This window comes from Bidens hawaiensis, unplaced genomic scaffold (genome assembly GCF_021521415.1).
Source record: "Bidens hawaiensis isolate Kalapana, Puna unplaced genomic scaffold, B.hawaiensis_p1.1 tig00023227_1, whole genome shotgun sequence".
In the NCBI taxonomy this organism is placed as follows: domain Eukaryota; kingdom Viridiplantae; phylum Streptophyta; class Magnoliopsida; order Asterales; family Asteraceae; genus Bidens; species Bidens hawaiensis.
In genome coordinates, this window is record NW_027493644.1 from 93,052 (window position 1) to 237,230 (window position 144,179).

At 34.0% G+C, this 144,179-nt stretch overlaps 7 protein-coding genes and 4 pseudogenes across 10 annotated transcripts in view; 4 read left to right on the plus strand and 7 right to left on the minus strand.

Annotated features, from left to right (window-relative positions):
* Positions 1-3,817: 3,817 nt before the first annotated feature.
* Positions 3,818-5,474, minus strand: LOC143567139 (steroid 5-alpha-reductase DET2-like; annotated as a pseudogene).
* Positions 5,475-8,143: 2,669 nt separating this feature from the next.
* Positions 8,144-26,496, minus strand: LOC143567151 (ubiquitin C-terminal hydrolase 12-like). Its single transcript, XM_077053632.1, has 32 exons — positions 26,386-26,496; positions 25,983-26,052; positions 25,713-25,860; positions 25,462-25,619; positions 22,026-22,291; positions 21,393-21,611; positions 21,212-21,320; positions 20,538-20,653; positions 20,061-20,159; positions 19,687-19,796; positions 18,330-18,404; positions 17,721-17,799; positions 16,680-16,826; positions 13,684-13,764; positions 13,485-13,604; positions 13,266-13,388; positions 13,108-13,185; positions 12,909-12,997; positions 12,106-12,214; positions 11,943-12,011; positions 11,745-11,852; positions 11,303-11,358; positions 11,043-11,220; positions 10,707-10,808; positions 10,545-10,616; positions 10,354-10,419; positions 10,185-10,250; positions 10,018-10,104; positions 9,496-9,612; positions 9,299-9,373; positions 8,834-8,920; positions 8,144-8,488 (listed from the first exon to the last, which is right to left on the minus strand). Exons 1-32 carry the CDS (start codon positions 26,413-26,415, stop codon positions 8,447-8,449), a joined length of 3,351 nt encoding a protein of 1,116 aa, XP_076909747.1. The 5' UTR covers positions 26,416-26,496; the 3' UTR covers positions 8,144-8,446.
* Positions 26,497-40,709: 14,213 nt separating this feature from the next.
* On the plus strand, positions 40,710-45,676 carry LOC143567153 (calcium-dependent protein kinase 1-like). The gene is made up of 7 exons (XM_077053633.1): positions 40,710-41,879; positions 43,184-43,327; positions 43,717-43,869; positions 44,046-44,161; positions 44,421-44,588; positions 44,764-44,985; positions 45,526-45,676. The coding sequence occupies exons 1-7, from the start codon at positions 41,096-41,098 to the stop codon at positions 45,643-45,645; spliced, it is 1,707 nt and encodes a 568-aa protein (XP_076909748.1). The 5' UTR covers positions 40,710-41,095; the 3' UTR covers positions 45,646-45,676.
* A 6,061-nt stretch (positions 45,677-51,737) lies between these two features.
* Positions 51,738-56,201, plus strand: LOC143567154 (uncharacterized). The gene is made up of 4 exons (XM_077053634.1): positions 51,738-52,098; positions 52,995-53,144; positions 53,937-54,521; positions 55,158-56,201. Exons 1-4 carry the CDS (start codon positions 51,781-51,783, stop codon positions 56,040-56,042), a joined length of 1,938 nt encoding a protein of 645 aa, XP_076909749.1. The 5' UTR covers positions 51,738-51,780; the 3' UTR covers positions 56,043-56,201.
* Positions 56,202-61,175: 4,974 nt separating this feature from the next.
* LOC143567140 (protein SMAX1-LIKE 3-like) lies at positions 61,176-63,962 on the minus strand (annotated as a pseudogene). Its single transcript, XR_013141359.1, has 3 exons — positions 62,636-63,962; positions 62,379-62,535; positions 61,176-62,273 (listed from the first exon to the last, which is right to left on the minus strand). The product of XR_013141359.1 is annotated as a protein SMAX1-LIKE 3-like (transcript).
* A 7,783-nt stretch (positions 63,963-71,745) lies between these two features.
* On the minus strand, positions 71,746-75,165 carry LOC143567144 (cell division control protein 48 homolog C-like; annotated as a pseudogene).
* An 18,952-nt stretch (positions 75,166-94,117) lies between these two features.
* LOC143567162 (agamous-like MADS-box protein AGL80) lies at positions 94,118-94,657 on the plus strand. Its single transcript, XM_077053641.1, has one exon. It carries the CDS (start codon positions 94,118-94,120, stop codon positions 94,655-94,657), a length of 540 nt encoding a protein of 179 aa, XP_076909756.1.
* Positions 94,658-96,241: 1,584 nt separating this feature from the next.
* On the minus strand, positions 96,242-104,524 carry LOC143567155 (uncharacterized). Its single transcript, XM_077053635.1, is given in 13 exon segments — positions 96,242-96,782; positions 97,376-97,505; positions 97,655-97,950; positions 99,499-99,927; positions 100,646-100,705; positions 100,944-101,097; positions 101,673-101,759; positions 101,952-102,092; positions 102,313-102,440; positions 103,115-103,710; positions 103,795-103,884; positions 103,887-104,142; positions 104,440-104,524. Coding segments are annotated over 12 exon segments (2,805 nt in total). The 5' UTR covers positions 104,089-104,142; positions 104,440-104,524; the 3' UTR covers positions 96,242-96,290.
* A 4,043-nt stretch (positions 104,525-108,567) lies between these two features.
* LOC143567141 (uncharacterized) lies at positions 108,568-111,530 on the plus strand. Its single transcript, XM_077053627.1, has 4 exons — positions 108,568-108,710; positions 109,051-109,140; positions 109,632-109,899; positions 111,193-111,530. The coding sequence occupies exons 1-4, from the start codon at positions 108,668-108,670 to the stop codon at positions 111,467-111,469; spliced, it is 678 nt and encodes a 225-aa protein (XP_076909742.1). The 5' UTR covers positions 108,568-108,667; the 3' UTR covers positions 111,470-111,530.
* Positions 111,531-112,567: 1,037 nt separating this feature from the next.
* LOC143567143 (uncharacterized protein At2g38710-like) lies at positions 112,568-115,223 on the minus strand. The gene is made up of 5 exons (XM_077053628.1): positions 114,939-115,223; positions 114,068-114,187; positions 113,735-113,849; positions 113,325-113,418; positions 112,568-112,859 (listed from the first exon to the last, which is right to left on the minus strand). The coding sequence occupies exons 1-5, from the start codon at positions 115,043-115,045 to the stop codon at positions 112,663-112,665; spliced, it is 633 nt and encodes a 210-aa protein (XP_076909743.1). The 5' UTR covers positions 115,046-115,223; the 3' UTR covers positions 112,568-112,662.
* Positions 115,224-143,132: 27,909 nt separating this feature from the next.
* The window catches only part of LOC143567145 (mitochondrial import receptor subunit TOM9-2 pseudogene), a 1,716-nt pseudogene continuing 669 nt past the window's right edge, over positions 143,133-144,179 (minus strand). Inside the window, exon 2 of one of the 2 annotated variants that reach the window (XR_013141361.1) lies at positions 143,133-143,297. The product of XR_013141361.1 is annotated as a mitochondrial import receptor subunit TOM9-2 pseudogene, transcript variant X2 (transcript). The remainder of the gene's footprint in view (positions 143,298-144,179) is intronic. The other variant, XR_013141360.1, reaches the window with a different exon arrangement.

Sequence of the window (144,179 nt, forward strand, 5' to 3'; positions counted from 1 at the left end):
CCTGGACCATACAAAGTTCTGTTTGGCCCTCTTTTCTTTGCTGCGCGGTGACTCAGCTTGATGCGCTCTTTCTCTTGCCCTATCTTGGGCAATTTGTTTCTCATTTCTCGCGAAGACTCGCGAGGCTTCCATTAACTTGGCCCACGTGGTGGGCATGCCATCTCTGCTTACGAGAGCCCGGCGGAGTTGATCACTGCGCGCAGCCTTGTATAAAGGCCACGCGCAGGAGTTGCTCAGTGATGCCTCCGATTGCCAGAGACTCCTGATTGAAACGAGTGATGTAATCTTCAATCGTTTCATCATTCCTGCGCACGCAGTGCATGATGTCATCAGGATCGCGCGTGTGTCTGCGCTGCTGTACGAAGTGGGCTTGGAACTTTTCCAATAGTTCCTCGAACCCATCAATTTGCCCAGTCGGCAAGCTCTCAAACAAGACACGCGCCGCGCCCGTGAGGCAACGAGCAAACATGTGACACCATGTTGGCATCGTCCAGCTCTCTAGGTTTCCCGTGTTGTAAAAACCTTGCAAGAAATCGTCTGGATCTGTTGTGCCGTCATATTTGCCCAGACCGCTTGGCATCTTGGTTTTGTGCTGGATGGGAGCCTTCGCGATGCGCTCAGTGAACTTTGAATGTTTCACCAAGATGGCTGGTCTATACGGTGTGGTTACGTCCACTTGCCCTCTAACTGGTGGGCTGTACGGCATGTGTAGATCCAGATCGGCTCTGGCTCCAGGCGCCATGTTCACAGGCGCGCGGAGCTGTGAGCCTCCTGCATGAGTATCTCGCGTCTTCCTCATGCTATGCACTTCTTCATCACTGAACTCAGTGTGTGCAGTGTGAACAGAATGTCCTTCTTCCGGTGCGTGCGGCCTTTTTGTTCCATGAACAGTTTGCTTATCAAACGCTTGCCTTTGTGTTAAGTCAGCTAGCTTTTTCTATTTGACCATCTCATTATACTTGTCCATTAGACGCCGCTGCTCGTTTATGAGCCATTCTTTAGGATCATTTGTTTCCTCTTCTGGACCCATTGGTCCTTTTTGTTTTGCGCCGGCAAGATTTTGTAACGTAAGATCGTCTGGAGGAGTTTCAGTCTGGCCGTGAGGAGTTGTGATGAAGGGACGGTTACTGGTGGCGCGCGTAGAATCACGCTGTGCCCTCAGAAACTGTTGTCCCTCATTAACGTCCTCACGTTCAATATCCTCCAGAGCTTGATCAACGTTATGAACGCCAGAAACCATGGTGATGATTTTTGTTTTTATATATAGATCTGATGAGATCTGATTGCCGTTGTAACAGTGGATGGCGCCAATGAAGAGACGTTGATCGACTCACTGGTAGACGATCTACTTTCCTCCGGTATGATTAGACTATTTCACCGATGGTTTCCTTGGATCTGTGTTCTTCCACCTACAAAATGAACAGCACCGTCAACTTAGCCCTCAGAAAGGGACAGAGGGGTCCTCTTTGGGGTAACCCTCCGGTGTGAGAATAAGTATTTGTGGAGAAGATAATAATATGTGAGAGTACGGAATTTAGAGTGTATTGCTTAATAGCTGAATACTCTGTGATTGTATGTTATCAGGTGATATGTGATGATCCTTCCTTGTGGAGTTGATGCTGTATTTATAGTGCTAGGGTTTCCACTGATTGGGCTCAGCCTTGTTGGCCTCCTCCAATTGCTCTGCGCCACGTGTCCTCTGGGACACCTGGTGCTTTCTCATTGGTTGTAATCACGTGGTAGCACATGTGTCATGCTGAGTTGTCCACCTTTCATTTGGCAGCTGTCAACATCAGCATATTCTTATTCCTTAAAAAGATACATTCTGGAAGGTTGTCTGACGTGCACAATCAAGGTTGCCCTAATCCTGATTTGGATAAGGACGAGGTTGATTATGTGCATGTGTGATATGCGCCAATCCTGAGGATGCGCGAGGTCTTCTCTTTATTCTCATGCGCAGATGTGATATGCGCCGTGCGCTGACGCGCCGCGCGCATATGTGATGCCTGGGCATATGATGTCTGAGCATATGTGGTGCCTGGGCATATGATGCCTGAGCATATGTGGTGCCTAGGCATATGATGCCTGAGCATATGTGGTGCCTGGGCATATGATGCCTGAGCATGTGTGGTATGCGCCATGTGCATAGGTTCTGGCTTTGTGCCTTCGTAATGTCTTGATTGTCTAGCCTGTTGTCTATATCTTGTGGGTTGACCCGCCTTGCTCCGTGTTGAGGCGGCTACATACCTCTTCAGTCCAAACTGCTCGCCGCTCGTTCGTCATTCGCTCGAAAAATGCTCGTTTGATTTAGGCTCGGTTTGTAAGTGAGTCATTCGGCTCGGTTCGGATTAAAAACAATTCAAGCACGAGCAAAGCCTCGCTCGGTTTGGTTTGGTTCGTTTTGCACGAATTATTTTTTATTTATTAGTTTTATATATAAACTTTATGTATATATATAAAAGTATACTATTTTTTAAAAGTTTTAAATTTCCCTATTTTGTGTTGAATTCAAAGTCCAATTTTAAACCATAGTCGCTCGTTTTATATATGTTTTGTTGTTAACTTTGAGTTTTATACATTTTAAAGGTGAAAGTTTAGATAATTTTGAGTTAAAAGTCTTGAATTAATGATATTTTGAAGTTTTAGAAATTTAAAATTGGAAACTTTGTACGAAATCAAGCAAAACCAAACCGAACCAAGCCATTCGGTTTCAAAACCAAACCAAGTTCAAGCATAAAGATATCGCTCGTTTCTTTAAATTCAATCCGCTCAGTTCGGCTCGCTTTCAAATCAAACCAAGTATGAGCATGTCTGCGTTCGGTTCAGTTCGGTTCGTGAACAGCCCTAGTTGGTTGGTTGATTTGGGTAATTTAGATAACTTGGATAGCAGTCGTGGGCCCCTTATATTGGATCGAGTCGCCTCTACATTGACCCCTATTAATATTTTAGTGTAATTCAATTTTAACTGACCGACCAATGTAATTATGTAATCATAATAAACATTAAGCAAGTTCGGGATGTGCGGAGTGCATGCTTGCTTTAGTGTGTTATGATGTTCGGGGCAAAACCCCTAACAAACGGGGGTAAAGGGGTGGCAGCCCCGGTTGCGCGTCTTAGGGGTGGCAGGCTGGCAGCCCCTAGCGTGGTCCAAGGAGCAGATTAAAAGGTAAAAGATAAAATTTTTAATATGAAAGTTATCACTAGAAAATGAATTTTATAATTATGTAACACATAATAAGTTTTAATATGAAGGTAATATTAATGAAATTCAAAATTCAAAATATAATTACTGATGACAGTTATCTAAACCTAGAAACTGTTCGGAAATAAACCTTTACGTTTATTCCATTTGGTCGCTCTCTGGTTCATTTTCCTCACGAATTCCGTACCTAGTTCTTAATTTCATTCGAAGTTTTATTCGGTTAGAGTATTTTAGAGAACAACTAATATAACTGTTAATCTAAAACTTATCACATAAATATCTGAATTATCGAAGTTGCAATTTCCACAATTCCCCCAACAAAGAAAGTTAAAGAAAGACATGACAATATCCTAAATTTATGTTGCCATGTAAATATCATTACAACCTACTTTATAAACAATTTGTCTTTCACACCTAATGTCAACCGGACTGGATTATTTTATTATCACATAAATATTATTAACCAAATAAAGTACCATAAAAGCTCACAAAAGTAAATACATATGTAACCAACAATTTCAATTATTCAAAGAGCAAACACAATTTATTTATAAAAATTTGTTTCAACTCCATCATAAAAAGAAATACACGTGATCATAATTCTGGGTACAATTTTCAAAATACATACGGGATAACTTCTTTTGAAAAATCTTCAAACTTGTTTACGTACCATTTTCTAGTCGCGTAACTTCTTGCAATTAGGTACAAAGCGTCTCCAAAAGTGCTTGCGAAAGCCAATGGTGTTTGGCCAATAAGTGATATCCCAACAAAAATAATGATTTCAAAATAGATAATGAGGGCAAGTAACGAGATTAAACAATCCACCTCGAGGAATCTTGTACGTTTTTTCATTGTTTTTCCTTAGTTTGGAGAGGTGTGGTGATAAAAGTTTCCTAATATTCCCAATATAAAAAGGATCAAACAGATGTATTTTGTGTCGATTGATGGTTCAGGGAGTCCTAGGGTCAGATATTGAACGATGATCAAACCCGCAGCCGCAGAAAAATAAAACAATGTGATGATAATGGTTGAGCCTAGAACCATATCGCCACTATAGTTGTGAACAAACAAAACCTGCACATATACACATCACGTGCATCATTTAACATATACGTAATCGTATAAAGAAACGTTTATGTTTGTCATAACACATCATTATTATTTAATCTTTGCTTTGCGTGATGTCTAGCATTTGAATTGGTCATTACTACGTTATAATTTGTGCAATGCTATTTAATTAATAATTAACTTAACATTTCAATTAAATATAACAAATGTCATATCCAACATCTAATCATGATTAGAACAATTGCATAAACAACTGTCTAATTAATTTGAATGACCATGACAACAATATATGTTTAATGAATAAAGATTTAATAAATAAAAAACTTTGAATAGAAATGTGAAAATCATTTAAGTAATTGGACCTAGATAAAACGAAAACTTACATAAAATTTGAAACACGTATCGAAAGAAATATGTAAAACATATGCTATACTATATAAAAGTAAAAACTAAAAGACAAGTATATATATATTTTTCTTTTTATATATATCTTGCATCTTTTTTTTATATATGTGAGGTGGTTTTATAAATTAAATAGCATGTTCTTGCATGTATGCATCAATTAACCCGATCTTTTTGTCATTATTTTTCATTATTTGATTTCAGTTTTGACCAAATTAATTAATTTCCAGATATTTTTGCAAGTTGTATACAAGAAAAAATTAAAAAATCTGGATAATAATATTTTATATAAATGCATAAATGATGCCAACCTCTTATATATGGCAGGTTGTCACCATATCTAGTAAATATCATATAAGACATTTATGTGAGTATGTGACGACCATTACAAGAATTCTGATAATCAGATATTGATCAATACAAACATATAATTATCAAATAAAATCAACCAACCTTAAAAAGAAAAATAATAAAATAAAAAATACCTCTAAATCTCTTTTGAAGAAATGAAAGGTGACAGCAAATTTAAGAAGAAAGAATCTGAGATCACCGGCAGGGAATAGGAAGAAAGAAACAAGTCCAGCTAGAAACGCGGGCGTGTAGAGCGTCAACATGCCTACTTTGCTTGAGATCTTAACCGATGGTTTGTTTGAGTGATTTGTAAATTGGAATACTGGAGATGATTACCGATGATCTCAGCAAAGCCTAAGTAAAGAGTTGATATTAATGTAGCCACTGTGGTGGCTGTAACCCATACTGATGGTTCACTAAACATCACCTTCTCTAACACCGGTATCTTCATATATAATTTTGGTTTCTCGTGAAATATATAGCTAGCTAACTAGATGGAATAATATTTAAGTAACACTGCAGCCTGTGTGTGTGTATATATATAGGTTTACGGTGGTTGAAAGTTGAAACCAAAATCAAATTTGTTATTATTAACTAATAAAATAGCTTAAAACTTGATTACAACACTTATAATGACTCGATATATATAGTTAAGTATAAACTCATTTAGACTATAACTAGGACTAATAAAAACAATAACATAATTAATCCAAACTTTATAATTGTCTATAACTATCTAGTTAACTTTATATGCACTCCAAGACTCCTTCCTTGTACCGTAAGTCACATATAAATAAAGAATAGTCTAAATTAATTAATTCCAATATGTTTAAAAGGCTACACCACTCACATGTACATATCCTAGTGAGTTATAAAACTTGACTTGTTTCTCAAATACGGATAGGCTTGGTAACTTAAATAATTTTATTGCATAAGTGCTTATGTATGATAATGAATATTTTATATATTATTTTATTTAAGATTACATCAGGGTCAAGTTATTCTACAAAGGGTAACAAAAATGACAAGTGTGAGAAGCCATAAATAATTGACATGTGTCAAGTGTTGACCAAAAGGAAAAGGGTATAGAGGTAATTGTATACATTTTCTCTCTCCACATGCAAGACACATGTTAATACCCCTATCATTTTAGAACGTTTATAACTTTTTCATATGATATTTAAAAAAAAAATCATTATAATAACAAGCGTTTTTTATCTTTAATATGAGTATAATTTTTGTTATATAAAATTTAAAACAAAAATCACGTCATTGTGTCTTTTCGCTTATCATTGTGTCTTTTTTCGTCATTGTGTCTTTTCGCACACCATTGTGTCTTTTTTCGTCATTGTGTCTTTTCGCACACCATTGTGTCTTTTTTCGCCATTGTGTCTTTTCGCACACCATTGTGTCTTCGCTTATCATTGTGTCTTTTTTCGTCATTGTGTCTTTTCGCACACCATTATGTATTTTTTCGTCATCGTGTCTTTTCGCTTATCATTGTGTCTTTTTTCGTCATTGTGTTTTTTCGTCATTGTGTCTTTCAACTCATCATTATGTTTTTTTAAATACTAATAACACCCTTATGTAATAACAATATGTAAAAATAATGATAAAATAACAACAAATTATCTAATGCATAAAACACAATGATTAATACATGTTACACAATAACTTGAAACGTAAAACACAATGGTGAATACGTATAACACAATAACCTAAAACGTAAGACACAATAGTGAATACGTATAACACAATGGCCTAAAACGTAAGACACAATGGTGAATATATATAACACAATGACTTGAAACGTAAAGCACAATGGAAACAACATATTACACAATGACACAATGAACAACAAAAAAACAAAATTAAAAAACCCATTAATTTTTTTTATTTTTATATAACAATATGATACTCATATTAAAGATAAAAAAACGCTTATTATTATGGAGAATTGTTTTTAAAAAAATAATGTCGTATGAAAATGTTATGGACATTTTAAAATGATTGGGGAATTGACATGTGCCTTGCATATGGAGAGAGAAAGTCAACAAATGTGGGTTATTACCTTCATGCCATTTCCATCAATTTTTATTTATTAAATTAATCTCAACCATTCAAATCTAAGATCAATAGACTAGATTCATTCTCACCCTTCTCATTTTTATTATCCTTTATATTTAAACTTTACCCTACATCATATAGTATTTACATCATATAGTATTTAATGATGCTTTAGTTTCTTATGAAAACGATGTATTTATCATGGTTAGCCCGCTTGACTTTATCTTTTAATCATACTTTTAAAACGAAAATATATATTGTTTGAGCATTTCTTGTATTGGACGTGATTAGGTAGTATTTTTTTTTCTTTTTTTATTTGTGTACATTAATTCGATAAAAAATAATATATTTAACACCATTAAAACAAGTACGAGTGTATAATATAAAAGTGATATTGCCACACTAACAAAATACAGTAATGATATTACATCAATACATAATTATTAGATAGTTACTTTTATTTTTGGCTATTATTAACCATATTTTAGTCATTTAGAATCATTTTTGATGTATTGTGGTATTAGCATACTACAATCCGAGGTACTATACACATAACAAGTATATGTGATTATAATGACATAGTGAAATGGTTCTTAATTAGACTCAAATTTTCACATGAAATCACATTTTGTATTCAAAGATAAACAAATATACTGATTTATAATTTAAGATCGCATGGGTACCGACAAGATATAATGACAAGTGATGAGTGAAGAATGACTTTATCATTTAGCAAAGACCTTATTAAATTTTGTTAGTTCTGATACGTCATATCACATTATAAACTCACATAACTGGGCATGCATTATTAAAATATGTTTCTATTAACGAATGTCTTTAAATACAATTTTTGTACATGTAAAATGGTTTGTACCAAAGATATACTTACGTGAATTAAGATGCAATGCATCATGTGAACATTTATTTGAATTGACACTTAAATGTAAACTTCAGATACACACTATTTTATGAAACATGTGATTTTGTACTGTATCAAGGAATAAACACATTTTGGGTATGAAGATGCTTTATCACATGTATGTGGACAATAATAGATAGCCACAAATAAATCACTATATAACTTATAATGAAATCACAAGAAGACAATCATCTGTTAAATATTAAAACAAAAACAAAAAAGGTTTTAAAATTTGAAGTTGAAGAACACACAACACATGAGACACATCTATACCTATCTATACATCCCAAACTCCAAAATCTTATGCATGATAAATACTCTCTAATAAGATACAATCATCTACAACTACATCACCCCATAGAGGGATGCTACACAAACCACATCTACCACAACCATAATTATGTTTCCCAAAATGTCCTTACACCTTATGCTTGTAGCTAGTTGTAGATTCTAACTGGTTTCTCAAATGTGTGGCGGTTCTGCATAAACCAAATGATATAATAAATTAATAGACAGCAACCGTTGAGTCGCTTCTATATGATGTGTTTATTCCGATTACAAGTCAAAGCATGTGCTTATGTATGAGTCAGGTTGGGTTGAACGGAAATACTCTGATTAAAACATTCTTTCTTTTTGTAAATACTAAATAGTTAACGTCATATATGCATTGGGTACCATCTATTTTAATTTTGTTATCCTTTTTTAACCTAAGGGTATCTTGGTCAATTTAAAAAATGAAAAGTTAACTTAACACAACCATCAACTTCTGGGATTGATTGTTTGACAAATTGAAAACATGATTATGGTATGGCAATATAATGTACCTGATTTGCAGCATATGAGCGTTTAGGTGTATTGTCAGCATGTTCCACTCCTAGGTACTGTTCCCAGGCACCATAAACATCTCTTCTCTGCAACCAAACACGCCCACTTAATACATACACATACAATATATACATACTCTTACATGCATATATGTGAACATAACTATTAACACAATTTTACATTTACACTAACTTAGCACAAACCATTACAAGTTAATATTGGTTCCGTTTTAGCAATCATTGTCATTTAAATATATTTCACCTCTAGCTGATGTGGCATTGATTGAGGCATGCCAAAAAACATATATATATTTGTAAATGATTTTTTAGAATGTATCAAGCACCAAAATGAAAAACAGCTATTTAGTGTCACATCAGATGCCATGTGGCATAAACACACACAGTAGAATGACAATTAAGATGTCTTGACAAGATTATTGCAAAAATAAGCAAAAGAGAGTTAACCTGAAAACGGGTGGAGACAACATCAGAATCCTGAAGATAAGTAGGACGACCAAGAGAGAGAAATGCAAACTTCCACTGTTAAATTATGGTTTGAAAGTAAAAAAAAAAAAAAAACAGAGTTAAAAAAACAAGACAAATAATAATGATAATTTGGTATAAGCTTGAGAGAATATTCCTGGTAGAAAGATAAAGCATACCTTTGAAAATTCCTCATCTGAAACCTGTAATTTTTTCTGGATGCGTACTTTAACTTCAGCTAATGTTTCACCCTCTCGAATCACAAGAAAAAACGGTTCCCCAAAGTTTTGAACTTGCTGTTATACAAAATAGAAAATTTTCAAAATTAAGTATATGTTAACATGACTAAGAGTACAAAGAGGTTCATTCCAGAAAACCAAATCAATGCAAGAACACAAACAAACTTAAATCATTTAACTTCTTGCATGCAAATGTCTATGTCATGTACATAAAGAAAATCACTAAACTAATTTGCTTAAATGTTTTTTTTTAACGTTTACCTACAGTCCTACACACAAGATATATTCCTGGTAAATATACACATATGTAGGTTACGTTTAGAATATTAGAAGAGACGAATCAGCATTGCATTTCAACCATTATCTTGCATTTTAAATTTGCTAAAATGAATTGTATATATACGCGTGTGTGTGTGTGTATCATACGGTCACGCATGTGCCACTAAAACCATAAGTGCTTACTGCCTGGTTCTGAGACGAGTCTTTAGTAAAATGATAAACATTAATTAGGCGATCCTGAGGACCTAAGTCCTTTTCCTCTTCTGGAATCTGTAAATAACAAAATAGCATTGAAAAAAAGGATAAAAAACAAAAGGTTGGCACGAAACATAAAAGCATTTAGAGCAAACCTCCTCAGCCCGTAAAGTCCAGTACTGATCGTTGATGTTCTCGATTTTTTCATTTAGAGGGAAAATCTGAAAATAAATAGAATTTGAGAAACAAGATCAAAGTAATTAAAAGTCAAAGTCAACAAATTTATAAACGTAAAAGAATATTCAAATATCAAATTTCAAATACCTTGTAAATCTTGTGGTAAAAAACCTCAAGCAAACGAAGCTCTGCATCTTGGTGAGACAACTCCACCTGTTCCATGATACATTGGCCAGTCAACTAAAGAGGGCGTGGCAATTTCAACCCGTTTACTTATTTATGGGTTGAATCTTGTTATTTTGCATCTCTAATGGGTCAAACAAAGTTGGTAGACTTACCTTTGTCTTTAGGTCATTAATCACATCACCCACAGTGCTTTGTTTTGGCAATCTAATGGTGTGTATGACTACCTACCAATGGTCAAACAAAAAATATCAAGAAAAATGAGAGATTTAAACATAAAAATAAAAAACAAGTTAAAAGGATAAGCCAGCACTTACTTCATCTTTTGTTGCATGATGAAAAGCAACCTTTAAGGTTTTCAAACCTTGCAGTTCAGGAAGAGGAATATCAAGTACCTCATAATACAAAATGTCAGAAGTCTGCATAAAAAGCCATCATTATTAAACAAATATAAAAAATTGTAAATGTAATAAAAGTAATCCTAAGTGACAAAATTTGTGTGATGGGAAATCACATGTTCAAGTCAAAGTCAAACTAGTGATTTTTGGTATGGCTTGTTTTTTGATGACCCAAAAATTGTCCAAAACTTTCTAGCGAGCCAATCTCATGAGTGGCTTGGCTCGTTTATGCGAAGATAAAAATTACAAAATAACCTGATTGTAGTGGGCCAGCATGTCGGACAGATGTTCCACTCCTCGGTACTTGATTGGTTGAGGTTTGGGTTGTTGGGAATAACAATTATGAGATGTAAGCCTGATTTTAGATGGATCATCTAACATCAAATGGGACGCAACCCTTTCGACAACATCATCATAATTGTTGAGTTTTGACCTGAAATTCAAAATAAAAAGTGCAAGATAAAAAAATATTCATTTTGGTTAAATAAATAAGAGCAAATCTTCAGGAAACTCACAATTCCAATGAGAACTCATCCTCCTTGGGTTTCTCCAGTGAACGAAACCGCACAACCTATGCCATATAGTAATAATATCAATATGTTAAAATGATAAAACTGGCTCATTTAATTAAAAGTTTAAAAATGCATACAGTTCACTAAATGAACAATGAGAACAGTATGCCCTGTGATGATTCATGCTTGTTTTCCAACTTTTTAAAATCAATGAAACAAACGATTATAAAAAATTGATTTTATTTCATTATTTATAGAAAGTGTAAGTAAACGTGTCATTTTTAATGTTTAAAAAGTATAAATATGATCATGAAATTCGTAAGGATGTGTATGAAATTAGTCTTACGCCTTCTTATAGAAACCCTTCACTAACAAACTTATGATAACCATGAAACTTCATGAACTGATAAAAAATAAATTAATGAAAAAAGGTTTCACAGTAAACCTGACGATTATGAACATATTCCAGAAAAGATGGAACATCGGGGTAACGACATTTTACAGTTCCAGCTTGAAGAGGTTTCTGAAAGCAAATAATGTCTCCATCTTCAAGCTAATAAAACATAAACCAAAACAAAAATGCTGGTCAATTTTGTAACAGTTGGCCAAAAGAAGAAACTGCTATAAAGGTGCAGAAACATACCTGACTAGCCCGGAATGTGAGCTTTTTATCAACATGTTCACACATAACATTAGGTTCAAACTTGATTTCCTGAAAGAAAAAGAGGGCAATTTAGAAAACAATTAAAATGATTAATAGTATATAGCATAAAATCATATCAAAATAAACAGTCAAAAAGATTGACCTCAAACAGTTCTATTTCTTCATCAGGTGCAAACCCAGCAAGCTCATTTAACTTTGGCAGTATTTCTGTAGGCTTTCCTGTACCCTTCACAAAGAGCCGTCCGACATAGCTGAAATAGAAAAATAATGTAAAATATCACTAAAATGAGCCCTTATGGGCACATATAAAGAGTCTTTAGTTATTCTAAATTTCCATTTACAATACTACTTACAATTTAAATTAATTCCAATCTTTTTCATTTCACCAATTCCACCCGTGTCTATTTTTTTCCCCTCTCAGTTCTCACCAAATAAAACATTTCTGTATGTTTATATTTGTGGAAGATTAGAAAAAATAGATGTGAACATCTTTTGCCATCTTTACCAAAAAGAAAAGAAAAAAAATACTATATATGAAAATTTGACCAACAAAAATAAAAGAAAACTATAGACATGTAAGATTTATAGGAGTGATAAAAGTGAGTACACCGAGAGAAAACTGTAAGATCTTTGACTTATAAAAGATTAGATAAAATAACATATGAACATATTTGCAAAAGAAAAACAAAAACTAAATATGTATATCCTTAAAACAAAACTAAACTTTTATAACATGCAATATGTATTGTTGAAGAAAATGAGAATTGGAGAGCCGGGCAGGATTGGGGAATACTGATTAGAATCATGGATTAACTAAAGCAAAGGCAAAACTGGTAGGATGTTAAAAAAAATTAGAAATCAAATAGTTGTACTTATAAGAGAGAGAGAGAGAGAGAGAGAGAGAGAGAGAGAGAGGGAGGGAGGGAGGGAGAGGGAGGCAGCTACCGAAGCTCCTCTTTTAAAGGGTCATAAAGCTTAAAGAAAAGTAGGATCTCCTCCTTAGTTTTCACAGGTGGGGGAACTGGCTGTGAATCCTACATCAATAAAACAATCAGCGAAATTAATAAAATATTTGTTTTAATATTATCATATAATAAAGAGGTGAAGGTGTATTTATATATAAATCCATATCAATGAATAATACCTGTCCCATTTCTACCTCCAAAAACAACTTAAGCTCAGCATTGTTAGCCTTATTTGATACCTCTCTCAAATGTCCAACCTAAACATAAATTTAAAAAACAAATCAGATTCAGCAATATTAAGGATCACCAAGCAATTAAAAATATCAAAAGTACATACAGATTGAGCTTCTTCTAAAAGAGTCAATGGACGATTTGGACGGTAAGTATGATTTTGGCGTTTTGCCCAAAGCCAGAAACGTTGATGTTGTACTGGTATACCCAATTCTTTGGCTACTTCCTCCTGAAAAAGTAACATATGGAGCTTGATATAATAAAATCTTATGAAAAATGAAAAATATAATAATCTATACATAAGAAAGTTGGTCAGTAATAATACCTTGAAAAGAGCAAAAGAGATCTGCTTTTGGATACGGAAACTACGAACTTTATCATGATCCACTAGGTCAAAAAATATATTTTTCCCTATTTGTTCATGAAAATTCTCATCACGGGCAACCTGCTCACATTAAATTACTGATTTACAAAAAGTAATAAATAAAACTTGTTTTTCTAAATCGGTCATGCAAAGCTGTAACCTTTATGATAGTATATAAATGTGCCTCTGCTTTCTCCTTCCTTTTTTGCTCCTTTTCTTCTTGTTCTTTCTTCAATCTAATCTGTAGTAAATAGAAAATGAGTTAAATATGATCACAAAATCTTAGTTATTACACTAATAACAAGATCTTAGTGTTGGGTTCGTAGGCCTTGTTGGCCCGGTTTATTATATGAAGTCAAAAAAGGAGACGGGTGTGGGCGGTCGGGCCCAAGCCCGGCCCGGTTTAGATTTCTTGCATAATAATTTACTAACCCTAGTTCAGTCTCTATATAAACAACATTATGTACTTGTAATATTTGTCACTCAATAAAGATATACCTAGTTGCCACCCGTGGACGTAGGTCAGTTTAGACCGAACCACGTTAAATCCTCGTGTTCGTTTATTGCTTTCGTGTGTGTTCAGTTTCGTGTGTGCGTTTAATCCTAACAAGTGGTATCTAGAGCTTAGGTTCAGATCACGCGAAGAACACGTTGAACCAGCCGAGTCGCCGCCAAACCATCCAGCCGCCGCCACCCTACTGCGCTAGGGTTCCGCCGCCGCTACAGTACCGCCGCCGCCGCTACAGTACCGCCGCCGCTGATTAGGGTTCCGCAGCTGCTGGTTCGTTTTTTCTGATCAGTTTCGGTTTAGCAAAGTACGAGCTAAGAACAGTTGAATCGATTCCTATTTTCATTGAAGAACAGTTTTAAGTCAGAAGAAGCGTTAAAGAAACGGAGAACCAGTGCCAACCGCGTTTGTCAGGTTTATCGTTTCAGTTTAAAGTTTCGGTTTCTGATTTACAGTTCGTTATTCCGCTGCACGTTAAATAGGTTGATTGTTTAACAGAGTTCAGTTGAACAGTCGTTAAGTTCAGGCTCGTGTTGCTGTGTCTGTCTCTGTTTTTTATCCAGTTTTTCGTTTTAGTCATTGTTATGGCAGAAGACGGAAAGTTTTCGATACAGAAGTTTGACGGACAGAAGTTCGGTTGGTGGAAGATGCAGATTGAGGCACTACTTTGTCAGAAAGACTTGGATGTAGTGTTTGAGGATGAAAAACCAGAAAAGTTGTCAGAAGCAGATTGGAAGAAGTTAGACAAGAAAGCTAGGGCTTGTATTACTTTGTCGTTGTCGGAAGATGTGGCGTTTAACATCATGAAAGAAACCACAGCCCGTGGTATGATGGACGCACTATCCAACATGTATGAGAAGCCTTCGGCAGCGAATAAGGTCTATCTTATCAGAGAGCTAGTGACAACTCGAATGAAAGAGGGTGGGTCAGTTACAACTCATATCAATAATCTTAATTCGATCTTGTCCCGCTTAGTGTCAGTTGACATTAAGTTTGATGATGAAGTTCAAGGCCTCTTGTTATTATCCTCTTTGCCCGACAGTTGGTCGCAAACAGTGACTGCAGTTTGTAGTTCGTCTACAAATATTACTTTCGATGGGATTCGAGATCTGATTCTGGGAGAAGATTCAAGACGCAGAAGTTCAGGTGAATCATCAGGCAATATGCTAGTCACAGAAGGTAGAGGTAGGGGAAAACAGCGAGGCAGTGGGAGCAGGAAGAGGAGTCAGTCTAAGACTCGTAAGGATATTGAATGTTGGGGTTGTAAAGAGAAAGGACACTTCAGGAATCAGTGTCCGAATGGTAAGAAAGAGGTGAACGTTACAGAAGACGACACAGATGACGGGGTCAGTAGTGATGAGGCTTTGGTTTGTAGTGTTGAGAGTAGCGTTGATGCTTGGGTGATGGATTCTGGTGCATCGTTTCATGCCACTCACTGTAGTGAAACGATGAAGAATCTTAAATTTGGGGATTTTGGAAAGGTTCGACTAGCGAATGATGATATTTTAGAGGTTACGGGTATGGGAGACGTTGATTTGATAACTTCAGCCGATACTTCTTGGACTTTGAAAGACGTGAGGGTTATTCCAAGTTTGAAGAAACGTTTGATATCAGTTGGGCAGTTGGATGACCAGGGGCACGATGTTAAGTTCGGGAATGGGCAGTGGAAAGTAGTCAAAGGGAATCTCGTGGTTGCTCGTGGCAAGAAAATGGGTTCGTAGTATATGGTCGATATGTCACCGAAAGGAGTGGATCCAGTTTTGGTGAAAGACAAAGTCCGGTTCACAGAATCTCGTGGGCAGAAGAAGGTTCGTTTTGCAAGTAACAAACCCAGAGCCAAAGTGAAGATTCAGGATGAACGAGCTAGGAAGGTTAAATCAGTTGTGGGACATCGTGACAGTGGGAGCACAGGTCGTGTTTCAGTTACAGTTCCAGGTCGACAGTGGATTAAGAAAACCAGTATTCCAGCTGTAAAAGTCTCTCCAATGAATTACTTGCTGAATATGGAGAGTGTTTGTTCTCAGGTTATCTCAGGATCCGGTAGTTCGTTACAGTGGGAGCCGGTAGGGACAGAGAACGGGTCAGGGGCAGTTTCAGCCATGACTGACGTGTTGGAGCTCCGGGGAGCTTCAACGGGCCTTCAGGTTAATTGATGAGAAGGCGGTGGCAACTAGAAGAAGTTTAATGTTCAGATTACAGAAGTACAATCAGGAGTGCAGACGAGAGTACTCAAGGCCTCCGAGTGGGAGATTGTTGGGTTCGTAGGCCTTGTTGGCCCGGTTTATTATATGAAGTCAAAAAAGGAGACGGGTGTGGGCGGTCGGGCCCAAGCCCGGCCCGGTTTAGATTTCTTGCATAATAATTTACTAACCCTAGTTCAGTCTCTATATAAACAACATTATGTACTTGTAATATTTGTCACTCAATAAAGATATACCTAGTTGCCACCCGTGGACGTAGGTCAGTTTAGACCGAACCACGTTAAATCCTCGTGTTCGTTTATTGCTTTCGTGTGTGTTCAGTTTCGTGTGTGCGTTTAATCCTAACACTTAGAAGTTCCACTTTAGGTTACAAATATTAAACTATCTGAACCAATTAAGAAATCAGCCCATTCATAACAAACTTTACATATAAATTGACGATCTTACCCTCAGGTGCTCTGCCACGTCCTTCTCATCCACATTACAGATTATTTTCTCTTTGTCACTTTCACGTATATACACAAGCATGTATGCATTTGAATACTTTGTAAATTTAAAGGGGGAGTTATTGAACCCAGGATTTGCTAGAGGTAACTGTTCCACAAAAATAAAAAGTAGTCAGAAATAATTTGAAACCATGGCTCCATTCCAAGTTGACTTTAGCCAGTAGTTATTAAAAACGTTGCTTTTTTGCGCCTAGCCGCTTTTTTCAGTAGAAGCGCCCTTGCAGCGCTTTCCATAAAGCAGGCGCAATTTTAGGCAATTAGTCGGCAGCTGCTAGTTTTATTTAGCTTGATTTTATTTGATTTGTTTTTTGATTTATCACTTAACATGTTAATAAAATGATCGATCTCTGGTTTTCAATATCACAAAGCAAGAAGCCAAGAACAAAGTAGTTAAAATAAATAATAATTTCTCTCATTTGATCACATCAGTAACATTAATTATCATGGCTACAATTAACATTTCAAAATTCTTCTACTGAATAAATACTTACAATAAACAATTAATCACATCACTAACTTTCACTATTATGGCAGATTATTGGGAGTTTTTCATGACTAACAAGAGATCGATCATTTTGGTACTTGCTTTGGGTGTTTAGATGATTTTGGTAATTTATGTTGAGAATTATGGTTTTGAAATATATGATATTTAAAAAAAGTGATATTTTCCATTACAAATTTTGTTTTTGTATTTTTTATTTAAGTCCGCCTTTTTTAGGCCCAGGCTTCTTTTGCGCCTAGTGCCTAGGCCCTCAGAGAGGCCTATGCACCTTAAGTGCGCCTAATGCATTTGATAACTATGTTTAGCCTCTTTGACTTTGGATTTATTCCAAAAACACTTTACAAGTAACCATCAAATTAAGATTTAGTCAAGCGTGTCATAACCAAATTTAAGATAAACAATCAAACTTTCAGCAAAATCTATCGTAACGGAAAATATAAGATGGATAAAAAATAACTTTGATGTAGAATTCGATTTTACCTCTTCTTCACCCCCATATTGCTCATCCAACGCTCTCTTCATGTCTTCTTTAGTTACCCGCTCATCATCAAATTTCAGCCTATAACAAACTCACTTCAGTGAATGCATAACTAAGAACCTCAACGCCTATAATAGTTCGTGAGCGAATTGCAGAAACAGAAAATTTTTAAAAAATATATGCAGATATTCAGCTGGTTTGTACGAATACAGGTAATTAGGGTTGTATTTGTTTGGCAATGCGCAAATATATATTAACGGAGTGCCAATATTCAGCTGGTTTGTATGAAAACAGGTAATTAGGGTTGTATTTGTTTGATAACGCACAAAAATATATTAATGGAGTTAAAACACAAAAGGTGCCAAACGGGTCAAACATGTTAAGCGAGTCAAACATAATCTAAATCGTTTTAACTTAAACAAATTTATGTTTTTAACAATATAAGTTTCTATACAATAAAATAAAATACGTTAACTATTTAAAAGATTGTACAAAACGGAAGAAATGTGTTATGACAGTTTCACCCATCCGACCTGTTTCCAACTGAACAAAACAATGACCAGTTCCCAAAAACCATTTTGCCACCTTTACTAATTAGAAATAATGTTTACCATTGATCAGAAAGTGTTGGTCGAATATAGGCATAATAATGTCCGCCATGGACCCCACCACTGTGAACTAGTACACTGCATAAGATAACAATGAATCTGTTAAGTACGCTGTCTTAGCACCAAATACTAATATCCACCACAATATGTGAAAAAAAAACCCTATCGCCAAACAGTGTTGAAAAAACAGAGTTTTATCTGCGATAGGACTCGGAGTGTTAATAATAATGAAGCTACTAATTCAATTATTAGATAGGTTTTAAACTTTTGGTTAGGAAACTACTTAATCATCAATAGAACTGGGAACAGGTTACCTACAAGTATAGGATTTATTTTAGATATAGACTAATGATCCTATGTATATTAGGATTAGGATATATTCTGCATGTTTGAGGGTCAAGTTTGGGAAAGGAGATGAATGAATAACTAAAGAATGCAAAAAATATAGATGCAACTGACTGAGGGGCGATAAATATTTCATTACCCTGACCAAGTTATTTAAAAAAGAAATAATTAATCTATTCATGATAATTACTTATTTTAAAACTGTATCAATTCATTATATTAGGGATGTGATATGCCCCGAAGGAGATCGGATGTCAGCATTTCCATTTTCAACAAGTTTTGTAGACGGTAACAGTTTATTTTGTCTACAATTATATCAAAAAAGTATAGAAACTGTCTCGGGTTTTATAGTAGTAGGTTTTTTTTTTTGGAGGGGGGGGGGTGTTAAAACCTTAGCACCAGCTGTTTTTTACTCTGTTCTACCATGGTACCCTCAATTTTATCAAAGGTAAAACAAATTAATTTACAAAGTATAGACAATGGATTTAGCTCAGGGATTGACTTGGAAGGTTACTCTGCTGTAAAAGTTGAGTGCTTCACACTCAACTTTACACCATGTAAACTTTCGATTCAATCACTAAATTGAACATCATTGTCATTTTCTTGGTTAATTTGCTTTACATCTGGTAAAATAGTGAATCCCATTGTAGAACAAAGTAAAAAAAAAAACACCAAAGTTTTACCCCCCCCCCCTCTTTTCTAAAACCCTACTGCCTGTCCTAAAACCCAAGACCAAAAAAAGGTCCATTTTGGTATTTTAAGTTTTTATGCTTACAGCTTGTAATGATTTTTTATATAATTGTAGACAAAATAAGCTGTTACTGTCGACAAAACTTAGGGAAAATCTTGTAAAAAAAGTAAATGTTGATATCGGATATCCTTCGAGGCATATCGTACCCCAAATATGATGAACTGACACAGTGTTTTTTAAATATGTAATAATGCAATTATCATAAATAGATTAATTATTTCTTTATACATGTATAAACAAAGAATATGACATGAAATGTAATACCTGTGAAGAGTATAAAGATTGCGAACGCTTCTGTCTGCCTGGGGTGATAAATATTTCCCATTTTCTCTATCAAGATCAAGTTGCAACGGAAATTCATATCGATCATTTATCTGTCAAATTTAATAAAAAGAATCTGATGAGATTGTTTTGCCTAGTAGCTTTTTTGTATCAACAATTATCATTGTAAACAAAAATATCAATTTTTTTTTCAATGAGTGAAAAGTAAAAAAGTAAAAAAATAGAAACAAAGGCCGAGCCTTTTAATAACAATATATCCTGAACAAAAAGAACTACTAAACAATGATTCTTAACAATGTAGAGGTATAAATGAATGCAAAATAAAATAGCTATTCTGCAGATTAATTTTAACTGACCTTCACCATTGTATCTCGCATGAAATCATATTCAAAACGTTTTAGTTGAAGCTGTAGAACAGGGGGGAAATCAATGAACAAGACACCCTTCTTCGCATCCTGAAAGTACATATTTACATGATTATTTTGTGAGAAAGCAAACACATGGTGCATCATACTGAACAAAAGTAAACAATATACCAACTTAAATTAGAAGATGATGCCAAAACTGTTTTACATAAATATTACTTTTTAACAATATACTTTTTGTAATCAAGCTTTTAGAGTTGTGTCACATTTATCATAAAACAAGCACTCGTCTCAGTTTTTTTCCATTATGGATGCTCTATGATAAAAGTCTATGTTTTGTTTTTTATCAAGTGACTTAACATTCGCATGGTCAAATCTTAACCCATGACTACTTTAACCTACCCTTTCACCAAAATTGAAACCTGACCTCAAATAAAAATTAACTAAAATTCAGAGAAAATATCCAACCTGCAACCCATATTGTTCAGCATGATACTTGTTATCACCTTCAAGTCGTTCCACTTCCACATACTTGTCAAAGGACGCATAGACGTCACGACAGCCTTTGACATCAAGTTGAAGGTCTAACACGACATACAAAATTCAGCAAAAAACTAGATATTATTACAAGTGGCCTTTTCAACTCAATTTATGAAAACGTGGCAGTTCCGGTTGTTGAGTCCAATAGCTATAATGCAAAAAGTAGTTAAGACTGACGTGCATCAAATGCTTAGAAGCTAGAACATCCTAAATCATCTTATTTAAAAGAGTTATAACATTGATGATATAGTTTAATATATCGTATCTAATTTGGAAAATTAAATGAAAGGATAATGTACTCTTGGTCAATATTTACCTAAGAGAACTTACTTCCCTTTTTCCCAATAAAAATGTAATATCCATACAAAAAACTATAAAAAGGTAGTGTGCTTATGCCAAGGTTACCCTTTTTAGAACATATAATTTAGACTTTATTGGGCAAGAGTGAATTACATGTTCCCAAGTATACAATGGTCTATACACTACTCTTTTATCCATATTGACTGGCATATAAAAAGTACATGTTTTGACCCATCAGACAACCTGTTTTTCCACCTATAGAGATTATAGTTAAACTGTAACTGTTAATCAAAGACTTGTACCGTAAAAAGATTCCTTCCTTGTTGATTTGTAGTCTACATTTATGCATTCAATATAGTTCATATGGTGTCCTTCAAACAGTTGTTGAATTGTTCCCTCTACAACAGTTCCCTTCACAATTAAACCACAATTAAGGGTACATAATCAGTAAAGATATTAAACTTTAGATTAAAAATCATATACCTTCATTTTGTCTTCAAGCTTCTCACAAAGAACCCTATTGAGTTCTTGAACATCATGCTGCATAAAAGAATCATAGGTATCCCAACCAAAAGACTTGGTCAACTCTTTTGTGGCTACACTGGTGTCACTATACTGAAGCTTATAAAATAAACTCTGTAAAGCCAACGGAATGCTCCCCGATGGCATATCATTCTCAGTTGTTGGCATATGATACACAGCCTGGTTCAAAACACAAATATAAGTAACCGCTTGTGTATGATTACAATGACAGCATAAACCATACTTACCTATTCTATTGTAAGAATAATTCAAATCTAAATATTTAAATCCTCACTACAGACTACAGAAATCAAATCAGAACTTTATTTAGTACCCCATTCCGCCTCCTAATCAGTAATAAAAAAAATAAAAGAAAAAAGATGTCTAAATTTTGAAATAAAACTGCATTTTGAATACATTTTGTGTGACCTCTAACCCTTTAAACTTTGATCCCTTCTTAATATTTAACCTGTCTGACTTGTAAAGAGACAAAATACAACTTAACTGACCAGTTCACGTGTAAATGGGACAAAATGACCACCATTTGTTATCAGTAAGACTTAAAAGTCTCAAATAATCAATATAACTACCAACCTTTCTAAAATACGGGATGTGGTACAATGTCTGGAGTAGAGAATTCATATAGCAAGTAGCACCTTGATTTTTAAGCCCAACATAATCAGTTTCTTTTTTTGAATCATGTGACCAGTAATCAACAACCTTACGGACTGCCACATCAGCTTCAATTATACAAGTATCATTCAGAAGATAGCCTCTACTGGGTTCATATAGCTCACTAAGAGGCATAAATGATGTAAAACCCCAATCACTTTCTCGTGCATTAAACTGATGTTGGGTATCTGCAAGTGTAAAGAGTCATAATTATCATGACTTTGTTTTCCGAATTTACAACAGGATACTTCATACATGCATGTGTTAACCACTAAGACTACCTTGTTAAAATAATAAAAATGTATTAGGTAACAATGTTTTTCATTGTCAAACACACAATACACAGGACATAAACATTCAAACACACAATACACGCACCACACGGTGGACATCCTATCATAGTATCATCCTTTACATCGAATACACTAATATCATTATATGCCCTCTATGTCTCATCATGAAATTTTTAACACAAAACAGACTTCGATAATCTATGCCTAAAGTTGAAACCAACAAAAATACAACAAACAATTACTGTTACTACTTAAAAGTAAGCACAAAATCAAATAACAGAAGCATAACCGAAATAACAGAAAAAACTGAACCCATTGACAAACAGATGGTTTAGCAAATGATCGAACTGGCCCATGCTCGCCACTAACTACTTGTAAAGCTAATTTGCATTCGTTTCTCATCACGGTATTTATAAATTCTTCCCACATGCCAATTTAAAAAACAAAAGAAAGTTAACTATAAAGTTCCTTCACTCTTCCCAAGCCTTTCTCATGGGAAAACTACTTTGATATAAAAGAAAATCTGAATTCTCTAATACAAAATTTACTTATTTGTCCCAGATACCTTCAATAATAAAACAGATAAAAATCTAGTTACCGAGATTCCAAAAGTATTGCAGCCTCACAAATAATATCAAGATATTAAGTAGACAATTTAGAGGCTCAACTCATCGTACAAAAATCTTGAGAACAACCACCTTAAATAAACACGGAACCTTATTTCATCTAAACCCCTTATTCAGACCCATCACATTGGTTAAAATGACCAATTTTGTGGCTAAGATAAGGAGTATAACTGAAAGAAAGTTCCATGTTTATATAAGGTTAAAGGCGGGCTCAAAGCGCAAATGGTGAGTCTGTCACCTAGACACAAATCGCTTAACAAGCGCATGCCTGAGACAAGCAAGAGTGCAAAACACATGTCCAGTCCAGGTCACCGTTTAGCTGTTTTATACTTGGTTTCTACTGATTTAGACAATTTTTTTAATTTCCATAGGAAATTAGGAATAGACGGACTGTCTATTGGACCCGTTTTATTAACAAGATTTATCACTAACCCTTTACAAGGGTTAACTTATAGCCATTCCGTGAAGCTTATCTAGAAGGCCAATTTTTATTAGTTATTATTATCATCATCATCATCGTACTCAATAAATCCCACCAATAGCAAAGTTATGGTGGGCCTGAGGAGGGTAAGATGTAGACAGCCTTACCTCTACCCCGTAAGAATAGAGAGGCTGCTTCCGGTGAGACCACCGGCTCGATAGTAGTTTTGCATCAAGCCTTGGACATAAGGCACATAACACTCAACCATCGGGACATCGACCGATTGGTGCATGTACCCTTGTCTTTCGGCTATCAACGTCACCGCATGATGTCTGGTGCATGTACCCTTGTCTTTTGGCCAAAATTGAAATCAATTGCAATAATCACAAATACTTCTTTTATTTTGGATCTACTGCATAAATTCTAAGCTTAATCTCATAATTCGATGTGTATTCCTGAATAATCTCATCTAGAAAGGATCTTTCTGATTCTCGAAAAATGAGGGGCAGGGGATTGATCGAGAAAGATCTCTTGTTCTTATTATAAGATCGTGATTAAATCCGTATTTTGGCTTGTTTAGGCTGGTTCAGCCGTTTGAAACTACTTTTGGTGGGTTCAGGCAAGTTTTTGCCGATTCAGGCCCGTTTTTTTCCAGGTTCAGGCCCCCTTTTTCCCTGGTTCAGTGCCTCTTGCTTCACTCAAAGCGGTTTTGCTGCATGCGTGCCTGTGGCACCTTTAACTACTATGATGGAAGCAGAAACTTCTCCATTCCTTATCAAGCTATTCATTATAAAAAACTGTCTTACAAATAGTCACATAGTTCGCGGTACGCTCCGGTACGGGAACGTGGAGTGGGATCGCAATTCGCTAGGTTCCTGAAATTCGGTACGAAGGAGTGTAGGCTCATTTCGGATCGCTCCGGTACGATGTACCAGTTAAACTTGGTGCTGTATAAACGAAATTAATAAACAATAAGCTAAATTAAAGGAAATAATAACCATTTTAAACATACAAAATAAGATACAAAGTTTAAAATCTTTTCATATTAAGTTAAATAAGTAAATAAACAATAAATTACTTGTTATAATTTGAAACATGACTTTTATTTTACACTGCTCGGCTTTCCCTTTCAAAATTACAAACTTAAAACATTATAAGATAAATATTGGGCCTTGGTAAATATTAAAAAGGCCAGTTATAAATTAGGTTATCTATAACCTCCTTCTTCTTCTTCATATTACCATTCTCTTAGAGCAGAGCCGCCATCTACAAAGTAATCTGAAACTTCGATCGCATCTACTCTCCTTCTATAACAACAATAAACTGGAACGCCAGTTTTATGCTCGAAAATGTGATCCCGAGCGAACCGGGAACGCAAACGTACCGCGAATTGGTACGAACGATCCATATCGAAATTCGTGGCCTTACCAGCAATTATGTGACTATGGTCTTACATCATAGCCTGCAGTGTACATGCTAGCATGAGGTCATCTTTGACTTCCTATCTTCCATTCAATATTCTTTCATCTTTTGGTGGGAGGGTTGTGGAAATTAAGGGGTACCAATATTGCTCAATATAATCTAAAAGAACTTTTGGCGCTAGTTAAATATTTAAAGAAGTAAATTCTTTCTAACTACCATCCAATAAGTTTGCTTGTCATATGATGTCATAACCACCAGAAGACAAATTAATTGTTGAGACAGGAAAAGACATCAAATAAAATATACAAAGGAAAAACCACACAACTTGATACTTCAACTTGATATTAAAATTTTATTGGCAGCATAGACAATAATATATCCATGTGTGTAGACTATACAGTGGTTTACTCATGTAGTCATATTTTAAGAAGATTTTCATTTATCAACCATCATCCGACAATTAAATTCTCTGCAAAGCTTCCTATATACAATACTTAACTTCTTGCATAAATGCATTCCATGAAGTGTGTTCTAACTTAAATACTGTTAACACGCAATATTCTAGTTTGTTACAATTAAACAAAAGAATGGTTTACCTTTTCTCATGGTGAATTTGCTGTGAACTTGATTAACCACAGCTAGGCTAAACTGAGCATACCTGCTCCAACCATATGGCAATGTTGTGGAATCAGCAACATCAAGATACATTGACAAATGGTCCACATTGTTTCCTTTTGGGAATATCAACACACGCCTAAACCAAAACACCATGTCAGCAAAACACTATAAACAAACACCACAGCAATACCTTAACTAAAGTCTAAAACTACATCAAAACAAAAGATACCATTTATATCCTCCAACGAAGAAAGCATCCGAGTACAATTTTTTGCCAGACAATCTCGAGAAATTTTCTATCGTCCATGTAAACCTCGCTGACGGTGGATCATCAACTACTGACGCATCAACTGTATTAGTAGCCTCTGCCGGTGCAACTAACAAAACAAAAGTGCCATAAGTCCATAACATTTTACTTGCAAAATAAGTAACCATACGAACTTACAAACACTAATTCAAACAGAAGCATAAAACATAACAACACAAATTCAATTAATACCATCCATTGGTTGAGGTCCTTCAGCAGTTGGAAACTCGGAATGTGGAACGAGCATCTCTTCCTCTTCTGGCTACAATATCAAACTAATAAACATAAACAAATTGGATCTAGACACAATTATCTCACAGTTTATAATAATCAAATTTCAAAACCCTAAAACGAAGCATTTCACAGTAAAAGGCGAAATCGAGAAGCTGTATCACTTATAGATCACGAATCACATTCAAAACAATCCGATAACGAGATCGAAACTTAATTAGCAGATCAAAACAGAGTAATTAAGCAAGTTGAATCGATATGTGTGTATAATTACATACGGTTATAGATATGAATTGCGTGTGCATGTGCGTAGATAAGTGTGAATTAGTGTGTGTGAATGAATTAATAAGATTGGTGGCGTTACGTCAATGGGAGGCGGAGTCATGAGAGTCATCGACGACGGCGATTGGTGGCGGAATTTGATCGGAAAATCGGCGGTGAGTATTTGTAGGAAACGTGTAGTTGGATGGAGAAAACAAAATTTTTATCAACAACATTTTAATTAATACTAAGATCGTTATTCTTTAACTATTATTATTAGTATTATACTATATTAGTATTACAATGTTATAAGTATTAATTACTATCATTAATATGACACATATAATTATTATAATAATAATTATTATCACTATTAAAATTCATAAATCTATTAATAATGTATTCAACAACAAAAGTAATTATTATTATATTTATTGTTACTACTACTATTATCTATATTATATATAAAGGAGGAGTGATGGGCAATGGAGGTAATTTCACAATTACATGACAAGGGCAAAAGAGTCATTTCATAATAGGGCATAAAAAGTAATTTGCCATTACATTGTTTCGTTCTTCAAACTTATTGTACAAGCTTATAAAACGTCATGTTTTGTCTATTTACTGTTCTATCCTTTGTGGCTTATATCTCCTTTATCTATATTATATATCTATATCTATATTATAAAGAGGAGTCATGAGCACAAAAGTAATTTCATAATTGCATGGCAAGGGTAAACTCGACATTTCATAATAGGGCAAGAAAAGTAATTTGTCAACGTATACATCAATTCTTAAAGCTTTTGGTACAACATCATGAAGCTTCACGTTTTGTGACATTACTTTTCAATCCTTTAGAAAACAGAATGTTATGGTTTAAATATGTTATTATTATGGTGACTATTAACATTCTTAACTCGCATGTGTCATTATGTGTCTATTAACTTTGTTAGCCTATATAGTGGCTTCTTGTGTATACATACATACATACCAATGAAGAACAAACTCTCTTTTCTCTACTTATTATGCTCTCTATACACTATTCAAAACGACAACGACAACTAACGTAAAGCAAGGCCCGGCTTTGGATTTAGAAGGGTGGACTAATCGTTGTTGGTTCTCATTTCGGGGAATGCTGTGTAAAAATTAGAATGTTTAATGTTTATGCTACTTTAAATCAAACTTTTATTTGATGTATATGGTTGATGAAAGTGATAATAATGTTTTATGTGAAACTCAGTAATGTAACAAAAATTAGAAATCAAATAGTTTTACATATATAAGTGTCATATATACATGTGTGTGTACATGAGAGAGAGAGAGAGAGAGAGAGAGAGAGAGTTATCGAAGCTCCTTTTTTAAAGCCTAAAGAAAACTAGGATCTCCTCCTTAGTTTTCGCAGGTGAGGAAACTGGCTGTGAATCCTGCATCAATAAAATAATCAGTGAAATTAATAAAATATTGTTATTAATATTACCATATAATAAAGAGGTGAAGGTGTATAATTTACATATGAATCCATATCAATAAATGATACCTGTCCTTCTACCTCCAAAAACAACTTAATTTCAGCATTGTTATCCTTATTTGATACCTCTCTCAAATATCCAACCTAAACATAAATTAAAATAAAAAAAACAGATTCAACAATATTAAGATCACCAACCAATTAAAAATATTAAAGGTACATACAGATTGAGCTTATTCTAAAATAGTCAATGGACGATTTGGACGGTAAGTATGATTTTGGCGTTTTGCCCAAAGCCATAAACGTTGATGTTGTGCTGGTATACCCAATTCTTTGGCTACTTCCTGCTGGAAAAGTAACATACGGAGCTTGATAAAATAAAATCTATGAAAATGAAAAATAAAATAATTTATTTATAAATAACAAAGTTATAAAATAATTTATAAATAACAAAGTTGGTCAGTGATAATACCTTGAAAAGAAGATATCTGCTTTTGGATAAGGAAACTACGTATGTTATCATGATCCAGTAGGTCAAAAAATATAGTTTCCCCTATTTGTTAATGAAAATTCTAATCACGGGCAACCTGCTCATATTAAATGAAGACCACCGCAGCACCACTCTTATTAACTACGTCATAGGGGTACAAAATATTCGTTGACCCTTCGATTTAAAAACTAAAACTACTTTAGATAATTATAATTATGCATGTTCATTAGTTGGAAGATATATTATATATAAAGGAGGAATGATGGGCAATGGAGGTAATTTCACAATTACATGACAAGGGCAAAAGAGTCATTTCATAATAGGGCATAAAAAGTAATTTGCCATTACATTGTTTCGTTCTTCAAACTTATTGTACAAGCTTATAAAACGTCATGTTTTGTCTATTTACTATTCTATCCTTTGTGGCTTATATCTCCTTTATCTATATTATATATCTATATCTATAATATATATAAAAGAGGAGTCATGGGCACAAAAGTAATTTCATAATTGCATGGCAAGGGTAAACTCGACATTTCATAATATGGCAAGAAAAGTAATTTGTCAACGTATATATCAATTCTTAAAGCTTTTGGTACAACATCATGAAGCTTCACGTTTTGTGACATTACTTTTCAATCCTTTAGAAAACAAAAGGTTATGGTTTAAATATGTTATTATTATTATTATTTTGGTGACTATTCACATTCTTAACTCTCATGTGTCATTATGTGTCTATTAACTTTGTTAGCCTATATATAGTGGCTTCTTGTGTATACATACATACATTCCAATGAAGAACAAACTCTCTTTTCTCTACTTATTATGCTCTCTATACACTATTCAAAACGACAACGACAACTAACGTAAAGCAAGGCCCGGCTTTGGATTTAGAAAGGTGGACTAATCGTTGTTGGTTCTCATTTCGGGGAATGCTGTGTAGAAATTAGAATGTTTAATGTTTATGCTACTTTAAATCAAACTTTTATTTGATGTATATGGTTGATGAAAGTGATAATAATGTTTTATGTGAAACTCAGTAATGTAACAAAAATTAGAAATCAAATAGTTTTACATATATAAGTGTCATGTGTACATGAGAGAGAGAGTTATCGAAGCTCCTTTTTTAAAGCCTAAAGAAAACTAGGATCTCCTCCTTAGTTTTCGCAGGTGAGGAAACTGGCTGTGAATCCATTACGATACATAGAAAGATAAATAAAAAATTGAAAGGCTCTATAAGAAAAGAAGCCTCACAATATTTTTTTTATACATGCCAAAGCGATGGAAAACAAAGAATATCTTTTACATATCCTCCGAGTTTGTCAACTTTTGGGGAAATACTAGCAAGAAGAATATCATTGTTTACATTAGAAAAAATCTCCCCTGATGAACTATACGTCGAGTGGCTTTATACCAATCAAGATAAAAATAACAACTTAAATAATGAATTGATAAATAGAATTGAGGCCTTAGAGACAGTATTTTTACATATGAATCCATATCAATAAATGATACCTGTCCTTCTACCTCCAAAAACAACTTAATTTCAGCATTGTTATCCTTATTTGATACCTCTCTCAAATGTCCAACCTAAACATAAATTAAAATAAAAAAAAAACAGATTCAGCAATATTAAGATCACCAACCAATTAAAAATATTAAAGGTACATACATATTGAGCTTCTTCTAAAATAGTTAATGGACGATTTGGACGGTAAGTATGATTTTGGCGTTTTGCCCAAAGCCATAAACGTTGATGTTGTGCTGGTATACCCAATTCTTTGGCTACTTCCTGCTGGAAAAGTAACATATGGAGCTTGATAAAATAAAATCTATGAAACTGAAAAATAAAATAATTTATTTATAAATAACAAAGTTATAAAATAATTTATAAATAACAAAGTTGGTCAGTGATAATACCTTGAAAAGAAGATATATGCTTTTGGATAAGGAAACTACGTATGTTATCATGATCCGGTAGGTCAAAAAATATAGTTTCCCCTATTTGTTAATGAAAATTCTCATCACGGGCAACCTGCTCACATTAAATGAAAACCACCGCAACACCACTCTTATTAACTACGTCATAGGGGTACAAAATATTCGTTGACCCTTCGATTTTAAAACTAAAACTACTTTAGATAATTATAATTATGCATGTTCTTTAGTTGGAAGGTAATCAACAAAAAACCAACCTTGCAAATATATTATAATATTTACAATATGTATGTTTATAAGTTTATTATTGGATATCATACTCCACTACCCATTTATTGTCATAAAAGCCTACAATCAATGTAATGTTCTTAAAAACCCATTAAACCTTATTAACTACCATGAAGAGCCGTTACAATGTTTCTCCTATAATAACTATCACTAACTCTTCCAATCATAGATTCCAACACCACAAAAGCAGGTATGTTTTAAATCCATCCGCTTTTCTTTACGCTTACTATTTTTATCCTATAACTATATATGTTAATTGTATAGTTCTACTACTTCATACTTCATGACAAATATATTTTAACATTATGATTTTTTGTATGAGAACTCATAAGCCAATTGATGTGTCATGTCACATAATATGGAATTTAGATGTTACATTCTTATTATTAACTTTATTATGATTATCACTTCATTATTCTTTAAGGTGGTAGTCTTGAGTTTTCAAAAAAAATTGACTCATGTAATGTTGCAAACCGGTATAATTGTGGGAGAAGGGGATAAAGATAAAGGTGGGAAAATTTATGGCATTCATCTTGGTAGAACAATTATTGAGCAGCCATTTGTAATTGGAGGTTTATTTGCATTATCTTTTTTAAACAATTTGCCGATTTTTAGACAACTTTAGGCAATTTTTAACAAAAATCTAACAAGCTAATATGTAAGACCATTTGTACATGTCAACAATGAGTTTTATATATAAAAAAATAATAGGTTTTATTAACTCCCTAAAGATTATAGGATAGTGTACAGGTTTAAGAAATCAAATGATTGATGAGTAAGTTACCAAAAGTGTTTACGATGGCATGTCTAAACGAATACGGAGAGCATGCTAATAAACAAACATGCAAGTCAATTTAATGCAATTAAACAATAGTTGTACAATGAGAAACATACTTTAGAGTACAAGAGTAAATGTAACATATAAGATCAAATCATAAATATAATGAATTAACTACTTTGTTGGACGAGATTTATAATTCATTAACTCATGTGTGAAATAAAAAGAATGAAAATTTAAAAACTTTTCATTTTTTGATTAAGTAAAAAAGTTTAATAAATTCAAGAGCTGGTGAGCTTTTAATGGGAAAAGAATGTTGGCTTGCAGTTAGATAACTAAATATGATTTCAATAACTAACATTTATATTTATTTTAAAATGGACCCTAGCAACCCATCGTCTTTATGGTTGTGCAATCCAACATGAAATTGCCGAGAAAAAGATGCCCGGCTAAGCTTCATTATATAACATAGCAAAATTTAGTTTATTGAAATCGTTTTTAGACATCTAAGCGAAAGTCAAGATTCATTTTTTTATAAATATTCATAAACTCTTCGATTTTTTATTCTTTTTACTTAATTTGACTTTTTTTAACAATATTGTTTTAAGCATGATATCATACATTGCAATTTATTTGGTGTTATCGATATTAATTTTTTGGTGTCAATACTGCACGTTTGATCATCCAACCTCTTTTTATTTATTATTTTTTTTATTGCATGACCTTTCTTTACCCAATTTCACTCATATAGCTTGTAGCATACCACTACAAAATTGATAAATTGGTTTCTTATCCTACTTAGATATGCCGGTTCAAGGCTCCATGAAAGCCCCCACCTCGTGTTTACGATGTCTCCAGACGCAGTTGTTCTTGAGATACTCACAAGACTATCAGCAAAAGTCGTTGGCCGGTTTAAGCTTGTATGCAAGGAATGGCACAACTTACTATCAACCCGAAATTTTGAAAAGCTCCATTCGTATCGATCACTTCTTCCGAGTAACCAAAAAACACTTGTGATCCATCGCCTCATCGGAACTGTTCATCCAATTGACTTCACAACCGGTGAATACTGGCCCAGGTAAACCCATCACATGCCCTTTCTACTCGGATATTACATGCATCTCCATCCTCTCACACGTGGATGGCCTCTTATGTGCTTGGGTACATGATGCACATAAATTGTTCTTGTGGAATTCAACCACTACTGTCTACAAGAGATTATCAAACTCTACTGGCCGAGGCATATTTGTAGACTCCACAGATACAGTTGCTTTGTTCAAGGACCATTTGAACGACTACAAAGTCATGCACGTGATCCGAAAATCAAATGCCTTCGAAGCCCATATATACTCCCGTTTACTAGCATCTTGGACGGAAATACCATTCACAGCAAAAGTAGACTACCTAGACCGCAAATTCTGTTGGTCCATCGGGACTCGATGTGGTACGACCTTCTACTACACAGTTACCCAACCCATGATACAAGGTGAAAATGTCGTCATTGCATTCGATGCCTTCTCTGGGCATGTGACAGAGCTACAGTTCCCACCAGTCCAAACAACAGGGGTTCTCGAAACCAACATGCTTACTATTCAATATGATCTTTACATTATTGTTACAAATGGCCTACATAATCGGACGCTCCAGCTATGGATCCTAAGACAAGACCATTGGATCAATTTCTTCACCCCTCCTCCCATCCCCCCTATACCAGAGCGTTTATGGTGCTCAATCACACACTACATGACAAATGGGAAGTGGTTTGTCATGAGTAACTCACGAATACTTTATGAAATCGATACTGATATGAGACCCCTGCAATATTTTCACAGTGTCAACTCACTAAATGGTGGTGTAGGTGCCGTGTACTTGGAAACCGTTGTTGCACCGGCTATATGATGTCTCTTTCTTCCCATGTTTAATGTACGCCGTGTGTTTTATGTTAAGATTGAAAACTGAGATTAGTTATGTTGCATTATTTGCACGTTATATATTATTTTTCTATCATTGGACTTCTCACCTCATGTATATTGCTTTGGACGGCTTTTCAACCTCACATTAGTTCTAACATTTTTTAACATGATTTGATAAATTGCACACCAACACTACATGAGATTGCAGCCATCACCAACACGTTAAGACGCATTCAATCCTTTATGTTGCTTAATAATCACTAAACACATAAACCTATTTCCTTAATAAATATTTCACAAAACACGATACATCCAATATATATGCATAGCTCAAAATTTTAGTGCGCACCCCAACAAAAAAAAATCCAACAAACCATATGCACATGCGGCAACACGTTCTCACTGATAACCTTTTACGCAACACACCAGACATTGCAGACCAATACGAGTAGATAATTTGCGCGACCCCGCAGCAACGCGCGGGCACTTTTGTTAGTTAGGTTTAACAACAATCCTCAATTGGTAGTATTATTATGTATTATTATCATCATTTATCTTATATATATATATATATAGGATCAAGATCATGAGAAAACTTTTTTGAAATTGAGAACCATGAGAACCATTTTGGACCACAAAAATCCCAAAAATAAAAAAAGTCATAAAATAAAATAAAACACAAAAATGAAAAAAGTAAAAAAACCAAAATTCTTATTTTAACATCCCGGTTTCATAAAAAAACCTCGGTTTAGCCAAATTATACACATATGTATAATATATACATATATGTCATTTACATGATTTTTTTATATACACATGTGTATAATTTAAGATAAATGACACTGTACATATGCGTATATTACGTAACTAAAGATTAAATAAAATTATACATATGTGTATAATACGACGTTTTTTTTATTATTTTTATTTTTTTTAATGAAATATAAGAATTTTGGTTTTTTTACTTTTTTAAAATTTTTGTTATTTTTTGTTTTATGATTTTTTTTAAATATTTTTTTCAAATGTGTTTTTAGTGGTCCAAAATGGTTCTCAAAGTTCTCAATTTGCAAAGGGTTCTCTTAGGATCCTTACCCTATATATATATACACACACACACTAGGTTAGAACCTGTGTAATACACGGGTTGATGATAAAACAAACAAAACAAAACAAAACTCAAATAAAATAATTCAAGTGATTACACACAAAAACTCAAATCTGTTTGAAATCCAAGGTAACCAGATTATTTTCCAAATTTTGAGACCAAAACTCCCAAATTACCACACCAGGGAAATCCTCATGATAATATTTATACATCATATGAACCATTGTTGACCAACACAAAGTCAATCATACTAAAAATAATCATGTGACTAAGAAAATGTAAAAATTCCCGAATTTCCAACTCTACACCGTCTGCTAACCATCTGCTACCAACGATTGCCCAATTATTTAACATTTCAAATAAGCTTGAAAGAAATTGCTACTCTGCACCAGTTAGTCCTTTGCTCACAAAAGGCAAAGTCATGTAAAAGCATACTGCAAAAAAGAGTGAACAAATTTTAGTTTCCAATCCATTTACTTACGAATGGGACAATTTTTGGCGCAGGTGCATGAAATTTAAATAGGCCAATGCCAATAACTGAATAACATGCATAATCAAACCAACCCAAAATTGAGAATTAGGTTAGATATTTGTCATAAACCGAATTGATAGTTTTTAAATAGAAGTGAAACCAGAAAATTAAATATGGTCACTACCCGAAGTTGTTTCGTTACACAACCCAGCTGACCTAATCAACAATGTCTAATGACATTCCAGACCAATCAGAATCAAAGGAAACACCCTAAACAGATAAACTGTTTTGAAACGACCCATTTTGACGTGTACTCAACCCTACCAAAACGCGCTATGATCCAAGTCATTGTGACCATATTTAAGGCAACTCGTTCTATATTTGCAACCGGTTGTCCCAACCCGCATAACTTTTATTTCAAAAAATTGAAATATTTAGAAGGCTGTGTTTGTCCTAACCTGACCCAACTCGTAACACAAGCCAACTGGAGCAGTTATTTCTTTTGAATAACCAAGACATGCCAAATACAATAAAAATATATTAAGCTTGAAAGATGCTACAATCATTAAATCTTACATTCTTCATATTCATATTCAAATTCAAATTTAACAAATGGCTACACCTAATTAACTGCAATAAGTGATTGATAGCTGCATTCAATTTATAACAAAATAAATAAATAATTAATAAGCAACCAATGGGCATAAAGCTACAAAATTGTTACTTATGCTTACTAATCTTGGGATAGATTCCATGTGATTACCCAACAGATGATGAATCAAGCTCCTTGTTTGATAAAGTAATTGTAATGTGGGCACATGACAGGTTATTTCAACACTGCATTGAAAGCAATAGAAGTTACTTTTCGGGCATTTAAATATCAGAGAAAATAGATACAATCACACCCACATCACACCGAATATTTGTTTTTTTTTTCCTTCTTACGTGAGGAGGCATTCTTCTAGTGGTTCCCACATATTCGTTATTTCGGTAGAACCATTTGATGAAAAATTTGTTGAAAACTTTAGACACTTTCCTTATAATTCTAGAAAGAAAGCCATCTTTGATGGTATACAGACTGGTAACATTAAAGTTAATAAGCTGACTTGCCTGCAGCAAACATAACATTATGATATAAAATGGTTAAAATAAAAAACACTAATAAAAAATCTATATTAAAATAAAGAGTAAACTCCATAGCCACTAACTATCCATCTCTAAAAGAATCATCAAAACCAATTCTAACAGCTTTGGGGAAGAAGGCCCAATGCATAATGCGGTGGTGAACTAAAACTATTACAAAGGAAAACCTCATATCTGTCAAGTAAAAAGAAAACTGAATTGCACTCACACTTATAGACGCATACCATGTTAGCACCCGAGTCCCAATCACTACCTAAAATTTCAAGAAATCTATAACCATAGTTGACAACATAGATTAAATCACTATATTTAACTAAATAAATTTAATCAAAATCCATTTCGACTGCATTACCTTTTGTCTTTATTGATTTGAGTTCCAACTTTTAAAAAGTAAGTTGTTGAAGAAGGGTTCCATAGCTTTCAAAACTAATAAGAATCAATAAATCAAATAAACTCGATACACCTAGGTCAACTAATTTTGACTATAACTTCACTAAGATTCGCTAGTTGAAACCATAAATTTGTAAGTTTCGCAGCCCTAGATATCTATTACAGATAATAATATGTTTTCAATAATAACCATCCAAGGATCAAATCATAAAAAAAAAAACAATTCAAATGTTACCAGAAAATGCTGAAAGTTAGGGTTTATAAGTGTCGAGTTTATAAATATAAATAAATCAAGATATAATCAATCGATAATTAGGGGTTTATAAATACAATACATCAATAGCTAGCTACTTAAGAATATTAATGATTTAAACAGTACAAATAATTAACATACCTTGATCCAAACATAGTTAAAATAGCCCAGGAATTAAAAAAAATAAACCAAAACGACTCCATAAAGCAAGTGAAGCACTTAATTTTATATATTTAGTATTTAATTTTGTGAAAACAACTCCACACTGCAAGTGCTGAAACCAAAACCCTAATCAGTAAAAAAATAAGAAAAGAAGCTGTGAATCAGATTGAATCTGTTTAGGTGAGATGATTAAATATGTGAATAAGATTAAGAAGGTTTGATAGTTACCTGTTTAGTTGATTGCTAGGGTTAGAATCTGTGAGTTTCATATCTCTAAATAAGAAGTGTGATCTGGATTTGAATTAGTTTGTAAATGTGAACTGAAATCTGGATTTTGAAATCGTCTGTGAATATGTATCGATAATTTTGAATTAGTTAAAGTTAATTAAAAATTAATTAGAATTTGCCATGCGGCATTTTCAAGATTTCTGGTTAAATAAAAAGAAAGGAGGTTGTTTTAAAACCCACTTTTTTATTATATAGATAGATATATAATATGTTCTAAAGTTATTATTATCATTACTACCTTTATTATTAATAATATTATTATAAGCTTTATTATCAGTTCATTTTTATACAACCGATCTCTTGATTTAAAAACCCGTCTCGTTTCTATTTAATATTTGTTTAGTTAATTAAAACCCCAATAAAATAATATTATTTTATTTTTAAATTACCAATTACGTACGAGTCCCTAATCGTTAACAAATTAACCGGTAATCTGATTAACAACCGAATCTTCTCGTTCAATGTTTAAAATGTAGTTTCAATTAAAGTTCAAGTTCAAATAAGAATTTGGATCGATTTATTTGGGTTTCGGATTTGGTTCGGATTTCGGATTTCTTGAACACCCCTAGTTTGTATATAAGTAAAAGGATCTTAGATGACTTGAAAGCGAAAGATTTATATATAGCCCAAGGTGTGTGAAAAATTTGTAATATCCTCCTAGTACTATGTATATTGCCTGGTTAGCGGTTTGGATTTAATGAAACCAAATACAACCATGTGTTTTCTTTGTTAAGCACATTGTCCTTACTCAGACACAATTAAAACCATGTATTTAGAAAATGACACATGCAACACGATATCTAAACGATCAAGTAGGTTATATATCAAGACAGACTGGCCAATCGTAAATTAGTTGTGTTGAAGTTTTAAATATGGTAAACGACTCGTAAAATATGTAAAAAAATACCTAATGGACTGTAGTTAGCGGTAACAAGGTGTGTAAAAATATTACCTTAAAGTGGTTGAGAGATCTAGTTCCACGGTGAACAATGTGCAAATCTAGGAGTATATTTAGATGATGTGTAAATTAACCGTTTCAAAAAAACTGTAATCTAAATATAATAGAATTTTAAACATGTAAAATTTATAAGTTGTATACTTTAAAATTTTAATTTTAAATGAGTTAACACCCGGATTCATTCAATTCAATTCATAGAAGTATGTGAACACCAAATGAACATGTGCATACATTGGTTTTAATTATCGTATATATGACAATTGGGAAAGGATCAAATAAGAAGTTTGGTTTTCCAAAGAAGGCTAGAAAGGAAGGTATTTTAGTCTACTACCTTAATATTGAAACCCACTTGATTTAATTTCAAAAACCCACTTAATTAAAACACACTTAATTAAAACCCACTTAATTTTCACTCATCTCCTATAACTACCACCGCCCACCGCCACCCACCGCCACCACATTGCCGGAAAAGTCTTCGGAAATTTCGCCGGAAAATAAACACTATGAATAACACAATGAAAAAGACACAATGTAAAAAACACAATGGAATAAACACTATGAAAATAAAAACACAATAACAAAAACACAATTAGTTAACACAATGTAAAAAACAATATGGTACTCATATAAAAGATAAAAAAAACACTCGTTTTTATGGTGAAATTGTTTTGAAAAAAAAATGTCGTATAAAAAGTTATTAACGTTTTAAAATAATTGGGGAATTTGACATGTGACTTACATGTGGAGAGAGAAAATCAACAAATGTGTTATCCCTATTATGCCCTTACCCTTGTTTTACACTTGATGATATCTTGAATCTAATCTCAATCATTCAATTCTCAAATGAATGGACAAGATTATTTCTTATCCTCCATAGGAAAATTAATCTTCTTATTATAACTCAACCCTACGACAATTATGTAAGCAAACAACTCTCTCTCTCTCTCCCTCCCTCTACACACCACACACGCAAGACACCAAGACGATTGTTCTAAAATTACAAAATCATAAAAAGAATAGGAATGGATCTTGGCATGACACTTGTGCATGGTTTTATTCCGGGGGTGAGTGATATGCATGCATGATTTCATTTAAATGTACATGGTTTAACAACCAAACACGTGAAACTAATGCATGGTTTATGCAAGTTAGATGCACCATGTATACGGTGAATGGTTACATGTGCAATCAAAACCCTATACAAAAAGATGTAATAAACATGGATGCTTGGATGTATCATTTTATTGTTTGATACAATATAGAAATTTAGTTGGACGTATCGTTAGAACCAGCTTACACAATAAAAATACATTGTTACACGCATGGTGGATCAACTCATCAACCATTAAAACAATGCTTAATTTATAAACATATACATGTGTATTTATACTCGAATTTATAAACGCTCTAATTTATGTTATACTTTAAAAAAAAAATTAAAAAAGTTTGCGCTACAAACGATAGAACATTGTTAGTTGTATTTTGTCTTTTCTGGCCACAACTAACATTTGTTAGTTACAAAAATTGTCATTGTATCAGCTTAGTTGTAGATTTAACTTAACGAACGGTTCATAGTTCTTCCTACACCTTTTACAATTTTCAACCTCTTTATTCAATATTTTTTATATTATAAGACTATAAGAGTAGTTTTAAATAAGAATAGTCCCACAGTTTAGAACAACTAGGAACCGTATGTGCATCATTCGTTTAATTTTCTTAACATGGTGACATTAATCCCAATATAGTAAACAAGTGAAATATATTGAATACATTGATGATAACCGTACATCATATAAAAATTGCAGCAAGAAAGTAAGAAAATGTATATAATTAAGTCAATTAAGTGACAAAGAGAAGAATAGTAGTCGGATGATTGATGAAGCAGGCGCAAACCAAAAATGAGATTCAATTGAATCAATTATGGGATGCGGTGGACGTCTGATGATATCAGGAACAGACTTCGAAGGCAAGACACGTATTATAACATGTGGCAAAATAAGCGCACATTAAACATTTGTAAATTACGTCACAATCCTTTTTTGTGAGTGGCATGAACTTTTAAATTAATATATATATAACTGTAGATGACTCCACTGTTCTATTAAAATCTAATCAAGTCGAATTTATTAGGCTGCATTATTATTTAAGCCCCACTATAAATGCATGAATCTTATATCCAATTTGCCAAATATGATGTGACTTTCCTTCAACTTGTGGTCTCTAAATTGAACAAATTTGAATAAAAATCAAACGTCAATTTCGGGGATTGAGAAAACCGAAAAAAGGGTTGAAGCAACCTCAGTTGTCCTGTTGTGTTGTCCATGCGAATCAATGGTTCGATGTTCTTACATATATTTTATCCTAATAATATTATAATCAACACGGTTCAATCTTTTGAACTAATCAAAATAAAATTAAAAAAATAGTGAGACTAATTCAGCACCTCTGTCCCACTCATCATTGTCTTGTTCTTATCAAGATTCTTCAATCCTTTTTAATTTGCACCAATTTGGATGCTTTGACTGTTTCCCTTGGTTCTTGTTTGACTTTTAATTAGTCTTTCATCTCTTATTATTATAGGTTATAGGTCTTCTTGTTTTCCATTTGTGTGTATAAAATGCTTGTGGCTCTGTAACTCTTGATGTGCTGATATGCTTTTGCCTCTTTGATTTGATTTGAGCTGAGATTATGATCTTATTTGACAATCTTGGAGTCAAATGAAGTGGGCTTGGGTTTAATTTTGTGGGGTTTTGATAAAGTTTTGATCTGTGTTTCATTGAGCAAGAATCTTGGTGAAAGATTGAATCTTTATGTTGAAAGCAGAAAAGGGTTTTCTGGAGAAGTGAAATTATGATCTTGTGTTGATAATCTTGGAGTCAGTTGAAGTGGGTTTGACTTTAATCTTGTGGGGTTTTGATAAAGTTTTGATCTTTGTTTCATTGAGCAAGAATCTTGGTGAAAGATTCAAGATTGGATCTTTATGTTAAAAGCAGAACAGGGTATTCTTGAGAAGTGAGATTATGATCTTGTGAAGACTATCTTGAAGTCAATTGAAGTGGGTTTGACTTTATTTATATTGGTTCTTCATAAAAGGTTAAGATTGGTGTTTCTTTGAGCAAATTTGGAGGGAAAATTGAATCTTTATGCTAACAAGTGATTGAAGCTCAATGGGTAATACTTGTGTTGGACCAAACATTTCAAAGAATGGATTTTTTCAATCGGTTTCAGCTGCAATGTGGCGAACACCAACTGAAGAAACCCCGCAGACCCCTAATGGAGAACAATCTTCAACTCATTCCAAACAACCCGAGTCACCATTGCCGGTTCAAAACAAGCCACCAGAACATGTAACGATTCCGAAACCCGAAAAGAAACAAGAACAACCCGTGAAGCCCAAAAAAGGCCCACAAATGAAACGGGTTTCAAGTGCCGGGCTTCGAACTGAATCTGTTTTACAAAGAAAAACCGGGACTTTGAAGGAGTTTTTCACTTTGGGGAAGAAACTAGGCCAAGGGCAGTTCGGTACAACTTTTCTTTGTATAGAAAAGTCAACCGGTCAACGATACGCGTGCAAATCGATTGCCAAAAGAAAGTTGTTGACCGAAGAGGACGTGGAGGATGTTAGAAGAGAAATTCAAATCATGCATCATTTGTCGGGTCACCCGAATGTTATAGCAATAAAAGGTGCGTATGAGGATGCGATCGCGGTTCATGTTGTTATGGAATTATGTGCGGGTGGTGAGCTTTTCGATAGGATTATTCAAATTGGACATTATACTGAGAAAAAGGCGTCTGAGCTTACAAGAACAATTGTTGGCGTTGTGGAAACTTGTCATTCTTTAGGGGTTATGCATAGAGATTTAAAGCCCGAAAATTTCTTGCTTGTGGATAAGAAAGAAGACGCTCTTTTGAAAACTATTGATTTTGGATTGTCGGTTTTCTTTAAGCCAGGTATAATTTTGAGTTATCATTTTTGAAATTTATTTTGTGTGTGATTCAGGTACTCAAATAAATTGGTTATTCATAGAAATCATTTATCCAAATACGTTTATTTTGACCCTAATATTGGAAACTCATGATCATGATCGAGTTTTACCAAACACTATAATCAGTTTAAACTCATTTCCGAGTCTCGTCAATGGTCATTTTTCTTATATTATCCAAATCTTTTTTTGTTGACCCTAAGTGATCAGAAACTCATGAGCAGGGTTTGTTTACCCAAACGCGTAAAACTAGAGTTGGCAAATAGGTGGGTTGGCTGTTGGCAAATGGGTCGAAAGTTAAGTGTGTCAAATGGTATCACAAAAGATATACTGTTTTTGATAATAATCTGACTTTTTGAATAAAGTGATTGATGAAGTTTTACTTTTGGCAACTTTCGACTTGTTTGGCCCGTTTTCTTTTATAGTCAATTCCTGTGACCCATTTTACTGATTCGATAACATTTGAAACATATTATTGTGAAATTGCAATGACTAGTTTAAATACACATCCAAACACTTCTTCATTGTTTGATACTAAGACTTTTCGGTTCACTCTTTTATTGGCTTCTTACACTCTCTACTTTCTAGCTTACCGTACGCTTTTCTCGTCTTTGCTTGATAAGACGCTTCATAACCAGGCAGTACATAATTCATTAACACTAATTTTTCATTTATTAAAATCTTCAAATTAGATGGGCTAAACCTGAAACACAGGAAACTAACAAAACAGTCAATTATACAGATGTTGTTTGACCAAGTTACAAGTGCTTGAATTAAATACATGATGATTTTTTTCTCAAGGTGTTCATACTACCTGCGTAGTACTTCTGCTAATTTACGATATGTATGTATGCACACACAGTGTCACACTCACACAAATTACAAATATGTGTATGTGTGTTTGCATGCGTGCGCTTCACATGCGTGCGTAGAGAGCATTGATGATGACGAGGGAAAAGAGTTTGGCTTGACTAGCCAACACCTTTTGTCCAGTTTTTGAATTTCATGAATAATTTAAATAAAAAATATAAATACGGAAACCATCATCTAGATTATGATACAATTTGTTGGAATCTAAGTAATTAATAAATCATAAACACTTGAGTATGTTTTTGGTGACTTTTAAACTATCAAGTATCAAGTCATTTCCCCTTTAACTGAATGCTTAATTTATCCATTGGACCTATTTAATCATAAATTGCAATACAAATTCAATTCGAGTTATTTATTAGTTTTCTAGCTTTCAATTAACATTACTTTTGGTTTTCTTAGGTGAATCATTTACTGATGTGGTTGGCAGTCCATATTACGTTGCACCAGAAGTTTTAAGAAAACGTTACGGTCCAGAAGCAGATGTTTGGAGTGCAGGGGTTATTGTTTACATCCTTTTAAGTGGAGTACCTCCATTCTGGGCTGGTCAGTATTTTGTTATGTGAACCTTTCGGGTCCTGAAACAAATGCATCTATTATTTTTGGAGAAGTTACAATCAAAAACTACTTATACAAAATGTTAATTGAGTTTTAATGAATGTTGATGCATCATTTATAATTACAAAGAAAAACTTACAACCTTAACCAGTTAGAGTTGAACTATGGTGTTTTTTATTGATTAAATGTCTAAAATACCCTTCAAGAATGACCTAAAGGAGAACATTGTCGGTAATTTGTATTTATGACAATGGATAATTTGGTAACATTTAACTTTTTAACTTTGGATATTTAGCCAAAAGATGAACTTTGCAATAATATTGATATTTTTGTTTATTTGTTTTAATATTTTTTTTCTCGTTCTTATGGGTGTATAGAAACCGAGCAAGGAATATTTGAACAAGTCTTGCAAGGTGATCTTGATTTCTCATCTGATCCATGGCCAAGTATTTCTAACTCTGCAAAAGATCTTGTAAGGAGGATGCTTGTGCGGGACCCGAAGAAAAGATTAACCGCTCATGAAGTTCTATGTGAGTTTCCAATTAAATAAAGATTTTTTTAATGTCTTCAACCAAAGTGGACTATGTAATTTATTTACTTTTTACCTTAACAAATTACAATCTTGTTGCATAATATAACATATGTTTTTACCACACATAACTATGTACCGTTAACAAATATTGACCGAATTTTGACCTTGTTACAGGTCATCCTTGGGTTCAAGTTGATGGTGTGGCCCATGACAAGCCTCTTGATTCTGCAGTTTTAAGTCGAATGAAACAATTTTCAGCCATGAACAAGCTTAAGAAAATGGCTCTTAGGGTAAGTTTGACTTTTTTAAGGTCAAACCGGCTAACTTTTAGCATTAAAATTGTAAATCTTTTTTAAGGGTGTTAAAAAAATACTGATTACATTGAACTTCATTACTAATTACTATAGTTTATGAAATTGGTTCGGTTCAGTTTCTAACTAAAATAACAATATCGAGTTTGAACTTGGACATATCCATGGTTGACCTAAAAGGTCAAAGGGTGTCACATGAAAACTTTCTTTTGAATCATCTTTTTTTTGGTGTGCTTAGGTTATTGCAGAGAGCTTATCTGAAGAAGAAATAGCAGGGCTAAAACAAATGTTTCAAATGATCGATACGGATAACAGTGGTCAAATTACTTTTGAAGAACTTAAGGCTGGATTAAAAAGAGTTGGTGCTAACCTTAAGGAATCAGAAATTTATGACCTCATGAAAGCGGTAAACATTAAATCAAACTTTAAACTTTGGTTTTATTAATCTTACATGTTTATTATTATTTAAAATTTATCATCTGATTAATATTTCTTATAATTGTGTAACTTTATTATTTAAAAAATAATAAGACACGTTGAAGTTGAAAAGTAGCTTATTTGACTTTGTAAATCAAATACAGGCTGATGTAGATAATAGTGGAACAATTGATTATGGAGAATTTGTTGCTGCAACATTACATCTGAATAAAATTGAGAAAGAAGATCATCTGTTTGCGGCTTTTTCATACTTTGATAAAGACGGAAGTGGTTATATCACTGCTGACGAGCTTCAACAAGCGTGTGATGAATTTGGCATAAATGCTCACCTTGAAGAATTAATTCACGATGTTGACCAAGATAATGTGAGTATTTCTACTTTAATCCCATCTTTTTGTTATGCATTTACTACAGTTTTGCTTTTGAACGGGTTGATTTGGGTTATGTTTTATCTCTTTCGGGTCGAAAATGAAACGAGTCGAAAGTTACCCAAAATTTGTTTTTGATCCTATAAAGTTGTTTTATTCACAATTTAGATTATTAATTACCAATATAGTTTTGTAATCATATATAATGCAATATAAATTTTTGAAAAAAATTAAAAGATTGTCAAAAGTGTGCATGGATCAGCATATGTGTTTTGACCAGTTTCACACCCCACCCAACCCGCCCGAACCCAAAATTATAAATTTCTTTAATTTTTTTTAATTTCGCCCTCACAAAGTGACTATGTTTCAACTTTTTCAACAAGTTGATTTTCAAATAAAGGGTATGATAGTCATTTTACTAATAAAAATGTTTGATTCTTTGTTTTTTTGTCTTACAAGTTACAATTGTAATTTTTAGAATTTTGTTTATATTCATGATCATGATTATTTTTTTTTTGTGTAATTTTTTTTTTGCAGGATGGACGCATAGATTACAATGAGTTTGTGGCCATGATGCAAGGACATACCGGATCCGCACAAAAAAAGAGCCTAGACAATAGTTTCAGTATGAAGTTCAGAGAAGCCTTTAAACTTTGAATCCATATTTTTTCTTTTTCTTTTTCTTTTTCTTTTTCGTTTCATCTTTATAAATTTTCATGTTGTAGAACTATATTGGGAGAAAATGAGTAACTTTGGATACAATATATATATATATATATATACTTTTTGCATATATTCCTGTAATTTGTTTGAAATAGTTCATTCTTGCAAAATATAGTTATTTGTCATGCATTTTTGTTGGAATATTGTTTAGTTTGCAGTTAACATACAATACTTTGTAAAAACCGAAACCGTTATTGACTTGGATAACGAGCTAATAGACCACACAAAGGTACGCATGTTGGTTTTGAGCGATTAATAAAAGCTATATTATTTGAATTTGGCTTATTCAAATCGGTTCGGTCCAAGATTCCCAAATTTGGTTCGGATAAGCACCCGATTCTAATAATGAACCCTTTACTGGAACCTTTTTTTTAACAGCTAAATGTTACAATTACATGGATTGAACCATTGACAACGTATTCTATATCCTTACAACCTTAACTAGAATTGTTGATTTTCATAGGGAAGTATAATAATAAAATGATTATTAATTATATATTTATAGCAAATTAGGTCACTAAAAGGAAGTTCACTAAGATGAGGTCAAAATACTAAATAAATATATGAAAACACCCACTATTATTAATTTTATCTAAGCTTTCTACTTTTCTAGAAGAAAGAAATTAGACCCTTATGGCCTTATGTGTCATTCAAAAATTAAGTTTCAAACTTTTGAGAGTGAAAATATCAAGATATCATTATCATCTCTAAATGTGGTTTTGAAACTGTGACACTGACATGGTTCTTGATGAAGTATGAAAGCTTCTAAAATTTAAATTATATATATATATATTAAAAACCCAACTTCATTACACTCATAAAAACTAATGTTCATAAAATTTACAAATTTATTTGTATAATGGACTTAACTCTATTGCATAATGAAGATGCAAATACGTAACCATTGATGGATAATTTTGGAAATCCACTGTATGAAAGAGAAACAATATGATGAAGTTGGTTTGGTGGCTAAAACATTTTTTAGTTTCAGGCTTCTTATTAACCAAAGTCATGTTATGTTTCATTTTTACTAAAGTTATGTTTGTTGTAGTGTATATAACATTTCTGTTAGACTAACATTTGTCAATCCCCGCCGCGAAGTGTGGGTGTAAAAAACTAGTTATCTTTACATAGGCAATAAGTTACCTCTTAGGATGCTGAAGTTATATTTATCCTTCAATAATATATTAAGATTATATGAATTATTAACGTTTTAGGGTGCATAGCCGAGCCACCGCCACAACAAAACCGACCACTTGTAGACTTTCATCTACGTTTTGATACAAATTTTCTTCAAGTCGTTTTTGTTTCGTTATACACATGGGTTACTAATTACTATAGCGAATGCCGGTACTATAACTAATAGAACCGATATCAATCGAGCTGTCCGAGCTCTCATCGTGACCCCACCGCAACACACAAGTTGATTGCAACTAGTTTTCATTAATATGAAAGATTTCATATATGTTTAAATCGAATGACCAAAATCAAACAATTATATATAAGTTGATTATTAGTTAGCATATATAAATTTGTTTACAACAACAGAATACCATTGAAACTTAAGTGGTTTTGTAGTTAAAATAAGTCTACTAAAACGGTAATACGACAAATACGTAACGTCAGACTCTATGGAAGGAAATTTGGTCCTTGAAAAGTAAAACATGATAAAGCAACATCACTTATAGATGTCGCATTGCTTATCAAATGTGGAATGCATTAGATGAGGCAATTGTTGTAAGTGATTCATGCTGTAGGGACCTAACATTCAAATTGACTTCTGGCTGTTTTCCACAATGCTATTGCTGCAATCATATTCACATCTTATATTATTATTAAAATTTGGTAAATGCATGGATTTGATTTTAATAACCGAGTTAATTTGGTTTGGATAAAAACGGGTTAGGTCGTGTAATTATTATGTATTTTTGTTCTTTCATATTACGCACACACATAAACACATACACACACGTGCGTGTGGCAAGTGTTATAATACAAGATCGGTTTTAAACTAGAAAGCCTTAAAAACCTCATAAAAACTTGTACGTAGTGTATTGAAGATAATCATCTATAACAGGAGAGAGAAAAATGATGGTTAACAAATGGTCTTATAATATTGTTATACTTTTCTATATGGTTGTGTATTAAACATCTATTTATCTTTTAATTATAAATTAAGAGAAACCATTTAAAAGTATTATAAATATATGAATAGGCTTAGGGAATGATGATTTCATGAAATAAAACAACTTCAACTATTGCTAATAGGGCTGTTCACGAGTCGAGCCCGAGTCGAGACAGGGTGGTTTCGAGCTCGGGCTCAAAATTAAACCGCGCAATTCAACTAAGGCTCTAGCTCGATTTTGAAATTAAACGAGATTAAGATTGAGCCAACGAGTCGAGCCAGGATCGAGTCGAGCCTGGGTCGATTTTGGCTCGGTTACAAAAATGAGCCAACTCAACTCAGAATATTTCAAATCAAGTTTTTCTAACAAGTTTTATTCGAGCTTTTATCGAGCGAGCCACGAGCTCGAGCTTCAAGCCTCGAGCTTTTTAAACAGCCCTAATTGCTAATATGACTTGACATAACCCTAACTTATCTTAACATAACTTTACTTGTAATCATGGACCACAAAAGTTTTAAATTTTCACAAACCTAGTTCTTATTTGTTTGGTCACAAATTCAAGTGACTTGAGACAAAATGATTACAAAAATATGGCCACAATGTCATTCGAAGGTTGGGAATAGAGGTTTGGTAATTGGTTGAATAAGGGTCATTAGTTTTCTTTTTATGATAACAGTTTTGTCATTTTTTTAGGAAATTATGAATATGGTCAATTGACATCTACCTTATTGAAAATGAAATTGACTTTTTTTTCTCGAATGCTCTCTTGGTCCTTGGACAAGAATAGTCAATAATTCTCTCTGATGTAGCACATACTTTCTCTCTAGGGCAAGAATTTGCCATATTATCTCGCTGACTTGGCGAGAATGTAATAAAATATTATTATAATGGGTGATAATTTATATTTTTTTATCTCCACATCGGCGAGGATTGAACATTTGACAATATGTTATTGGTGACATAAACTTGTAAAAAGATGGAGTCCTCATTTTTGTTAAAATGCTTTGTCAATTGATTAGATTGGTGTATATGATACTAAACTAATTAACACAAATAGTTAATTTTAAAAGATAGTAACTAATAAAAAAAGGTATTGATGTATTTAATATTTAAAAATTAATGTATTTATTATTTAAGCTGTTGATAACTATGCTTGGTTGACTTAATGAGATTACATAATGATCAAGTTGATGATATGATTAGGTTGGGGGAGTGAAATCGGTTGAGCTCGACATGGTTGAGGTGGTATAACGGTACAAGCGAAAACATCGCTTCCGCCTCTAGGTACCGCAAAATTACACTGATGCAACATCTCAATGTCAGTTGTGATGAACATAAGGGATGGGATGTAAAAACGGGAACACTGTTTCACCCACATAAGATCAACAGGATTACCCTACTTCCACTCCCTCCATCCTTGTTAAGATAAAATTTCTTGTTTTTTGAGAAAGATTAAATGGTGCTTTTTTTCTAAATGTTCTTTTATAAGAAAAATGAAGGGTGTGTCAATTTATTATTTTATATGCTTATACTTTGTATTCGTATCAAATGAGTTCTTACCTCTAACAAATAAGTAGCTTCTTCATCTAATATGAAACGGAATTGCATATAATATAAGGAAAAAGTATGATATTTTTGATCTTTCTCAAAGTTGTACACTTGTACCAAATGTTTGTAATTTATTTATGCACACGTGTTTGCGTTATCGAATAATACATATGATAAGACCTTAAAACAAAGTTGAAAGAACCTCTGTCTCGCCAACCCATGATGACATGTATAGGTACAACCAAGAACGATAAACACAACAATGGTAGATATCACACTGGTTCAGACGTTACAATACCGGGCTTGTATATATCTATGTGTATGTTAACTAAATTTATGTATATATAAATCATATAAAACCAAGCTAGATTAGGTTTGTTGAACAAATAACTTAAAAAAGAATGAAAAATATAGTGACCACTAAAATGAAAAGAAGAAAGAGTGATTATATATCGCCCATTTGACTGGTGCCACACCTTTTGTGGTTTGTGCATGCTATGCTAGTGATTAGTGAAGTGGATTCTTTGGCTGGTCAAAAATCAAAATATATGGGCCACTCAAAACCCTTTAATATTTTTGTTAACATATCTTAAACCATTCGTGGCATTCGTGTGTAGAAAGGTGTAAGATTCTCATTTTAATAAATAAAAGGGGAAAGTGAATACAGTGTTGTCATACACCTAAGCTTAGACGGAAAACCTTTCAAAACTACGTCATTTTGATTAAAACCTTAAAGAAAAAAAACCAAAACTCAAGACCTTAGATTCTTTTAGTGAAAATATATCGAAACAAAAACTTACAGACACACATTCTTCGGGCATTTTTTGTTCAATTTCTTTCAAAAAATAATTTTTTACAATTCCTTGAACACAGTTCAACGAATTCACCATTTCCTTTTTTTCTTGTTATTTAATTTTCATTTATATTTTAAATTCTTGACAGCATGAGTTTTAATATATCTTTTATCAGCCATGTTATGATTTCACCCGGAACATAAAAATGGACATCTAGGGCATAAATATACTAAACGAAAATAGACATATTGAAGAATAGACTTTATGAGAAATAGAGATTTGCTTTAGCCGGTGGATTTGGATTTGATTTATGAAAAACGAAGAAATGTAATTCGTCAAGAAAATAATAGAGGTAAATTGTGAGTTTTAGTTTTTTTCTTTAAGGTTTTAATCAAAACGACGTAGTTTTGAAAGGTTTTTCGCCTAAGATTAGGTGTATGACAGCACCGTATTCACTTTCCCCTAAATAAAATTACATATAACATATAAAGAAATATGTAGCTTGCGAAGCTAGATATTTATGATCTACTTGTTTGACCGTATTTTAAAAACGGGTTATATTAGCCAGACTAAAATCCAGTTGTTTTCTTGTGGTATTCGTATATTGTTTAACTATTGTCAGTAATTGTGACAACTGGTTATAAAATGGTGAGTCTAACTAGTCACTACAGTACATCTAAATTTTCTAATTCAACAACGTGTGTAAACTACGGGTGTACATGAGCCGAGCCGAGTCCCGCTCATTTTGACTTATGAGAGCTTGAGCTCGGTTGACTAGCTGTTTTCTCAAGCTTGAGCTCAGCTTGAGCTTGGCTCGTTTATCATTATTAATTAATTTTTATCCATTTTTAATTATTTTTAAAAAACCTTAAACGAGGCAAAGCTCAGCTCGAGCTCATGCAGTACCTTAAACGAATCAAAGCACGGCTCAAAAGCCCTATCGTGAAGCGTGAACCTAATAACTCAAAGTAAAACTTAAAAGTATACAAGACTCAACAAACCTAAACGAGCTTCTCGTGTGAGGCTCGAGCTTGGGCTCGAATAATTAAACAAGCTTTATTTAAGGCTTGGGCTCGGGCTCGGCTCAAGCTCGAGCCCAACTTCTTATTTTGAGCAGCCCCTTAGTCTAAACTAGTTACAATAATGCATTTAAACCAACCACAAACATACATCTAGTACACATATCCAAATTCCCTAAGAATACGTCCAAATTTATTAAATCTAAAACATGAACGAACTGTATGATTATAATGATGCGTTCAAACCATTAAACAACATTTCTTTAACAAACGTATATACCTTGTCCTAAAACACACGTGCCGTGTATGAACATCTCATACATCAACCTAAGTGAAATATTATGTTAAAACGACCCCATAAACCATCCGTATAATTAACTCTGATTCTAATAATAATAATAAAAATAAAAATAAAGCCGGATGAATATTAAATTACTTTTTCAAAAGAAGAAAAATAGAGACGTTACTCTAAAGGCTTGTTCCACTCCATCATATTATTATTATTATTCTTCTTCTTCTTCCTATATATATACCATACAACAAACACCCTTTTCAACAATCCAACAACACTCAACAACAACAATGGTGGTTAGGATGATGAACTGGAGGCCATGGCCTCCACTCTCATCCACCAAATTCCAAGTCACCATTGTTGTATGTTGTCTCCACGGCTTGCCGGAGGCTTCAAATTTGGGTGTTGAGGTTAACTGGAAAGGATCTCTTAAGTCGAGAAATCGGATCGCTTTCAAGCGTGTCGTCAAGAGGGATTCGACGAGTGAGAAATCGTTAAATGATGATGGGGTTGTTGAGTGGAACGAAGAGTTTGAATCTGTTTGCGAATTGGTGGGGTTTAGAGACGGGTGTTTTCGTCGGTGGGACGTTGCACTCCAGGTGTTTGATGTAAGTCCTCAACCAACTTTTTGATTTTTATTAAGATTATATGTTAGAATTTCATCCTGATGAGAAGATTTATGAAATTCTGTTAATTGGTGGTTAACTGTTTAATTCATTTGATTTTGTTAGTTATTTTAATATGTTTACTGCTTGTCATATAAGAATTTGATTGAATTTATGTTCTCAAAAGCTAGAATTTAATATCTATATGTTGGTTTTATAAGTCAAATGATTGGATCAAGGGTCATAGATTTTTATTAAGCGAATAGTGATTTTAGACCGAATATGATTCATTTTAAAGCTTTTAATGTGAATGTTTAAAGAAAGGTGAAGTTTGACCCTAGAATCTAAAGATTTAATATGAATGATCAAAGAATATGTATCTTGGTGTTATAAATTAAGTGATTGGATCAAGTTTCTTAGGTTTTCAATACGAAAGCGAATATGCGATCATTTCTTTTTCACCACATCTTTTAGTATGAATGATTAAACAAAGGTGAAGTATGACTCTAGAAGCATCTTCTTTGACAGTGGTTCATTTAGCTATGAATTTGAGGATCTAAAATCTGCATGTTAAATAATGATGTCCACTCTTAGTGTGGAGACTAATCAAAAAGCATATTCCTTTATTATAGTGGTAGCTTTGGGTTGTTGGGGAAATTATTGGTTATATTTATAAGATAGTGAGTGATATGAGTTATGACATATACTTCGAGCCACTGTGGTGTTTACCTTATTCAATTCTCAATTTAACCTTCCATGTTATTAATATTAGGTAATTATTAATGATCCGAGTTGTTTAAGAACATACCACAAAGGATATGATGCATGATCTTGTGAATTGTGATAACCCAAATAGAAAGTGTTTTAACGATTTTTGGATTATGATGTATTTTATTTAGGGCTTGAACCAAGGACCAAAAAGAGGGAATCATGTTGTTGCAACCGGATCATTGAACCTTGCTGAATTTGCTTCTGTTGAGCACCAAAAGACCCCAATTAATATTCTTCTGTCGATGCCTAGTAACATAGAGTGTAGCCCTATACTCTCTGTAAGTACCATCTAAAAGCTTGTCATTAGTTTTCAATAATATCCGTTCAGATTGGTCATGATGGGTTGACCCCAAAATACCTTTTGTCCAAAATTCTTAATTTTTTTTGTATGTAACTAGCGGTCAGATATGATTACAAAACTACAATAATCCAATAATAATATAACTTTTTAACAAGTCTATTTGGGAGGTTTGTTGTATTAAAAATGCATCAGTTTGACCCATTTGAACCCAGAACACTTTTTGTTCAAGATTATTATTAATGTTTCTGAAGATAATCAACAATGTCAAATATGTTTATCGAAACTAAATTATTCTAATAATAATAATCTAATTCTTTGAATAAACTTGTTTTGGACGTTGCATGCTTTTAATATACATTTTGGTTGACTTTCAACCCGTTTGAATAAATAATTAACTTATTTATTAATATGCCAAAGTTTGTGTCTCATATAGGTTACAAAAACTTTACTGTTAGTAATAATCTGATTTTAGAATAAAGTGATTTAGGAGGTCAAATATAATTACTAAAACTAAATTATTCTGATAATAATCTATTTTTTTTAATAAACTTATCAAAGGTTTCATGCATTAAACATACATTTTGGGCGGCTTTCAACCCATTTAAATATATTGATCTGAAACACATTTAGGCCAAATTATTAAACTTTATTTGTAAAATTAGTGTGTCAGGTGTTGACTTTTAACGCATTTGACCCATTTCTTTTAACCTGTTTTTTCTTTTACCAGTTTGACCTAATAGAGATATAACATGACCCGTTTGACCCGCAGGTATCACTCAGCCTTGTAGAAATAAAGAATACACACAACATTACAGAACTAGCTGGGTTAAGGAAAACAAAAATCTTTAAAGTAATTATGTCTAGAAACCGGGCCAACAAAGCATGTCATGAAGAAGAGGGAAGTTTTGGAAAAAGCTCAGTCAAAACTGACAGCTCAGATTATCCATTTGACTCAGACTCATATGATGGATCAGATGGAGTTGATTCTGAAGAAATCGATGATTCGGATTCCAATGTTAAAATCTCGTTCGGGTATGAAACTTTGGCTTATGTAAATCATGTGGGTGGGTTATTGAATTTTAAGTCAAATGGTGGTCAAGGCGAGGATATGATATATTTTCAAAGTCATAGTAAAACAAAAAAGTCAGATGATTTGGGTGAGTTTGTATCAGTTGACCGGTCTGAAAGTCAAAGTTCGAAAAGAGGCCTATTTCCATGGAGAAAAAGGAAGTTGAGTTTTAGGTCTCCTAAAGTCAAAGGAGAGCCTCTTTTGAAAAGGGGTGGTGGTGAAGGTGGAGATGATATTGACTTTGACCGCCGAATGTTGAGCTCATCAGACGAGTCGTCACACGGGGTAATTTTTCTTATTTTATATAGATTTTCATAAACGGGTCGATTCAGATTATACTTTATAACGGGTCAAATAGATCAGGTGGGTCAAAAGTCAACCTAAGTATAAGTCAAATTTCAAAATGCATAATTGTTTTATTCAAAACAGATATCATTGGGATAATATATAAAATTTTAATGTATAAAATGTTTGAAAAACTGAAATAAAATAATCTAAAAACTAAACATTGTGGACAAAAATTGTTTAGGGCCAACCCAACCGGGCATATTCAATGCATAAAATTCTTGAAAACTGAAATAATATAACCTGATTAAAGAAAACCTGAAATTCATGGACAAAAAATGTTTAGGGCCAACTCGAGCGATACTAACGGTACATATTTAATGCACAAACTGTTTAAAAAACTGAAATAATACAATCTAAAAAATCATGGACAAAAAATGTTTAGGGCCAACCCGACCTGTACTAATAGTGCATATTTAATGCATAAACTGTTTGAATAACTGAAACAACATAACCTAATTATTTAAAAGAAAAACTAATAATTGTTGACAAATAATGTTTCAGACCTGTACTAAAATTATCTCTTGACACTCATTTTATATTCTCTTTATTAATCATTTTTTATTAAAATGGCAGTGGCACAGAAGTGATGATGGGTCAACAACAAGTAGATCTTCAATATCTGAATTTGGAGATGATAATTTCATCATAGGCACATGGGAAAACAAGGAAATAATAAACCGAGACGGGAATATGAAACTTGCAACTCAAGTTTTCTTTGCTTCAATTGACCAAAGAAGTGAAAAAGCATGTGGTGAAAGTGCATGCACTTCATTAGTTGTTACAATTGCCAACTGGCTCCAAAATAACCACCACCAACTACCAATAAAATCAGAACTCGACACCTTGATTCGTCAAGGCTCGTTAGAGTGGAGAAACATGTGTCAAAACGAGGACTATAAAAAACAATTCCCAGATAAACATTTTGACCTTGAAACCGTTCTTGAATCCAAAACTCGTAATCTTGAAGTCATACCCGAAAAATCATTCGTTGGGTTTTTTCAACTTGAAGATGGCGGTTTTGACTTTTTGACCGGGGCCATGTCGTTTGACACCATATGGGATGAGATAAGTCAAACCGAGTCAAACTGCAACATAGAGCCTGTGGTTTATATTGTTAGTTGGAATGATCATTTTTTTATATTGAAAGTTGAAAAAGATGCTTATTACATTATTGATACATTAGGGGAGAGGTTGTATGAGGGGTGTAGTCAAGCATATGTGTTGAGGTTTGACCAAGATACCAGGATTGAAGAAAAGTCGAGTGAGAGAGAGTTGACTGTGTACAAAGGTAAAGATTCATGTAGAGAGTATATTAAGAGGTTTTTAGCTGCAATCCCATTAAGAGAACTGCAGGCGGATGTGAAGAAAGGGCTGCTGTCAGCGTCGAGTCCTCTTGTTCATCATAGGCTGCAAATAGAATTTCATCACACCAAGTGCTTTGCAGCCTGTGAGTGGTGAGTTATGTTAATGATAATGATAATAATAACACTTTTAGATTGTTATTATGTTATATGTATATGCATGTATGTACGTATACGTATGTGCGCATGTATGTTTTGGTATACTTACAATGTATTTCCTTTTTGTCCCTTATAATGTAAAATGACCTGATAACAAGGTATTATTATTATTATTATTATATGTTTTTGATTATTTTCGGAAACCCTTAGCCGACCTACGCTACACAACGAAGTCTATTACCATGATTTTCGCCACCTGAGCTTGAGGTTTTGGGCCAGAAAAGAAAAGTTGGTCTAATATAATGAATTTAGGTCTAAACCTTTTGTAAATTTATAATTGATTGATATTTAAATATTCAAGCTGAAAGATTGGGATTACACTAATTATTCAATTCTTATAAACTATATAAATTCAAAACTAAATGAAAATCAATAAATTCGGTTTTCGGTTAAATGCATACGTGAGATTCAAATCGAAGAATAAGTAGAATTATTATGTAATTGCTATATAATACTCTCATAACTATGTATGTAATTTTCATTTAATTACCTAAAGTAAAATACTGATAAAAGTTAAGTAACATTTTTGTCTTTACAAGCCATTGTTTATGAGCTAAGGAACAAGATACATAAACCAGTCAACCAGGAAACACACTTGTTATATAATCAACTTTAAAACTTACATTTTAACGCAAAAGATATAAAGTTAAATGTTGAAATTTTATTTATATTAGAAGGTATATTCATTTGTCACTACTTTACGAGGTAAACACCAAAAGTTACTTGCATCAACAAGTAAACACACACGTTTTAAAGTTAAATTCATAAGATAATGGATATGTTTTCATACAAACCAAAATCCAAAGGGTATTTGGCCTAACGATATCAATGATAACGTTGTCTTTCCAAGAGGTGAGGATTCAAGTCCCTTAGTTTTATACCAAGACTGAGTTATCATAAACAAAATTATGGGCATATTGCGTGTGCGCGAGTGTACACACACGATGTGTCCATAATTTTGTTTATGATAATTGAGCCTTTTACATATGTTCTTACAGAAACTTGAATGGAAAAGTGTTACTGAACTGACTTAGCAACCCGACCTGACCCGTTTCTATGTACTAAAGTGAACCGAGTGTCACAAAACGTGCCACTAAGTATAATTTGCCATGTTTTAGTTTGTGGGCCTAAAGGTACGGGTGTTTATGCCTATGTTGTACCGATTTATTATCTTAAATCCCTGAGTGATCCAGTCCGTTGGTATGTTTGTTTAGTTTACATTATAGGCCAAGTTTTAAAGCCCAAATGCATTGGGCTGCCCTCATTGATGAGTTAAAAAAATGAGAAAATTTGAACACTTTTCTAATTTCAATATATGTTCATAATATCTTTGATCATTGGTTTCTTGTAACTAAACATACTCTTAAATTTTATTTGTAAGAAAAACAAAACCATACATACCATGATAATCGCAAGCTTATTGATTTCTGTCAGCAAGGATCTCTTATATCGTTATCGATTACATACCATGACAACAATTGATATTTTAGAGATTAGTCTAAACTTGATTGTTTTATTGATTTTTGTCCGTAAGAATCTCTTATATCATTATTGGTTACATACCTTGATAACAATCGATGTATTAGAGATTAATCTGAACTTGATTGTTTTATTGATTTATGATAATTAAACTGATCACAAATAAACCTATTTATAACCAACTAATCATAGATCAACACCAATCCTTGTTAGACTAAACTAGAAAAAAAACCAACTAGAAAACCCCTAGGTTTTATAAGTACGTCAATTAACCCCTCTTAGTTACCCAAGATTACTCTATCATACCCTTTCGAGAATTAGAACATTGATAGTCGGATTAAATTAGAGGTTTGAGCAATAAAATTATTCTTTGTTAATCTTTCCAAGGACTAATATTTTGATATCCATATTGAATCTAATGGGCGAACAGTTATTTTGGTATCAATGGTTATGAGATAAACGCACGAGACGCAAATAAACCAATTGATTTTAAACGAACCTCCCAAAACCCATGAAAATCATAGCAAAATCAATGAAAAACACCAATATTTGCCTCATTTTGTTGACAACCTGTTTTCTAGACATTTCCATCTCGTTTGTTAAAGACTGGACTAACATCTTAAAACCGGCCGCTTAAAATATTGTCAATTAACTTATTATTATTAATTTTTTTTGGGGGGGGGGGGGGGGGTGGGTGTTTACAAAAACCAAGAAGCTAGCATGGGGAGCACATGATAGAAAAAGCTACAATCTCTATTCACTTGACTGCTTTTCTTTTTATCTCATTGCTGAAAAACAATGACCAAATAATTATTAAAAGCATCATCATCATAACATGATATCCAAGATCTGATAAAAAACATTCTTCTTTCAACTTTTGTCTTTCACTCCCTTTTTGACTGGTCTTCTACATATACATACATATATATGCTAATGTTACCCCAACATTCTACACACAACATACCCCACATTTATCTTTAAATCATCATCAGCCCTTGGATCTCTCAAAATCATAAAATGCCAAATCATGAAAAACTAAAGATAGATATGATTCATGTTGTCTGAGCTTCAAATGAAAGATTCCATTAAAGACATCAGCTGGGTGGGTACTGGTAACAGATCCAAGGCAACCTTGCCCTTACTTTCATGCAAAATTAAGAATCATACATATTTTTAGAAAGAAACAACCTTTATATATTATTAGAAGAAGATGTTTCCTTTTACTAATTCACATCAAAAGCTGTTGTCTTCCCTTGTATATTATGCATTGGAAGTCATACATTGATTTGGAGTTTGGTTTTTTGGTTTTAGAAAAGGGTAATTAACCTTTTCTTTTATGAAAGAAAAAATAAAACTTGCTAGCTAAGAAGCAAAAGATTTAATTGGAAACTTCGCTTGTATGCTACCTATTCTTTTGCAGAATGCCATATTTCTTTATGTAGTATGTAAGCATGACAAAAACAAGTAGCCGGTTCAATATATAACTGGTTCGGTTAAAATGGGCGATTTTAAAAAATATCAATTTAGTTTAGGTCATAACAGGTTGTGACCAAAATGGATCAATTTAGAAATATAAACTAAAGAAGTGGGTTCATTCGCAATATTTGCTTTTATTGAAGCTATAGTGACGGCAACGGATTTTTTTTTTCTAAAAAGGGAGGGGGGAGGGGATCATATTGGTTAAAGGAAATTCTAAGGTAGTATTTGGGATGATTGTCATTGATGGATAAGTAGATTCTCATATTGGTTTCGATATTCACGAATCACGACTTGTCTCAAATAAGGGAAAGAAACAAGTATCTTATTATTTTTTTTAGTAGATATTCAAAATATATTTCCTATGGTAACCAAGTTCATGAATTATGGCCAACAAACAGCACGAGCCGACCAAACACGTATTTTTTGCGTGTTCATCTATGTTCTTATTTTCTCTTGCTGTATTGTTCATGTTTATTTGTAATGTTTGATAATCGAATCCCTGTTGCTAGCTTGTATTCTTTTTCTTAACTTTGTATTACAACGTCTAAAGAGAGTGCAGAGATGGGTTTCAAATGAAAACACCCAATGGAATACTTTAAAGCATTAAACTACCCTTAAAAGGAGTTGTGTTTTTGCTTTTCTTCTTTCCCCCTTTTCTTTGTTCTTCAATATTATCTTTTTTCCTGTCAGCAATGATGGCTATCCATATCTATATTATTATGAATTCATCTCTTATATATATTTTTTTAATGTCATTGAATTTATCTCATCAACCATTGATTGATAAGATGAATACATTAATTTATGATTAGGTAAATCATCTCTCTATGATAATTGATAAACATGTATCTCATGGTCGGTAGAAGTGCATGTTTTCTTTTTTATTCTGTTAATACTTAATGTGTTACAAATATTGAATCACTACATTTATACAATAATAATTTCATATTTTCAATACTACAATTTGTTAGTTTGATCATTAAGATGCATGATCGCTCATTTGTATATAAAAGAGTCAAAATTACCGCTATAGTTTGTATATTTCGTCGATGCATTGTAGAGATAAATATGACGAGTTACACTTGGTTCCTTTTATAATTACATAAATATTTGAAATGAACTTAATTATAGTCCAATCTCATAAATCAAGTCATCAATGTTTGTTTGGTGCCTATCATGTTATTTGTGGTTTCACATATGGTAAACCAAACTTAGAGAAATATGTAAAGATTTAAAGATGTGAGAACACATTTTATGAAGCAAAAGAAGATTTGCTCAAAGTGTTTTCACATTTAATTAGTAGTCTCTTGATAAGATTGATGACATTGACTATTAGCCTATAATATTTAGGGATAATATCTAGTTTTTGTTATTAATTGACCAAAAACATTGTACCACATTTATAATGGTAAAAAGTACTTATTAAGACATACATTGTTTTTGAAGATGGCATGCAAATGAACACACAATATATCCTGCATTGTGGAAAAAGTAAATTCCTAATGACTAGCTAGTGAAATGAGTGATTACTTAATATTATCCTGAGTAATAGACTTGATTTTAATAGTCAAGTGACATCTTAAATAATATGTGATTTATTATAATGGGTGTTGAGTGGTGGTGTTTGGTTTGTGTTTATAAATAATTTAAGGGTTAGTGGGGAACTGTATAATTGATCGGTTTTAAGGCTACAAAGTGGGAAAGTAGCTATGCGTAAATCTTTAATATATAGCAAAATATGTAATATATACGAACATAATACAAATATTTAATTAAGTCTCTTAACATAATGGTACAAATAACTTGTTACATTTAAGATTGTAATATATTTCAATTTGCTTGAACATGATCAAGATTATCAAATATTTCCAATGGTTTCCTACCATAATATCAGGCCTCATGTACATTAGTTGTAATTTATCTAGTTATTTAGTACATGATCCCATAGATTTTTCGATAACGGATTATCATATAATTAAAGTGTACATGTCAACAGCAACACAAGAAATGTGGGAAGAAATCCATGCATGAAACTAAAACATGAACACAAACATTACAAAATATATTATAAGAAACAAGATTTAAAAACAGTGGTTAGCAGCTAATGAACTCATATTTTTATCACAAGACTCTAAAACCCTATTTCAAACTATAACCCTAATATACAAAGTAAAACTTATTATAACATCTGGAGTTTGAAAATGACTTGGTTATCAACTGAATCCAAAATGCCAATATCAAAAACTGATTCATGAACTTCATGTGAACTCTTATGATTTTGTGTAGCAATATTCAAATCCAAATTGATCATAGGTTCTTTACCATCAATATCCTCAACAGTTTCTTGTCCTTGATCATTTTCGTTGTACTTTCGCCTTGAGCTTGGAGAACAAACCCTCGAGATCGAACTGCAACTTTCACAACTGAAAATAACAATGGCATCATTGAGAAGAACCGTCTCGCCACCACCTAGTGTGATTCTTCCATTCTTGATTAAATTCTTGATTCCCATTTGGGATTGGTAATCAACTTGCTCAACATCTTCCATGAAGAACACGCGGTTTGTGTTTTCTTGTACGGCTTCAATGAATCTTTCAAGATAACTCTGGCCATGTTCGTCTCGAGCGCTCTTGTTACTAACAAATTCTTGCTCATCATCGTCTGTAGAATCGGCTCGTGTTGCTGAAAACCTGCTCAACCCCATCTGCACAAAGCTGTCTCTTGATCCAAATACAACTTTGGCCAACTCTCTTGCTATCTTTTCTTTCCCATGGTTATCAGCACCCAAGAAAGACAACCATGTTTCTTCTTTCCCTTGTCTTCCCATTGTACCAGACCTGCATAGGAGAATTGTGATTACTATTTCTGGAATGATCTCTCTTTGCCATGGTGCAACTCTCTCCAACGCATTGCTTAGAATCGTTACATTCTCAGAGTTCATTTCTTTGAACTTGTGCATGCAGTATTGATGATCATTATCCTGATCACTAGCTTCACTACAAGAAGCGGAATTTGGACTAGAATTCGGATTCGATAAGAGTTCCGGCATGAGGGTTTTCTGATTGGACTCTTCATGATAACATTCACCACCCATGAAAAACTGTTGTTCTTTAGGGATGTTGGATTCTAAAACTACTGGCCAAGTGAGATGTTGTTGGTGATCAAGTGAACTACTCCATTTCTTGCCAAGATTCCCAACATATTCACATTCCTGCACAACACATTAAGTTACCATATTGCTTTAGATCACTGCTATACTATAAGTTAACGAGGGTTTTTAACGATTTATATTATATGATTACAAGAGCCTAACAACCTGATCATTGATGGTTTGTTTTGTGTTTTCTTCATTATATTGTTGCAGCCATGAAGGCATAGTGGCAATAAACTCGCTGGTTCGAGTCTCTCGCATTAAGTTAACCGAACACTCCCCAAAACAAGAGAGCAAGTTCTTCTCATTTTCTGAATCTTTACTGTTAATGAAACAAAACCCGCAATGAATATCAGTTTACTTAGCATGAAAACATGGAGTAATAATTAAGGAAAAAGTTTTAAAAAAGTTGAAGTGTTTACCTTTCAAGATTGAGAGTGAGGTCCAAATTAGTAGCAATAGGAAGTGTAAGAGGACAAAGATCCCATAGATTTTCAAGTGAAGGGTGACCTGTTTTGCACCTCATGTATGTTTGAGAACTGGCTATTCCCATCAACCACACCTTCCCAGTATCAACACCAAACATGAGTCCACTAAGCTCCATGATCAAATGTTCCATTGGAGAATGGTAGTAGCATCCCTTGCGCTTTTTCTCGCTCTTCTCCGACCAGAAATTTGAAATCCATTTCAGATCACCTAAATACAAGATCACTCCTCTACCAACAAAGCTTTTTACTAGACACTTAATTTCCCTAATTTTATCTTCAACATCTTCCCTAGAAATATGATTTAGTGAGTGTAAAGGAAGGCTTACGAACTGCATGAAACTCAAGTTCATGTTGTTTATGGTTTCAAACTTCTCTATAACTCCTTTAACTATAGCATCAGCACTAGTTAAACACTCTCTTATAACAACAATATTCTTTCTCTTCTTATTCATCATCATTTCTATGACACTCATGACATCTTCATCTTGGGCTTTGGCTAAAGGTAATTTGGGCTTGATGTTCTCTTTTGATTGAGAGAAATTGACGGGATTCGGGGAAGAGACTGATATCTTCATTTGTTCGATGTTGTTTTTGACTTGGGTGCTAGAAAAACCGGCTTCTCGCATCACTCTACTGACACTAGGATCATCCAAGATGGATATAACATGTTGTTCTATTTCTACTTTAAGAGCTAATATGGGTTGATGTTGGTTTTCAATCGAACCACGTCGTTGGTGAGCTTGAGCGCGCTTGAAGGCCGCTACCAAAGCGTTGGAAAGAGAAGGGTGGTGAGACTGACTAGGGTTTAACATGATAGGGCTCGATTGTGAGGTAGGGAGGCGGTTTAAGGCCACATTGAAACAAAGCTCAAGAGCTTTACAATGAAGAGGGTGAGAATTTGGTTGCAAACAAGCCTCCTGAAAAGACTTGTTGGCGATGCCAGCATCGCACTGGCAACATGCAACGGCGTAACCTGAGCATGGCCACGCCGTCTGGCAAGGCCAATAGCTAGCTTCACGACGTTCGCAGCTTCGGGTGTTAGTGTGTGTTGGATGGTGTAGGTTCCAGCCCTCATGGCTCACTAGGGTTTTTTTTTGAAGATATATGAATATAGGATACTTAATTTCTAAAATATGGTTATATGATCAGGTGGTTTGTTTTGGAAGTTGGTGTGTTTGCTGCATTGGCAAGTATGGTATGAGGTTTATAAGAAGGGGAGTAAAGAAGTAGTGTGAATCAAGTGTGGCTTTTATGCTTTTCTTGTAGTTGTTAGTTTTGTATGTGAGTGGAATGCATGTGAAGCAAAGCAATTCTCTGTCATAAAAAGACTAATTCTTCCTTTAAACAATATTGTAAACTGGATTATATCGACAGTTTTTCTATCTATATCTTCTTCTTTTTTTTTCTTCATTGTTTTTTGTTCCATTAAAAGATTGTTTTACCTTAATCAATGAGTTACCTATATATAATCAGAAATCGAGATTATATTTATCTTGAATACATTAAAAGACTTTCGATTAATAATTACTTAATTCGGATGTTATAAATTTTTTTAAGACCAACAAAGCGCACCTGCGATTGCAGATAGCCAGATAGCACTGGTGACCCGGTCCACAACCAATTCCAGGGGAAACCCACCTGAAGGCCGACTAAGATAAAGCCCCCTTGCTCTCGACATTTTTTTCGTTAACGAGACTCGAACCGACAACATTCTTTAGAGAAAGTCACCAGGTAACATGAGTAGTGCTCCTTTAGTAATTAGGATGCTATAGTAACTTTTATTTTATTTTTCTGTGTATATATTTGTTACAATAATTGTTATTATTCTTGTCTTTTGCTTTTTTCCAATTATTTTCTCTCCACTTTATCTCTCTCATCAAACCAGAAAGGTGAAAGTACATAGAAAATAATGGAAGTTGGACTGCTTTAGACTGATAATGTGAAGTTATAGATCCAAGACAATAGCTTCCTCTACTTTCAAGCAAAAGATCATGTAAATAAATAAAATAAATTAAAAGGAAATGGGCAAGCTTTATATGGATAGTGACCATATTTAAAAGGGTGTGATATGTAAATTTCTTTATCTAAAGACTAAAGACTGCCTGCAAAAGCTACAAGCTGTGGAAACTTTGTCCCCCCTAAACTATCTTTATTTTGCAAAATGCCACCCTTCACTTTCTCTTTTTCCAAAAGCTTTGTGGTATAGAAGCTTGTCTTGGTTATAGATTCTATGCCGATCAAAGAGAAAGGAACAAAAGCTGAATTGCCTTTAACACCACTAATTTATTTATCCGCCACTTGGATATATAACAATATTTGAATATCAATATTTGAAAATATACTTGATATAAAATAATTAAAATTATGTACCATTAGTTGTATGTAGCTTGTTCGTCAAATGGTGACGTCGGTTCAAGTCTCATGGTGGACACAATTAGTGTAATAATTTACTGTTTAAAAAGACAAATAGCTGCATGTAAGCAAATACAAGTTATAATATGACATAATACCGTTCTTTTTCTGCTTGCGATTTAAACTCTTATAATACTAATACAAGATTTAAGACAAAGATATAAATGTCTAAAAAGGGTATATTTTATGTTGTAATTTTTGTTTATAAATATGATATTGTATCGAGTTTTAAAAGGATGTATGAAAATATGCCTAAACAGTTTGTTACAAGTAAAACTTGAAATATACTTTTTATATAAAACTATGTGTATGCATATAAATTATAGTATATGTATTTTTCAAAATCTTTATAACTATACACTAGTTTGGTGTGGAGTCAAAGGTGTATAACTCTCAATCAAAATGTTATGAATTCTGGTTTCATTTGAGACATAGCGAAAATATTAGATATAGCGAAAATATTAGATGTTCAAATAAAAATAAAAAAAACACATAAAATAAACTATACACTAGTTACCTTACCTTCATAAAATAGATATAAAAGGACTAAAATTAAATATAATTTGTTATTCATGGCTTACAAGTGTAAAAGTATATCTTTATAGATGAATTCTTTATTAGCTTTAATTTTATGGTTGTAATGATGACCAAATAAATCATGGATCATCTTTTTATCAAATGGCTATATAAATTATTCTATGATTGGAAAACCTTTAGCCATTGATGTTAGTTCCTCAATCATTGGTTCTGGTTTTATGCCAATATAAATTTATCAGTTCTAGCTTTTATATCAATTAAAATTTGTAAGGGGAGGGGACACCCTCGGGTACCCCTTTCGGGTGGGCTTACTCGCGCGGCTACCTAGCTGCCACCTATGTGGGTACCTTAATCGGGTGGTGGCCACATGCTGCAGTCACCGGAGAAAGAATAGGAAAGAGATAGATGCATTAATTATGTGTGGATGAGGATAGATATGAACAAATCAGATGTGGCACTCGAGTTGTGGTGGTGTTCACAAAAAGCACCCTGGCTTTCCTAATCAAAGAATTTTAACCCAAAATATTTAATAAGGCACTAAACTATTTTTGCTTATATTCTTAAAATAAAAGAGAGATTCAAAGCGATTTAATTTTATCATTTCATTTACATCGAGATAAAAGTAACACACACACACAGGGTTTGGATTAAATAAAAATAGAATTAGAGTATGAAGCATGCGAAATCTTAAAAACACAATGGCAAAATTGTAAATAAATAATCGATCAATTGAGCTTGCGAATCAAACTGATTGATCAACTGAAGCTTACAAATCGGGCTTTCTTTAAACAACACAAAATTGAGATAACATAGTGTGAAGCCATGATTTTTTGCAATGGTTTTCATGTGAAATAAATTGAATTGGTCAATTGAAATACCGAATCATGATCAATTAAAATAACAAAGCTCGATCAATTGAAATAACATATTGTGATTTCTTCAATCGTATAATAATATAGCATCATTAAAAAATAATTAGTAGCTAGAATTATTATTTTCATAAGTAGAGTACTTATATAACCCAATATTTTGACTAAACATATAAGTGGAGTAACTAATTTCATAAGCACAACAATTATGTAAATTTAGTTTTTATAGTCGAATTTCACACCATTATAATGAGTCAAATTTATGCATTTCAATATACTTTGATGCCTTGAATCTAAAAAGGGAGTACATAAGGTATTTTCATGTATTTCATTACTATGTGGATAAAATATTGTCTAACATGTGATAATTAGTGCCAAAAAAATGTTGAGCAATTTAAGATGTGCTCCTTAAAAACTTATGATTTGTAGTAGAAATAAGTCCCTTAGTTCTTTTAAATTTAATATATTTATGATTTTCTCACTTTAAAAGATCATGATGTCATAATTATTAAAGTGTTGGTAATTTTAAAGCTTGGTTCTATGATTTATGTAAGAATCTTTGTACTTATGTTGTTAGCTTTATGAAAGAAGCATATCTTACAATGACGCAATTCAAAAACCAAAGAAGACCGAACATAGGAACAATATTGCCACTTTTTGTAAAGCACTTTGGTAACATATATAGTTTTTTTTTTTTTTCTTAAAACCAATTTTAGGTTGAAAAAATACGAGAATTGCATAAGCACTTGTATGTCGTACTTAATTGTCAGATAAAATGAGAGAGATATTGAGATTGTTATGTAGTTCATAAGTGCTTACTGGTGTATATATTCAGAAAAACTTGTTTACTTACTAGATCTTCAATATATTATAGTTAATTATAAAATATACCATTTATTCATTTAATCCGATCCATCTGATTCGGGCAAACAGTTAATTCAAAATTGTATCTTTCAACCTGCTTAATCTGGTTTGGGCCCATAAATATATGAACAGTTAATTCAAGAGTTGATTTTGGACAAGTTGATATGTTGGCTTGGTGAAAAGGTAAGGAAAATCAATTTCCGATCTTACTGTCACACCCCATTTTAGGGCCTAGGCTTGTGATCCCAAGTTGGTACCTGTTTTGTAAATAAATCAGAGTTGCGGGTTTTATTTCAGCGGAAGTCTTTAATAAAATATTATTACTTTGAAAACTTATTAAAATCTCGGGTTTAGTTCACTTAACTTCAGATTATTTAATAGTATAGTATAAAATGCATTCATTTCCTCTGCATTGGCGCAATCTATGATACTATCGGAGTTTGGGGATAAACACCAATCCTAAGGTCTGAGACGACCCAAAAAGCAATTGATCAGATCACGATCTATTTTATAAGCCTACTTGGGTATTGAGTATTTATTTGTAAGAACTTCATTTTTTGCACTTGATAGTTTCAACTCCAGAAAAAAGAATCCAGTAAAATTTTTATTTTACTTACATAAAAGTATCCATATATCGTATATACGGGTGTCTAGATAACATTTATATGGATTCAGTTAGTTCTTTTTATTCTTGCTCGAGCCGGATGATGAAAAATTATCATGTCCGGTTCCTCCGGGGGATGGATCTATAAGAATTCACCTATCCCAATAACAAAAAAAACTGACTTGAATGATCCTGTATTTGATATTTCAAATACACTTATTTGTAAAACGTAACTCTTTTATAATATTTTCAAATAAAATATCTGAGCCATCAGATAGCATCTAATGACTATAACTCCAATCTTCTATTCCTTCTTGCTTGTCTGTTCTAACCTTTCTTGTTTCCCTGTAACATGGGTGGGAAAATACGTTAGCACAAAGCTGGTGAATAACGCTGACTCTAAAATCTCTTTCAATACCTTTGTGAAACCAACAATAATACATTTGTGACTACTCATTAGGCACCCAACTAAATTGGGATCAAATTACCCTAAGTACCATGTACAATTAATTGTATACACAATATCATTTCTCTGAATAGTCCCGTAGACCTTCAGAGGCATGTTGATGATATGCATGGCCTCGGGGAAATGCCGAGTCACCATGTATGTTTGGATCCAGACACATGTATACTCTTAATCAGAGTGTCCGTTTCTTATTATTGTACACAAAGTTTTTAAGGATTCGTAAATCCTATGCAAACATTCAGACTCATTATAAAAGGTTGGGGCGTATTCACCTTTTCTGTTTATAATCAGTTTCTGATACTGATTCTTGTTTTCTGATTTCTGCTTCTTGTTTTGTTACCTCGGACCTATAGTACGAGAATAACATTTTTGTATAAATATCTAGATCAACGATCTAGCTTTAGACCTTTAGTCTATTTCGTATAGTTTTAACCTTGATGAAAACATTTGGACCTTTAGTCCTTTTCTTTATTTACTATTTATACGCTACGTTTCTTCTTCAAGAAGAAACGTTTATACTGAGTTTCTTCTTCAAGAAGAAACATTAATTTCATAACTATAATCTCTTGAATTATATTTCTTAGTCATAAAAAATACTATTTTGACTATAACCTTTGCTTAAGAAAGATTATATTATACTTATTCGTAATCAAGGTTCAATTATAACTTCGCCTATGGTCTAAGCCATTTATAATAATAAAATAATAACTTAGGCAGAACCCTTTACCTCGCACGGGTATTCGGAGTTGAATATTCCTAAGTTTATACGGGCAGCACTTCTACTCTATGCATGTTTATCGAGACGTTTTTGATCAACCCTTATTGACACGCAAATCGAGGCAATGTTCAGTCGCCGGGTCTTGCACGTACTTCGAGATGGAATGTCGGGTTTCTTGAGTGGCACGCTCTTTGAGGAAAACGCCGGGTATTTTGTACGGATTACGAGGTTATGATTGTCGGGTCGGTGGCACGCAAAACGATGTTCGACACGCAAACCGAGGTAGAGAGAGTAGAAATCTAGAAAGAGTGGAGAGGTGTGCTGCAAATGAGCCGATCCCCTCCTTATTTATAGTAAATTTTGGATCCCCTCGCGGTACGCGATGGGTCCTCTTCCTGACTTCGTCGCATAGCGCGACCGACACGTGTCGACACGTGGTCTGACACATTCTGCCACGTGTCACCCGGACGTGACACGTGTCCGTGAGTCATCACGGTCTATCGCGTACCGCGATGGCCATCTTCTTGGACTCATCGCGTACCGCGATGGGTTCTTAGATATTATTTTTCGTTTTCAGTCCTTTATCTTTTGTAACTTGTCATATCTAGTCTTACTCTCGTTGTCCAAAAATACGAAGTGCAAAGTGCGCCATCAAAACACCACATTACACCCAACGCCCATCGCCATCGCCATCGCCATCGCCCGAGCCCGTGCGCGTCGGGTGCTACGCACCCTTCGCTAGGACCACTTGATGCATGATATTCATAAAAGAATATTATTATGGAAAATCTATTCCTTATAAAGAGCTTCCATTTCTTTACCACTTTCCATGTGGGATGGATTCCATCTTTCTTATTTATACCTTAGTGGAATGCTTCCACTTTCTTACATCTTCCAATGTGGGATGAAATTTCTTTCATGTAAGTAAACTTAACTTTGGAAATATTTTTATTTCCTTATTTTAATTATAATTCCTTATTAAATATTTTCCCATTACTTATCTTAAGATTATTTTTGATCAATCAACTTTCCTAAGTTGTCAAATTTGGATCAAAATTTTGGAAATGTTACACCTACCCACAATGACCCTAGATCTAATAATCGTCCAAGCTTCTAGTAGCTTCGGAATCTAGTTTTTCAGTTAGTGGCAGGGTTATATCGCTACGAAGAACAAGACTAACTAATGCAGAGATAGAGATGTCCATTTACATGAAGGATTACTTGGACACAGCAGAACGCATACAACATATATCCTCACTCGAAGGAAAAATTGAATATGAAGCTGAAATATACGAGGACGATGTAGATAGTTGATTGACGTAACGGATGATCGACGATGAATCCGCATTTGATGAGTACCTACGAAACAGCTCAGGTTTCACAAGGGAATATTAATCACATAACGATGAGCTGACGAATAAAAAAATAAATTTGAAATAATAAATTATGGCTTGTATTTCTTCCTATGTATTTTAGTTTGTAGTGTTATCTAAGTTATAAAGTATTAAATTATAAAGTGTTTTCGAGTTATTTTTGTTTAGTTTGTGTTTTTTAGAGAGACATTGAAAACCGGTTTGGGAGCATCGAATTGAACCCGGCCGGGTTTCAAACCAGTTACAAACCGATCCAGATAGAGCCGGACATTTCCCACTTGAAACCGGTTCCCAACCCGACTTGATTTGGGCCAAACCAAAACTTGACCATACTTTGACCAAGCTGATTCGGTTTATAACCCTAACCGGTTTGGTATAAAAACCAATATGCCCACCTTTATTTAGAGGTGCACAGATCGGTTTTTGACGAAACCGGTTCAATTGTCAGAGAAAGTCAAATCCGATTCTTGGTTTGAAACTGGTTTGGTTTGAAACCGGTGCTCTATTCCTAGCAAATTCCTCCTGCCCGTTCTTTGATCTTAAGAGCGAATGACTTGCCTTTTTGGAATAAATTTGGAAGAGCAAGCACAAATAATAAAATAAAAATAAGTTGCGTATAAAAAGGTTCAACTGTAATTGCACCTAAAATTGCCTGCTGTAAAATAGGTGTGTTCTTGGTGTGCGCAAGTGTAAAATGTGAAATCACACTGGAAAAGAAGATATTTGTTTCTAAAGAGCGATATGCTAAATAAACGAGCCAAGTTCAAACATTAAAGAGTCTAACCCATGTTCAAGACATCTCAAGCTCGTTTAAGTTATAACCCATACAAAGTCCAACTTCTAACACTAGTGGTAACTTAACTTAATAATAGTGTGCAACAAAACCATACTCAGCATGTAAGATGATGGTCATAAGTGCTTTGCAACTTCACCATAATACTGTTTATCCTGCAACAGAACAGCAAAGTACACGGCTGTTAAAAGTTAAAACCAAACAGACAGCAAACCGCAACTTTCGTTGCAAAATATACTAGTCTCTACAGCATTTACGCAAACGAGATTTGCAGGCCTGGTTTGGTATAAACAGGTTAGGGTCAATTTGTGGCTTATGTTCGATGGATATTTAAAAGTTAAAAGATAAATTAAACTATAAGATTTATAATTCTATAGACATTTGTAATTTTTTGCTGTGACTTTGTAAACTTAAGGTGGTAAAACCTAGGTTAAACGGGCTATGTCATGTTCGGGCTTATAATCCATTTATGCATTAGTGGAGTATGCTATGTAGAATGACGCTTTATAAACATAGAGATGATGCATGTATAAGAAGACATGCCATTAAATAGAGAGCTAGTTTGCTATACCTCATACGAGACTGAAGCGCGGACTTTCCCCATTGCTTGCTCAAAATAAACAGCTTCAATAGTAGGTGGCATGCCACCTTGTGACGATGAAACCAGTGTCCCTTCTTGAGCCGCAGCTTCCATTTTATCGATTTTTCCGTCCATAGCAGTTAGTGCGGCTTCATTCGCCTAATGTACAAATGAAACCTAATGGTTAGCGGCAAAAGGGAGTCTTGAATTAATCAATTAGCATTGTGATTTTGGCACGACACAAAATTCACAGGTTTAGGTTTGGGTTTAGTCAAAAACGGGTTCTGCTCCAGGTCAGTTATAAGTTGAACCCATAAACTTGGTTAACTAAACGGGTCAAATTCGGATCGCCTCAGTTGCCCTGTCTACTTTTATAACCGTCTTAAAGATGCGTGCTTTATTTCGTAACTTAAACTGGTTGTGCCAAAATTTAAAAATATCTACTACCAAATCATGCACGTATTTGCATCACAAAAGACACTGGCAAACTTGTACTTGGTTAGGATTTTAAGAAGAACAGAAAAACGAACCAAATCTGAAAGATCAGCTCCACTCAAATTTGCACAAGCCTCGCTCTGACCAATAGCCATCAAGTCCACATCAGCGCCTAACTTCATATCCCTACAAAGCGCTTTTAAGATCAGCCCACGCTGCTCTGGGTTTGGCAAGGGGACATTCACAAGTTTCCCAAGCCTTCCGGGTCGTAAGAGTGCTCTGTCTATCATCTCTGGCCTCAAATAATCAAAACCCCAACAGGATCAATAACTATAAGCCGTTCGTCATGAATAAGCAAGTTTATAGGTAACAAAAACCTGTTGGTAGCACCAATTAAGTAAACTCCCTTGCGGTGATCAACGCCATCTAGCTCTGCCAATAGCTACAAAAGAATTAAAATCATTCATTTTGATATAGAATAAGATTTAGATTATATAAGTTTTGGATATTTCAGAACATTGGTGCATGGTGAACAAGATTAATAATATGATTTTGTAAAACTAGCTTACATGGGCTAGAGAATAAGATTAGGGGTATATAATTTTAACTATTTAAGAATATTGATGCAGAATGAGCCCACATAAATACATGGTACTTAAAATTTGCTTACCTGGATTACAACACTGTCAACCACCCGAGTTCCTTCCGTTCCACGCTTTGTTGTTAAAGCATCTACCTGAAGTATTATTCCAAACATAATATATATATATATATATATATATATTGACATTCGTCAAAATCAATCCTAGAGTTAAAAGATAAAACAAAAAAGAATTAAAAGGTAATAAACCTCATCAAAGAATAGTATGCATGGAGCACATGCCCTAGCAAGACTGAACATGGTCCGCACTGCCAATTCACTGTCCCCAACGTACTTGCTCATAAGCTCAGGACCCTTCATAGTAAAAAGGATATATATTATAATTATAAACTTTAGAATGTTTATGATAGATGGACAATTGTTGAAAGGAGTAGAATACCTTAATGTACATGAAATTTGCTTCTGCTTCATTAGCAACAGCTTGGGCAATCAATGTTTTCCCACAACCAGGAGGTCCATAAAGCAAAATCCCTGTCTGTGTCTGCGAACGGACTCCACTTGCCTAAAAGAATAGGATATTAACTAAGAATGAAATTTTACTTACCAATCATATATATACACACACGCTAAACTTACCTCATACATATCAGGATATTTGATAGGTGACAATGCATTTACGAAATTCCTTTCTTAACGAATCAAAACCACCAACGTCTTCCCATTTGACGTTTGGAACTGCGAACCCTTCTCTTTTAGTAGACGGTTGAACCACCTTAACAGCTTCCTGTATTTACCTTTTTTTTAAATCAAGAACAATTAAACAAATTTAACAAGTTAATACCTGAATATCAGATGTTGTGATGCACAAGTTGTCCTTCTCTTCATGAGTCCATGGCTTCCGCCACGAGTTTTCAGTGTCTCTACTTTCCAACTTTCTTCTAGTACTAGTTCTCCTAATAGCACGGTAAGCAGAACTAGTCACCAAATTTGCTAAATCAGCTCCAACAAAACCTGGAGTTAACTTTGCAATTTTGGCAGGGTCTAAAGCACCTTCAAGTTTGGCATTTCGTGTAAGCACAGAAAGAATCTGTGTTCTAGCCTTTTCATCTGGAACACCTAAAGCAAACTCACGGTCAAAACGCCCAGGCCTTCTTATCGCCGGGTCAAGAGCATCAGGTCTATTAGTAGCCCCAATCACCAAAACATGCCCCGGTTTGCCTTTTGAATCCATACAGGTCATTAACTGTGTCACGATACGTTTTTCCATCTCCCTTTGAAGGTTCTCTCTTTTCGACGCAATTGCATCAATTTCATCAGTGAAAACGATAGATGGTGCGGTTTTGTATGCTTTTGAAAACAACTCTCGTATATTCTCTTCTGATTCACCTGACAGCATATATATATATATATATCAACTAACATTATTGATGCAAATGAATTATAGATTGTTCCTAATATGTGTTAATTAAACAACTACTACCTGATATACCAGAGACCAACTCAGCGGCTTGAGTCTCGTAAAATGGAAGACCAGTTTCGTTAGCAATGGCACGAGCTAGTTGAGTCTTGCCACACCCTGGGGGCCCGTGTAACAAAATACCACCAATTGGACTTACTCCGACTTTCGGAAGTATATCTGTCTCCAGCAAAGGAACAAGCAGCTCATACCTCAGCTCATCCAACACACTCACCATACCACCAAAGTCCTTAAACATTGGACCATTATTATGTGCCCTAACAGTATTATTATCTTCCATTACCAAATCATTTTTATTCATCTCCCTATCTGTAACCAGCTCTAACTCCACATTTTTCGGTATACTAGACCCGGTGTAGCTGTCCCGGAGCATTGATTTAGTTAGGTCAAATTGCATGTTATTATTACTATTATTATTATATTAACCTCAGAATTAGTCGATGAGTCTGATTGAAGCTCAATTCGTCTACGTGATGATGACGGTGACGTGACGTCATCGTTATCATCGGCGTTATTATCGGCATTAATCGTATTTAGTTTCCGCTTATTACTTAGGGTTTGCTTGACCATCCTGGTGAACTGTTGGCGATTGTGCCGACGGTATTCAGGATATTTAACGCTAAGGCTTTCGATGAGTTCGTCAATAGGTGGTGGAGTTGAGCTGCCGTAGGTGTCGTGTACACGGCGGCGTAGGACGGATTGTAGCACCGGCGACTGCTTGCCTGCTTTACCCATCAGTGATAAACCCTAGGTGGTTACTTTTTGGATGTTAACAAGTCGATGAGGCTTATATACGTTTCTATGTTGGGTTTATTATTCTTTTATTTAAACCATCAATGGGCCCATGAGGAAGACCACGTGTAGTGGGTTCGTTGCGGGAGCAAAACAATAAATCGGTTTTTAAACCGACACAACCTGTAGGTTCATATAGTGATTCGGTCTTTGAAGATGCAAACCATATTCCAAATCAACCCGATACTGCTCCAAACCGGTTATAAATCGTACTGGTTTTGATCAATTGTTGACTAAACCTATCTAGTTTATTACCCGAACCTGTTTGGGCTCAGTTGTAAAATTTTATGTCTAAAGATTGAATTTCAATATTGCGTTTAAAAAGCCACATAAACTAAGGATGAGCTCAGTATTAATTAGGGTGGTAATTTTGACTCATGGGTTGAATGGGTTGTATCAAAATGTATAAGATGGGTTCGAATGGGTCAAGCTAAAAAAAGAAAATGATTGAAACGGGTCAAAACGGGTTGACATTTCTCGGTTTTTTTATTTTTTTTTTATTTTTTTATGGAACGAGAAAAACGAAGGAAACTTTTTGGTATTTTTACTTTTTAAGATTTTTATTTATATTTCGAGTTATAATTATTATTTTTGAATTTTCTAGTGAGGGTTTTTGAAATCTCAACCCATTTTGACCCATTTCAAAACCCCTCACCAAAAAATTCAAAAAAAAATAATTAAAAAATAATAACTCGAAATAAAAATAAAAAACTTAAAAAGTAAAAATACCAAAAAGTTTCCTCAGTTTTTCTCGTTCCATAAAAAAATAAAAAAAAAAACCCGAGAAATGTCAACCCGTTTTGACCCATTTCAATTATTTTCTTTTTTTAGTTTGACCCATTCTAACTCATCTTATACATTTTGATACAACCTATTCAACCCATGGGTCAAAATTACCACCCCTACTAGATATCAACGTTACAGCCCTTGAAATGCAACAAACTTAAAATTAAATTATTATAATAATTTTCAATCTTTGAATAAAATGATAGGTGTTTTTTTTAACATCAGGTGAGCTAGGATGTAATTTTTTAAGTTAAATCAGGTTGCCCTAAAGAAGGCTGTAAAGTTTCTAGAAGCTTCCATCGCGTATAAATAACATGAAATGAGTTATCTCCAGAAAAGTATACTACCCGGGTTCTGAATTACATGGTCGATATAAGTGTTACATTCCTAATCAAATCGACTCTCGAGTTTCTTCACAATTGGATTTTCTGTATGTAATATCTTGTTTGAAGATAATGCTTTTTTTTTACCAACATGAAAGACAATATGTAACCATCAATCATGATTGAAATGTGAACATTTAAAAAGGAAATTTTACCGATTGACATTTTTTTATCAACCATGTGAGCCGGTCATCCGAAACCTCACCGGATACCCGATGCTCAACTAATATCATATTATAATTGAGGACGTTGGTCATCTTAAAACTCAAGAGGTACAATGTTTAATGTTGTATGTACAAATAGTCAATGCATATGGTTCATAAAGTAAGGGGCAAAATATGATTAATTAGGGTAAGAATAAATTAGGAAAGAAAAATAAATTAAGAGTAATATTTAGTACATGGATCAAATACAAATGACTTTTAACGTGAAAAATGTACAAATTACTAGAGTAAATGTGTTAAAATGACGGTTAATAGACCTTTGCAAAATAGCAGTTATAGCATCGATTCCTTGATAACAGAACCTTTGCAAAATAGCGTTGTCAATAGCAGTCTAGAATATATTGGCCGCTATTTGACCGATTTTTATTCCTAGATAGCAGTTATAGCATCGATTTCCAAGGTCGGTATATTTGGACTAAATTAAGAAAAGGCCATAATATTCCAAACTTCAAATTTGATCTATTATTTGTTTATAACTGATTATTTTATCCAAGCGCTAGAAAAACGGCGTTCTCACTCTTTCGTCTGCCAACGATTCCTTAGTTGATATGGACTCAGAGGAAGATTTCATTGCTTATGATTATGTCATGTTTTAGTTATTGATACTTTTGTGTTTTTTCTTTTGATATATATATCACTACAAAATAAAAAGCCATTTAGTGGCACACATTTTTTGTGACACGTAACTTTTGTGCCACTAATTTAAGTTTTTAGCTGCACTTTCCTTTATTTAGTGTTAGAATATTTCTCCCTCCTCAATCTATATTTTATTTATTTATTTCCCTCCTCAAAAGAAAATTGAATATCAAATTCCCGCTCCAATGCAAATCATACAAATTGAAACTCCTGCCCCAATTGTTAAATACTGTATCAAGTAATTAATTCTTCTCAAGGTTCCGTTCGCCCCTAATTCCGAGCCTTTTAAGGTCCTACAACTATTCGTCTCATGCCTCCCAGGTAATCGTTAATTGGTAATCATCCTAACCGCTGCTAGAGGTTCGATGTATTGTAATCTACTGTTTCTCAATCCTAAAATCGTTAGCCCTAAATTCACAGCCAACCTTGATCTTTCCTACAAGCTTCTGTAATCATGATTCATCTTTCATTTGGTTTTTGTATAATTTTGAAATTATATTCTATTTTTTATTGTACAACTTAATTCATGATACCGTGTCTTCGTTGCTTAGGTAGGACCCCACAAAAAGAGCTGCCCCAAAGTTTTGAAAATAGGTTTTTTCTTCTTTAAAATGTTTTATGCTTTCATAATGATTCAATGCATTTATCAATCCCTCGTGCATTGAGTTCTAGGAGCAATTATGCAAAGTTTGTTTTGCAAAGTCTTCAAGAATCTAGTGGAGTTAATAAAAGCTTCCTGGAGGGGTTATTATTTTCGCTACATGATTTTAAAAATAAGTTGTTCGTAATCTGAACTTTTTAACAAAATAGTGAAGGAGGATGTGAGTTTTTATACTTTTACAAAGTCTATTTAATTGCATTCCCTGACACTACACAATCAATTTGTACATCCTGTGTATGCTGTCACACCCCGACCAAAGGCGGTGGAACATGTCGAGGTGCAATCGATTGCCCAAATACACAAGACACTATTTAAAGTGACAATATTTAATCAACTCATTTTATTTCATAAATCAATAAAGAAACACATCTCGTTCATAGAATAAATTTGGAAACAAGTGGTAATCATATTGTTCATTTTACTAATACCCTAATAGTCTTGGTAACGTTTTTCATCAAGTCCTCGAGTCAACAAAAGTCAAACCTGTAACATTTCATAAAATAAAGTTTGTCAACACAAAGGTTGGTGAGCAATTCATAAGTGTGAGCATATAAGTATATAATAATAAAAGAAAGCCACAAAACTTGTATACAAAACAATAAATAATAGCAACAATTTAGATATGCAAAAGATAAATAGTTCGGACCCTTTCTAAATGGTAACAACCAAGTATACTTGGATCATAGTGTCCATGAGGCTACCTGCCTCATGCTAAATAGTTATCGTTAATAAGAATACATTAACGACACCCTCCATAAGAGAATACCAAATGGATTCGGGATTTCGATTCGGATCCGATACCGTCTATAAGGGGATACCAAATAGATCGGATTTTGTGAGGCCAACCTGCCTTAGCATTCAAAGTTTAGCATTCAAGTATGGCTACCTGCCAAAGCAATAAACATTTAAGCATGTAAGCATAGAACACCAATTCGAGCAATTATTTAAGTAAAGTATACAATCACGTTTGTGGGTTTAAAGATTTAAGTAAATAAAACATTTAGTTTGATAAGTATGAAATGTCACCCCAAAACGAAAGGTGGAAAAATGGGTATGAAAGTACTCACCTCGATTGACGAATCAGGAAATAATAAATGATCGACATATAAAGAGCTTGTAAACGAAACGAACGAATCCGACTTGAAAGCTAATTGAAAACGAATAAATAAAATATATTAATGAACTTGAACTTTAGTTGAAATTACATTGAAACATTGAATGAGACGGTTCGGTTGTTAATTGGGTTACCGGTTAGTTTGTTAACGATTAGGGACTCGTACTTAATTGATAATTAAAATAAACATAATATTATTTTATTGAGGCTTTTAAATAACTAAACCAATATTAAATAGAAAACAAGAGGGGTTTTAAATCAAGAGTTCGGTTTTCATAAAATGAATTGATAATAAAGTTTATAATAATATTATTAATGTTAAAGATAGAAATGATAATAATGATTTTAAAATATGTTTTATATATATAAATATATATATATATATATATAAGATAATGATGATAATAACATATATGAATATACTACCACTTGAGAATTCTACCACGTGTATTATGTAATGTAATATAATTAAAAAAATGTTATGAGAAGTTTAAATAATTAATATTTTGAAATGATCGTTCAAAATAAACGGGATGGTTATAAAAATAAAATTTTATAAAATTTTTGTACAAGGTCTTTAAAGACAATTTAAAGTTTATACAATAGGAAATTTACTTGAAAATTTGAGGTGAAATTTATCATGAAACTTTCTTAATATGATGAAATTCATATAATAAGAATTTTGTTTGTAGATAGTCTTAATGAAAATAAATGGCATATATTAAAAAAAAATCTTTGTGAATAGATCAAACAACGTACATACATATATTTTTAACTTATATCGAAGAGATCATAATGAACGAAATTTGTAATAAAAATCATTGTGAAATCAAAATGCGAAAATTGGTGTAAAACTTTACCATATAAAACCGAGATATAAAAAAATTATTAACAATAAAAAAATATAGCATTTATATATGAAGACTTGTGATAAGAATTTATAACAAAATAAAAGGGAAAATTGTTTAAATTCTTGAAATGTAATAATAGTGTTTTAAGATTTTAAGGCGAAAAATCGTGCATGAACCACCATGACTTGATATTCCGACACTAAAAATCTTTATTACAAAAAAAAATACCATGTTAGAGTCTAAACATGTGCACGTACCACCGCGTCTTTTTCATGTCTTCGACTCAAATAACGATTGTAACAAAAATAATAAATTATAATACAACGTCATGTCAAAACGCTAGTCCACGTACCACCGCAGTTCTATTGTTTTGACACCGAAAAATAGGATGGCGAGCGGAACTCTCGCATTCGACTACTTAAAGTGGTCATCTCATATGAGACAATCTTTAAGGAGATTTGAAACAACGGGATCCAAGTTAAGCTCGTGATCCATAAAACACAATAAAAACTAATGTTTTGCGGTAAGGTAAGGATACCTTACATTATTATGGAAGTACGTGTATGTGTATATATAAAAATAAACAAAAGTAAGGTAAGGATACCTTAGGATGTTTCGAGTGTTTGTGTATATTTTTATGATTTAATGAGATAAATGAGCTTATAAATAAATAAGTGTATTGAACAATCAAGTAGGGTAAACACGTATAGGCAACACGTATAAGGACCCTAAAGCATAGACTATACTAGGTCGTTACGTCTAACCACCTATCATATAGTCTTGTGGCTCTGATACCAATCTGTCACACCCCGAACAAAGGCGGCGGAACATGCCGGGGTGCAACGTGATTGGACAAATACACAAGACATTATTTAAAGTGACAATAATTATTCAACTCATTTTATTTCAACAAATCAATAATAACACATCTCGTTCATATAAACAAATAGCAATCATATTGTTCGTTTTACTAATACCCTAATAGTCTTGGTAACGTTTCTCATCAAGTCCTTGAGTCAACAAAAGTCAAACCTATAACATTTCATAAAATAAAGTTTATTAACACAAAGGTTGGTTAGCAATTCATAAGTTTGAGCATATAAGTATATAATAATAAAAAGCCACAAAACTTGTATGCAAAACAATAAATAAAAGCAACAACTTGGATAAATTGACAATCGCTAATAGAATTACGTTAGCGCCACCTAGCTATAAGGGGATGCCAAATAATCTAGGATTTTATTGACAGTTTCTAAACACATTAGCACCACCTAGCTACAAGGGGTTGCCAAGTAGTCTAGGATTTTTATAGTTATCGTTAATTGCATTACGTTAATGACACCTTGCTACAAGGGGATGCCAAGTAGTCTATGATTTATAGATTCAACCAACCGAAAGCGATAAACACATAGGCATATAAGCATAAAACACCAAATCGAGCAAGTATTTAAGTAATGTATACAATCACGTTTGTAGGTTTAAGATTCAAGTAAATAAAGCATTTAGTTTGATAAGTATGAAATGTCACCGCAAAACGAAAGATGGAAAAAGGGGTATGAAAGTACTCACATTCAAGTGATAAACTTGATTTGGTAAAATGACGAGTAACCGGAAGGATGAGGTTTAAGGGGCAAGTCTAGATGAAAGGAAGTCTTGTATTAGGAAGGTTGTCCTAGGAAGTCTTAAATAAAATAAATGATATGAAACGTAAACAATTTAAAGTTTAAGGTTTAGAAGGTAAATATTTAAGAAAAGCGTAATAATAGTCTTTTAAAAAGGTAAGTTTGCTCGAAACTGAGTTAAAGTATCTAACCTTAATATCTACTTAACCAATGGTAAGTAATAAGGTGGGAAAAATGCAAAATGCAAGTTCCTTCGGAATATAGATACTAAACGAGTTTTTAAAGAGTGTCTCGAGTTGTTGGTTCGGGTCTTGATAAATGGTCAAAACCCAAAGTCAACTTTCTAAAATAATGAATGTTATGAGATAACTCAATAAAACTTAATAAGACTTAACCAAGTATGTAGTTCTATTGTTTTAGAACTAACATCGTCCGTTAAGCGAGTGTTCGGTTTTTGTCGGTCCAAACTTTGTTATGAGATTAAGTTGGATCCAACATTCCCAAGTAATTAAGAAAATGATTAAAATCAGTTTGTTAACTATTTTTAAAGAAATATACAAGTCTTGATAGCTAAAAACACACTTGTGTGTCTTAAGCGGGTAAAAATCGGATTGGTTCGGTTTCCATCTCACAATACGTTCCTTGATGGTCTCCACATGCCCAAATAACCAAGAATTTATACAAATGAATTTAGAAACTTAAATCTAACATAAGACATGTTTAAAACAATTATGTAGCAAACTAGTAACAAGTTCGGTTCACGGTTTGGACTATTTACGGTTAAACCGAGGTTATTCTCTACAAACCCCCACCATGTAACTTCATAAATATGACAAAGAAAACTAAAAAGATCATAAGTTAAACATGATTAATATGTGCAACACTTTGTATAAGTGTATATATATCAAGGAGCACGAAAGTCCTACATGAAGCATTGCCTTACGAAGTCCGAAGCTTAACCAACCGGAGTCGGAGAAGCAACTACCAAAGGTAACAAGGGGTGTGTGTTATATATATGTTGTACCACCATAAATAAATATTAATAAGACTACATAAGCTAAAAAGAACGAAAGATTAAACTTAGTTTGACTCTTGGAAGTCAAAACTTCAAGAACACTAAGAAATAACAATCTTGAATCTATGAAGTTTTGAGAGAGAATTTGGAGTAAGAGCAAGTGTAAAAAAATGAGTGAAATACACTTGTATTTATAGGCCAAGGGTGTAGAGAAAGGCTTGAGAGGGTGGCAAGGCTCCACCAATAGTATCTCATGCAAAAATGTCCATTGGTTGCTTTTGAATTAAAGTAAAGCCATTAATTAAAATAAAATAATTAAAATAATTAAAAATGCTCATTGGTTGCTTTTGAATTAAAGTAAAATCATTAATTAAAATAAAATAATTAAAATATTTAAGAGAAATTTGGAAATTATAGTTGGTTTATGGGATTAATTTTTGGCAACTTTGGTCCTTGAAGTTCGTTTTCGAATCCGTAAAAGCTATTTTTCAAATTGAACAAGCGGGAATGATTTAGTAACATAAAATCCAATATTTTATATATTTGAAATGTTAGGGATATAAATCGGGTCGGTTTACAACACAAAAACAAATTCAAGATAACCCGAAATTGACGAATGTCACAGAGAGATAGAGAGAAAGAGAGAGGCGCAGAGAGAGAGAGAAAGAGTTCAGAGAGAGATAGAGTAGAGAGGGATAGAGTGCGGTGCACAGCGGAGGTAGCGGCGGGAGGCGGAGGTCTCAGGCCGCCGGAAAGTCGGGCTCACCGGAGCCGATTCTGGTCGCCGAAAACGGCGCCGGAAAAAGGGCAGGGGGGGTTTGGGGTGCGGGAGTTACCAGAGAACCGAGAGAGAGAATGAGAGTAGTGATGTATGAGTTACGTGGGGGAGATGGTGGCCGGAAAATGGCGTCGGCAGGGATGGCGGCGGCAGCCGGAAATCGGAAGGGAAGGAGGAGGCGGCTGGTAGTATATGATATTAGGGTTAGGGTTTTTTTTGTTATATAGGTGGTTTATAATGTTACACTTTGGCCCCTCAAGTTTGGTAGTTTATAATGATTTAAAACTTGTATAACTTTAAAGAAATCCACTTTAGTCCCTAACGTTTACTTAACTGAGCTTATAAATTATAAATAAATGTATTTGACAACCCCCACACACGCTAGAGTTATATCATCAATAATTTGATAAAATGTCGGTTCGGGTTTACAAGCTTAACCACAACTACGATGTATAATTTATTAAAATTAAACGCGAAAAATCGACATGTTACAAAATGATTACAAAAACGAATATAAAACGAGACCCGAAATTGACGAGTGTCACATATGCAATCTATCAACACTACTACATATCAATTCTTTTACTAGGTTCTAATTTTCCATTTTAAGCTTTTGAAAATGTTCTTTATTTTGAAAGGGGAATATACAATCTTTTTTGTTGTTATAGTCTAATGAAAGAGCTAAACGAGATGGAAAAGCTGAATGCCAAATTGTCTTCTGCGATTGACGAAATAACTCCTGAGCATAACTAGAAGAATGAGGTAATTAGAATTCATTTTCTAGTATTTATATGTATGTTGTATTCATTTGCTATCCATTATATGTGTCATTTTCTATGCACATTCAGTTTAATGGTTACTTAAATTCCATGAATGACAGTCGGTGTCTTACTAATTCAGGGGGACGAGAAAGCAGATGAGGTGAAGAAGACGCATCTACACATTTAAGTCATGACAAATATGGTAATTGCTTTTATGTTCTCACTTTTTACTTTTACATATGCAGTGGACAATATTTTATTATTACTCTTGAGTAATGCCCTCATTGTTTGCATATTGCAAGTTCTTTATTTTTTTTAACAAGTGACTGCCGCCATTATTGCTATATTAAAGTTTATGCTAGGATTGTTTACTCGCATGAAGACTGTGAAAGGGGCCAAGAATGTAGTGGTGTTTGCAGTTTTAGTTAAACATTTGTTAGTTTTGTTTTTTGTATGTTTGATGTTTAAACTGAATGTGACATTTATTCGACACTATTTTAATTCAAGTTATAATAATGTGATTTCTACATTTTATTGTTTTGTTTTTATTTATGTGATTTTTTGTCTCCAATATTAGTTGTTGGGTTAACAAAAAATAGTTTCCATTGACACGGTTTGTGCCACAAAGCTTATTTGTATGTATGTTGTGGCAAAAACAAAAGTGCCATAGAAAACACAAAAATTTATAGTGGCGGGCAAAAAAGTGCCACTAAATGCTCAAGAGTTTGTGTGACACACCAAAAAAGTGACATTAAAAGGTTTTAGCGTCACCACTTCTAGCGGCACTTTTCTTGTGTGCCGCTCATTCCAAAAATGGTCTTTAGTGGCACTTATTTACCTTTTTGTGGCACTTTTTGTACGCCACTGAATGGCCTTTTTTTGTAGTGTGTGTGTGTATATATATATATGATTAGGATCGTGTGAGAACTATTTTGAAATTGAGAATTTTGAGAACCATTTTAGACCACAAAAAAACACACTTTTTAACATAAAACAAAAAAAACTCGAAAATAAAAAAAGTAAAAAAACCAAAAAAAAATATTTTCCATCCCGGTTTTATAAAAAAAATTGAAAAAAATATCGGTTTAAAAAATTTATACACATATGTACAATACTTATTTTTTAAATTTTATACATGTTTTTTATACACATATGTACAATTTAAGGTAAATGATAATGTACATATGTGAACATTACGTAACTAGAGATTAAATGAAATTATACATATGTGTATAATACGAATTGTTTTTTATGAAACCGGAATGAAATATTAGAATTTTGGTTTTTTTACTTTTTAAAAATTTTTGTTATTTTTTGTTTTATGAATTTTTTAAATGTTTTTTTAAAGGTGTTTTTAGTGGCCTAAAATAACTTATATCTCAAATAGTGTCCTTGACCGATATCCGAATTTTTACCGCATTAATTGCATAGGTTAAAACTAGTGTATGGAATTCTATAACTTTTGAACTAAATTAAATATTATTAGTTTATAACACTATTTTATTTTTATAACATAATTACTATAGTACAAAACTATAATTATACTGGTTATTTGTATGTTTAGTAGGTTAATTTTATTTGTACTTATTTAATATTTAATATTATAATATTTTACTATTTTATATTTAATACTTAGTGTTTAATATTTTACTATTTAATATTTTTATAATTAATATGTATCATAAATATTTAGTATTTAATATTTAAGATTTTAATATTTACTATTTAATTTTTGATATTAAATTTTAAAATATAAAAGTTAAAACTTAAAATTTAAAATTAATTTTTTTTAATATTTAATATTTATTATTTAATGTTTAATATTTATTATTTTAATATTTAATATTGAGTATCTTAGTATTTAATATTTTATAACTAATATGTACCATTTAAGATTTAGCATTTAATATTTAATATTTTACTATTTTTGTATTTACTATTTAGCATTTAATATTTGATACTTATCATTTATTATTTAATAGTTAATAGTTACTAATTAATACTTAATACTTAAAATTTAATATTTAAAATTGTTTAAATTAAAAATTAAATTTTAATATTTAAAATTAAATATTCAATATTTATTTAATATTTACTTATTAATATTTATTATTTAATATTTAATGTTTAGTATTACTATAATTGATAAATAATAGGTAAAAGGAAACAGTTAATAATTAAAGAAAAGGGAATAGTTTTGTAATTTAACAAAGAAACATTGATCAATCTGAATGTAATGTTGATAACCTGATATGGGATATTATTATTAATTTTCTTTCTATTTTTTTGGTAACAAATTCATTTTCATCTAAAATCCTTATAATCTTGCATTTGTAAGGATTTGAATCCACCACTTCTATTTTGAAAAGATGAACATCATACCATAGACTACTAGGATTTATGAGATTATTATTAATGTATTTATGTTGTGTTGAGTCATTTAGGATATTATTATTAACGTATTTATGTTGTGTTGAGTCGGCAACCACATATTTGCTTTTGGTAAATAGTTAAAAACTTTAAAATATAAATTTTATATTATTAAAATACAACTATTCCCGACACAAAAACTTAATAAAGCTAACACATGAATTTTTTTCTTTCATTATATATATACTAGTTTTTATTCCTCATATTACGGAGGTTGTTTTATATTATTTGTTTTTAATATTTATTTATTTTTTGAATTTTTATCTTTTTTATTGTATGAAAATTAATAATATATTTATGGTTTAATGATAAATTGTTTCACAAATAAATGAGATATTATAACCCGGTTTAAAAGCTATATGGGTTTGATGAGACCAAAGACCCGTTTATTTTTTTTACTACAAATTGGTTTTGTAATTATAAATAATATATATATATTTTTAAATAAATCATATATTAATTTTTAGTTTTTATCCTCCGTATTACGGGGTTTTTTTATATTATTTGTTTTTAGTATTTATATATTTTTTGAATTTTAATTTTATTTATTGTATGTAAGTTAAGAATATACTTATGCTTTGATGATAAAAGGTTTCACAAATAAATGAGATGTTATAACCTAGTTTAAAAGCTATATGAATTTGGTGAAACTCAAGATCCGTTTGTTTTTTTACCATAAAATTGTTTTTTATTTATAATAATATATTTTAAAAGAATCATATATTAATTTTTTATATATTCCTATTTTATAGGATTTTTACATCATATATTTGGTGAGATTAGTTTTTAATTTAATGAGATGTTATAACCCGTTTAAGAAATATATGGATTTGATAAGACCCATACCCATGAATTCGGGTCAAATGCATGAGAAGCCTCCATTTAAAAATCAAGCAAATCTGGTGACTCCAAAGGGGGGGGGCGACCACATCGCGACACCTAGGATATTTGGATTTTCGTTTATATATATTATTATAGATTTATCTATTTAAGCATGTTGATGTAAAAGAAAAATGAAACTGTTTTGTTATCGTTGACCCATTTCATGAAACAATTTCTTTAAGTATAAAACATATAAAAAAAGCTATAATTCTAATAAATATGATAAGAAATCTTTTATCGGCTAGAATTATTATACGTGTTATGTGTTATAAATAGTGAATTAGTGATATAAGATATGCAAATATAATATATTACATTATTATTGTATTACTCAAATATATGTTTGTTATACCAAAGGCCAATATGTCAAATGGTTACCCCACAACTTTCCTTATGGAAGGCCGTGGGTTCGAGTCTCGTTTGTGACAAAATGTCATGAGCGAGCTAGGGGTTTTTGGTGAAAGCCGTACAAACATAAAATTGAGGAAAGAAGAAAAATAAAGAATATTAGGATGTGTTTGGTACACGAAAATTGGAATATAAATTTCATTAGTTAACACATTTGGTTAGTAGAGTTTAACAAAACCGAAATTGCAATTGCATTCTTAATGTGTTTAAATATATGCTAGTTCTAACATGGCCTACAGGTCTAACACACTACTTTCATGAATCATAATGATAATTGTAACATTCGTTACTTTTCAATCCCGAAAACCCGACCCATTTTAAATTTTCGATTTTGTTCTATATATATATATATATATATTTCAAATTCGTTTATGTATTTTTGTATTGAATTTGTTAAACCGACCCGTTTCGTCATTTCAATGTATTCGTAAATATCATTCGATAATTTAATAATAATTATGACGTTTTATTGTCATTATAAACTCATGTCTATTTCATGTAATTCATTAACGAAATTTCAAAGTTTTAAAGTGTTTACTTAAACGAGTCTCGAACTAGCCAAGTATAATATAAAAACAATCCAAAACATGGTATTTTATTTATATAACCTTCAAAGTCCAAGGTTCAATTTATAAATGTATTTTAAATTCTATATAAAAGAAATATGAAAGTTGAAGGGCTATTAGTGTAAATATGAATATAATATAATAATAATAATAATAATAATAATAATAATAATAATAATAATTTATGTAATTCACCCAGCCCTCCCGTCCCCTATCCCCGTATTTCCGGAAGCCTCGACGCCGGCGACCCAAGGCCATCTCCGGCCAACCTTAAAAGCCGTTAAAGAACGCGTATTAACCTATTTTAAATCTCGTAACAGCCTAAGTCTTTAATGACAAGCCGTAATCATCAAATAATAACGTGTTTTATCGATTAAGCCGGGTTTAATTGGAGCCGTAACGGCCGGAATATTTTTAAATCGCAATAACAATCATTAACACTTAAACGCTCTGATTGATAGTATATATAGTGACATAGACCTCGACTAAACGTGCACCAATCATCAAATCTCTCTAATATACTCTTTCTATTTCTGCAATCATTCTTCAAAGTTCGTTTCCGGCCAAGCTCCGACCACCGTCAAACAAGAACATAATCAAGTAAGTATATATGTAAACTAATCTTTTCAAGCCGTCTAATAAAACCCCCAACCTAATTTGTGCAAACATGGAGCAAATTAACAGATTAGGATTCTGGGGTTTGGTAGTGTAGAAGATGAACTGTAATGTTTGTATATATATATATATATTAGTTTCTACTCTTTTAGTAAATTAACATGTTGGTCCACTGGTTAGTTCATTAATGTTTCAGTCATGGGACTTGGGTTCAAACCTGGTCATGGCAGTTTTATGGTTTTATTTTTATTTTTACATTTATTTTAATATATATATTAACCAAATAAAAATCTATAAAAATTATATAAATCAAACAAAATTATATTAAATAAATAAAATTAGTTGTGATATATATATATATATATATATCATTTTGTCACATAAAACCCCGACTTTCGTTTCCGTTAAGTTTTCATTAAAACTCTGATTAATATTAAATTAATACATACCATTTCATTAAACTTTATATCACACTAATATAATTATTTTTCAAAGCTAAATTTCGTGAACATCCAAAATCCGTAAACGTTATAATATTCAAACTTAGCATTTACAACGTAATTTAAAAATATTAGATTTAATAAATCGTGAAAATAATAATATAATACTATAATATCAACCTTCATAAAATAATAAAATATACATTGAGACTTCTAATCCTCGACAACTCGATTTATTTACTTTTATAAATTGTTAGTCAATATTTTATTTTATATATTCAATTCTAGTTTGTGAAGTTCAATCGTTTGGTTTCATTTACGCACTTTCAGTTTTATTTCAAGTTTGTCTTCAACTTCAAGGTGAGTTTCTCATACCCCATTTTTACCCTTTTTAACTATTTTGGGGTAACATATATATCCTATCAAAAATGCAATTTATTTTATTTGTTATTTACAAACTATAATTCGCATCATGGACTTGTGTGTTTACTTGTTACTTGCTCAAATATTACGTGCATGGATTTCTTCGATAAGTATGATCATACGCCCCCTTTGCACCCATGGACCATTTGTTTCTGGTGGAAAAGGGACTCCGATTTGAGTACGTTGGTGCACAATCCCAACTGGAAAAGACCTTCATTTATTCTTTACACTCATGGACCATTGTTTCTAGTGTAAAGAACCCTTATGTGTTTTTCACAAGTTTTCATGGAATTGTATGGTTTTTATGTAGTATTTAAACTTGTGTGAACTCACCAACTATTCATATAGTTGACCTTTATTTTATATATATGCTACCGGTAAAATTATTAGAGGATGAAACGGAGAAGATACTAGAACTTAGGATATATTAATAAATTGACAATTTGTTAAGTGTTCTTGTATTTTCCTTGTATTTCTTGCTACACACTTGTGTACTTGATGTTTAAATTAATTAATGATAATATTGTCACTTAATAGTGTCACATGTGTTTTGGGCAATCTGTACGTCACACTCGGGCGTATTCCGCTTTAGCTGGGGTGTTACAATAATCCTGTTGGTCAATCACAAAACATTTAACATTCTGACTTAAAATCGAATAATCACTTTAGCCACACGTGAACAATACTTTGTTGTTCCTTGAACTAATTAACACAATGACTTCAACATGTATCTAACATCCTCTAGTGGTCCTAGGTGGTTGGAGCCCGAACATAGTTAGCTTAGGGGCTGTTTGGTAGCTGCTTAACAGTCATTAAGAGCCTCTTAATATTAAGAGGCTACCAAACAATCCCTTAGTGTTTTAACCTCTCATCGTTTATAAATAGGTTCACACGTTTTGTTTTGTTTTTGTTTGGTTCTATATTTGCCTTTTTATTTTTGTGATCTAACCAAGTGAGATCAATATCTCTTGGTGTAGCCATGTTTTAAAAAGGAAAATATAATGGTCATACAAGCTCTCACTTAGTACTCCACCATACTCATCTTTTTTCTTGAAGCATATTTTTACATAAAAGTAGTAAATTATAATACTTGAAAATAAATATTAGAAAGTAAATAAAGCAGGTAAAGGGGCTAAGGATTCAATAAACAAACCAGTAAATTATAACTTGGAAATAAATATTAGAGAAAATTCCAATTTGACTCCCTGTGATATATCGTCGGGAGATGGAATAGCTTCTAAAAACTAATTTGCGAAGGTTGTACCAATATGTTTTTTATATTTGTAATATGAGCCCCTGGTTGAGTGTAATGAGCCCCTGGTTGAGGGTACTTTAGTAATAAGACAAATAATAATAATAATATCTAATAATAATAGTAATAATAATAATAATAATATTAGAACAGCTCATCATCATCATTATCATCATCTCAACCATTATCATCATCTTCTCAACTAGGGGTGTTCATGGTTCGGTTTCAAACCACGAAACCACCCAAACCGGTCATCGGTTCGGTTTTGTATTCTAGTTTTTGGTCGATCGGTTTCAAAACTTTCAAACCGTAACAAACGGTTTGGTTTGCGGTTTATACCGATAACCGGCCGTATAAAACCGGACCGGACCGCGAGATTAGGATATTTATTTGTTTTTGAATATTTATATGTATACGCACATGATCCTAGGCTTAACTGAAAGTGGTCTATGTTACATGTGGTTATGCCTTGATATAAATGGGTTATGACACACATTACATTTATCCTTACCTGTATTTTTTTTTCTTAATCCTAGCTGAGTAGCATATTTGCACTTAAAAACCTAAATTATGTTTGGAGTTTATACTTATAAAAAATAGCTTATGTCATCATCCCCAAGTTCACAAAGAATTCATTGAAAAGTAATTTTTGTTTCGTGGTTCTAAAATGTCTAAATTAATAGTAAAAGTTTCATGTACTTATGTTGTTTATTATGGTAAAATTGTGTTGAAGACCTCACCAAAGCTATGATGAAGAGTTCAGCATCAGAATAATCAGCAAAATAACACAACATTACTTAAATAAGTTTTACAACTTGCATATGTTCGAAAAAGTTCAAACCGTGAAACCAAACCGGAACCAAACCGTTATTAGCGGTTCGGCTTGGTTTGGTTTCAATTTTCAGCGGTTCGGTTTTGGTTTTCAATCATAAAAAACTGTACTAACAGTTTGGTTCACGGTTTGATCGAAAAACCGTCAAAATCGGACCGTGAACACCCCTATTCTCAACTCTCTCATCCCTCCCCCGTCGCCACCGTCGCCGTCGTCGTTCACCGGAAAACTTCCCACCACCGATTCCATATGTTTTATACAAGAATTTGAACAAAAAAAAGCATAGATCTAGATCTAAGGTGTGGATGAGATTTGAAAATAAATATGGTGATGCCACTTTGGTGAGCAAGAATGGTAGCGCATGGTATTTGGTGAGTAGTGATGTGATGATGGAGGTTGAAGATGTGAAAAGGGCCGGAATCCGATTTTCCAGCAGAGAGGCATGAGAGGATGTCGGCTGTAATGTTTAATGACCGGAATATGATTTTCGGCGGTGGTGACGGGATCGAATTAGAAGTTACGGCGACGTGATCGATTTTCCGACGGTGGTGACGAGTAGCGGGTGAAGAAAATGGGTGGTGGTGGTGTGGCGAAGGAATGGTGGTGACGGCGGCGGTGATGGGTTGCGGGTGAAGAAGATGAAGATGAATTATGAATGATGAAGATGAAGATATGAGTTTGTGTTTGAATGATGATAATTTATGTGTTTGTATAAGATTTATGGGTTAGGGTTCTTAGACGGAGATGATGTTCTTGATGTTCTTGATTTTTTTGGTTTGTGTTTGTGTTAGGGTTCTTGATGTTCTTGATTTTCTGGGTTTATGTTCTTGATGTTCTTGATGTGTTTGAATGTTAATGATGAAGATGAAGATGAAGGGTATAATGGTCATTTAACCAACTATTAACACTACAGGGAGCATTCTGATCATAATAAGCACTGCAGGGAGCAAAAAACCCGCCCAGATTTCACAGGTGCGCAACAAGCGCAAATTAGGTTTGAGGGGCTATTCCATCTCCCGACGATATATCACTGGGAGTCAAATTGGAATTTTCTCTAAAATATTAAAAGGAAATAAAGCGGGTAAATGGGTTAAGGATTCATGTTCAACAAGGTATTAAGGATTCAATAAACAAACAAGTAAATTATAAGCATTCATGTTCAACAAGTCTAAGTCTGTGAAGGCTCAATACCATAGAATCTGATCTGTCTAGATGGGCCATTAAGTTGAGTTGGAGAACAAAATAAACAGTAACTACTAATGTTTCAAGGCTTCATCTTATAAACCATTCAAGGTTTTTATCTATTCACCAATGTGGGAAAAGTCCCACTTCTACTTACATTTTGACAGCTTTAACAATCTAAACACCCAACTTCAAGCATCGATTTCTCATTCAAATTAGCTCCGTTTTAGGCGTGATTTGGTTTGTTATGAAGCGCTCACAACATAGAAGACAAAAAAAATATCACCATTATATTAACTGCAGATACATATAGTTAACTGTACCCAAAACTTGTGAAAACTACATTTTCATAATGAAAAAATCTCATGTTTCCAACATATTTCACAGACTTATACCAATCATTTAGTTTCTTGAAAAGCCATGGTGTTCACTCTCCCTTAAACATGTGCAAGCAATAGTTTAGACAAATAGGTTGTCAGTTAAATCATTTCATAACCTCTTAAATAAACATATAACCATTGTGAAAGTAAGGTATTCAAACTTCTCATCATCTATAACAATGGGTAGTTCTGTAGGAAGTCTGTTGCAAACTTTTCCACTTAACTTGAATGCGTCCACCTTAGATCTACATACCAAAAAATCACTACACCTGAAAAGATACCAAGTAAAAACCTTTACCTAACCATAAATGTTTCAAACGCGTGAATAAATGTTAATAAAGACATTCTCTACAAATTTAAAACACGTTTTTAACTAGTTTTATAAAATATTAACTTATTCGAGAAGCTTCTAACTTAAATGCGATATTAGTTTGTGGATAGTTTAAATTAATATAAACTTAATTCAGAAAAGTTTAAGAAGTTAAATGCGATATTAGTTTGTTGATAGTTTAATATATTAGCTTGATTCGGAGAAGCTTTTAACATAAATGCGTTCGTTGACCATTTTTATGTGACGACTTTTCCAAGATATTTCATATGCATTACAAGTGTATATATATGGGTGTATGCATTTCTTTTTAGTCACCAAACACCATGCCTCGTTCAATGATTAAGTACCAATTCATTGCAGATGAAAGGGCAAGGAATGTAACAATGAAGAAAAGGAAGGCGAGCCTGATTAAGAAGATGTCTGAGTTGAAGACGTTATGTGGTGTGGACGCGTGCCTGGTGTTGTATGAAAAAGAAGACGCTCCTCCTACTGTTTGGCCATCGAATGCTGAAGCAGAACGTCTAATTCAAAAGTTTGATGAATCGCCATTGACAATGGGGAATGCAAACGCTAGGCAAGACCACCCAGACTTTATGAAAAAGACCATTGCCAAAGTGAAGAAGCAGATGGACAAAGAGAAAGAGAAGTACTTGAAGAATCTTATGGTGAAGTGTTTGTTTGATGATAACACGATTGGTGAGATCAACAATGTAGAGGAGTTGGATGCAGTGCGTAGTATGATTCTTAGTGAGATTGAAGTGATCAATGATCTGATTGAGGAAAGGAAGGCTAGCAGCAACGTAGCCAGTAGCAACGCAGGTGCCAGCAGCAGCAACCAGACTGGTCTCAAAAACTTTATTTAAGAAAATGTGATATGTATGCGATTGGATCGCTATGCTCCATATCTACCTGAATAAAATGGCCTTTGTCATCTAAATTATCATCCATTGTGCGTTTTTTTTTCTTTTTCCTAAAAATAACTAATTGACATCACTCAACTTTTGTTGATTTTGCTTTCTGTAAATGCAGAAAGCTATGACAGAACAAGGTTGTTAATGATTTTAATTGGAATTAATTTGGTTGGTTATTTTTTATTAATGTTTGGATCATTAATGTCATTTCGGACATAGTATTAAATTTGAAATTATTAGGAATTTATATAATATGTGTTATACGATTCGAAAATATGTTGATAAATCCGGTATGCTAAAGAAACACTATTGGGTTGTACCAAACGTACACCACACATCGTCATATCAGTCATTTCATCTAGTATACAACTATATACTTGATTTAACATATTGTTTGGAAGTTATGAACTGTTGGCCCATGAAAACAAAAAAGTTGTTGATTATTAAGAGAGTTGAAACAAACTTGTTTTCTAATATCCATTGCCGCTAGCTATCTCATCAACAGAAGTTGGTTTCTTTTGTGATGTTCCTACATTAACGATGTTATTAAACAAAGGATATTCTTATTTAAATAGGCATATTTTTGTAGTTGGCTGATAATAACTTCACCTTAGAAAATAGTTGTCACCAGTCTCACCTTTCACACTAATTGTTTTCAACGGACCTGTTATATATAAAAAAAGAAAAAATTCCAATTTGCCTCCCTGGAAAATATAGTCGCGAGATGGAATAACCACTGAAAAAGAATTTACGCATGTTGTACCATTGGATTTCTCGGGCGGGTTTTTTTACTCCCGCCGTCAGTTGACTAACGGATGCCAAGGGCATTTTGGTAATCATATCTTAATAATAATAATAATATCTCTCTCTCTCTTTCATCATCATCATCATCATCTTCCACATTTCTCTCTCTCTCTAGTATGTGTTTGTTTGTGAATGCAAATGTTATATATAATATTAATAATAACCCTACCCACCTTGTTCTCAATCTCTCTCTGTACATACATATATGTGTGACTGTGTGTTATTTGTGAATGCAAATGTTATGATGATGATGATGAAAAAGATAATAATAATAATAATAATAATAATAATAATTCATCCCAATTTTCCCTAAAGCTTGGCATGGGTATGGTATAGTACCATTCGGTATCGGTATCGGTATCATAGACAAAAAAATCAGTAAATACCGGTACCAATACCGATCATGAAAATCCCAACCTTGATGTTTCCAAAATCTAGTACATGGGAAAAATGCATGTATACATTAGCCACACTTTGTGCCATTTGCTCGTCCTTTGTATAAACACTTCACCTACTTTGTCCAATGGGAAAATGCATGTATAAATTAGCCACACTTTGTGCTACCTAGTTTATCCGAGGTGACCCAAAAACCGAAAAATTCAGCTTTTGGGATCTTGAAAATGTTTGGTTTTTTCGGTTTTTTCATTGATCTTGCATAGTGTGCAACTTAGATTCATAAGTACAAAAAATGTACAACTTTCATTGCACAATGTACCAGTCACTACAGAATTATCCCAATAAATACATTTACCAAATATACATCTAAAACCAAAGCCATACATCAATTCTCATCAATCTCACCATCAGAATCGCCTTCATATAACAACTCGTCGCCGTCGTCTTCGTCTTCATAATCGATCCCCGAGATCTCATCAAGCGTGTTTTGGGAATTCCAATCAGGCGGGAACGTTTTTTGAAGCGCTTCAGTAAGATCTCCACCACCCCGTTCAATCTTGTGTAAATAGCGGGCCCAATGCACTGCTGTCCCCATGTCAACGGTCAAACCCTGGTCAATCATTTCTGCACAGATTTGCTGAATGCCTGAGTAAATGTAGTCTTCGGCTATAGAAGCTCGGGTCAGCAATGATGTCATCAAGCAGTGGTATACAGCTCGGTCCGGTTTCAGCCCGGCTGACTTCATGTATTCAAAACATTTCATAGCTTTCTCGGGAAGTGAAGCTCGGGCCCACCCGTGGATTAGTGTTGTGTAGGTCTTTACGTTGGGTTTTAATCCTGCAGCCTCCATTTCTTTAATTGTTTTGGATGCTCTGCACTCAAAATGCATGATTAATTCGTGTTGGAAGCTAAATATTTGATTATCGTTACAATGAGTTCGATATGCGTAGATTCGATTCGGAGAAGAGATTCTTTCTTGTAAGAACATGGCAAGCATAACTTTATTTTTTTTATTTTGATGTTTGCCTAAACAGATTTTTGTAATAAAATAATCAGTTTTATATCTGCTGCAAGAAAACTATGTGAACAGAAAACAAAGTTACCACTTTACCCCTTTCCGTAACTTGGTTTGATAATTATCTTACCGAAAAATAAATTACCAATTTACCCTTTTTAACATAATCTGATGGGCATTTAATCTCATCTCATTAGTTAATAGTTATACTCTTTTATTAAAAAAATGCGCTACCGGTCATTTTATCTACAATTGTTAATCCCTTAAGTAATCAGAAATTATCACTCAACAAATACCTAATTATATGATATTATCTCCTAACATTTGTTTTTATTACGACTGATTATCTGATTACTAAATATCACAAAATTGCTTTCGAAGCAGACATTTAAACACACACACACACACACATATATATAGAGAGAGAGAGAGAGAAGCAAATAATGAAGACATACAAGCATATCTCCAGCTTTGCAACAAGCGTTAACCAAAGATGTGTAAGTACGGATGTCGGGTTTGACCCCTTCTTGCTTCATCTGTTGCATTAAGTCAGCTGCTTCCCACACATCACCCCTTCGAGCCCATCTACAATATAATGATAACAATAATATGTTAATGAGACCCCAAGTACACAAGTAGATCTAACAAAAAAACAATAATCACCAAACATCTAGAAAAGGTTATAATTACCAAAACAGAGCATCTAAAAAACTTTTGAAGAAATTAAATCTTACCCGTCTATTAGAATATTGTAAATAAAAGTATTTCTTGGAATATTTTTGGCATGCATTTCTTTGGTGACTGCTAAAGCACTTTGCATTCTGCCAGCTTTACAGCATGCTTTAAGAAGTGCCTCATATGTAAATACATCTAAATTTAATCCCTCATTTTTAACTTTGGAAAAATACTCAAATGCTTTTCCAGTATCACCCAATGATGCATAACCGTGCATGATTGTGGTGTACGTGTGCTCATTTGGACTAACTCCCGCAAGTAACATTTCATCTAATACTTTTACCGCCCTTTCCATCTGTAAAGAAAAAAAATTCAACATTCCACAAGTAAAAGAACTTTGAAACATATTATATATTATTGAACAATTGGTATAAATTTTAGGGTCGTTAAACCTCTAAAAGTTGTATCAACCAAAATAAAATGACTAATAAGAACATTTATTTAAAAAAAAGGTTATGAAGAATTAGTAAAAGTCTCAAATTATGTTCAAAGAATTGGAACAAAAGTAATTTTAGTTTACCTTTGAAAAATAGGTTTCGTTGTAATTTGTATGAGAGTGACTATTCATATCCAATTGTTTGTAAAATAATCCAATTATAATCAGGATTCACGATCTACTTATTTGTAAACAAAAACTGATTTGCCACTTCGATTTACAATAATAGAGATGGCAAAATGGGTGGGGTCTGGCCTGTAAACCGAACGTTCAGCGAACAACTCATAAATCGTTCAGCGGGAAGTTCGTTTATTTAATAAGGAATGGACATGTACACATGTCTCGTTCATTCATTTATGTTCGTGAACGTTCGTTTAGATCCGTTCATTTAATTTCATTTATGTTCGTTTGTTACTACATTCATTCAAATTTTTTTGGCACATTACAACCAAGTATATTTAATAACCTTTTTGTGCCAACAGTCCCAACACATTGTTCTACATGTTACTTCCAATTAATTTTAGGTCAATCATGTTCGTTCATCTGTGTTTAGTTATGTTTGTTCATGAACCGTTTGTTTATATCCTTGACGAACGGACATGAACGACATAAACGAACGCGAACATGTTCAATTTTTAAAAGAACAAGGCCGAACAAAAAAAAAACCGCATTAAAGAATACCTTAAGGGCTTCTCTTTGCCCTACTTTTATCACACAACATTATGTTATTTTCTTTTCATATACTACATATTTTTATTTGTGTATTAGTAGTATTATTTTTTACTACGTGCTATTAACTATATTAATGTCGAAATTTGATTCCCTCTTATATTCCATCATACATATGTTTTTTTGAGCTGAGGGTCTCTCTGGAAGCCACCTCTCTATCCCATTGGATAGAGGTACGGTGTGCCTACATCCCACCCTCCCCAGACCCTACTTATAGCTTTGCTATTGGTGGGATTCCACTGGGTATGATTGATTGATTGATTAGTTGTTCGTGTTTGATCGTTTGTTTGGTTAAAGTAAAACGAACAAACAAGAGCATGCTTCGATCATGTTCATTCAGTTTGTTTACAAGTTCAGGCAGGTCAGACAGGTTGTGTAATGAGTCAAAATGGGTGCTCTTTGTGTGGGTCGAGTTGGGACATAACAATGTGTCCAAATTTTCTAAATTTATATAAATAATTTATTTTAAGTATGGATATATAAAAACCATAAACTTCAATCACAATTAAAACTAAATATAATTATTTTAACAAATTTTATGCATTAAAATATAAAATTTAAACTTTTTTGTCTATCAACTTAACTTTTTATTACACCCATTTTGACTTGACAGACATAAGACATAAAACATAACCCAAATCGCCATCCTTAATTAAATGATCTTAAAGCACAACAAACCTGGCGTTTTTCAACTAAACCAAGAATCAGCGCATTGTAAGTATGAACGGTTGGGATGCAACCACACATCCTCATCAAATTAAACACTTCTAGAGCTCGTTTAACATCTCCGGCTCGTGCAAAACCATGAATTATGGGCATGAATGTTCTTGAAGTCGGTTTTTGTCTCAACTTTTGCATTTCTTCAATGGTACGGACCGCACGATCCATGTTTCCCATACCATAAAACGCGGTAATGATGTTATTGTAAAGCACCACATCGGGTTTTATACCATCTTTCACCACGTCTTCAAATATTGCAAATGCATTAGCCCAGTCTTTTAATTTTATAAACCCATTAATTAACATTGAATATGTCTTCATGTTATGCTTTATGCCATCAGCTTTCATTGCTTCACTCACCTGCAATGCTTTGGAAACTTTTCCCATCTGGAAGAGTTAATTATATTAAACTGTATCAGGGTTGTACATGTGGCAATTTTGACCGGTTTACTTATGAATGTGTTGACTCAGATTGGGTCAAAGAAAACGGGCCGAATGGGTTGAAAGCTTGCCAAAGGTGTACTTTTGCTGTTTACACTCCTACGAAGTTGAGAAATATCATATATGCCCATTATGTAAAACGAAAAATAGCAAATATGCCCTTAGAAAGTAGTTAAAAATATCAAATATACCCAAATCATAAAAAACAATAAATATCACCCTTATTTATCTAAAACTTTATAGGGCTTAAACATATATAATGGAAAGGGGTGGAATGGTCATTAAGTAAAAAATTCAATAAAGTTGGGTATATATGATACTTATAGTTTTGATAGGGTATATATGCAATTTTTCAAGTTTGTAAGGATAGACATGAAAATAACCCTATTGTATATTGCAGTAACATAGTGTTTCTTACTAAATTTTATTTTAACATATATATACTATTGCAATAACATAGTGTTTGTAATCACATTTAACACATTAACTATATATAAATAAAAAAATGAACAAAAATGTTTGCAGGTCATTCGAACCCACTTTGACCCATATGAAAAAAATTATTTCAACCCAGAACTTGCTCTAACAAGTCACTCAGCCCGCCTATTTTATCATATCTATGAAATAAACTTGGTATGATAGACAAATGAATACTTTAAGTTACCTTGATGTAGAGGTTAATAAGACATCCATATGTAACTACAGTTGGTGTAAAGCCACATTCCTGTGACAGATTTAAGGTTAGTCCGTTAGTGTACTAGAAGATATTAACAAGCATTCAAATGACAACCTTGAATTAACTGAAATGATCTCTAACTACCAGAAAAAAGAAAATCATCTCAATTTTAAGCCTAAAATCATATTTCACTTGGAAAAGTTAGCATCTTAATAACAGACTTATAAGCCGCTAAAACTCCTATTTAAAAAAAGGCAAATGATAAGAATAATAATAATAATCTTACTTTAAGCCTCTTAAACACGACCCCACATGTATCTTCGTGTTTAATCATTGTATAACCATCCATCATCATGTGATAAATATCCCTTGTAGCATCAATGCCCTCTTCCTCCATCTCCCTCACCAATGCTTCTGCACGCTCCATGTTAAAGGCCTGGCTGTTGGGTTCGTAGGACTTGTTGGCCCGGTTTATTATATGAAGTCAAAAGAGGAGACGGGTGTGGGCGGTCGGGCCCAAGCCCGGCCCGGTTTAGATTTCTTGCATAATAATTTACTAACCCTAGTTCAGTCTCTATATAAACAACATTATGTACTTGTAATATTTGTCACTCAATAAAGAAATACCTAGTTGCCACCCGTGGACGTAGGTCAGTTTAGACCGAACCACGTTAAATCCTCGTGTTCGTTTATTGCTTTCGTGTCGTGTTCAGTTTCGTGTGTGCGTTTAATCCTAACACTGGCTGCGTTTTTCAGGGACTTAAATTATAAATCCACAAAAACTATCAAATAAATTTTATTTTTTTAAAAACAAAAACAACATTTTCAAAAGATTGCTGACTTGTCATCTTTTCCCTTTCGTAAAGTGAAGATCACAATCTCATTTTTTTCATTTTTGAAGACCATGTCATAGAGGCATGATTATGTAGGCCCCAAGATTTATCAGAATCGAACAATTTTATACAAAAAAGGAATTATTTAACATTTAAAATATACTAAAAGGGGGAATACTTACCAATTAGCATAAATTATGTTTCCATATATAATGGCATTCAGAGTTGGTTGTGTCTTTTTGGCCTCCTTGAACAACTTCTCTGCAGCACTTCAAAGTAAACAATTGAAAAAATGATATTAAGCATAATTGAAAAAATTGAGCAACAAAAGGTAGTAAAGATATAGCTATAAGCAGTTATTGCATAAATTTCAAACAAAAATCCAGCATGCATAATGTAAAGCATATATGTACATGTGCATGTATATGTATATGTATATGTGCGTGCGTGTAATTACTTACTTCACGTCGCCAATTTTAGCAAATCCTCCCACAAGAATGCTGTATGTCACCAAAGTCAACTCAATTCCCTCGTCTTCCATTTTTCTTACACAAGAAAGTGCTTCCTCCATATCTCTACCTACTGCATAAGCGTGAATTAGGCTGCATAAAATAAATTATTTCAATGCTAGAAAATAGATAAAAAATAATTAGCCAAAAACTGAAAATCCACAATATACTATAAATCTTGGAATAGCTTCTCCTTTTAAAGGTAGGGTGTATTTTTATATCCAAGATCAAATTTCAAGTTTTAGAAAGATAATGCAATAATCTATACATGCACAAAAGGGATCATATAGGTTAATACATTAAAGTCCCTCACTTGGTAAATACATGTGAGCTTGGCTCAATTCCCCTGGCCCGCATGCTCTCAAAAGTTTCTCTGGCACGATGCATATCTCCTCGTCTTGCATAATAGTTGATCATCATCCCAAACTCTTTCCTGGAAGGCTATAACAGTTGACTTTCAAAACACATTGAATTTATAGAGTATAGAAAGAAGATTTCTGGTAATTAAGTTCAATTCATGATTCTGACATTTAAACATGCTTTTAGGCAAGTAACTTACATACGCATTCATACATACTATACAGAAAACTATCATTATATAAGGGTCGTATGCGCTAAATAATATGCTAACAGCGTTTAAAAAATGTATACTATATATAGTGTGCCACACAAATTACATATTTTATGTGTGATTACACCAAAAAGATATGAAGCAAAAAATCAGCATACCCAACTAAAGCTACAAAGAAAAAAAATTGAAAAACATAGTGTGCATCTCTCTGGCATCCTTTTGTGTTTTGGTACCTATATTGACTAGATGAGACAAACTCAATCATTGACTAATAAATGGGTCGATTTGGGTCATGTTATATTCTCTAACGGGTCAATATTAAAATAAACTATAGCTTCACAAGAAACAGGTTAAAAGGGTTAAAGATGTTGCAAGTAACCAAAGGGTATTTTCAATGCATAAAACCATATAAAACATATTTTCCAAGAAACCAGATTATTGTTGACACAATACAGATTTTGTAATCATATTTAACACCCAACATGTTTGACCTGTTACAGAACCCACCTGTTTTGCCATTTACAAACAAAACTAAAATAATTACCTTTTTAATCCTTTGAAAAGCTCCCACAACAGCCTGCCAGTTCTCTGGTTGAGTTTCCAACACCTTTTGAAGCTCTTTCCGTGACCCGTCTCTCTCTTCTTGCCATGCTGACTTGTATTCCACCCTGTCATCCCCTTGCATCCACCTGGCTCTCTCACCAGACTTCTCATTCATTCTCCTTCCATCATCAAGTTTTATAGTTATCACCCGCCCATGAAACTCCATACCATCAAACTCCACCGCATTCATTGCCGCCTTTTCAGCGGTTGCACCGCCATATATCACAAACCCAAACCCCATGTTTCTTTCCGTATCATTGTACCCTTTTATCAATATCACATTCTTTATCGGTCCAAATTGTCTAAAGAAGTCGGTAAGCTCGTTTTTCTTTATCCACAATGGCAAATTCCCCACAAAGATTTTCCCTTTTTATCTGTACTTGGTGTCTTTGGATCCCAAATCACCTGAACTATCCAAATAACTACTATTTTCAACCTCATTTTCATCCAAATCAGGAGGTGGGGGTGGAGTTGGAGGTGACGGTGCAGGTGGTGGAGAGAGTTTGCTGGTTAACCAGAGCTTTTCAGTTAGGGTCTGTGAATTATTATTATTATTATTATTATTATTATTATTATTATTATTATTATTATTATTATTATTATTATTATTATTATTATTATTATTATTATTATCGATTGGGTTTCTTTTAGGGTTGAGGAGGGTTTTAAGGGGATTGGTGTTTTGGGTTTTGGGTTTTGGACGGTGGGGGAGTTAGCGATGGGTTTGAAGGGTCGGTTATTAGTGGGGCGGCGGAGGGATGATGAGGTGGCGGTGGGGTTTTCAGAGTCGTGTGAGCATGTGGTGATGAGGTGGAAGGGGATAGTGGTGGCGGTTCTGGTGGAAACAGAGTATGGTTTGCTGGAGAATGTAGAGCAGTAGTGTGTGGTAGATGAAGCAAGTGAAAAGTTATCCATAACTGATGAAGATTTTATCGAATCTGCTGGTACTTGTATAGTTATGCCCCCTGGCTAAAAATTGATCAAGAACTTGGCTAGATTACTTGTATATGGATTCATAAATAACAAAACAAACAAATGAAAGACATACACAGAGGGACAACTAACTTTTATGATTTTTTAGTAAACCCTAGCTTAATTAAATTAAACTTTCAGCTCAAATGAGACAGGAACTAACCCTAACTTGAAATACAAATGGCAATGAAGTGTACTTTAATCTCCAATTACCAACAGAACGTAACGAAATTAAAGAATTGAAGGTGCGTATTAGTCTCGGTAGAGATGAAATATACGGCGGCGAATGATTACCAAGGTACGACGGTGCTCCGGTGAAGAACGACGGTTCCTGTGGCGGTAAGTACGTTATCTGCTGCTACTCTATCGAATCAATAATAATTTTCAAAAATAATATGTTTGAATAAATAAAATGCTCTCAACTTTTTTTACTTGTAAATTTATATATTTCAAAGGTGAAATAAAATAAATGGAAAAAAGATGGGTTGAACTTTTCGGGTGAAAAGCGGAAATAGGCAAAGCTGCTACCTCGGACGAGTTAAATAAACGAGGGGTACTTGATAGAAGGTTATTCAATTGATAATCCTCACGACATGTTGGTGTATTTGAAATAAAATAAATGAGACAATGTTAACGAACCGAGAGTATTAATCTATAGGTTATAAGGAAGACATAGAACGGTTATCTTTTCAATGGGCGAAAAATAGAGGGAAAATGGTGAATCTTAAATAGGAACATTAGTGTAGGTTCTCGTTTTAATTATGATAAATTGTAAGTGAATACTAGTAGTAATGTTTTGTCATAACACTGTGAGCTTTCATTTACTTTTCTCGCTTCTCTTCTTTTCACTTATTAAGTAATGTTGTTTTTAGCTCCTCTTTATGAATTCATTTTAGACAGAATTACAAATTTTGTCCTTTAAAATAAGTTGAATTACGGTTCGTGTCCTTTGTTAAGTTTCCTTGCAGGCGGTGTACTTTAAACTTTTTTTTCCTACAAGTTTTGTCCTTTACGCTAACTGGGTTAGAAAAAGTCAGTTAAATGCCCTCACGTGAGACGCATGTGAGGGCATTTTTGTCTTTTCGTCTACCCTGCAACTTCATCATCATCTTCTTCTTCTTCTTCTTCTTCATTTTGCATATCTCTTTCTTCCATAACTCATCCACCACCACCAACACCCACCTTCACCCCCACCATTCAACCTCCAGCAACCACCACCAAACCCACCAACCTCCCCTCCCAAACCCAATTACATCTTCCAGACCAAACCAAAAACCCCAATTCCATCACCGGATCATAATAATAACTCAATCCGGAGCTTCCAATTCCGTCAACTCGCCGGAGCTTCCATCACAACTCGCTGGAGCTTCCATTTTCTCACAATCAGAGCATAATAATAACTCAATCCACCCACAAACCCACCAACACAATGGTCAACAACAAACGCAAACCCCGGCGACAATCCAACACTGACCCACGAAACCCACACCCCCAATTCCCACCACCACCACCTCCGCCGCCGCCGTAAACCCACCGTCCAAAACCCAGAATTAACAGATCTTCAATTGAGGCTTTAACCTGGTCGATTGTTCCGGTGATTCTTCCGGGAACGATTGTGACTTCCACGAGGCCTGTTAACTTTCCGATGGCGGGTGAAGGTGGCCGGAGTGGCGGCGGCGGCGCATGTGTCTCTGAGAGAGGCCAAGTGCGGCGGCGCGGGGTGAATGTGGCAGGTGCGGCGGCGGCGCGTGAAGTCCCAATAATTGAAGACGGTGGTTCGTCTTCCGGTTTCTTGTCTTTCTTTTTCCTCCTTAACTGAAAAAACTGCTGCATTGCATCTGCACATTCTGACGATAGTACCCCTCTTCTTACTATCATGTTTGGATGGAACAGGTGCACAGGGGCGGGTGGTTTATCCGACCCGTTTTCTCCATCACCATCAGGAAACAGTCTGCAAGATTAAGAACAAAGATTTAATTCATAGTGTTTTTTTTTCTTTTTCTTTTTTAGAAATATATTGAAATAAATATTAAATACCTGATCCAGCTGCCATCAGCTCCAAGTAGTTTATTCGGGGCGCCCCATACAACGGTGTCAATCCGGGCTTGAAGGATTGCACCAGCACACATAGGACACGGTTCTAGTGTAACATAAAGTGTAGTACCCTGTAATTTGATTTTGACATATTAAAGATGATTTTAGGGTTTTGATTGAGATATGCAAAATGAAGAAGAAGAAGAAGATGATGATGATGAAGTTGCAGGGTAGACGAAAAGACAAAAATGCCCTCACATGCGTCTCACGTGAGGGCATTTAACTGACTTTTTCTAACCCAGTTAGCGTAAAGGACAAAACTTGTAGGAAAAAAAAGTTTAAAGTACACCGCCTGCAAGAAAACTTAACAAAGGACACGAACCGTAATTCGACTTATTTTAAAGGACAAAATTTGTAATTCTGTCTTCATTTTACTAATTCACCTAATTTGTAAATTTGTATTTGCATTTCTAAATATTTATTATTTCCAACTATTTAATACTTAATTTAACGTTTTCTTTATTTAAGGGGGTGTTTGGCCTAGCTTTTTTAGCTTTTTTTTATAAAATAAGCTTAACTTGATGTTTGGCTTAGCTTTTTAAGCTTATGATTATTAGCTTATATAAACTCATTTGAAGAAGCTTAATTGAATATGGTTTTTTAGCTTATTTGTTAGATGTTTATTTGTTTAAGGGTGTAAATTACTTATTTGTTCTCAAATAGTGGTGGATTAGTAATTATTACTCTAACAAATTAAAGAATGTTGGATTTAACAACTTATTAAGACACATAATTAACTTATAGAATATAAGCTAATCCAAACATTTAAAAAAAGCTTATCAAATAATACAAAAAAAGCTATAAGCTAATTTTACATAGACAAAATGGCAAAACTGGTCCTTTATGTTTTCATGGTTTTTCAATAGTCGTCCTTTGGCAAACTTAATGACTAAAATCATGTTCTATGTTTCAAAAATGTATCACGTTACGTCCTTTTACACTAACTCAGTTAAGTTTTTTCATTAAATTTGGTCATGTGCAATGCACATGAGGGTATATTTGTAACTTCAAATTTTATTTAATAACAAAAAATTATATTATACATATAAATTACACACACTCTCTCTCTCTCTCTCTCTCTTTATCTCTTTCTCTCACCTCTCTCTCTCTCTTGGCCACTTTCACCACCACCTGCCACCGTCACTCTCTCACCTCTCATTTCCGGCGACCAGAAGATGCAAGCCCCACCCACCACTTCCTCTCTCTCTCTCTCCCTCCCTGTTTAATCATTGTGTGATGATCTACCGGAAGCCTACCGTCGGCACCGTTGGTTTGCATCTCACTATCTTAATTTCCACCGGGTTCCGGCCTCAAGTCGCCGCCACCGTCATTTACAACCATTAGATCTACAACCACGGGGCACCCACCTCAACCCACCGTCACCGCCATTAGAAACATCAGATTCACAACTGTCAAACCACCCACCTCAACCCGTCCTTAAATTTGACCGACACAAATTACCCAGCTATTCACAAACATGATGATCCAATTCGGGTCTGATTTCGGATCTTTTATGCCCTAGTTATTCACATAATCTTCGATTTGTTTTGATTCAAGTGTAATTTTTCTTTGATTCGGGTCGGATTTGGTCTGATTCATCCAACCCTTCTAGATCTAGAGTTTATAAACTTGCTTCACCTCCATTTAGATATGAACCAGTGACGGTTCAGTCGATTAATTTTCTGTTGATTGGATCGACGATGGTGGTGCTATTGTGGTACTTGTGGTTCACGCAGCGGCGTCGGTCACGTGTGGAGGGTGTTTATGAGATTCTTGGTGTTGGTGGTGATTATTGGGGTGGATGGGTGTAGGTGGTGGTGGTGGTGGCCAGAGGATGAAGATTGGTTTGTTGGAGAGAGAGAGAGAGGTGTTTATATATATATATATATTATTTCTTTTAGTTTTAATTATTAAATAAATACGTGAATTTACAAAATTAGCCTCTTCCTTAATGCTTATTATCAGATTTAACGAAAAAACTTAACTGAGTTAGTGTAAAAGGACGTAACGTGATACATTTTTGAAACATAGAACATGATTTCAATCATTAAGTTTGCCAAATGACGACTATTGAAAAACCATGAAAACATAAAGGACGTGTTTCGCCATTTTGTCTTTTATATATAAGCATAAGCTTAAAAATAGAAGCTTGGCCAAACACCCCCTAACTCGTGTTATATACAAGTTTCTAGTATAGTTATTTGTTATGAAATACAAGGACTGAAATTACTAATAACTACTATTAAAGGACCTTACCAGGAGACTATATATAAGCATGGGGATTATTATTCATATAAGTATTGCTTAACAATAATATCATTCATCCCTCATAAACACAATAATCAAATCAATTTCACAAATTCATACCGCAATTATCTTCAGCGATTCGAAGTATATACACACGGCATAAGCATAAGCATCAGCAATCATGTATCATCCGTCCAGAGGTGGTGTTCGTGGCGGCCGTGATCGTAAGTTCATATATCATCTTTGCTAATTAGGGTTTTCAGATTTGTAACATAACTTTCTGTATGTATCTCGTTGATTTGTCTCTGTATAATTGGATAATGACTGTTTCTGTTATTAATTTGATGTTCTGGACACATAATTTGGGATGAATATTTGGGAATTAGGGTTTTTTATGATTTTGTAATCTTTTATAATGAAATGTAATTTTATGTGATAAGCTACTCTATTGTTTTTTTTGGTGGCTTTGTGTGGTAGTATTATGTTTTATTTTGTTGTTATATAACTTCTGAGTGTAGAGAAAGAATTGTTAATTGAGATGATATATGTTATATCTGTGTGCAGAGTTTAACTGGGATGATGTGAAGGTTGATAAGTATAGAGAGAACTATATTGGTCATAGTCTCAAGGCTCCTGTAGGAAGATGGCAGAAAGGTTAGTCTCTTTATTTACTAGTTGCATGTTTTAAATTTTTACTAAGTTTCATGATGTTCGACTGGATATACGGTTTTCTAAATATGTAAAATATAGTTTTATACCACCGATGTATGTAATGATGAAAAGGGCGTGAATTCGTGAAATGACTAGTAGTTACTGGTGCTGGGCTTATTTGAAGCACCTTTTGTTTACTAATAATCATATCTTTTTATTAACAACAACCGTGTCAAATATGATCACAAAAATCATTTTATTCACCAATGGTCTGATTTCTTGTAACACAATGATTTCAGAGGGTTCTGTCTTAAAGGGTTACTTGGGTCAACTTTTAACCGGTTCCACCTGTTTTCGCATTGCGCTTATGTGCTCCTGATGTGCGCGCATGTTAAAACCAAGCTCTACTGATATTAGGCACAATTGTGTGCTTTTATAATATAATCTCTGAGTAACTATTCAGCTGATGTTCTTCGGGAATTATTTATAAACAGGGAAGGATTTACACTGGTATGCTAGGGATAAAAAAGGCAACCAGGCGGATATGGATGCTGCTAAAGAAGAAATAAGAAGGATCAAGGAAGAAGAAGAACAAGCTATGAGGGAAGCTTTAGGTTTAGCTCCTAAACGTTCTACAAAACCTCAAACTAATAGACTTGATAAACACGAGTTTTCTGAACTTGTGAAACGAGGATCCACTGCAGAAGACTTGGGTGCTGGACATGCTGAGGCGGCTCACGTTCAGGGGCTCGGTTTTGCCAAGTAAGATTCTTTGTTTCAACTGGATTTCACTTATTAGTTATGAACTTGGTGCCTAGGTGGCAGAGCAGATCCGAGCCAGGGCAAGCTCGAGCTCTAACTTAAATGAGCCGGCTCAGCTTGGCTCATTTATTTTAACGAGCTCAAAATTTTAGCTTGTGCTCAGCTCGTTAAAAGCGTAAGCCAGCTCGTGGCTTTTTTTCAACAAGTATTGTTGTATTAAAGACAAAAAAACATACACATAATGCAAAATTTATAAATAAAAGAGAATTTATGATGCAGTTAGAAGCGCATGGCAATCAAGAAACTCATATGATTATTAGCCAAAAGCTTGGTTACTTGGAACCAAAAGGTTCTAAACCTATTCAAAAACCAAAAAAACCTAACAACCTTATTTATAATTGAAAATAAATATTTGGGTCGGGTCGACTTAATGGATCTGATACTCCTGCATCAGTTTATAACACTATATGTATTAAGGATGTGTTTTGTATTTGGTCAAGACAAGCGGATTGGGTAACAGGTCAGAAAAGAATCAAGGATTTGTTGGATGTCAAATATCCTTATTTTATTTGTGCTTACTTGTAACTGCTGATGTGGCACTGGTTGCCATGCTAGCAGCCACATAAAATGCCAAAAGTTCATTTAAAAGTTTGAAAGAAATGTCTTTTTTAAAAAAAATATATATTGGAAAGTAATTGTTAAATGCCATATTTTACATATACACTAAATGACTAAAATGACAAATAAGATGACTAGTCTTAACATTTTTTGGAAGGGGTAATATTGTATCTTCTTTACCCAACCAAAAAATTAATATCAAGTGTACCCATTCAATATTTTAAAAGTTAAAATTTTAAATTTTCTCATTTTATTAAATACAATTTATAATCTGACTATTATAGCCTACTTTTTCTCTTTTCACTCTAAGCTCTCATATTCTAATGTATGTCCCTTGAGCCTGAACTGGTCGAGAGAGATGAACCCGCACCACAAGGGTATATATGCTACTAATTTAAAAATGGGTACATTTGCTATTATGATTTTTTATTTTTTTTCTTTTCACTACTCCCGACTCTCGTATTCGAATGTAAGTTTTAAGGGTAGGGCATAAATGTCATACTTTTTAAAAAGGGGATGTATGTGGTATTATCAATTTGTGTTGAAATCATACGAATTTGAAGATTTGCTAGGAGTTGACCATACATTAACAACTAGTAGTCATTTTTATTTGTATATGTGATATTAATAAACAATTGGAATTAATCTCTGTTATTTTAACTGTTTTAACTTCAGGGCACCTAAAGCGTGGGAAGAATCGAGTTCTCTACCTGCCCCAGTTGCAATGACAACAGATGTGCCTAAAAACACAAATGTTTCTGATGCAAAGGAAGATTCAGAAGATGAAGTTACCCGAAAGAAAAGAAGGCGTGAAGAGAAAAAGCAAGAGAAGTATGAAAGACGAGAAGAACGGAAACATGAACGAAGAGAAAAGAGGCATCATGCCCGTGATTCGGATGACAAGCGGAAGCATAAAAGAGACAAGGGTAAAAGCAGACATGATTCTGATTGAGTGACGGTTCAATGTTGAAATGTATGTTACTTCGTAACCATAACGAATTTTAATGCTTTTAATTGGCTTATGTAGAATGGTTGTGTTTTACTGTTTGTAACTTTGTATGAACCTTTCATCTTGGTTTCACCGTCTTGTCATTTAAACATGTTGTGGCTATTTGGTCTGGTTTTATGATATTTTGGTTAAATCCTGAACCAATCTGTAGTAAAAATTAAAACTGTATGAAGGGGTTTTGTTTTAGTTAAGCTGCTAGCCGGACGGCAGAATTTGGTTAATTAAGTGGGAGGCGGGGTCCACGGGGAGGTGCTATGGAGGTTTAGCTAACGTGGTAACAAGCTTAATATTAAGAAAATGGTGGGCCACCCCATTTAACCAATCACACTTTTTTTTTCTTTTATTTAACGTCTAGTTAAACGACAACGCGAGAGTTAACGAATGGTTTAGTTAAAACCGCACTTCCTGTGTGGCACTGACGTGACGAGTTAACTAACCCCAACCACAACAACCCGTCTTAAGAGTTACGAACCCTTTTTAACTTTGTAAAAACTGAACAAAAAGTCAATGTTCAAAATGATATGTTAAATATGTTTTTATAAGTTAAGAAACAAAATGTAATATACAAAACTAATTGAGTAAATCAAAGCTAAGCTCTCGATTTGGAAAGCTAGTTTTCTTATTTGACGGTAAAATTGTGTTGTCTAGTGATATAGTGTTTGCCCCTCAAAAAAATCCCTTAATTTGTTGATTCCTCGGAAAGGAAAGATTACAAATCCGAGCCACCCTCACTTTGGGTTCGACGTTCGAGTCATCAATGCAATACTAGTAAGCAATAGAACTTGGAGATGTTATCCCCTAATGTCTAGGATTTCTGGTATGTGGAAGATTGCCTGTTTCGCGGCTATAGAAGGGATATCCAGGTGGAATTTAAATGTCGCTAGCTTTGTTAGTGGTAAGGTAATAAAGCTGGCTAAATTTGGAACAATGTCACAGCAACTTAAAACACATATATAACAAACACCAAATGTCTAGAATCATGAATTTTATCAGCCAAATTTGGAACAATGTCACAGCAACTTAAAAAGCAGAAATGTCAATGAACTGAGAATACAAATAGAGACGTCCCAACCGGAAACCTGATTCCTTTCAAACAACCATAATAAGTTTTTGGTACTCAATGTCAAACAGCTTAGTTAGTCTTTGAGGCCCGCTACAGACGGGGCCTCACCCCTTGTTGTTTTGACATAGTTAACATAGTCACTGTAGTTCATAGTGAACAATGTGCTTTGGTAGCGAGTGAGTCGAATACGGCCCCTCACTGAGTCAGTAATTGCACCTCTATAACCAACTTTCCTCATCAACGAGTCGATTGCTTCGATTGTTGTCCAACCTGAAGAACAAAAACTAACACTTTCACTTTCGAATTTCAATGAGTCAACCATTATACGTTTTGTCTAATTATATATTTTTTTAAAAGATGGTATTGTGTTGGGTAAAAGGTAACCTAGAAACGATCTAAACATGTCAACCTGAACACGACCCCTTTATTAAAGGGATTAGATATGACAACCGAAACCTGCTTATTTTCATGTCATATCAGACATTGCCACCCTACAAGAAACATGATGAATATGTAAAAACGCTGAGTTGGCAAAATGACGTGGCAATGTGTGGTTATTCGGCATTCTTTATTAATGTTGGCATGGCAAGTGACAATGTGGCATCAGTTGACAAGTGAAAATACATTATTACTTTAGAACAGAAACCATCTTATATTTCATAAAAAGTAATATATTATACATTCAAAAGCCATTACTAAAACAATAATCCAATTTTAAACACGACAAAAACTAACCTTCTTGAGCAGCGACATCAGGTAGGTATGTTGCACTTCGCTTGGTATTATAGTCAGGATCAGTGAACTCAATAATTATACCATGCTTTCCAACCTGCAACATCACAAGATAATAAGAGTCAATTATAATAAACATTATATGTTTCAATAGTGATCTAGTTTTTTTCGAATAAAATGATTTAATAGGTTTTATGCATACAAATACACTTTAGGCGACTTGCAGTCCATATAACATGTTCCTTTATATAGCTATTTTTTAATTTACACTCTTGATCGTGAATGATATAAATTTGGTCCTCCTTAGCTTTCATGTTACATATACATGAGTAACATGACCTTAAATGATTGTAACATTCTTGTATTAATCAATAGTAACAAGCTTAAACTTGAGCAAAATACGAAAAGCCTACCTCCCAATCGAGATAGTTAGCAGCATTTTCATAATTAGTAAGAAGCGAAACTGTACATTGCAAGAACGGTAACTCCTTAGCTTGTATCGGAGGAAATCGATGATCCCTCAAAGCACTGCAAAACAAAAACAAATTAAAAAACTAAATGTCATTGAATATATAAACTTTATAGATAAGTTGTTGAACTTAAATTCAGATGATTGAATATATAAACCTTTCAAAATACAATGTAAAATTTCTAGGTGCGTCATTACACCAACTCATTACTTAGATGAGATATATAACAACAGTGATTTGATTAACATGCTTATAGTGCATAGGATACATACTAACCTTGTTAAAGCATAATCCTTGAAACCGTTCACTATGTCACGGGCAGAAAGTGTCCCTATGCACCCACGTAAACGGGGTTCATAACCATTAACCACTTTCTTCCAAGTCACAAATAATGGGCTGCAATCACATATATAAACAGTTAATTCTAATATAAATGATTCTAAATTCTAAAATATACAAAAGAGACAATATAATTTATAAAAAGTGAACTGCCCATGTTTATATGATTTATAATTACACGGATGTCATCATATTACGATTTTGGCCACAAATTTGCATATTACACCTTTTATCTACGGTCTACCCCTCACCAAAAACATAATTAATATCCACTAACTAACCAAAATAACACAAAGTAATCCAAAAGTTAATTAAGTACACACCCAAACAAACAGACAAAATGACTTAAATAATATCCGAAAACATCAAAGATCAATACTTTACTCTTCTCTTCAACATCAACATGTATTAGGGTATGCATGGGTTGGTTTGGACTAAAACCGAACCAAAAACCGAAATTTCAGTTATTGAGTTGTTGAAAACCATTTAATTTAAGTTTTTTCGTTTTCCGGTTTGCCATTGTAGCTTGAAATTATTGGTGTGAAACAAAAATAATTGGCCCAAAACAACGAATTCGTGCCATTGTGTTAACCGATAACTAATTGATTAATATTTGGATACTAAAACTTAAATAATAAAAAACAATAAATCTACAAATTAGGATTTTTCGGTTTTTACTACATGCAAAACCAATACAGAAACAGAAAGGTATACAATACATATAATATATATATATATATATATATATATAAATATAGAGATAGAGCGAGAGTATTATTATTATTATTAATATAATATAATAACTTACTGTTGACCCTGATCGTCAAAAGCAGGAGGAGGCACTTGCTCATCATTGTAGTGAGCCACTAGTGTATCAAAGCAATACACCACCATCTCCCTATTTGCTGACACCATTCTTCTTCCTGTGATTAATTATTAACAAAAAATCGAAAGAGGGTAATTGAATGGATTTAAAGAAAGAATTAGGGGTTTTTTAAATAAATCTCAAACGGGTGTTGTTCGAAATCGATTGATGGATTCACTGATTGATCCAACAACAACACCAGCTTGAATTGAAAGTTGAATCAAACTCTCTTCTGCTATTATTATTATTATTATTATTTGGGAGATGGACCCTTTATTATAGGAAAGGTGGGTGTGGCTTTTTCTTTTCTGAATTACATCTACTTTTATAGTAATTTTCACTACGTATTATTTTAACACGCTCCTTCAAGTATTTGACAGTTATTTTTGGTGAAGAGCAGTTGCCAGACAGTTTCTTTTCGATGATACTCATAACAATTAAACGCCTTATTTACTTTCTTATTATTGTTGTTCTCTTCCTCTACTCTGACGATTTTTTAAGTTCTATAACATAATCTGTGCATAATGATATTGATTTTGTTACTACAGTTATCCAATTTGAAGTCGTCGATTAGGTATTTTTTATTTACTTTTGTGTTACTAAATATTTACCTTGCCAAGTTGTAGAGGTATGGGTAACACCCCTGGTAAAGTGTGTGCCAATGAAAGATCAAGTTTAGATTGTCCACAGTGTAATGGAAAGGTAACAAAAGTTTATTTATTTTTTATTGTGGGTCTCAAGCACAATCACTTTATATATTCTTCTAAAATATATGGACGTGATCCTAGAAAGTGTTAATAGTGATAATGTTAACTGCAGATGATGGTGACATGCCATCAATGCAAGGGTGAATGTGTAATTTGGGAAGATACATGCTTGCCTTGAACTCGAGACAACATGGTTTGGTAATTCTTTTCTTGACTTCGTCTTTTTTCACCTCCCTAAATTCCATTTAGTACTTTCTATGTATTTTAACACATTTTAATATGATACTTTTAATTGTTAAAATATGCTTTTAAGCATTGCTAAACCTTTCATCTTTCTGAACTGATTAGCAGTTCAATATGTTGTTGTTGCTTTTGATCTGATAATTTTTTATTTTATAGAGTAAATCACATGGGTCATTCATGTGGTACATAAAATTAATTTATTAAGTTCCAAAATATCATCTATGTGTTGTATGTGAGCAATAATTTCACTCTTGATTGGTTGATGCTGCATAACAATTAAGTCAAGTTAATGCCATTAGATTATTTTGTACCTCTAATCAGTACTTGGTTGTTTGCTTGAGTAGATGGGATGCTTAAATACTATGTACGGTGGGTTGTTTGAATGAAAACTAATGTTATTGACAAGTAAATAACATAACCCTAAGTGATACATATATCTGTGAAACAACCATAATGAAGTTCTTTTGACAACTTATTGTGTTATGCAATAAATTTAGTCTTATGTCAACAGCATTAGTTTCCAATTTTTAGTAGATGGGATGCTTCATATACTTGGAACAATTTAGTTTTATAGTATTAAATGGCAATCATCTCATATTATGTGCAACTAAATACGAGGGACGTAATTGGAATTCTATAATAAAGGATCAAATTTATAAATGGTAGTTTAGGAAATAAAAGTTTTGAAGGAGCTTTGTGCAGGTCTGACCATTTAGTCAAACTGTCAGATATGGGTTCTTCATTGAACAACCCTCTGTGTTTTTTGTTGGAAGGTCTGATCTTATATGTTGGGTTATTCTCAAGGATCATAATTGTCATTTTTGAGTTAACTGGTCCGAATTACCATTTTAGTGAACATACGAAATTCTTATTTTTTGGTTATTCATAGTAGCAAATGAGCAACAGACCTTGTATTTTGAATCCCGATTCCCGCATCACAATAGAACGATAACACGTTCTATCTACTTTACAAATGATATTACAAGTCATCAAGAAATTCATCTAACTAAAGGAAGACATGTTTTCTTCTTCGTGTACTTGTGCTTTTGTATTATATGTTATTTGAGATTTTGATGTGGACATCTGTAAAGATTTGTTTCTGGTATTTATTTTCTCATTTGTACAAACTGATAGCAATGCTGGAGGTTACTGTTTATTGGGTCAGATCCCAATGGATTTATTTCATTTAAAAAGATCTACAAATTAAGTTTACGGGAGAGAGCTGAGACGATGTCAAATGTTAGCATACGTTCATGCTATATGAAGGTATTCTTTCGGTAACAATAAATAACTGAAAATTAAATAATCAGATTAACAGTACTTCCTTATTTGTTGTTTGTTTTTGCAGTTGAGTGGCTTGGATGATGAAAAATGTGTCTTTCCAGTTTCCACGTAATTCGCAGTTGAGTGGCTTGGATGATGAAAAATGTGTCTTTCCAGGTTCCACATAATTAAGAAGTATGTTTTCTTGCAAGCTCTCTTATTATTAATATTAATCTTTATATTCTTACTACTCTTAAGTTCATTTTATTGTGGCAAAGAGTATATTCAAGCCTGTGCCAGCTTTTGTTTTCGCAGAGTGATATGGTTGGAGAATTTGTTGGTCTCACAAGGACAAAAACTAGGAGAATGGTATGCAACTCTTATCTTAAACTGCACACTTTTAATTTTCAAGCCTGGCTGTGAAAGACCAAAATACCCCGCCGTAAGAAAAATGAAAATTTAAATGTTTCCAACACTTGAATGCAGATATAAAAGAAGCCAGATGGGATATTATTTGTAGATGAAGCGTGCCGATTAATACCAACTCAAAAATCAAATGATAAAGATTATGGTTTAGAAGACTTTGAAGAAATAATGTCGGTTTAGAAAGAAGCACTATAAATCTATTATTTGGATGCAATTTTAAGGAATTTATTTCAATCTTATAGATGAAAATATTGATGCATATGACTATATGAGATTCCCATATATGGAATATAAATGTAAATTTTCTATTTTCATTATTGAGCATGCTCATTTACACTTCCTACAACATGTTATTTATTAATCATGTTAATAGATGCAACAACTAAAGTCATCAACGAATTAATGGCTAAAATAAAAATATGTTTGTAAAAGGATTTTTGAGTTATGGAGAGAATTGGCTATAGTGAGTTCATTCCTCCATGTTATCAAATGGTTTTATTTAATACATCTTAAGTTTTACTTACATATTACTCGATCATGTTATTTGATGGGTTTTTTTTTGCCGGTGCATGTTAACACAATTGATGTTAAGTTAATTTTTTTACTCAATCCCGTGTATCACACGGATTATAACCTAGTTACAGTAATAATAATAATAATAATAATAATAATAATAATAATAATAATAATAACAACAACTGATGATTTTGCATCTTCGTCCTTTGCAATGTCCTCCTATCTTTTATGTATCATCATTTTGTAACTTATTTATTTATTTTTAACCATCACAACTTAGATCACTTGTTAACATTCTGCTAAGTACTAATGATAACTAGCTAGGTTAGTGGTCTGTGTATCATACGGACGTAAACATATATGATTGTTTATTTGAATAAATATAAAATTATGAATTTATGTGATTTTACGTAAATACTATGTTTTTTTTGTAATTAGAATAAATTGGATGAATAGAAAGTTACGAGAATTAAAGGTTTACTATTAGGTGTATAAGATTAGAATATCACATAATTGTTACGTAAAAATTTGCATGAGCAATTAAAATATAATATTGAAACACATTAAGTTACAGAATTATATGGTATAATGAAAGTTATAGGTCATGTAATATACGAAATTCCATTTTACAAAAATATATGAAAGCCATTATGTTTGATAATATTTTGTGAATTAAGAAGTTTAAAAATGAAGGAATAACTTATTAATGTCAATTGTCTAATATGATGAAATGACTTTTGATTTTCTATTTCAGCTATTTAGTAACATAATTTAGTGAATTATAAGTAAGTAAAAGATAGAGGTTACATCCATGTTAATAGTCGGCTAATTATGAATGAAATGACAAGCAAAAAAACATATTAAAACATATTTAATTTACAAAGTTTTAACAAGTTTGAAATAACTGAAAACATAATCATGCCTACAAGTTTAAAATATAATCAATATTTAATTATAGTAACTTTAAAATGTAATATTGCAGCTAAACAAATTAGTGAAACTTTAAGTTTAATTCTAATTTAAATTACATAATTAAATAATTGTTAAAATTGATTAAAAAAAGTCTATATGGCAATCGTGTATGCACATATTAGAATGATGTCATGTGTCCACATAAGTTTTGTTTTAAGGATAAAGTTAAAATACAAATGACAACATAAATAAGAAGGGTGAGAAGCAATACAGTCCATTGATCTTATATTTGAATGACTGAGATTAATTTAATAAATAAAAGTTGATGGAAAGGGCATAAAGGTAATAACCCACATGTGTTGACTTTCTTTCTCCACATGCAAAGCACATATTAATTCCCCCATCATTTTAAAATTGCCATAACTTTTTCATACGACATTATTTTTTTAAAAAAAATTCACCATAATAATAATCGTTTTTTTATCTTTAATATGAGTATCATATTGTTATATAAAAATAAAAAAAAAATTAATGGGTTTTTTAATTGTGTTTTTTGTTGTTCATTGTGTCATTGTGTAATATGTTGTTTCCATTGTGTTTTACGTTTCAAGTCATTGTGTTATATATATTCACCGCTGTGTCTTACGTTTTAGGTCATTGTGTTATACGTATTCACCATTGTGTCTTACGTTTTAGGTCATTGTGTTATACGTATTCACCATTGTGTTTTACGTTTCAAGTTATTATGTAACATGTATTAATCATTGTGTTTTATGTATTAGATAATTTGTTGTTATTTTATCATTATTTTTACATATTATTATTACACAATGGTTTATTAGTATTTAAAAAAACATAATGATGAGTTGAAAGACACAATAGCGAAAAAACACAATGACGAAAAAAGACACAATGGTGTGCGAAAAGACACAATGGTGTGCGAAAAGACACAATGACGAAAAAAGACACAATGATAAGCGAAAAGACACAATGGTGTGCAAAAAGACACAATGACGAAAAAAGACACAATGATAAGGGAAAAGACACAATGGTGTGTGAAAAGACACAATGACAAAAAAAGACACAATTATAAGTGAAAATACACAATGGTGTGCGAAAAGACACAATGACGAAAATGATAAGCGAAAAGACACAATGGTGTGCGAAAAGACATAATGGTGTGTGAAAAGACACAATGGTGTGCGAAAAGACAAAATGACGAAAAAAGACACAATGATAAGCGAAAAGACACAATGGTGTGCGAAAAGACACAATGGCGAAAAAAGACACAATGGTGTGCGAAAAAACACAATGACGAAAAAAGATACAGTGATAAGCGAAAAGACACAATGGTGTGCAAAAGGACACAATGACGAAAAAAGACACAATGATAAGCGAAAAGACACAATGGTGTGTGAAAAGACACAATGACGAAAAAAGGCACAATTATAAGCGAAAAGACACAATGGTGTGCGAAAAGACACAATGACGAAAAAGGACACAATTATAAGCGAAAAGAAACAATGGTGTGCGAGACACAATGACGAAAATGATAAGCGAAAAGACACAATGGTGTGCGAAAAGACACAATGATAAGCGAAAAGACACAATAGTGTGCGAAAAGACATAATAGTGTGTGAAAAGACACAATGGTGTGCGAAAAGACACAATGACGAAAAAAGACACAATTATAAGCATAAATACACAATGGTGTGCGAAAAGACATAATGGTGTACGAAAAGACACAATGACGAAAAAAGACACAATGATAAGCGAAAAGACAAGATGGTGTGCGAAAAGATACAAAGACGTGATTTTTGTTTTAAATTTTATATAAAAAAGTCATATTCATATTAAAGAAAATAAAACGTTTGTTATTATGATGAATTTTTTTTAACAAAAATATCATACGAAAAAGTTATAAACGTTTTAAAATGACGAGGGTATTAACATGTGTCTTGCATGTGGGGAGAGAAAATATGTACAATTACCTTTATACATTTTTCCTTTGGTCCCCACTTGACACATGTTAATTATTTATGGCTTCTCACACTTCTCATTTTTATTTTCCTTTGTAAAATAACTTTACCCTTGTTTTAATAATAAAGTAAGATTTTAAAAAAGTCATAATTGCTTTATTGATGTAATTAATATTAATTAGTAATAAATGCATCAATTGTTATATCATTTAATATCAAAAAATAATTTGAAGAAATGGTAATTAAAATAATTAATTAATTAGGTGGAATATGTATAAATGAAAATTGATTAGTTGGCATCCCATGTTGATGATATAGTTAAAGGTCATGTGAAAAGATGTATTGTTTTAATATAGTAGTTAGATAAGTAAACATACGTCTTATGCTAACTAGGTGTATGGTCTTAAACAGATTTAAAACAGAAATTCATGAAACTTGGTTTCAAACACTTACCATTGCATAACATAAATGGATTTAGATATAATGAGCAAGCTCAAACCATGAAACATTTGGGACATATATTCGGGTATGATATTAGATGTGGGGGGTAAAGTACCAAATACATCATACAAATGACAAATCAAGATGATTAACTCGCGGAAAGGATATCTTCCACGAGAAGTTACAGGTCATCGCGGAAGATACTCCCATAACAATGCGAAGTAACAAAGGACAACGGAAGTGCTGCCATATATAGGACATGTGGTGGAATACCATTGCGTAGTACCGACAGTTATATGGGCGCACGATGGACCAATGAGAATGGGCCAACGCTATACTCGCACCAAAAGAAAGAACATCATTGGCCAGATTGTCCGGCCAATCACGATAGGCCGACATGCGCAACCATGACGGGAGAATCTTCCATTGAGCAGGACAACTGGCCCAGCCTTCTCCCCTCTTCGGCTATAAATACAGAATGGAGTTTAACGGTAAAGGGATCTGATTCTATACTCTCTAACTCCCTATTCCGGCCATTTATCATACTGATTCTCACGCCAGATGGTGGTTATGAGAAGACCCCCTATTCCTCTTCTCGTAACAAGCTCACGATGTGCGGTTTTGCAGGTGTGTAGTTTGCTGGAACTCATCTCCGTTCGCAATAGTATCATAGATAAGACGGTAGGCTGGGCTTGTAAGTCTAGTTCTATCTTTAAACTGATTCATGGGCGAGATATTATGGTTAATTTTATCGGGTTAAACTTAGTGTTTCTTCATTAGATTAAAATTTTTATTGTTGTTACTATATTGTAGGAGAACTGTTCATAAAATAGATATAATACACCTTCACTCTAATTACGATACAGAAAAATGAAACCATATAGTGTAATATTTTTACAACTTAAATAAGGCAAATAAACAAGAACAAAAATGACCAAGAAAGTGGTGGCTACTGATTTGTTTTTAACACGAGTTGCTTCGCATAGAGCGTGAGTCTAAAAAAAGTCATATGTTCCTCGAAGTCCAATGAAGGACATCTTATAGACATAATAGGATTTAGAATTCACTTGTAACATCCCATACCCCACTCTAAATATGGGTGATGTGCCTCTATCTACTATTATAATAAATAAAAACCTTATTATGCCACTCGTCCAATATTGTGACTACCTTATTTTAAATTCCAGCTCTAATTTTCTTGACACGTGGACCCTCGCTTTGATGATTTCTGTTATATATTTACTTTCCTAAAAACATTTTCATTACAACCCCAATTTCCGGTTTCTTCTCTAACCCTAAGGGGTGTTTGGTACAGAGAATGAAATTGTAGAGAAATGGAATAGAGAAATGGAATTGCAGAGAAAGGGAATTGGTCTGGAGAATGAGAATTGACTGTTCTGTTTGGTAGTACAGAGATTTCAGTAGAGAAATATAGCTGAGAATCATTTCTCTTGTTTGATACATAGGAAATAAACAGAGAATTATATCAACTTTATCATTAGCACAAGTATTTTTTTCATAACAAATATTTATTAAAAAATAAAAAACATATAAAAAGATGCATAAATTCCAACCAAATATTTAGTAATGAAACGAACTTCCTGCCGAACAAATGACTGAACGTTCAGTTCATTTGCAGGCCTATTTCAAATATTTGATCATACAAAAATATTTAAAATTACCCGAACAAACTTGACTTCTTTCTCATAATATTGCATAGGATTCCGCATGTAAATCATTAATTCATCCAAAAGATCCCAAACATCTCCACCTAACACTACATCCTTATACATTGATTTTGTTTCATCAACTTCTCTAACTGGCTGCAGTTGTAAAATGAATTTAACATAAAAATAAAAAAAATTGGCCATGAAATATGTATATATCTAACAAGAAAGTAAGTTTTATATGAAGATTATAACGTTACCATGATAAAGTTTTCGGCATAAGCCATGTCAAAAAGCTGATTATACTTCTTGTAGAGGAATCTTTTTGAAGTAATGTGTAAAAGCATTAGCGATTCCCTTAAAAACCACAAAACCAAGATTCCGGGAAGTAATGCAATTATAAACTTTAATAAGTAATAGCTTTGCTTCCTTTGAAGTAAGTCAACTTCAGCTCCTGAATTTGTGATCATTTCAAAAAGGTATGGATCAAGAGGCATATCAACCTATAGAAAACAACCCGAATCAGTCAAAGTCAAAGGAAAAAGTTGCAGAGTTTTTAATATATTAAAAGTATGAAACTTACAACATATTCTAGAGGGAACCCTTCATTCATTGTTACATATAATGTTTTCAGGTCCTCAGTGAACACAACAGCAGCCACCAGTCAAAGCTCTATATTGAGAAAAATGAGGTGTTCAGAAAGAGAAATCTAAGAAAAAGTCACATGTCTGACCTCAGAATGTTCAAGTTTTTCAAGAAAATAAGTGTAAGGCAGTTTAGGGCGGTAACGCCACCATCTTTTTGATATCCAAAGTGCTCTAACGCCTTGTGTGCCTTTGGCTTTCGCCTTTGCATCTTCTTCACGAAAACTTTTTTCAACCTCTTTCATGTCAAATTCAATTGCATATTTAGCACGTGATGAATCTAACTGTTCGGCTAATTGCTCCCTTCTCAGAATATCTTTCCATATTTGCAGGCTTTCTTGCCATGTTCCTTTAGTTTCTTGATTATTATCTAGCAACAGAAAACCATCAGATATTTTTACTAAACATTAGTAGACTTGTAAACAAACCAAACGCTCAATGAACAGTTCGTGAACCATTCGTTTATGTTCGTTTATTTACGTACGAACATGAACACAAAGTTTTGTTCATTTAGTTAAACGAACGAACATGATTACTTGTCCCGTTCGCTCATTTATGTTCATGAACGTTCGTTTACGTTTTTTCATTTAAATTATTTTATGTTCGTTGGTTTACGAATTTTTTAGGTCGTTAACATATTCATTTAAATTTTTAGGCCCATTAAAGTTTACTCTAGTCTAAATAACTTTTTAGACCACAAACATTGTTGTTCACATTTACTTTTAATAGGTTTTAGTTCAGTTATGTTGTTCATCTATGTTCAGTTATGTTTGTTTGTTTAAGTTCCTGAACCGTTCGTTTATACTTTATGCTGTTAACAAACAAACATAGACGAATACGTTCATTTTCTTAACAAACAAACACACACAAGAAAACCCTGTTCATTTATTTGTTCGTGTTCAAACGCTTGTTCGGTTAAAGCTAAACGAATGAACGAACATGAACATGCTCCGTTTGTGTTCATTCGATTCATTTAAAGGCCTAAACATTAGATACAAAAATGGCAATTCTAAAACTAACCTGAAAGCCCTAATTCTTCCTGAAGTTTATTCTTATCCTGTGTCTTCAATTTCACAACCTGAAAGCTCATGTTTTCATTTTCATCCTCACCTTTAAAGCTACAAATTACACAAAACTATAAATTTATGTACGTGTGACTTTTTTCTAACCAAATTGGATGAAGATTGAAGTTAAGTTAAATCGTGTTACTTGATAGGAACTTAAATCGCCGGATGCACACAGCCCTTGTAATCGACCATTTACTCATGTTACAACTTTATGTATCAAGTAAGAATGAAAAGTACCTGGGTCATGGGTAATATACTGAAACCCCATATATAAAATGGCTTTCATCCTTGGTTCAAATAGATATACAGAGAAACTGATACGAAGATGAAGAAATCGTAGTTATAAAGAACATGTTAATGTGACGGAAGAGTGAAGGAGCAGAAGCAAGCAAAATCGTAAAGTAGGGTTTCAAAAATCAAAGATATGTTGTTAAAGAAGGAGAGGATGGAAGAATCATACCTAGCAGATCGATGGAGGAAACCCTGGAATGAGACTGAGAAATGGAACCCTAGAAATCCAATTCTCCGCTTTTTTTAGAGAAACGAAATCAGAGAAATGGAAATGGTTTATTTCCATTTCTCACCTATTTCTTTCATAAACAAACAAGAGAATTCTTTCCAATTCCATTTCTCACCCCTCAATTCCCTCTACCAAACACCCCCTAATTGTCTTCTCAGTCAAGCTCTCATTAGCCGTTTCACAACCATCCATCATTGGCATTTGAGATCGAAATTGCAGGTTCGCACCACATTCAATATTGAAAATGCAGATTCCGATGTTCGCACAACGAATTTACAAGTTCGCAACTTCGCACCATGTAATATCGAGATCGACTGGCGACTCCATTTCTCCAAAATCATAATTGATTCTTAATCACCATATTCAACAATCGACTTTGTTCTAACTGCCAAAATATGGATTATGATTTTGAATTTTGTTAATCAATGTTATATTTATTTTAAGTTTTTGAATTTTGAATATTGAATTATGTGTATACAGTTTGAGGTTTCCGAAATTGGAATCTGGTAGTGTCATTTAAAGTTGGATTCCTTTTTAGGTAGCCAGAAGAAGATCTTTAGGATGATAAATATGGTCATTGAACTTCGTTTTTGTAGGTTTCGAATTAGGTATAATTTATAGATTGTTTTGAGATACTAAGTGTATTGATGGATTCTGTGATAACGAGGTTAAGATGATTATTAACCGGTACGTTTGATTTTTCAGGCTTTAGGAGATTAAATTTTTACTTCTAGATTTCAGATTTAAAATGTATCTTGAAATTATTGTTTATTGTTGGTTCTATAATCTTTTAGTTTATGGATGATGCCTAACCAATTATATTAATATGGTATTGTAGGTTCCCAGCCGGATCTACATGGAATATCTCGTTCTACGTAGGTGCGGAATCCCTACGTAAGACGTTACGAGCGTAGAAGACGATACGAGTTAACACGATCGAACACACGTTACAATAAGCAAAGACACGTATATTGCAACTGGAAACACGTGATATCAATCACTGATTACACAACTCGTAAACACGTAAACTAAAAACTTCGTTACTAACTCAGCCGTAACCTAAGGCTATATAACCACGACAACTTCGCCTGGCATGTTCAGGCGAAGTTGTCACTAACTTCGCTTATCTAACAAGTTCGCCTATATCAGCGAACTTGTTAGCTAACTTCGCTTAATACAAAATACAAATCTAAACGACTCGATTACAGACACTATATACTGAACTACTGACATCATGTACCAACAGACTCCCCCTTGGCAGTAGCTTCATTCTTTGATATTTCTTCGCTTCGTCTTTCCAAGCAGGAATATAAAATATCTTCTTCTCATTCAGCACCTGCAGATCAGCTTGAGACAAGTTCACTAGATGCATCGGATCATAGACTCTCAGCAGCTCTTGTTCATCTTCGTCTTCCATTACTGCTTCAGCTGTTTCACAATCTACATACCACCACTTCAGATCCTTCAGCACATCCTTGGGCATTTGTTTCATCGGCACCTCTTTTAAACACCGGATCGGCTTATACTTCATAATCATCCAAGGCTTGCCATCTGCTCTCATCCCTCTATCTTTGTCTTCAATGAGTTTTCCCTTTTGTGGTTTCAACAGCTCGAACTTCTTCTCTTTTATACTTTCCTTCCAAACAATCTTCCCAATGACTCTAGCCATGTTATCATCACTTCTGTTTATTAACCCCAATCTGGCTAAGTCTTTCACTTCACATTCTGGCAATGTATTCAATGATCTCAACAGCCTCTTGAAGTACTGAACACCATCATATCTTTTAATCACAAAGAGCCTCAACTGCTCATCATATATCCAGCATATAATCCCCTTTCTCGCTTCAGCATAGCCTCTAATGTTGTAACTCTTCTTAAACATAGTAGGGACCGCCGGTTTCTTCGTTTTTACAAACCACTGAGCATAGCCTTCTTTCCATCTAGGCTGCTCTTACCATTCAGTCTCATCATTTCCAATCTCTTGACTCATATTTGCCTTATCGACTTCCGGAATCTCATGCTCCACATTCTCTTCTACAATCTCTCCCTCTTCAATATCATTATCAATCACAATCTCTGCACCAATCTTCTCTATCTCATCAACTGGTAATATATCATCATCACCTATAAACTCATCATCCATCTCCTCAACATCCACGACCACCACCTCATCACCTGTGCCGCCCGCTGCACTTGACTCCCCCTGAGTTGTGGAAGTCCCAAGAGCTTGTTCAGTTCTTGGCAACTCTCCACCTGCACCTTTCGATGCATTGGGATCATCGTCTCTATCATTTCTCTTCTTAGTCTTCAACTCATCGCCTTTACAGCTCGTCTCCCCCTGAGATGCCAATAACTCCTTCAAAGCATCAATGATTTTGCCATGTTCTATCAGCAGGGACGACTGTATCTGATTCTCTGCAACGAGGCGTTGAATAGCATGGGTCTGGATAAGATTCACCCTTGATTGTTCTGCCACGACCCGTTCAAGTGCTGCTATTCGTTCAGAGTCTGATAAGGTTGCATCGAAATCAAACCTCAGATGTGATATATCTTGAGTGTACTGAGGAGGGATTTCCAATGTAACCGGGACCTCAGAAGTAGGCGTAAACGTTACCGCATGTGGTATCGTCACCGATAACCCTGCAGTGACCACAACCGTCGACTCAATAAATCGTGCCACGACCTCCGTTGGAGTAAGAGTTGGATGCGGCAGCGATACAATCTCAGGAGCCGAAGTTGGAATGTAGTGGGTGGGAGGCCGAATGCAGATGAGGTAGCCACCACGGGAACATCCGTGGCGCTTGGCCTTGTAACAGGTAATGAAGAAGGAACCATGGTCATACCGGACAGTGCTGGTGGAGTGAAACGTACCACCCTTGAGCTCTCACAAGCTCCCGAACCTGCACCTGCCCGTTCCCTTCTTGATCTCCGAATCAAATGTTGTACTTCTTCCTCATAATCTGACTCGCTGTCATCATCGGTTCTCTTTCTTTTCCCATGAGTTCGTTCTTGTGTTACAAAAATCCGTCTCGCTTCGGCCAACTCATCTTCAGAATCAGAGTCAGCCACCGTTGTAGCTGCCCTAGTCACATTCACACTCGTAAACCTTTCAAATGATACTTGCACATTTTCTTCAGGATCAACCCGATCCATATCAAAGAAGCCTTGACCACCAAATGCAGCATCAAGGTCTACATTCTCCTCCGGTGACACAACAGGAGCAGCAGGTATAGCTTGAGGCGCTCCAGCCTGTTGTGGTTGAGGATCCCGAAACTCGTCCCCAATAGCTGGCACATACTCCGGGTTGATCAAGTACCCGAATAAAGGAGTATGTCGAGGACGGAGCTCAGGTTTACTCCTCACACTGGAAGATCTGCACTGGGCGAAGATCCTTTTACTCACACTTTCTACATATCTGATAGGGCGGCGCTGAGGTAACGTTGGAGCAACGTGATTCAAGATCATCTGAATGAATCTTGGATACATGAGAAATCTCTCACGCGCCACCGCTCTTCTCTGTCGATCTATCTCGTAGAAGACCATCTGACTAAAGCTATAACGCTTATTATAAGTCAGAGCAGTCATCACCGACTGCATGGTCGCGCCCATCCCATCAGTACCAGACTTTCTCCCTGACATGCACACGATCATGACATGCATGAGAAAGCGCCACTGGTCTAGTATGAACCCCTTCCTTCTCTGAGTATCCCCCAAGGGACCAGAGTATCCCATTCTCAGAAACGCTCCATCACGGAATGGAGCCACAAAATCTGTCGGGTCATCCCTCGTCTCATCTCCAAACCGTAAAGCCGCCCGGATCTGTTCAGATGAGAACTGAACAATGTGATTGTTGACTGTTGCTCGCATGACCGGGGGCTCGACGCGACAGTCATACTCCACTGTCTGCCAAAAATCCTCAATGTTTGGCAAGGATATCGGCAGTGTTGTTGTAATCGCGTGGAATATACGCGAGCGGAGTAAGAATGTGATGATTTCGCGGAAATCATCAACACCGCTCGCATCCGGGTCTAATGTTATATACATGTTATGACCCGGGAAGAACTGTCGATGGTTGTCTCCTCCATCATCACCGCCTGCTCCAGCTACAGCAGCCATATCTGCATCAAACAGGCTAAGTTAGATAAACGTCAAGGCAAATCACAAGTTCGCCTGTTACCATGAGCGAAATTGTGATTTATTCTGTATAGGCGAAGTTAGAGGTGGGGCGAAGTTGGGAACAACTTCGCCTCAACTTGAACTTCGCCGGATAACAGTTAAGTAAAAAGGTCCAGGCGAAGTTAATGATAACTTCGCCTAACCACAACATCGCCTCAAGTACAGTTACATAATTAATTATAAGGCGAAGTTAAACCTCAGGCGAAGTTACGGATAACTTCGCCTAAACTGTAACTTCGCCGAATATGAATCGGCAACAGGTTAGGTTTTCGAACGGATTGATTTGGTCAATTTGGAGATCGCGGATCTCGTAAAACACGTTTTTAAGACGATCTAACGATTAAGTTGAGTATGACCACGTAAAAATAAGTTTATAAATGGATGTTAAGGTTTCGAAAGTTAGAGGTCACGAAACGAGTCGATACGACCTCTGAATAACATCAATTATGGTGAATATTCGACACACTAACCTTACACACCTTTAATCGGAGTTGAAATCGAAAAAGATTAACACAGATGAGATTGATACGATAAGTTTGCTTAGGGTTTAGGAAATAAGTTCGCTGGGTTAACGAAAGATAAGTTCGCTTGTTTTTGAAATAATGAACAGTTTGACCTTTAATTTCCTTTATATAGGGTCAGAGTTGTACCGGCGAAGTTATGGATAACTTCGCCTATTGCATGCGAAGTTAGGGATAACTTCGCTGATATTAAATTTTACAAAACAAACCCCTATAATTTGAACAATTTGCAATTAAGTTTTAAAACAACCTTTAAGGTGTTAAATGATACGATCAAGACCAAATAACCAGGTATAAAATCAAACAACTACATAAGTAGAAAAATATTTTAACTATAAAGTACACGGGATCAAATTTCAGTCTCGATAGGGACTACCATGTTTTAGAAAAGATCCGAACAGGAATCATACTAATTAAGTGACTGTCACACAGATCCGTGTTCAGCTGTATTATGACATAAAGAAACAGGTTGTAAGCAGGTAAATAACTTAGAATGGTTTTCATTGTTTCTGTGATACGGGTTAGATTCAATTAAGCTCAAAACTTAAATGGGCAACAACTCAGATATTATGATGCCTCCTATCTATTCTCAAGGCGTATTTGGCTTTCCCCAAGTCACCCCGAGTTGACTTCGACCCGTAGTGTCTGATTAAATAGTAATTACTCTTCGATCTTCAGACTCTTCTTCCCGTTCTCTTTCTTACATCTTGATTGAGAAGTATTAACATTATGAACTCTAGAATGTCTCCATAACACACATTTTTTTTTTGTTTTTTTTAAGTATTTACACAAACTTCAGAGTAGTAAACAACTGCAAGTCCCGAATTTGGATCACTGCAGCTTCTTGACACGCTATCTTCACGGGAATCAGAACACTTACGGGCTCGTGTATGACTGGGTAATCGCTTTTCTGCCTATCATTCGGAAAGATATATATGGAGACATGCACAACTCTTAAGGAGTTTCCACGTAAAATCGAGTAGATTTAGTTAGTATCACTTCTATCTTTATGCACCATAAAAAGCTACCATGACATACAATGACTGTTCTAAAGTCTTTTAGGCCTTATAACTTCACTAGTTAAGCACACAGAATCAGTATATCTATCACTTTCCAAGGTTGGATCAATTTTCTGTTAAACATAGTAAAGGAACTTCTTACGAAGTAGTAGACTTGAAAAATAATTTCATCTCCCGAAAAAATTTTAACTTCAATCGCCCCGATCAAATTGAAGTTTTCAGGTAAACGGCTATCCTGAAGATCCAATGGATCAGCTGGACCGACCACATACAAGTATGTGTCCTTCTAACTAAGTATGATCGACTAATTTTCAGCGAAAGAATAAAAACACATCATAAACCGCCCCGGTCACTTTCAGTCATCTGGTTAATGGCTATCCTTATATTCTACAAGTAGAAATGAGGACCAAACATATCCGAAGATATGTCCTTCAAACTGAGGCAACCGACATAATTCTAAGCGATAATGATGTTTTTTTTTTAAGTAAAGACAAAAACACGGTTACTCGGGATTGATCATCCCATTCAGCTCAAAAAGGTTTTGAAAACGATTTTTGTCAAACGCTTTAGTAAACAAGTCAGCGAAATTATCTAGCGTATCAACCTTTTCGAGCACAATCAGTTTCTTCTCAGCACAATCCCGTACAAAATGATGACGGATGTCAATGTGTTTAGTTTTACTGTGCTTTACGGGATTGTTAGTTACTGAGATAGCAGCAGTGTTATCAATGCAAATAGGAGTATGAGTGAAATTCAGACCATAATCGCGCAATTGCTGTTGTATCCAAAGAACCTGGGAGCAGCAGTTGGATGCTGCCATGTATTCTGCTTCACAGGTTGAAATGGCGACTGAGGTCTGCTTCTTGCATTGCCATGACACTAATCTGCCTCCAAGAAACTGACATCCACCTGTTGTTGACTTCCGACTCTGATTGCACCCTCCATAATCAGAATCTGTGTAGGCGACCAACTCCAAGTCTCCTCCTCTCGTGTACCACAACCCCAACTTAGGTTTGCCCTTGAGATACCGTAATATCCTCTTCGCACCCTTCAAGTGAGATTCCTTTGGGTTTGCCTGAAAGCGAGCACAAAGACAAACTGCAAACATAATATTAGGTCTAGAAGCAGTTAAGTACATTAACGAACCTATTATTGCCCGATATTGGGTTGGGTCCACGTCTGCATCGTTGTCTGAATCAGTACCCAATTTATGGTTGACGCAGACTGGAGTATCGTATGGAGTGCTGTCCTCCATCTTGAAGCGTTTGAGAACATCATGGACATACTTAGTCTGATGAATGAACATCCCATCTTTCTTCTGATCAACCTGCAGTCCTAAAAAGAAAGTTAGTTCACCCATAGCACTCATTTCAAATCTCTTTTTCATGACGGCCTCAAACTCCTGACACATGGCGACTTTTGATGCAGCAAAGATGATGTCGTCCACGTAGACTTGCACCAGAAGAAAGTCGCTTCCTTTTCTCTTAAAGAACAATGTGCTATCAATCTTTCCCCTTTCAAACTCATTCTCAAGCAAGTAGTCGGATAGGGTTGAGTACCAGGCACGAGGTGCCTGATGTAGCCCATACAGTGCTTTACTTAGCTTGTACACGTGATCAGGAAAGTCTGGGTCAGGAAAACCCGGAGGTTGCTCAACGTACACAACCTCATCGACTTTACCGTTAAGGAACGCACTCTTCACGTCTAACTGAAATACCTTCATCTCCTTGTGTGCAGCAAATGCCAAAAACAATCGAATGGCTTCCAATCTTGCCACAGGAGCAAACACCTCATTGTAATCGATCCCCTCTTGCTGATTAAAACCTTTTACCACCAGCCTCGCCTTGTTCCTGATAATAATCCCTTTCTCATCTCTCTTGCATTTGAAAACCCATTTGGTGCCAATCGCATGCACATTCTTCGGTTTTGCAACCAAATTCCATACCTCCATTTTCTTGAACTGGGCTAACTCTTCTTGCATGGCTTCGACCCACGAGTTGTCCTTGAGAGCCATTTGATAGTTCTTTGGTTCAATCTAGCTGATGAAGCAGGTGTACAAGCATTCGTTAATTATACCCGTATCTTTAATGCTTGTGTAAACACAGGTGTGCTCATTCAAGCTTTGTCTTGTTTGTACACCGTCGGACAGATCACCTATCAAGTTCTCCAATGTGTGATTTTTGTGAACTCTCGTAGTCGGAACCGCACTGACATCTAGATTGTCTTCCAGGTTCGAAGGTAGCTCATCAATGGGTGATTGTTGTTGAGAGTGAAACGGATTGAAGAATTCCTCTTCTGTAGAGGCAGCAGGGGTATCGACAGCATTTGACGAGGAAGGCTGACATTCATCATACTTCGGTCGTTGCACATAATTGTCTTCCTCATCATAAATCATCTTCGTAGCTATTCTTTCATCAACTTCTGCACAATCCAAGTAAGGTATGTTAAAAGATTTAAAAAGCCTATCATAGTCGAAAACCCCAGCGGGTCCCGTGCTTGGTTTTGGTGATTTGTAACTTGTGATATCAGTGTTACACACCACCTCAACCTTGTTGGTCGATGTATTAAAGACTCGTCTGTTGGGAGTCCCAACAACGTATCCGACTAAAATTCCTTCGTCGGCTACTTCACCAAATTTAGAATTTGTCTTTAATATCGAACACGGGGACCCGAATGGTTCAAGACCACTCAAGTTGGGCTTTCTCCCATGCATAAGTTCATAACATGTTTTATTCAGTCTTTTAACAGTTAAAACTCTATTAAGGATATAACAGGCTGTTGCAACAGCTTCAGCCCAGAACACCACAGGAAGTTTCGAATCAGCCAGCATGGTTCTGGCTCCTTCAATTTACGTTTTGTTCTTCCTCTCAGCCACTCCATTTTGTTGCGGAGTATACGGAGCGCTGTACTGGTGCTCTATCCCTTTCTGTAAGCAGAAGATCTCCATCTGATAGTTCTTGAACTCAGTCCCATTGTCACTCCTGATGTATTTAACTCTTTTCCCCATAATATTCTCAACTTTGGTAATCAAATTTATTACCATCTGAACCGTTTCATCTTTTGACTTCAGGAAATATACCCAAGAGTATCGAGAGAAATCATCAGTGATCACCAAGCAGTATGTTGTTCCACCTAGGCTTTTTACATTCACGGGACCGAAGAGATCCATGTGAAGTAGGTCTAGGGTACTGACTATTGAATTAACCTTCTTGGTGTGATGGGATTTCTTGTGTTGCTTTCCCTTTTTGCACGATAAGCATTGGTCTTCAAAGTTGAAATTCTTCAAGGGAACACCCAGCACCAGCCCATTCTTGACAATGTAGTTCATTTTCCGAAGATGAATATGCCCCATTCTCCTATGCCATAATTCGGATTCCGATTCAGTTGCTTTTGACAGAAGACATGATTCTTCTGTTGCCATCTCAGTCGACCTCATGTCCATAATATACGTATTCTTTTCTCTTGGAGCTTTCATAACTATCCAACCCTCTGGTATGTTGAAACCAGGATACAGCACGATCGCTTCATTCTTGGTAAAATGCACGGTGTATTCTTTGTCACAAATCTGTGATACACTCAGCAGATTATGTTTCAGTTCTTCAACGAAATTTACTTTCTCTAACGTCATCTTTCCGTTAGTCACCGTCCCAATTCCAGTGATCCTTCCACCGCTCTCTCCAGTGAAACTCACTTTTCCTCCCTGAACAGGTTTCCATTCGTGTAACAAACTCTTGTTACCCGTCATGTGCCGGGAACAGCCGCTATCCACAACCCATAGATTGTTTGCAGCCCTGTTCAACTGTTCCTGCACGATTAAAGCAGAGGATTAAAATCTGGGGACCCAAGACCTATTGGTCTTGGGTCGATACATCCCGTACTTTGGCTGTCCAAAGTTAGTATCAGAATAATTTCTGTAAGTCCTAAAAGGATACCTTCTTGTAGATTGACTATGAGGCCATCCATACCTTCGTGAATTATATGAATTATTACTTATGGTTTGGTTGTTAGCAGTGAAAAACTGAGATGGATTTCTTTGAAAACCAGGATTAGTCCTATTTCTGAACTTTGATGAGTTTTCATTTTTACCATTATAGTGATTACGGTTAGTTCTGTTCTCAGTTTTCGAAGGCCTCACACCTCTGAATCTCTGCTTCAGAGGGCAATCTGCAATTAGGTGTCCTAATTGATTACATCTGAAACAACTCCTGTATTCAACTTTCTTTTCAATAGTTGTTTTAGATGTTGAGGCTGCATTACTGCCCATTTGTCTCACATATGGTGGGACATATGGGTTTAGTGGAGATTTCTTTTCAGTTGTTTTATGTTTCTCTCCACTTTTTGGTAATACTGCCTCTTCCTTTGTCTCTCTCGACTCGGATGACTTGTCCGAGTTTGATGAGACAGGATTAGGAGCAGAAATCTTAACATTCGAAACAGGCTTACTTGTTTCGCCTATACTAACTTCTGGTTCTTTAATAGTAACCTTAACCGGAACTGTATGACCAAAATCAACATCAACAGATTTCTGATTACTAGGATCATAAGTGTAATTATGATTGTACGGTGGTGAAACTTCATGATATCCAATTCCTCTTCTTTTAACTGGGGAACCTTGATCACTAACGAGGTGATCAAGTATAGCGGAGAAATTTCTGAATTGCTCAAGTTTCCTGTTTAGTTCCACCACTTTCACCTGGTGATCAGCTATCTGTTTATCCCTTTCAGCTATTAGTTTGGTTTTCTCTTCTAAGACTTCATAGCTAAGATCAATAACTTGTATTTTTTCAGCTAAATTTGCTTTCAGACTTCTAATATCTTTTTCACTAGCTTTTATTTTTACTTTATAACTGTTTTCTCTAGCTTTAGTGAAATGATGATCTTCTTTTAACGTTTTAAATTCAGCATCCAAACTAACAAACTGATCAGTTATAGTTTTCAGTTGTTCAGACAGATTTTCACATTTAGTACAATGAATTTTGGTACTTACCTCGGAGAGCTGGTCTTTCACATCTGCCATGTTAGCTTGATTTTCTCCAGTCACCTTCTCACTTTCTGCAGTTTCGATGTTCGCCAAATTAGCCTGTTCAAACACTTCCTCAACATGCAGATTCCAGTTGTACTCTCCGTTCTGTCTGGATATCATGGCTCTATTCTCATTACCACCCCCACTCTGTTGTGTAGACATGTTTTGACTGCGTTCTACACGTTCATTTGTGCACTCCTTCGCAAAGTGTCCATTTTGTTGACAGTTATAACATCGCACCTTTGACTTGTCAAAACCTGGTCTTTCACCAACAAACTTCCTACCAGTCTTCTTCATAAACCGTTTAACCCTTCTCACAATCATCGCCATCTGCCACTGCAGATCCATCTCTTCCAGATCATCAGCATCGATCTGATCATAGTCTTCGTCTAACGTTGCAGGATTAACAATCTTACCTTGAATGTAATTTTCATACGAAGCAATGAAAGATGCATAGAGAGCAAACTGCTGTTCAGCAGATTTAACACTCATGGGCATCTTTGAGTAGTTGTTGTTCGAAACACTTGGGGAAAAACTACTCCTGGTTGCTTGAGATTTAAAAGCATTTGATCCACCAGCTACAAAACACACATCACCATTCAAGTTGAGAGATACATGACCTTCATGTGTTGAGTTAGCGCCCGAGTCTCCTTTTGAGTAGTACGCAGACGATTCAGACTTCGAACTTGAACTTGAGTTAACTTTTGCACCATACATTCCTGGATCCTGAACCTGATCAGTTGGTGTCTCTTTTCGAACCATGTTAAGTTCAAAAGTTCTTAGTTTGTTAACTGCTGTTTCCAAGTCATAGTCGGCAAACTCTTTGTCTTCTCTCATCAAGACAGTGTACATCTCCCATTTCGGTGGGAGAGCATCAAGAAGCTTTTCAACTATCTCATCTTCTTTGTAAGTAATGGAATAGTTGCTGAGTTCGGTCATCAGATGATAATATCTCGTGATGATATCATCAAGTGATTCATTCTTCAAGTACTTGAATACCGAGAATTGGGTTTTAAGTAGTTTAATCTTTGATGCACGAATCCCCACATTACCCTCAAAACGGTTTTCAAGCGCTTCCCAAAGTTCTCTAGCAGTTTTATACTTCCTGAAGGTGTGAAGAATCTCTTGTGGAAGAGCCATTGTTATCGCTGCATGAGCTTTGCTTTCAGGCTCATACATTTTCTTTTCTTCTTCTTCCATCTCTTTGTATTTCTTAATCTGATCATGACCCTCATACTCAGCAGTTGGTGGAATGTAACCATCTTGTATGCACACCCACATCTTAGCGTCTTGGTATTTGACATATTGCTCAAACCGATCCTTCCACGCCACAAAATCGGTTCCCTTAAGCATCTTCGGTGCCTTAGTAGCTGAACCCGCTTCCACTTCCATCTTCACCAGTTCCGTAATATTTATTGAAGACATCTTTCACGAAACACAAAGAAACCCGAAAAATAAAAATTTTATTTTTCACAGTACTGTAGGCGAAGTTGTGGATAACTTCGCTTAAGTCTGAACTTCGCTGATTCTAAACTTCGCTCCCCTTTTTTTTAAATTCGCCTTATTCGGCGAAGTTGTGTATAACTTCGCTTAAGGTAAGCGAACTTGTGAAGTTGTGGGTAACTTCGCTTGAGATAAGCGAACTTGAGAAGGTAGGCGAAGTTGTGGATAACTTCGCTTAACCTTATATCTTCGCCTAAACCCTACAAACAGTGACGACAACTTCGCCAGATGAACACGATGGTTTTGTAGGTTTGATTTCTGGATTTTACGAGGTATGTGAAGGTGTAATGGGTTGTTTATGATGGTGGGAGGTGAGTAGGACACAAAAACTCGGTAAACTCGTCCCGCGAATAGTCGAACGGAACGATTTCTACACCCGCGTGATAATCCCGAACCACACAATCACGAGCAAAAGCTCTGATACCAATTGTAGGTTCCCAGCCGGATCTACACGGAATATCTCGTTCTACGTAGGTGCGGAATCCCTACGTAAGACTTTACGAGCGTAGAAGACGATACGAGTTAACACGATCGAACACACGTTACAATAAGCAAAGACACGTTGTATATTGCAACTGGAAACACGTGATATCAATCACTGATTACACAACTCGTAAACACGTAAACTAAAAACTTCGTTACTAACTCAGCCGTAACCTAAGGCTATATAACCACGACAACTTCGCTTGGCATGTTCAGGCGAAGTTGTCACTAACTTCGCTTATCTAACAAGTTCGCCTATATCAGCGAACTTGTTAGCTAACTTCGCTTAATACAAAATACAAATCTAAAAGACTCGATTACAGACACTATATACTGAACTACTGACATCATGTACCAACAGGTATTAAGCAGATTTTGAAGTATCATAGGCAGCATCCATATGCGCGACTTCTTGATACCGCTAATGAATGCGATCAATTACTTGAAGTAGAATCACAACTTAAGTTCAGGAGCAGGTTAGCTAATCTCACTTTACTTACTGGCGTATTTTTGTTTAAATTTAATTAGAGTGCATGTGCCATTTATATTCTTTTTTCGTTATGATTTATGAAACTCCAACTTTCTTGCTATTAGGTGCCATTTGTTGTGTATAGAAAGATGAGGGCTATATTCTTTTTGCAGATACAGGGCCACAAGATGACAAGGACAAGCAAACCAAATCTAACCCAAAACACACTTTGAGGTGGCACAAGGTGATTGAATTTGTGTATAAGTATATTGGTCTTTTAGTTAACATGGTTTCATGTAGGGGTTTATAGCTTTTCGACATATTTGTAGGTACTTTGGGCTATTTTGGGGTTAAACTTAAAAGTTGTTTATTCAGTGAGTGAAGGTAATTCTTACAGATTCCCACTTTTGCTATGAGTTATTTTCGTATTTTTGAAATTAGTGTATTTGTACCTTTGTGATGATAATTTCCTGTAAGTATAATTTGTTTTATTACAGTTTGGCCTTCATAGTCAAAAGAAGTAAACCTTTAACTTCTAAATGCACCTAAAATATTTTTTATTTTGCGATACTTTTGATGGTATGTTTGCAGTGTTATTAATAGAGAAGATAATTGCTTTTCTATATCTAATTGGGATCACCATAATTTTTACATTCAATTGTAAGTGCTGCATTCATGCCCGGTTCTAATTATTGTTGTGTTTATAGTTATTAATTTTTTGTTTTGGTTTGCACTTTAAGTGGATTTAATCATTCGAGAGACTTTCTGAACATTTAATGGACATCATGTTTGGCTAATGAAAATCTACATTAGTATGGTCATCGGTGAACCAGGTAAAATAAAAGATGTTTATATATATATAGATGTAGTGATTTTAATCAAATTACCTTTGATTTTGGTATCGGTCAACCAGGTATTTAGATTTAGCAATTTCAACCGTTTACATAAAAATGATTCGTCTTAAAAACTCAAATTTTAGTGGATATTTTTTAATTAAAAGTAGTGTAGTCTACAGGTAATATATACCCGAACACAAAAACTGAAAATTATGATGAAGTAGAAGCATGATATATGAAATTATGAAGATGGGCCAAAATGACAATTATCCCGTTTTGTTTTTTTATTAGGTTTCACATTTGTATTACTTCTCATTAACTAAAGAACTAAAGAAGGGATATTAGTCAATTTATACTAGGTTTAGTTTAAGACTGATAGACGGGTGACCTTTTAAGCATGTTTATAATTAAAAATTTTTTTGCATAACTTTAGTAATTAGTAAAAATACTTTAATATTTAATATTTCTTTTAAGACGGTCAGCACGTATTGTCGTATTGAATAAAAGGTACAATTTCAACCCGTTTACTAGTGAACCCGCGGTTTTGGTATCAGGTCGACTGGGTAAATAAAAGATCTTTAACTATCGTTGTTTTTAAACCCGCTGTCAGAATTGGCCCAGTCAATTTTGGGTTGGGTTCGGTTATTTGGTTCGACTATGTAGGTTATTTCAATTACATGTGTATTTGATTTCATGCAATTGTATACAACACCCATATATATTTAATAAATTTACCAAGTAATTTATTTTAATTTTAATTATATATTTAATTTAACTGTTGATTTTTTTTATATAGAAATCTATCACTTACGAATAAGAAAGATAGTCACACTGGTTATGTACATGCTCCAACTTAGAATAACTTAGAATAAGGGCTATATGTATATTGTCAATTATAATTTAAATAATATTTTTGGATGCTTATCTAACTTTGTTACCTTCATAATCAGGAATATTAATTGGTATTTGTGAAAATTTGGGATGTGGCAACTGCGAATTACCATGGAGAACCATACATGAGATACGCTGATCTTGGATTCTTTCTTTCTCCTTTTTTTCTTTTTGGCATAAATTATTACATATATTAAATTTAAATTGTTGACATAGACTCAATATCACATAAAAGATTGTACCATATGCTTTGTATGTTGTGATCTAAAGTTTGCATCTATGTGTACTTGTATGTTCTGAAGTTTCCACGTGTTTACAGGATACAGAGAGGCCTCTCTCACGATTTGTGTCACCTTCCACCCCCCCTCTCTCTCTCCGCCTGCCACCACTGTGCCGTGACTGAAATGAAGTTTGCTCTAGGTCTTTGTTACATTTGAATTGATTTTCATTCAACAGTTACGACGACCCATTGTGAGTAATTTTTATTCAAGTTCGAGCAATTGAACGAAATCATAATGAGCATGAAATTCTTCTCTTTTGATCCTTTGATCATACAACAGTCATGCATTCTTACCTGCAATCTTAAGTAAATTCGATGGTTTTGGTATAAACTAAAATACGAATGGAGTTTATACCAAAACTATCGATCAAAGTTATGTAGAAACTAACATTTTGTTTTATCAAAGTTCTGATAGTATTTGCCAAGCTGAAAATGTAAGTGATACACTTCAAGAAAGTACTTACTCATAACATTTTAAATAGATTAAGAATTTCTGGATTGCCAAATCACAAGTTAGTATTAAAACTTTCCAACCATACTTTTTAGAAATGAAATGGAAAGAGACTTTTTAGTCATGTTATTGAAGCTGAAATAATGTTTGGAACCAATATTGGTCATGGTCAGTTGTTTTGTTTAATTTATTCTACTTTATAATACATCTTGGCCCATCTAAAATTACAATATTATTTATCCAACCCGTGTATCACATGGGTTTCTAACCTAGTTACACGATATCCAAATATAAGACATGATTCCACTTGGTTAAATATTAGAAGCATACAACTAAGGATAGTTGAAGTACCTTCAATCAAATTACATACATTTTTTTATCAATTATAAATGTAACTAACATCTTTGAATTAAATCTTAAAGCCTGTTTCAACTCTCTTCACGCACCACACATTGTAACATGTGAACCTACTATTAAAGAAAGATTTACGAAATAAGCCACATAACAAATACGGATGAAAAGACTTGAATTAAAATGGCAATAGATGTAATGTTAGTAATATGATCCAAAAATTAGTAATTCAATCAAATAGTTGCATCATAGTGAGGCACCCCAAAACTCAAATCTTAATCATACTAACACATACAAACATAGTCACAGACCTACTGAACATGCAACGAAGTGGTGGGCATACACACCAACCATCCACCACCGACCACCGCTGTCACATCATCGATGTAGCAATGGCGTGCTTGCGATCACTCCCACAAGTAGGCACGTACTCCATGTTCATATTAAAAACATAAACGATGTTGCAAATATATATATCTCAACTGTGCCACATTGTGATTTAGGCTCACAGCTGTTGTTGCTATCTGATTCAGGTAACTTCGTGGACAAACAAACCAATTTATGTCGTTTTTGTTTCTTGTTCAGGTCAATTATAAAAAAACCGGAAAAGTTTTTATCTCGGGATGACTCACTTGCTTCAGTCTAAGCAACTTGATAAGGTAAACATTTCTACTCCATCTATGGTTTTGTTTTGAGTTTTATTGTACTTATATATGGGAATCAGAACGGTGTTTTTGAGTTGGTAAAGAACATTTGTACATGTCCGTCTTTCGCTGTTAAATAAAGTTATTTTTTATAACGTAAGAAACGTTATATTCAAATCTCTAAAACTTTAATCAGTTTTTAATTGATTAAAACAATCTCTTTTTAGCTTGCCAAAACTTTTGTTTGGCAAAATAATGCTACCTTCAGATTTTATGAATGGTTGTATTATGAATTTTGCATATCCAGCTTAAACCCTAGCTTGTGTGATTTGGTTGCTTGTAATTTCCTTTAGTTAGTAATCATGTAACTTTTGTTGTTTTAGAACCTTTTGTAGTAGATCGTGTTTACAATTTGTTGTAAACTAGAAACATGAAAGTGCAAAGAAGTAAAAGATCGAAATGTGGAAACATGAAAATCTAGAATCTAGAACACAGTGGTCAAGATAGAGACCCTGGCTAAAGCAATGGTTGTGGATTCAGGTTAGTTGAATTTTATACTTTTGACTGTTGCTAATAAGCTCTCACAATGACACACACTTATATCCCCAACTAATTTTGTTTGATTGTTTAAAATAATACAACTTTGGTAAAACAATTAAAAAGGATTTTGTAAGGAGTTTCTAAATTGTGTTTTCTTCTCTCTTCTTTACAAGAGTTGCATAATCCACAATCACCCAAAACAAATACTTTACCCACCAATTTTAGCACATCTATAACAGATGGTAAAAACAAAAATGTTGAAGCAAACTGAACATTGAACCACCATCACAACCACACGACACACGCCTATTGAATAGAACATCCCTTATACGCCCATGAGTCGACAAACAAAACATGACTCAAAAATTAGGCATTCACCAAAGGCTTTTAGGCTACTTATCATCCAAACAGCTAATGCTAACCATAAGTAAAGAAAAATCAGGTTAACTCAAAAACCCACTTGCAATTTGTTCTTTTCTAAAACACTTTATGATTAGAAACCAACTACAAATCTACAATCATAAATTCATAAGATACAAGCTCATGAAGGATGATTATCAAAAAAGGTGATACCCATTTTATGTTGTTACAATCATATAGTCATCACATGTAGCTTAAATAGAGAATGATATGGTGAAAAATAAATGAAATTTAAGCCAATAAAACATCTTAAATAACAAACTCAAAATATAAACGGAAGTTTCTTCGAGTTGGTCCTTCGGTAGGTCACCTGCATTATAAAAACATAATTAAATTAACCCAAATTCGCTTGTTTAAGAATGTAGTTGATGAAAAGGCTAATATGTAAAAAAGACGAGATACATGCAACTTTTGTTTGCACATCAAGGTTATTTGATTGTACCTAGAGCAATGCCTTCACTAAGTTCTCTTGAGACTTAAATAGTTGTTGAAAATCTAATGTCAATAATATATTCAAAAAGGCCTTGTCCTAGTGTCATAGATTACAGTTCTTAAAAATCTCTTAGAGACTTAAATTGTTTATCATTTGACTAGTAAGACAATGAAGCATATTGAACACATAGAGTTAATAGAGCAATGTTTCGATCAGCTGGTAAAAATTGCAAAATCAGAAGCATTGAAGCAAAATCTCAAAATCTATAAGCCAAATGCATTCTCATAAATGGTAATTTTGAGTTTTAGCTCTTTTGGACTTCTATGCATTAGTTTAGCACTTCAAAGCCAAGCACTGGCTCGTTAGAGTTTAGAGTCTGTGCACGAGCATGAGCCAAGCTTTGGCTCGTTTTAAGGTTTCTCACAAATTAGCTTGAGCCTAGCTTAGCCGATCTCGAGCTTTAATATCTGTATGCGAGCCAAGCTCTGGCTAGTTTACAGTACCGTACACGAGCATGAGCTGAGCTTCGGCTAGTTTTAAGGTTTTTCTCAGATTAGCTTGAGCCTAGCCTAGCCGATCCCAAGCTTTAGAATATAAAAGCTCAAACCGAGCTGAGCCCGAGCTTCAAAAAACCCTAACAAGCAGAGCTCGAGTAGTGTAAGGCTTGAGCTCGGGCTCACCTAGACTCATTTGCACCCCTAGCTATAAGGTATGATGTTATAATTCAATCTTTATATTTTCTTCTTGTTCATGCCCTTG

Bases quoted from the DNA above. Each gene is read 5' to 3' on its own strand.
- LOC143567153 (XM_077053633.1), top strand. From the start codon at position 41,096: ATGGGTAATACTTGTGTTGGACCAAACATTTCAAAGAATGGATTTTTT. The intron at 44,162-44,420 runs GTAAGTTTGACT...TGGTGTGCTTAG, and splicing joins TTAAGAAAATGGCTCTTAGG to GTTATTGCAGAGAGCTTATC. The intron at 44,589-44,763 runs GTAAACATTAAA...AATCAAATACAG, and splicing joins TTTATGACCTCATGAAAGCG to GCTGATGTAGATAATAGTGG.
- LOC143567141 (XM_077053627.1), top strand. From the start codon at position 108,668: ATGTATCATCCGTCCAGAGGTGGTGTTCGTGGCGGCCGTGATC. The intron at 108,711-109,050 runs GTAAGTTCATAT...ATCTGTGTGCAG, and splicing joins TGTTCGTGGCGGCCGTGATC to AGTTTAACTGGGATGATGTG. The intron at 109,141-109,631 runs GTTAGTCTCTTT...ATTTATAAACAG, and splicing joins TGTAGGAAGATGGCAGAAAG to GGAAGGATTTACACTGGTAT.
- LOC143567162 (XM_077053641.1), top strand. From the start codon at position 94,118: ATGCCTCGTTCAATGATTAAGTACCAATTCATTGCAGATGAAAGGGCA.
- LOC143567143 (XM_077053628.1), bottom strand. From the start codon at position 115,045: ATGGTGTCAGCAAATAGGGAGATGGTGGTGTATTGCTTTGATACACTA. The intron at 113,419-113,734 runs GTAGGCTTTTCG...GTGATGTTGCAG, and splicing joins CTAACTATCTCGATTGGGAG to GTTGGAAAGCATGGTATAAT. The intron at 112,860-113,324 runs GTTAGTTTTTGT...TTTGTTCTTCAG, and splicing joins TGATGTCGCTGCTCAAGAAG to GTTGGACAACAATCGAAGCA.
- LOC143567151 (XM_077053632.1), bottom strand. From the start codon at position 26,415: ATGACTCTCATGACTCCGCCTCCCATTGAC. The intron at 21,612-22,025 runs GTTGGTAGTTAT...GTTTTGAACCAG, and splicing joins ACATCCCGTATTTTAGAAAG to GCTGTGTATCATATGCCAAC. The intron at 12,012-12,105 runs GTCAATCTTTTT...TTTTTCTTTCAG, and splicing joins AAGAAATAGAACTGTTTGAG to GAAATCAAGTTTGAACCTAA.
- LOC143567154 (XM_077053634.1), top strand. From the start codon at position 51,781: ATGGTGGTTAGGATGATGAACTGGAGGCCATGGCCTCCACTCTCATCC. The intron at 52,099-52,994 runs GTAAGTCCTCAA...TATTTTATTTAG, and splicing joins TTGCACTCCAGGTGTTTGAT to GGCTTGAACCAAGGACCAAA. The intron at 53,145-53,936 runs GTAAGTACCATC...TTTGACCCGCAG, and splicing joins AGTGTAGCCCTATACTCTCT to GTATCACTCAGCCTTGTAGA.